Below are 126777 nucleotides of genomic sequence, written 5' to 3' on the forward strand. Positions count from 1 at the left end.
CTTGGTGAACGGTCACAGAACCAAAAACACAGTTTTCCTCAAGCATTCCCATCAATTTGAACTTAGAATGCTGAAAATAAAGTTCATGTCATGGTAAACCTGTGATTTTGCCGGGACAAAGAATTAAACATTTGAATGATTTCAGCACACTTTGCCCTCACACACACACACACACTCTCTCTCTCTCTCTCTTTGATGACCTGCAGTGAGAATGTTAATGCATTACCTCCTCAGGCTGAGATCAGAGCAGGCTTTCCTCACCCCCTTTGAACTTCCTTTTGTTTTCTCTCCCAGTCATCAGGGTTCCCAGCCACAGAACAGGAAAAGTTATCTGGATGGATGCCCTGTCAGTGAGGGCTCCTCAGATCTTCCTGTGCATTCATTCACACACACTTTTGGCTCACCCCTTCCTGCACATTACCTAGTTCTGTCGGGATAAATATGCGAGAACAGTTTATATTTGGGAATTTTTAGATTCCTTACGGTTTAGTACACACAGTTCAAAACTGAGATGATTGGAATGTCATCAAATCTTCCATCACAGAGTGAGTCAAGGAAACAGTGTTTAGGGTGGATACAGAGCACAACAAAGACATCAGTTTATTCATATTTATTCTGTTAGCAACATGAGGGGAATTCTTCCTCTTAAAGACACAGTCACAGAATTATTTGTATGTGTCCTTGTTAAAGGGTTTATGGTTTTTCTGATCTGTCATTCTAAACTAAATCTTGACTTTCTTTGATGCTGATTTAAATTCAGCTGCCCCTTAAATATAGGTGTCTTGAATATTTTTTTTTGTATGCTTATAGCTGAATATTAGCTGTATAGTGTATAATATGGTTGGAAGGGTTAACATTGCAGGGCTTGGATTGATAAAAGGATTGGATTGATATTGTCACTTGATATTGCATGACACCATCTGAACTTGACATACTTTGACTTTTAGTGAACTGACGCAACTTTTCCCATTCCCTCAATACTAAGTGACATTTTAATTTTTAAATCATTTTATACCACTTAAAATGTTCAAGTTTACCATTACAACCCTTCAAATAACAGCCTCAGTACTGTCACAGGATCACAAACAATCTGTATTAACAACGAAACATTGCCATCATAAAACGTATGACCTAAGAAAAAGCAATAACAAATGTGTCAATCTAGCAGTTTGGGCACTCTGCATCTAAACAACGGTAAATACACAATACAGTAAAATATATCACATTTAATTCTGCACATTTAACCAATAAATAACACAACCCCAAATTTGTTTCACAAAACTGCAAAATCTTTGTGAGCATTTCCACCCAAACCTGGTTAGAACTCACCCAGCCACAGGGCATGCTGGGTAACCGACAGCACAATAGTATCTATCATACTTTCTACTCATTACTTCACCATTACGGAGCAAAGCAAGTTTCTGAACACTGAACAGAAATTAATTTAAATGTGGGTGGTCATGTGTTAATGTGTTCATTCAGTATTCATTAAAATCAGTTTTTCTAGACAGGCTGAAGAGAATATTTTGAAACTAGTACACTACTATTCAAAGGTTTGAGACATTAATACTTTCATTGAGCAAGGACAAACTAAACAGATCAAAAGCGACAGTAAAGATATTTATATTGTTTGGGGTGAATAAAATCACATTTTATAATAGATTTTAAAATACATTTTGAAATATGATAAAATAAACACATTCTACCGACCTCAAAGTTTTGAACAGTAGTTCATGTCAAACTTGCATTTTTCATGATAAGAACCTTTCAAAATTTTCCCTATTTTATCTATTGTACTGTACAGCATTATAGATGTTTGTCATCTCAGAGCTGCATGGAGTCATATAATATGACAGATCAAAACAAAACAGAAATCACTGTTCATTTCAGTCAACAAAAGACAAACAGAGAAGTTCTCTGTGATTGAGAAACAATATGACACATACATAAAAAGCCAAAACTGACAAGTGTGGACATGTAAGACAACTCATGAGACCTGACAGCGGGGGTTAATTATGTATGCTTCGTCATGTCGCCTGAGAACACAAACAGCAGGGTCTATGGCCAACAGACACAGCTCTCTTCAACGTGTCCTCTGTGTCATACACTCACCTAAAGGATTATTAGGAACACCATACTAATACTGTGTTTGACCCCCTTTCGCCTTCAGAACTGCCTTAATTCTACGTGGCATTGATTCAACAAGGTGCTGAAAGCATTCTTTAGAAATGTTGGCCCATATTGATAGGATAGCATCTTGCAGTTGATGGAGATTTGTGGGATGCACATCCAGGGCACGAAGCTCCCGTTCCACCACATCTCAAAGATGCTCTATTGGGTTGAGATCTGGTGACTGTGGGGGCCATTTTAGTACAGTGAACTCATTGTCATGTTCAAGAAACCAATTTGAAATGATTCGAGCTTTGTGACATGGTGCATTATCCTGCTGGAAGTAGCCATCAGAGGATGGGTACATGGTGGTCATAAAGGGATGGACATGGTCAGAAACAATGCTCAGGTAGGCCGTGGCATTTAAACGATGCCCAATTGGCACTAAGGGGCCTAAAGTGTGCCAAGAAAACATCCCCCACACCATTACACCACCACCAACAGCCTGCACAGTGGTAACAAGGCATGATGGATCCATGTTCTCATTCTGTTTACGCCAAATTCTGACTCTACCATCTGAATGTCTCAACAGAAATCAGACTCATCAGACCAGGCAACATTTTTCCAGTCTTCAACCGTCCAATTTTGGTGAGCTCGTGCAAATTGTAGCCTCTTTTTCCTATTTGTAGTGGAGATGAGTGGTACCCGGTGGGGTCTTCTGCTGTTGTAGCCCATCCGCCTCAAGGTTGTGCGTGTTGTGGCTTCACAAATGCTTTGCTGCATACCTCGGTTGTAACGAGTGGTTATTTCAGTCAAAGTTGCTCTTCTATCAGCTTGAATCAGTCGGCCCATTCTCCTCTGACCTCTAGCATCAACAAGGCATTTTCGCCCACAGGACTGCCGCATACTGGATGTTTTTCCCTTTTCACACCATTCTTTGTAAACCCTAGAAATGGTTGTGCGTGAAAATCCCAGTAACTGAGCAGATTGTGAAATACTCAGACCGGCCCGTCTGGCACCAACAACCATGCTACGCTCAAAATTGCTTAAATCACCTTTCTTTCCCATTCTGACATTCAGTTTGGAGTTCAGGAGATTGTCTTGACCAGGACCACACCCCTAAATGCATTGAAGCAACTGCCATGTGATTGGTTGATTAGATAATTGCATTAATGAGAAATTGAACAGGTGTTCCTAATAATCCTTTAGGTGAGTGTATATCACCACACACCTCCAGACCAAACATCACTTCAGCCTTACCTCTGCATTAATCTCAGCTATTAACAGTTCAAATGCTTGAGCACAACTGTCTTAGCGGTGAAATAATGAAAACCTTTGTAAAGATGGCAAGCCCAAACATTATCAGTTTATTTGCCTTCAAATTGATAGTTCACCAATAAGACTTTTGTTCGTATTTTCAACACAAATTAAGATATTTGACTGAAACTAGAGTAGTTCGTTCACTGAAAGTCCACACAACCTAAATTTTGAAGATCCAAAAAGGTCATAAAGGCATCTTAAAACTTATCCATTTTGAGTTTACTAAAGAGATATGCACAATGAACAGATTTATTCACATATAAGCAAAGCTCAATTGTTTGTCCGTGATATGTTTGAGCTTCTGTGTTTACCATATTTGAGGCATGTATGTATGTGCTTCGATCAGAAAAATCAAATGATAACATCAAATGAACTAAATTAAAATCTGTGTCGTTTTTTGGTTAACTAAATCTGAGCTGTTAATCACTGTGACTAGATCATTGAGAGAGTTGAACTTGAAAACCAGATTGGATGATTCATTCAGACCAGTTTTGGGAATCTGACTCACTGAAACAATCCAACTCAAAGAATCTTTCAGCAATAAATTAGACATCACTATTTCTCTCATGCATGCACCGAAACATATAGGGAAGACGATTTTCAGTGAAAAACAAGCCACCCAAATCATTATAATTAAAAGAATACACAGTATTTTTTTTTTTTTTTTTTTCCTTTTTAAAAAAAACACTTTTTGTGTTCCACAAAAGAAAAACATACAGATTTTGAATGACATGAGGGCATGTGGTGAATGATGTCAGAATTTTCATTTTTATATGAACTACTGCTTCAATTATGCATATCACATCGTACCTAGTGCTGTTATTTCATTTGAACAGAGCAAGATTATGACTGTGGTTCAGTCTCAGATGCCACCTGGTTTAAGCAACTGCTGTGCTCAAAAACAGACAGAGAGAATTTGATTGGTGTGGCTTCAGGCTCTTCGTTCCAGAGAGATACTGTGCTGTAATTAGTTCTCTGCAATAATATAATGCAAGCAAGCATCCCACGGTGTGCCACTGACGTAACAGCATCTCGAATGGACTGGAACCATATCTGCAAAACAGAATATTGTAAAGACGTGTGGATGGACTCTCTGATTTGGGTCAGAAGGCTACATCAACATTCATTACTACAAATTTTGTGTTTGGAGGTTGTTGCAATTTCTTTTTTTACTGTGGAAAACCAGTTTAGGTTGCATTGTGAGTACACATATGTGTGTATGTATGTGAAGAATGCTTTGGTGGGTGTTGTGAAGAGTTAAAAGCTCTCTTTTGATGAACTGCCTGTGCAGTTCCTGTGTAAAAGCGACTTTCTCTTGTCGCTTTAATATTTCAGCTCTACACTGTGAGGCAGTGACAGTGTGCCCGAAGCGAACATGCCAATTACACTAACACTGGCTATTCTCTATGATATGCCATGGAGCCTTTCATCACAGATGCATTACCGAAACAAATTATAGATTTTACAACAAAGTTAACCCAAGAGCTGTCAACCAGATCAACCTCCCTCACCACATTTAGTCACTTTTTCCTTTGAGTGTCCATCAAATATACACGCTCAATCTGTCTCTGGCAGTGAAAGGAAAGCTAGCTCCTTGAGAAGAGATCGGACTGTGGGCAAGCTGACAAGACTATCTGTTCTTTACGTTAATACACTGCAATAACGGCCCTCTGCTAAAACCATTAAACTTACATAAGGTCTTTGTGCTTGCTAAAAGCACTTAGCTGAAAACAAAACAAAAGGAGTATGGGAGTGTTTTGACATCTGTTGTTGCCTCTGCTCTTTGTTGGACGTGTAACCTTTATTGATAAAACATTCTAGACTGGGTCTCTGTACAGATTTCCTGATTCGATTATGATTCACAAGCGCTTTTATTTTCTGATTAATTTGGACCCATTTCATTTATAATGTCCATTTTGTTTGCATATTAAATACATTTTCTCCCAGCTTATGCTGTAAATCACACAGGAAATCATTTAACTTGTTAATTTTTTTTTATTATAACAGGAACAAACTGTTTCTTTAACAGTTGTATTAACAAAACCAAAAACAAAAGTACATTTTATATTGCATTTCTTGTGTAAAATTAAAATATAAACTCACAACTACTTTAGCTATAAACTCCCATGAAACAATATATAAAATCTGAAAAAATAATCTCATTTCAGGCTCAAATGACACATACAAGCATGCACACTTTATTTATTAATTTACTCAAATATTCTCTCTCTTAAGATAACGATAACTTATTAAATAACCGCTAAAGATTTAGTGACTTGTGCAGTATTTTGAATGATTCCTAAACAGTCTGGCTCATAAGAGTAATTTGTTCATGAATCGGACTACATCGGTTGCGCTGGGTGTTTTTGATTTACTAAAAAAAAAATGGTTTAAAAGTGTGTTTCGTTCGAGAATCAAACTGCACTGTTCTCGCTGTAAAATTCATGCAGCAAAGCAAAACAAAACAAAAATACATAGTTTTAAAGTGTTTTTGTGGCATCAATATCCATTTTTAAATGAAGATTGTGATTTATCAATCTTGTATTCGTTGGGAAATCAATATTTGTTACCCTAAACAGACAGATATGCATGTGGAAGCACAAATGCATACTGCAGATACAAAAAATATACACATTCCAGACAGTTCAGCCTCCAACTCTAGCTGCTTTTGCCTTTGCATAGCTTTGCCTCATAAATCTTGCGCCTCAGGTATTCCACATGCCCTGGAAAACCAGGAATTTCTGACCTTTTAGCTGTGCTTTATTTACAGTGCGGTCTGGGAGGGCATGGTACATTGTGCTTAAACACACACTCATAGACAAGATAAAAAAAACACACTGGGCATGATTTATCAGTATCAGGCCCGGTTGGCACTGTAGGAATAGACAGCATGTAAACGCAGACTGCCACTGTTGGAGGATGAGTGAGAAAAACAACAGTTTTTTTTTCTCCTCTGAGAAATATAGATGCTGTCTGTGGACAGGTTTGCTCAGGAACACCGAAGAAATTCTTCATAAGGATGACAGCTCCTGACTGTGAAGATGCAGGTCCATAATATATGGAGCTCAACTTTTTTGAATGAGCTGGAAAGAAAAGCATAGCTCCAGGTCCGGATTGTTTTTTCACAGTTTGAGGACTGTCGAATCTGACATTCAACTCCCTTTGTTATGAACCCAAACCCAGAGGGCTGATGGGAATAAAATGTGAAACATCGTTTGTTCCAGCCTCGGAGGAAGGAAGAATATAAAAGTGTTTGAGGACCATCAAATAGAAATTAGAGCTGTTCCCCAGTGCGACTGTGAGTCAGCCGGACTTTACAAGTTCCTCAAAATCTCACAAGAGTGCCACAGATGAAGAATGGAGAGAATCTGACGAGTCCTTGTAAATAAGTGGCCCAAAAATTGAGAAAAGATACAGTTGGGTCGGAAAGCTTGAATATATTGAAACACATTTTATGACAAATTATTGGAGTTTTAGTGAAAAGTTTAATTAAAAAATGAATTTCAAAATGCTTTACTGTTTGGTTTATTCTCAGTTTGCTTTAATGCCGGCAAATGCATGCGCTCCACAAGTTTGTGTAAAGCCTGAGAATCATTTTATCCTGCATGATTTGAGAATGATGCGTATTTTGATCTTCAACAGAAGCAAGAACATCTGACTGTCTATATAAAGAGTTCACTTGATAAATGTCAGAAATGTGCTTAATTAGTCATCTAGAAATAGTTCTGAATGTGCTGTATTTCTTATACATTTTACATCATGATGTTTCTTTCTTTAAAATATTTCAAACTTCCTGTATATTCCCAGGATTAATAATTAATTTTGCTCTCTTAAACACAACTGTAGATTTCACCAAACATTTCACAAAAAGACTGCATTGGAAATCAATCAGGTTTTCATACCTGGATAACTTTAGCCAATTCTAACCACAAAAACTTCCACAAATCAAAAAGAAATAGACATGCTTCCTTCCATGCATTAAATAAGATGCTCCCATCACATAGTGTCTGACCTACCAGCCCAGAAGGGAACTAGAGCAATCAGTTTTGTGTGCAATTAATCATTGTGAGCCCGACAAACTGCTACAATCTCAGGCACTTAGAGGCAGAGGCAGCAGTAATTATGACAAGTCAGGGCGATATAATAGCCGACAAAGCGTGCCTTCACTCCCATTAGGAAGGGAGGTACAGATCCCTTCTGAACACATCAGTAGCCAGCGAGGAGATAAGGGGGTCATATATAGCTTGGAAATGGAAACAGAAAAGGGGAGAGAATAAAGACAAAGGGAGAAGCAGAGAGCGTCATACAGCTGACCTATAAAGAACACTGGAAGATGTGGGTGGAGATGTTTGGAGTTCCCACAACGTATCACACCCTTTCTGTTTCTGCATTCAATGCAGATTAAACACGAGACAGAATGAGCTGTCAGAACACATCCAACAGAGGCTGCAATGTCTTACTTTTTGCTAGATTTCAAAATGCAAGCAGAGTAAGAGTGCTGTTGTTCTGTAAGCAGCAGATGATCACAGCTGTGGTGATATTCAGAAAAAGCACACAACTGCGAGTGTGATGTTTGCTTTCGAACACCATTTCGATAAACAATTCATGTTGGGTAACTTACATTTCAGCAGACACAACATTGCCAAATACTTGTTGTTGCTCTGACAACAAAAATACTGTAGTTCCAAACAAATCCAAAACAATTGATAGTGCAAGTGATGGGTCATTCAGGAACAGTGAGTTTACTGCATCTGTAACACGACAAATTATCACAAGTATCAAAAAGACCAAAATGTATTCATTTTGATTAACAAGGTTGACTAAGAGAGTCAGATATTCTCATCCATATGTGTTTCTGCAGCATCACACAGTAATGTTGAATGAATGAACATTTTGAACGAAATGATTGAGTAAATGATTCAATGGCCCATTCATGTGTTCTATTCCTGAATGAATTTCAATGGTTTCAAGTCCGAAATTTTTGACTGAAATTTTCACACATTAAAAAAAAAAAAAATACAACATCACGTTGTGTCAATCATGTATACATGTTCTCTCTGAAACTTTTGTCCATCATAAAAAAATTCGGATTGGGGTTCGATGTTTGTGTTTTTCGCATCCGTAGCATGCATTTTGAGAGGAAAGATTGACATATACGAATAAATGAAAAAAACTCATACGAAAGATTCGGACTGCGATACGAAAGATGCAAGGGCCTTTAGTCATAAAGACAGCCACTACTTTATGTTGATTAAAAAATATGTTCTATGTGTGTATGAATGTAATTTGGACATACCACATTTGTCATGCCGTCATTATCGCATACCAGCATTTGTTGCATATTCACAAAACATATGTTTATAGTTTTTTTTTTTCCTCATTGTTGTATGTCTGTATTTAGGTAGCACCGTGGTCCTGCGAGGCACGACATTTCGTTCCACTGTATGTCCCCACATGTAGCGGAATGACAATAAAGCTCAACTTGACTTGAACTTGACTTGATATCTCATGCCCTCATAGGATAATAGAGTATCCATTGGATGCACACATCAGAATTTTGCCAAAAGTAGATCATCCAGGCATTTTTTCCTTATGAATACTGTGAATTCAGAGATCTATAGAACTGCAGAACAAGCCACAACTATTTAGATCACCTTTCAAAGGAACAAAAATAAATATATGTGAACAAACAAGCTATACAGCTCCTGCCACAGTATTTTAATCACTTAAAACAGCAGGACATTCTATACCATTAACATAAAAAATGCTTTTTAATATGCCCTATAACGTACTAAGACACTGGTAGTACAAGATCAAATTCAATATACACCTTATTGATGATGCATATTATATACAGGAAAGCAGATGAGCCCAGAATACGAACACAGAGTTAAATTGCACATTAAGCATATTGTTTTCCATGGGAAATGTATATAATCTGTTTTATTAATAAGATGTATACTGAATTTTGTCCTGTCTTAATGCAATAAGCCACAGTAAGCATTTTTCTTATGGTTTTCATGCGGGAACATACAATTTAGCGCATTGTGTTCATATTCTGGGCACAGCTTGTATACTACATACAAGCTCTGTACAGACTGAATCATCAATAAGGTGTACATTGAATCTGGCGTTTTGAGATCACTGTCTTAGACCATTCGTACTCAGTTCATAAACCTGGTAAAAATAGTTTGTGGGTAGCACAGCAAAGACTTGTTTTACCCTCCAGGCTGGCTTTCCTACGAGGACGTGGTGTCAAGTGAAAACTATGAATTGGAGTGACACAACCAGTGCAAACCAATCAAATAAAACTGAATGACAGCGTCCATATATGTGCTATATAATAGCTTTGTGTGAGAAAAAGATCAAAATTTAAGCAACTTACACACATGAATGCTTTGGAAATAACTTTCCATTGCTCTTGCTTTAAGCTATCAAACAACCCAATCAATGTTGTTTTACAACTTGCTCTTTGCTAACATGATGTTGCAGCAGCAGACAACTGCCCATTCTGTCATTTCTAGTCCCAGCTGGTGCAGAACAACACTGTGCCAGGCCTGATACCCATGGGGCAAAGCTGAGCCCAGGGCTGAGACTGCTTCCAGCTGGCCCCCCGGACTCTCCAAGATCATCCTCCTGCTCTCTCTCCAAACACAGACACATCACTAAAATGGGCATGGCATCCAGCCCACACATGTACTAGCTGTCACAACTCGACAGGAGCATTAACAATCTGACACATACAAACACACCATCATCAATCTCAAGGGTCCCACTCCAGACGCAAAACAGAATGGCTTCTTTTCCAAAAGGGTCTTCCAGGACCAAAACGCATCCTTAAGGAATCAAGTATAAACAAGTATAAAATTGATGTGAGATGCTTGTTGGTTTTGCTTGGGAAAGAGAGAAACGTCATTCACAAAACAGCAGACAAATGGTGAAAATACATAAATGCAAAAAAATGTCATGTCAGAAATAAATTAAAATGAAACAAACATTAACTCTATGCTAAAGTTAAGTCAGTTAGTCTACATTGTGAATCAAACAACTGCTTTAACACTTTTTGTTTTTAATAAGCCATCACGGAAACACACACCTTACCTTCATGTGCAAGTATGCACAAAAATTAAGTGCTGAAATACGTAACATACCTCTTTTCTATTTAAATCAGGCTCAAAAAACTAAAACAATGCAAACTGTGCATGCAAACAAAACGGTATGCAGTTCATTCAATCATCATCCAATTACAATATGAGACACAAAGAGCTACACAATGAGCACTGACATGAATACTTATGCTCCTATTTACTTTCTTAACACTGTTCCTGATCTTATCATCAATGATTACTGCATGCTACTCCAAAGGAAAAAAAAAATGGTTTGGCCTTGTAATTTTTAATCAAAATTTAATAACTTGCTCATCCTCTCAAATGACCTTTCCTTTTCCTCTTAGGTCACTTTGGATAACACAGCCATCTGCTTAGCCCACAGTTGTATATTGTTTGCATTTTTATCTATGTTTATTGTTTCTTCTGGGGTCTCTATGATTTTTTGAAAGAAATTAATAGTTGTATTCACCAAGGACACATCACATTGATTAAACGTGACAATAAAGGGGTTTATTATCTTATAAAAGATTTATGTTTCAAATAAATCCTGCTCTTTGAACTTTCTATTCTTCAAAGAACCCTGAAAAAATTAAAAATACAGAAACCCATCTGTTTTCAACAATGATAATAATATAAAATGTTTCTTGAGGACCAGTGATGAATATATTGTTAAATGTTTCTGCACTGTGGCTCTGGAGAATTTTTTTCTCACCATAAAAACCACATATGATTCATACAGTATATAAAAATCATATGACTATTTCCCCTCACACTTAGCATTTAAGTTTCCTGTTTTAAGTTATAGACCTCAGATGTCTCATGACATTCTGACGTTATTATGATGTTTGTTCCAATTAACCTGATATGGGAAAAGAGGAAGGAATCTATGCTTAGTGCTTTTGTTTTAGTAACCAAACTCCCAAGCAGTAAAGACACTTTAATCTCAGCACGCTATTGGATACAAGTGTGGGAAAAACATGCAATTTCTCGTATTTATGACTGGCAATAGGCCAGAAAGGTCACAACTGCACAAACCTGTCTCAAGATATAGGAAAAAAAAGAAACAAAAAAGAAAGAGGCAGGGTGCGCCAGTGATGACACGCCAGATCTTTGCTCCAGAACACCTGTTCCTAACATTCCCACACACACACAATTCCCAGCATTTCACAAGCCGATGACTCACACGTGTCCTCACAGAGGAATCTCCAGCAGAAAATCACTCATGATTGCAAAAGTAGATCATTAAAAGGAAAAGTTGCGAAACAAGACGATGACGGGGGTGTTGATTAGGAAAGCTGCACCATGAGGCACAACTGTGGGTTGTTGAGACAGTGCTTAGTTAGCAACATGAATACGTTCATGACTTATCATCCATTATGTCAAAACCTATTTCTTTGAAATGCATTTTTTTAGGCATCTCCAGCTAAACATTCTTCTTGATATTTGAAAACGTGAATGAATTCTACACACTATATACCGTCGGCACAAAATAATTGCTTTAGAATCTTGCTAATACATTAAAAACATTGCTTAGAATTTCCATGTTGGGTCAACATGAATCAATTGAGACAAACACTTTTTTCCTCACAGTTTAATTTAATAATTATTTGTGAGAAGGCATAATTTGTTCATGCAAATTCAATGTAACAGAAGTTATTTTTAAGTGAGCCTGACGTTAATTTCTTTTTTGTCACTTTACCCAAAATGACCTCACATCCTTATAGGAACATCCACACAGAGGACAAAACAAGGCTTTCCTCCGCTGATTGCCGGTTATTATTTTACCAGGTTTAAACCAAGTCAGTAATATTAAAAAAAACTTAATTCATTATACACCTTATTGATGATGCATAATATATAATGGTAAATGAATGTGTCCATATCACTGTAATAAAAATAGTTTCAAAAAGTTGTTTCAATTTAAAATAATTTGTTACCCCGCTGACTTAAATTTTTTAGTTTAGTCAACTTAAAATTTTAAGATACTCAATGTTAATTTAAGGGACAACTTGAATATTTTAGTTGACTAAACTAAAAATTTTGAGTCAGTGGGGTAACAAATTATATTAAGCTGAAAGAACAGTGCAGATATTTGCCCCAAACACAATTAAATATTTTACTTTTGTGAAATTTTGCTTGTTTTACTCTGGTTGAGTCTGCATGCTGCTTGATGACACAATATTTCATAAATAGGCTTCTTGAATGCAACTTACTAACTTTTTATATTAAGCCTTTTATAAAGAAAAAGCTTAATGTTGAATTTAATGTGTTGCTTCCATATTCTGGGTTCATCTGCTTTCTTGTATGCATCATAAATAAGGTGTATATTACGGTGGTCGAGAGAGCTCAACGCGCTGCAAATAGAAAAAAACACCTACAATTTAAGAAAACAACTTCATCAATTTGACAACACACGCGCTGCAAATGCTCACAACACAAACAAATAAAGAAACGCACTGCAAATACAACCAAACAAAGAAATGCGCTGCCAATAAAATTCTTAATTTGGTTGTGTTGTGAACATTTGCAGCGCGTGTGTTGTCAAACTGATGAAGATGTTTTCTTGATTTGCTGGTACTTTTTCTGTTTGCATGTTTTCTGAAGTTTTCTGCAACGTGTTGAGCTCTCTCGGCCACCGTAGTATATTGAATGTGACTTTCAATGTGTTTTTCACTTTTAGCATTTCAGAATGCCCCTATTGATTGAAATACTGCAACAGGTGCTATATGGATGACAAACTTGCAGTTTGTTCACATATCTTTGTTATTCTCCTTTTGAGAGGTGATCACAATGGTACAGGTAATGTGGTGATCACAAATTAAGCACTATTCTCCCCCATTCCCTTCTCACAAAAAGACAAATTAGATTTAATATTAGCATTTGCTCACCCAATCACTCACAACCAAAGCATGCTTGGTTACATGCAAAGAATTGCAAATGGCAAGCAATAAAATTATTTATGCCTCAACAAAAATGGATTAAGTAAACATACACTATACAAATTTAAGTGGATTGAACATAATAAACTTAAGTTGTGACCAAACGATCAAGAATTATTGCATTAGCTCATTTTAATTAATTAAAATAAGTAGCAAAAATCTTTTTGTGCACTCATGATTTCAGCAGAAATGCAAAAAGCAGAACTGAAGACATAAATGGAGCATAATATTTAGTCAGAAGCTGCTAGCAAAGCAGATTTAAACACTGAAACACAACTTCCTCAGTCAAGTATGGTTTTCCAAAAAAATAATATTTGTTCCGTCAGACAGACTAAGTCATTGTCTGGCTGGTCTTCTATGTGCTGAGAGCCTGTATTGTGCCCTTTTGTGGTGCAACTGTGCAAGAAGTCTTCTTGGTGTTTGTTTTGGTGTGTGTGTGTGTGTGTGTGTGTGTGTGTGTCAGCATGAAAGAATCACAGTAGCCGTTACGTGTTGGTCGAGGGAGTGAAAAACGGATGAAGTGTGAAAGAGAGCGCGAGAAACAGAAAAGAATGAGAATGCAGAGCGAGTGAATGGGGGCAGGAAGGCGAACAGGACATCATTAGTGACCAGCGCATAGTTTTAATGAGCAGGATCACTGTAGCCTTCCATCTGCACCGCTGCCTGAAGGTTGCCCACTGTGTCGTTCTGACAAGGGCTGAAGTACCACCAGACATCCCCTTGGCTGGGCACGCTCTCTTTAGGCACAAAAACACACTTGCATAGCCACCTTTTTGTCTGAGAAGACACATACAGACTACCAAAAGTGGCCTACAGCCTCAGACCAGTAATGCTGCTCACTTCTGTCCTGAGCTGAGTGTGTGTTCCTGCCTGCAACATCATGTCCATGATGGAATTCAGCTCTGGTATATCTGGTATCTAGATATTTGGATGCATTTATATTAATGCATTTAGATGCTTCTATCTAAAGCAAGTTACATTAAGAAATACATTTTATGAATGAATAAATGAGATTACAGTTTCCAAGCGATTTAGTTTCCAAGATGGCGGCACGATCAGACGCAGCGGCTACTCCGGGTCCCAAAGACAGTGCTTTTATATCTTTTAATATCGTCTGTTCGTCTCCAAATAGTGTCAGTTTACCGCTAACTCATAAGGAAATCACCCCAAAACTCTATGATCTATGATCTATGAAAATCTATGATCTATGATCTATAAAACTATGATCGCCAAAGTCTTTTGGATATCGGCAATGCATACAAACAACAACTCTCGCCGGCGGCTACTGAGAAGCTACGAGGCCTTTGTTTACTGCTGGAGCCGGACCTCGAGACCGCGGCCTCGCCTACTGATGCTACCCGCACAAGGCAGCGTCGCAAGCGGCGTGAGAGAGGTCGGAAGCGCGGTAAGTGCGGAGGTATACGAGCTAGGCTAAGAGCTAACCCCACAAGACCGGCTCTTCCAACACTCATGCTCTCAAACGTTCGCTCTCTGGAAAACAAACTGGACTTAATTCAACTCAGTCGGTCTATACAGCATGAGGCAAGGGATTGTTGTGTGTTTGTTTTCACCGAAACATGGCTAAACGACAACATCCCGGACTCCGCCATTCAGCAGCACGGGCTAACCACCTTCCGAGCGGATAGAGATTCATCACTGTCTGGTAAGACCCGCGGAGGTGGCTTGTGTGTGTATATCAACAAAGACTGGTGTAACAATGCTGCGGTAATATCAAAACACTGTTCATCGCTGGTGGAGTTTTTGTTTGTGAAGTGTCGACCGTTCTATCTGCCGCGGGAGTTCACGGTCATTGTTATTGTTGCAGTTTACATCCCCCCGTGTGCAAACGCTAAGGACGCGCTTCGTGAACTGTATAGCGCCATCAGCGAACAACAAACAAACAACCCTGACAGCTTTTTCATCATAGCCGGTGACTTCAACCACGCAAACTTAAAGACAGTTTTGCCAAAGTTCTACCGACATGTGAACTTTGCAACAAGGGGAAACAACACACTGGACTTTGTTTACACAACAGTAAAGAACTCTTACAAGGCTGTACCCCGCCCCCACCTCGGGTACTCAGACCACATCACTGTTATGCGAATCCCAGCATATAGACCACTTCTCAAACTCGCCAAACCGGTTCAAAAGCAGATCACAGTATGGCCAGACAATGCCACCTCAGCACTGCAGGACTGCTTCCAGGACACAGACTGGAACATGTTTAAAGAGGCAGCCACCTACAACAACCACACAGACCTGAATGAGTACACTGAAACTGTGACTGCTTACATCAAAAAGTGCATAGATGATGTGACAGTCACCAAGACCATCACCACACGTGCAAACCAGAAGCCATGGATGACAGCAGAGGTTCGGGGGCTGCTAAAGACCAGAGATGAAGCATTCAGATCAGGAGATAAAGCAGCCCTCAAAACAGCAAGAGCCAGTCTGTCCTGTGGCATCACAAATGCAAAACGGTCATAAGCTCAAAAAATCAACAATCACTTCACAGACAGCAGAGACACACGGAGATGAGGAGACATCCCTCCCCGATGCACTCAACCACTTTTATTCACGGTTTGAAATGCAGAATGACACACCTGCACAAAAACTGCCCACACCTCCCAACAACCGGGCGCTCTGTCTGTCTCCAGCCGACGTAAGGAAGACCCTATCTAGGATTAACCCACGCAAGGCTGCGGGACCTGACAACATACCTGGCCGTGTTCTGAGAGACTGTGCTGCACAGCTGACAGATGTCCTAACAGATATCTTCAACACCTCGCTGAGCCAGGCAGTCGTCCCCACATGTCTCAAATCCACAACAATCATACCGGTACCAAAGTAATCACCTGTGTCCTGTCTAAATGACTACCGTCCCATAGCACTGACTCCAATCATGATGAAGTGCTTTGAGAGGTTAGTCATGCACAACATCAAAACCAGCCTCCCCAACACACTCGACCCGCTCCAGTTTGCATACCGTCCAAACCGCTCTACGGACGATGCAATTTCCTCCACCCTCCACCTGGCTCTTACCCACCTAGAAAATAAAGACTCCTAGAATGCTGTTCATTGACTTCAGCTCGGCATTCAACACAATAATCCCACAACACGATGTACACGATCCCACAAAAACTCAGCAATATATGCATGTTTACATGCTCAGGCACTACAAATCATCCTGCTCTGTTCCCCAACCAGCTGCTTGACTCAAAATGTCTCTCTTTGCACATGTACAGTATTTGTGAAGCATTCGTATAGCTTGTATTTTTTATCTTTTATTTTTTAGTTTGTATAGGGTAAATACTTATATATAGTATACTTATAGTTAAATCTGTCAGTAGGTTAGTTGTGTATAGGTTTATAGTGTTTTTTTACTTCATTGTTGTATGTCTGTATTTATGTAGCACCGTGGTCCTGCGAGACACGACATTTCGTTCCACTGTATGTCCCTATACATGTCCCTTATGTTTCACACCAATTTTCAGATTCATCTATTCACAGTCTGACAGGCATTAACATATTTTGCATAGAATTACTTACTTCATTTATTAATTTACTTACCTTTTGCACATTCTGTTCATTTGTCTATTGTATACTGTCCATTACTATGGGGCGGACCTGATTTACATTTCACTGCTGGTTATATATTCTCTATATAACTGTGTATGACAAATACAATCTTGAATCTTAAATTAACAAGAAAACATTGATTGAGTGATTTGACTGATTAGTGGGGGTACTAATTAGAAATATTACCTACTTAAAGGGGGCATAACACACACAGTTTCACCCAATCTCATGTTAATCTTGAGTACCTATAGAGCAGTACTGCATCCTTCATATCTTCAAAAAGTCTTTAGTTTTATATTTATAAAAGAAAGATACAGCTTTACGATTCTCTCTGAAAAAAGGAGATGGTTCTCACTGCAGAACACAAGATCCAGGGGGCGTGGTTGAATCCAGATCCAACTCCTCCCACCTTAGCTATACCTAAACCTACCCGACTCCACCCCCTGATCCCTAAACCCACCCACCCCCACCCCTAAACCTACCATCTGCACCCCCTAGATGTGAATCCAAACCGGCCCCCTGGATCTTTGTTCTGCAGTGAGGGGCTACTGGAAAAAAACCGAGGGTGTGTCCGAAATCGCATACTTCCCTACTATATAGTATGCGAAAAACAGTATGAAAGGCAGGTAGTATGTCCGAATTCATAGTATTCGAAAAACAGTAGGCGAGAAGTACCCGGATGACCTACTACTTCCGCCCGAATTCTGTAGTAGGCATAAAATGGACACTTTACTATCCCATGAGGCCACAGGAGAAGAGGCGTCGTATTCGAAAAATGGCGGAAGGACGCGACGCGGCTGTTTTCAAGTGGAAGTAGCTCAAGAAAAAACGTTGTTCATTGTGGTTAAATTGTGCTTGTTTAAAATCATCCAAGTAAACGGCTTACTTGTTGAAGGTTCAAACAATGTAAACAGATGAGACGATTTTGTGAATTGCTGTTAAAAGATGTTTAATCAATGCAGTACATCAGCTTGTTAATGCTGCTTTCCTTGAACAGACGTCTGTTCATTTAGTAATTTAATGAGATTAAGTTACAAAACTTAAGGGAATTAAAGCGATTTTATTTCTCTTTTACCAGTGCTGATATTTTGAGAGAAATCTGTTGGATACATAGCAAAATACTGTTAATAAGTGCCTTAGCTTGCCATTGTAGCATTGATAGATTGATCAATAATTATCACTAATGTTGCTGTAACATTGAGAAACTATTTTAAAGCAATATTTTATAAATATAACTTCAAAACAATATCAAAATATTTTTCTTCCCCTGTATAAGATGAGGACCTTAAAATCGTGTAACAAAAATGAGTGGGGGAAAAAAATGGAAATTCAAAATTTACATCAGGAATAAAGTAATAAATTTGTAAACTTAGGCCCAAATAAATATAACCCCCAACTGACATTTGTGATATTGCTAGAATTTCAAAGAACTGTGATATGAATTCCCGGTTTCTGCAGGTCTAAAAAGTTCTTAAAATGTCTTAAGTAGTGCCATCTAATTGATTAATTGCATCCAAAAATAAATGTTTGTGTTTATATAATGTTTGTATTGTGTATATGTATATTTAAATACACGTGTACATTTAAATATTTACATGTGTAATATATATATATATATATATATATATATATATATATATATTTTATTTTTTTTATTTTTTTCTTACACTAACTATCTTACACTTGCTTAAACAATAGCAATATGAGAAGAACATGAACTGATTTGCAGTCTTAACCTGTTAAATTGGCTTACAGGTAATCATGCACCTGAAGACTAGGCACACAGTTGTCTGGTGCGGACACACCTGTGGCCAGATTGTCCCACACATTCTCTCCTGCGCTGGCTTTGTGTTTCGGGATTCAGGTTGGTCATCGTCATGATCCTCACAACTTCTGGATCAAGAATGTCCCTGTTCTGAAGACAGAGGTTGTGGAGCACCGCACAGCACTCAACAACATCTGGCACAAAGGCAGGGCTCAGTTCATTTGCTGGTGGTTCACTTTGAATGTGACAGCCATATATTGTTCCAGCTACCTCATGGAAAGTTGGAGACCCAGCCAGCTGGGCAAAACCTGCTCCCACTGTCTCCAGGTCATCTGCGGTGGGGAAAGCAATCAGCCTTCTCAAAATCCTGAAGACTGCCCTGATCATTCTGGTCACAATGTCATGCACAGAGGAGTTGGGGATGTCGAAGGCCAGTGACAGCACCCAGTATTATGATGCTGCTGTTTATGCATATTGTCTATAATGTATATATTATGTATGTATTTATGTATATGTACAGTGTTGTGGAGTAACTAGTTACATGTAACTAAATTACGTAATTTAATTACAAAATAATTGTAATTGTAATCAGTTACAATTACTGAGAATTTTTTTAAATTAAATTAGTTACTTATGAAAATGTTAATAATTACAAAGGGGGTTATATCTGAATTTCACACACACTCACATACAGATTTAATTGATTTCTTTCATAAATTGCACTTTACATTTTCGCGCTGTCGTGACGACGCATGTCACGTGATAATATCAACATGGCGGATGTAGTACATCCGAATTTCATTCATACTGCCAAATGGCGCTTTTCCACTTCAGTACAGCTCACTTTTGGGGGGTTTTCCACTGGGTACAGTACCTGGTACTTTTTTTAGTACCACCTCAGCGGAGGTTCCAAGCGAGCCGTACCGTTACCAAAACATGACGTTTAAACTCTGCTGATCACTGATTGGCCGGAGAAAACATCACTGCTTGTGTCATTGAACTTTCAGCACTAGACACAACAGACCCGCTAGATTAGTAAGGCCTTTCATTATTTTATTTTGAAGTGAAGTGAAGTGAAGTGACATTCAGCCAAGTATGGTTACCCATACTCGGAATTCGTGCTCTGCATTTAACCCATCTAACGTGCACACACACAGCAGTGAACACACACCCGGAGCAGTGTGTTTTAATTTATTTGTTGGCTTTATACATGCATGTATACTTTTTATTTATTTTATTTGTATGTATACCCTTGGCGCTTTTGTTCTGTATTTGTTCAAGCATTAATAAAAAAAAAAAAAAAAAAAAAAAAAAAAACAGACCAGCTAGATTTAAATCAGCAGCACATCCAGCGAAGGACCGAACAGCAACTGTTTTGAATGAGCGCACCTTTTTTAAACAACCAAAAAATGTCTGTTTCGTTGTCTGTTGAGGAAGTACAGATGTACAGCGAGGACCGGATCCAGCGAGAGCGTGATGGAGCGACACAGAATTAAAGTTTTTCAGGAGTCACGGCAGTAGAGGCGGCGCAACTATAAGGACACGTGAATAATCCCGCCCTCTCTAAAGCGGCACTAAACTGCAGTGGAAACACAAAACGAGCCGAACTGAGCCGTGTGCCGAGTCGTGCCACTCAGTGGAAAAGCTCCAAAAGACTAGAATACTATTAATACTACATAGAACGTACTTTTTTAACTGTCGGGAAGTACGTTCAAATTAAAATGTAGTACCTACTTACACAGTATGCGATTTCGGACGCACCACGAGCTCCTGGATGCGCGCCGTAAAGAGTGACGAGCACTTGCGCCGATTTGCAATAAAACACAGACATTTCTTCTGCAGTTCTGAATCATGACCGGGATCTTTATAGCTGGGGCTGCTCCATTTTTCAGTATCAAACGATGTGCAAATTCAGCGTTGATGGGAACGCTCTTGCTCTTGCTCTGGTCGATGCGGGCACAGACATGTACTTTTGGGAGAGGAGAAATGCCCATATAAGGAGTTCACCGTCGTTTACGTCAGCCGGACTCACACTACAGGAGTTTTAAAATCCTAACCGATTATGAAATCTGGCTGCATAAAATATTTTTGATTTAGATTTTTTTTATTAGTGGAATCATTGAGATATATAATCCATGCTGTGTACTCCGGTACAGTAGGTGGCGGTATGCACCTGATAAATCATGATTGCAATCCGCCATAAAACCAATAATAATAATAAGAAATCTGGCTGCAGAACACACGTAAGGGGAATCTTCGCGAATCTAAACATAGATATATATATAGAATGACGAATCTAAAACCCCCTAAATCTGAAGACTAAATATGGAAATAATTTAATTGTCTTAAATACCTGACAATGCTTGGGGGAAAAGTGCAGAGACACAACTGTTAAACCTAAAAACAATGTACTTTTAAAAAACAAACAAACAAAAAAAAACTCTTCTTGTCAGGACATAGTAGATTTCTTTGAAATATTCTTTGAGACAGTAAGATATTAATAGGTAAGATAAGACATTGTTTTTTTTATATTTTAAGTATATAAAAAAGCACTAATAATCTATTAGTATTATGACAAGAGGATTTAATGAGTGATCATGTAAAGCCATCATGCAAAATAAAATAAAACTAAAATTAGAAGTAAAGATCAGTCTAATGAAATGTATTTTTGTGCAAAAAATATTTTAGTGAAGAAGTGATTTTATTTTAGTGATTATTTTATTTTATTACTTTCTATTTACCAAAGAAAACTACAAAAAAATAATGCATCACTATTTCCACAAAATATTAAGGAGCACAATTTTTTCAATATGAATAATCATAAGAAATGTTCTTCTTTCAAAAAAATTTGACCAGTAGTGCAGATATTGCTGGAAATATCTAGCTGCTGCATATACCGCTGCACAAAAACATATCGCTTCCATGACGGGGAAGTCGTGGCCTAATGGTTAGAGAGTCGGACTCGTAATCCAAAGGTTGCGGGTTCGAGTCTCGGGCCGGCAGGGATTGTAGGGGAATGTCCAGCGCTCTCTCCACCCTCAATACGACGACTGAGGTGCCCTTGAGCAAGGCACTGAACCCCCAACTGCTCCCCGGGCACCGCAGCATAAATGGCTGCCCACTGCTCCGGGTGTGTTTTCACGGTGTGTGTGTGTTCACTGCTGTGTGTGTGCACGTTGGATGGGTTAAATGCAGAGCACGAATTCCGAGTATGGGTCACCATACTTGGCTGAATGTCACTTCACTTCACAAATAGTCCAATTTCATCACTAGCAAAAGAGCAGCAAGTACAGTCCATCTTAAAGGTCAGATTTTGACAAACAAATGAGTTAAAGTGTGTGCAGTGTGAAAAAATACTTTTTGTCTTTTCTAGTAATGGGCCATCGTTAACGGCAGGCGGTTCTGATTATTCCGTCACACTGCTTATATGGCTGCAAGTCTGTTTTTGCCTGGGGCAATGCTGGGATGTAGCTACCCAGAAGGCTCATAGTCATATATATGGCCTATATATGCTGCAGAATTGTGGTGGAGAGGGAAGACTGACACATTATATTTAAGTATGTATTTATAGATGCACAGAGACTGCAATACTGCTGAATTTTAATAGTCGTGACAGAGACGGCACGATTGAGGGAAGGTGCATGCGAGTATGAGGGAGCAGAGAGAAGGATTCTAAATAGATAGATATGGAAACAGCTCCGAAATAGATATGAGAGGACAGAGCAAGTGCAAATGCAGTCAAGAATATGAAGAGAGAGAGAGAGAGAGAGAGCAATGTGCTGAAAGAAAGAGCTGTAAAATGCTGAGAATGTCTCAGGTAGAGTCGCTGGAGAGTACAGAGGAATTGAGGTGGAGTGATGTGCTGTCATATCTCTCCGTCTGTTCATCTCTCACTCTCTCCCACCAGGTACCCTGAATCTTTACCGTCAGCAAGAGAACAAAGTGTGTGTGTGTGTGTTTTTTTGTGTGTGATGACGTTCTCACTGCTGCCTTGTATATGTGTGTGTAAAACATAGCGCAGTCAATATCAATCTAGATTAACGTGCTGGTGAATCCAGCCACAGAACACACCAGACATCCATTTTATTGGCTGTACTTCTCATTTAAATCCTCTTCAAGAACTAAATCCTGTTTGTCATCCACTCTCCTCATCTATTATGATTAGCATGAACCAATCGAACCAATTAAATAAAGACCCTTTCACGCAAGATCACCTAACGAACAGCCATAATAAGCATCCAATTCAAATCGTTCTTGGGTTCAATAAAACACAAAGAATGGCCTTGTTATATTAATATGTTTATTAGAATATTAACATATTCATGAATATTAATGAGTAGGCACACTATATAGAGATAGAGGAAAAGAAATGGGACTGAGAGTTTGGTCTGCATGCCTTCCGAATTCAAAACATCAGAAATTAATAACCACAATAATAAAAACATGCCAACATTGTGTCAAAAATAGTTTTTCATAGTGTCCTATGGGCTTAAATAATGTAATGGACATGATTTAGATTAATGAGTACAGCTTTAAGCATTTATATCGTTGTGGTGGTGTATGTGTGTGCATGAATATATCAATATATCAACAATATAGTGTAAGAAAATAACCTCAGTATATCATGAGTACTTTGTGCAGTTGAGGCTAATTGGCTAGAATGCCAATCTAACACATTTTTACATTATGTCAGATAGAACTACACCTCAAAGAAGTGTTGGAGTCTGTGTGGATCTTAAGGCAAATCTCACAAATAAAAGAGCGGCGAGTGAATGTTTATTAGTTTATTATCCTTGCACATTCGTGCCTTAATTATTATGAATTTGCTTTTTCAAGGTCTACTGTCTTGAAGATCAAACAGGATCATTAGTGTTTGCCTTTTTGTTTTTCTTTGTGGGTACTCTCGTGAGAATGACTGAATCACTGTTATTTGATCCTGACGTGTATTAAAGAACGTTATATATATATTTTTAATATAGAAGTACTACGTATCTTTTTATGTGATTATCAAACACAATTTTAGTATATTGTACAGCTGTAGAATATGCTATAAAATTTAATCTTAAAAAAAAAATATTATGCACTTTTCTTAGAAAATAACAAAAACGCCCTAAGGCGAACTAAGAGTCTGAATCGACAGTATGCTGCTATTGAGTTTTTGCTGAACAATTTGAATTGACTTGAACTCTGCGGTTAATGTACCATGAGATGGTCTCATAAAGTTCAAATAAAAAACAAACCCCTCCTGGGTGAACATTTTGCCATCTAATAATCTAATCCACATTAAAAGAACACAAACTCTCGTTCAGTGTCTTTTAGAGCTGATTTAGAGTTGCTTGCATTTGTCACTTCCTACTATGGCTCATGTAAACTGTCCAAGACAAACCCATTTTGAGCCAAAATGTGATTTCATTTTAAAAACATCTCATTAAGGAACCACAAATTCTCTATATAGTGAGATCTATACTAGTTAGTTTAGCAGCTATAAAACCAATGACCATTTCAGTTTTCACCCTCTCAGCCCTTCACAAGTTCCCTCAGTCATCAAAAGCCTCTGGCGTTGAGCCCTCTCTAAACTATAAAAAACACTAAGGCCCCACAAAGGCATGAAATGGTAGCTAGTTTTTAATTGGAACATGCTTTTCCCCAGATTCCCAGTATTGACTCCATCCTGTGAGCCAGACAAGAGCCAATATGAGATCTAATCGACAAGGTCTAATCGATAGCACTCAATTTTTGGATCTCATTGCAATCTAAAGCATCTTGTAAGGCAAACCTTCCATCATAGGCATGGCCGGATGCCACGATTGGCAGCATGTAACCTATTACCGTAGCCCTCAAAACAACCGGAGCCGCTCTGGTTAATCAATGGTGGGTCTGCACTGTCATGGACCTTTATCGGCGACCGTGTCGGCGCCTTTGTGGAAGGTGTGCAATATTGCGTAGTTATGCTACAATTGTGGTAAGTCTCTTTGTGGTGAGAAGCCTTGTTGATGCCTGAGGCTCTTGTAAGTAATGGAGGTTTGATACAAAGGTGACAATGATCAAAGGGTACAAAGACACAGTTCATTTGCTTCAGTACTTCCATGTGCTTACAAGTTAAAAAGGTAACAGTGAATGGCCATGTCACATTAACAGTGATGCCTTTGTGAGGATCTCTATTTAAAAAGATACAGTGAATGGAAAGTTCAAGGCTCCTAGTGACAGGCATCTTGCATCCTTTTTTTCTCCAAAATAACACACTGTCTGGTTTATACACTTTTTAATAATGCTGTTCCATGCCTAAAAGTACATTCCCTTCCTTGCCTCGTCACTCTCAATGGAAGGATGAGACTTCAGAGAGCCATGTCATCTATTTTTCCCCTTCTTTCTGCTGCCTTCATAACCAAAAAAGAAAGAAGAATCATCTCCCATTTCTGATTCTTTGCAGTTTCACAGCTTCCAGCTCAGTTGCTTCATCCTGCCTTCTAATTGAATTCCACCATGAGTCGAACCCCAAGATTGGCTCCGGATCAAGAGATGACAGTATAATGCATTTGGTCCGGCAATGAAAGAAGGATTTGGGGTGGAACGCAGCTCCCTGTGGAAGGGTGGGCTTGTCTTTTTAAGAGACCTGGTCACAGTCACAGTGCAGTTCAGTCTATGGGATACATAATAACAGGATCTTGCTTTTGATGGATGGCGAGGGAATTCAAGCTCGGGGACATAAAAAGACAAAAAGACGACTAACCAAGCAAGCCGACCAGTCGGTTTACATTACACTAAGAGACGGCAGAGACAAGAGAGAGGAAAAGACAAGTAATATTTAGACGTGCAAAGGGTGGAGTCCACATGTTGCTATTTAGTTAGTATGTTTACAGGTGAGGAACGCTAGCTAGACAGCTTGTTTTCCTATCTAGATAGCTAATAAGCTGTATAGCTAGCTATAAATGTATATTTCAATAACAGATAGCTAGCAAGATAAACAAGTGAGCTATAAGTTATAAGTTAGCTATAGATAGCTAATTAGCTAGATACCTACCCATATAGATAGTTAGTTAGCCAGATAGCTAGCTACCTACCTACCTAGAGATAGATAGATGATAGATAGATAGATAGATAGATAGATAGATAGATAGATAGATAGATAGATAGATAGATAGATAGATAGATAGATAGATAGATAGATAGATAGATAGATAGATAGATAGATAGATAGATAGATAGATAGATAGATAGATAGATACTATTATTCTGTACTGTTGCAGGAAGTCCAGGGCGTGTTGTAGAACATCATGCTAGTCAGATTTGCTAACAGGCTGTGTGCTGAACACTGGCAGGAAGAAAGATATTAAAGTGCTACACTTCAGGATTACATACAACAAACAAGATAATTCAGCAGCAAGTCTTTCACATTGTCCAAAAAGGAACATCAGTAGTACAGGCGATTCTTCGAGTTTGGAACTGACATGCTGTAAAGAGCTACTGAAGATCAGTTGGATCCTTTTTAGGACCGTTTTGATCAGAGGGAGGGTCTAGATCTGCTTTAGAAGAGTTTTGAGAGAAGTGGACTGAAGGAAGACTTCAGTCTGGTGTGTGCTGTGGACGTCTGAGAAGATGGACAAGGAACGGAGGATCTCCTGGAATGCTCAAGTTATGGTGAACTCTCCAGAGAGGCTGCAGAGGAAAAACACAGAAGGGAGAAAAGACATGAGAGAGGAACAGAAACACAAACAACAGACAGAAAATTAATATAGAGAAATTACAGAGGAAATTGCGGAGAATAAGGGAGTGGAGGATTCTTGTAAATAAGATATCTTTAATACAATACTTGGCCAAAAGTATGTGAACACTCCCTCTAATTAATGAGTTTGGCGAGACTCCCTAATTCCAGTGAAGACAAAACAGGGGCCCTTTCAGTCCCATGACACAGTGAGGTCAATATAGAGTCTGGAGTGGAAGACCGGCCTGCATAAAGCCCAGAACACCACTGTACACCTTTAGTATGAATTATGACCTCTTGAATGAAAGAAAAAATCTGCCATGTTTTAACATCAAGCAGAAAACCTTAATGTCATTATTTTATATGCATTAAGCAATAAAAGAGTTACCTATTAGCATTAAAAGCCTAATTAAAATAAGTGCAGAGTAAAAGAAGACTTTCCTACTGAGAAAAAAACCCTATTCTCACTACTAGTGGTTCAGAAAATATCTCAATGTCCCACTTAATAATCAGATTTATGTATAAAGAAGATGCACTCAGTTTTGCCAAGATGCTAAAACCTTTAGTCAATAGGTATTTTAAGATGAACTCAAATATTTCTCATCAAACAATTGTTAGAAATTAATAGCATTAATTAGTAGTATTTATATTCAATATTAAAATAAGATTATATTTTATAGTAAATTAACCCCACATTACAGCTCTATATTCTCACTGTCAACAATTTGCTTCTATTTTTATTAAAGGAGAATTTTATGTAAAACATCTGAGATGATGTTGATACTTAATTGAAACGTATCTGAACTCCATTAAAGTCTCATGAACTATGAAAGAACAACCTCTGAGCAATAAAATCATCTTCTGGAGTGAGATGGAAATTTAATGAGAAGTACACACTAAGGGGGAATAAAAATGAGGGGAAGAACATAAAGCACATGTGTAGAAACAAACAAATGAACTGATATGTACAAAAAAGAGTCCAGATGGAAAAGAGAGTACAAGAAGATGGAAAAAGAGGAAGAGAAAGAAAGTCCACACAAAATGGTGGTTAGAGTGGTGAATCGATAGCAGAGGCACTATCCCAGCATTCAGTATCTCAGAGAAGCTCATCTGACCTTTAGAAGAGAAAGACAGGGAGAAGAAAGAAAAGACAAAGAGAAAAATAAAGAGCCAAAAGCAAACTACGATTTAACTGACATGTGACATCTGTGACATTCAGATCGTAGTATGACTATGAATTTACCATAATAATAAACCTTATGTATGAATCACACACAGTGTGTTATAGCTTGTATTAAACATCCACACACACACACACACACACACTACATGAGCTCCCATAGATCACTCTGTTAGAGCACAAACAGTCCAAGAACACACTGGCTGCTGGCTACAGAGAGCATATCTAGCATTTGAAATTCATTATCATGGGGTAGCCTGACAAGCTGTCAAAGCAGCGTACACAGGCTCTCCATTCCAAACAGCCGCGTACGACGCTGTTGTCGAGAAAGAGGGAGGTGGCTCTGGAGGTTCAGCTGAACGATAAAGCCGCCCGTTTTTTGGTTTTGTTTGTTGCAAATCAAGGTCAGGATTTTTCCTTCAATTTGCCAAGGACTGCTGACATGCTGCATAGAGACAGGTACATATTTAGACTTACAACGGAACACACAGACACACACATATACAAACAAACAAACAAACACAATCATATCTACATCTAGCCAAAGGGTACTTCTCTACGGCCATCAACATCAGAAAAAAACTGAATGAAATTGATGTACAGTACAGACATCTTCACTAACAACAAAACAAAAACAAATACCACCATGTTAATAACATGGATTTTATGGATGCTACCCTTATGAAAAAAATACATACCATAGTGATTTGCTGAAATTAATGTGGAGTACCATGTAAATAAGAGAACAGAAATCATTCTATAGTATCTGATACTATATGCTGCAATGAGCTTTTGAATATTATTGCCAAGGTTTTTCCTTCACAAAAAGTACTGTGGCAATACCAGCCGTTAAGAAACTTAACCATGGTTTTAATACAAATAAAACAATACACTATGGCCCGGTTTCACAGACAGGGCTTAGACTAAGCCAGAATTAGGCCATAGTTCAATTAGGACATTTAAGTAATTTTTATAAATGTGCTTACTGCTTAGGAAAAAACATTACTGCTGTGCATCTTGAGACAAACAAAAGGCACTGATATATTTTAAGATCTGTCATTGCAAGTTTCTTTCAGTTGAAACAGCTCAGACTTGCATTTTAGTCTAGGACTAGGCTTAAGCCTTATCTATGAAACCGGGGGTATGGTTACTATAGTTAAACCATGGTAATCACAAATTGACCATGGTAAAAATGGTAAAAACAATGGTATTATAGTAAAACCATGGTACAATTTTACTTTAATAAAACTATGGTTAATTTTCGTAAGGGAAGGTAATACCATGGCACTTTAAAATTGGCTATTTACATGATACTCAGAGGTACTTATAAAAATACCTTAAAACCTCTGTGGTAAATGTCATAAAAATATGGTAGTACCATAGTATTTCTTAATACTTATAAGTGTTGGATTAAAGTAGCCTGTAAATAGATTTTTACATTTTTTTGTACACACAACACACACACACACACACACACACACACACACGTTTCTGTGAATTGTGGGGACTTTCTATAGACTTCTATTAATTTATACTGACCAAACTATAGTTTTTTTATCCCCTAACCCAACCCTAAACCTAAACCTACCCCTTACAGAAAACCTGTTTGCATCGTTACACTTTCAGATAAACATTATTCAATATTTTTTATATTTTTCCCTCTTGGGGACCGAAGGCCGGTCCCCACAATGTCAAAAGGTTAAGGTGGTCCTCACAATGTAGCATAAACGAGTACACACACAGACACACACACACACACATATGGACATTTACAGTACCTTGATAGTACCATTGTATTCCTGAGAAGCAAGAATGGTATATAAATATGGTAACCATTCAGTACCATCACCACATAATAGTAATATTTTTGTAAGGGGCTTTAAATGTAATTTTAGATCATGCACTCTTAACTGTATCAAAAATGGTCTATTGTATTTTACTACTGAAAATGATTCTGTCAACCTTGAACCTGGATGTCTGAGACTAGAACAATATCACTGTATCACGATTTCAACGGATACCCTTTAACAGAGCAATCTCAGTCAGACTGAACAAGAGCTGACAATTACAAAAACACTGCAAATGAGTCATTCCCCTTTTCCGTTCTTTTTATTCATTCTCTTCTCTCTGATTAATTATCACAGGCTAAACGTGACAGCGGGAGAACTGTACCACGGACCCGCTCCATTCTTTGTCTCTCAGCGCAAGGCAGTTCTGAAACAATGAGATCTGCTCATGCTGCTGGGTGCTTGATGCAAAACCTGCATCCCTGTAGTTTGGATTCAATGCACCAAGACAAAATACTTTTATAAAATACTTGAACACCTAACAAAATAACCAGATGTTTATCAATGCAACCTTCCCTTGAAGTGATATGTAGCACATTGTGAGGGAAAATATGACATTAGATCTTTTCCCGTCTCTGTTTCACATCTGGTCTTCTCAGCATTAGTTGAGACGATAGATCGGATTCAAATACATCACAGTCGAGGAGCCATGAGAATGGTGTGGGAGAGAGTGGAGAGGAAGAGAGAGAAAAATGGAGTGCCAGGAATCCTGGAAAGCTCAGGAGAAACAGAAGCTGGAGGCTACCTATGCATTCATAATGAGTTCTTACCAGTGTTATTGAATCAGAGCACAACCCTCGCCTGCCTCAACACCAGATTCTCCTCCTTGCCTAACATAACCCTGAGCTTTTGCAGCTCCACCAAAAATTGACATCTCTTCCCTTTGTAGTACAGCCAAGATGTGCTCTGATTGGACGACTGGAAGGGTTCTACGATGTCTCTGACATGCACAACTTCTGTTTCGGCAAATGACCCGAGGCAATGCTCACAAACTCCAAAGTTAGATTATTGTAGTTCTATTCTTCCCCATTTGATTGGATCTGAAACTGCAGCAGAGGACAGTGCACTGCATAAATAAATTTGAATGGAACATGAATCAGTGCAATTAGTCTATTTAACATATTGATGAAACCTACACTAACATTTGACATTTGGAGTTAAGATTTTTTAAAAATGTTTTTAAAGGTTCACCAAAGCTGCATTTATTTGATCAAAATACAGTGGAAACAATAGTATTGTGAAATATTACAATTTAAAATAACTCTTTCTGTTTAAATACATTTTAATATGTAATTTATTCCTGTGATGGCAAAGCTGAATTTTCAGCAGGTATTGCTGTTTTTAATAGAAAAATAATATGCTGATTTGATGCTCAATTATTACTGGTTCTCAATTATTAATAATGGTTCTTATCATTATCAATGTTGAGAACAATTTTTGCTGCTTTTTATTTTTGTGCAAATAACGAAATAATTTCAAAAGAACGGCATTTGTTTAAAAAACAGAAATCTTTTGTAACATTATAAATCTCTACTGTCACTTTTAATCAATTTAATGCATCCTTGCTGAATACAAGTATTCAAGTATTTCTTATTTTTAAATTTTACTTTTAAATGATATTATAGTTAATATAAATTATTATCTATATAAAAATAGCACATAAAAGAAGCCCCATCAAGCCCCTGACCCATTTACATTTCATAATAAAGGATAGTCCCACAGAGAAATTTCAGGTTGAAGTAAAAATATGTATTTTAGCATGGCTGGAATGCCGATTTATCATTTATTTTTGAATAATAACGTGATCACTTCATCCTCAAAATGTCATCTGAGGTTCATTTTCAAGAGATTTGAATTTGATGAATTTATGTCTGCATGACTAGTTACACCCTAATGCAGCATCTGTTCTGTTCACACATGTATATTTTCGTCCACAGGTCCCATCTGTCACACTGTACCCTGTATAGTTCTGCCATTTCTGCCTGCACGGGAAAAACATTTACAGACTACCACATTTACAGTAAGTACAACATGTTCAATGCATTCTTCCTTGTACACTGCAAAGGCGTAAATAGGTCATCCTGTTCTGCTGCAACTTATAAGTTTTCTTCCTCTCTCTGCCCTGATTTCCAACAACAAACAAAAGATCGCCGTATCTGTAATAGGTGAAATAAATGGGTCTATTTATGTAGTCATTTGCTCTGTTGTGCCTCACATCAAATGCCTGTGCATCTCCCATGCTTTTACACCTCTCTCCTGCACAATAGTATCCTACGATTTGGAGGCCACAAGGCACTGAAGACTTGCGAATGATGAAATGATGAGGACGGGATGAACAAAATTAGACTTCTACAGCCTACTCTCCTATTTTCTCTACTTTTCTATCTCATATATATGGTAAATTCTTTATATATAGAATTTAGGCATACATAAATCCTGTCACAGATCTAGACAGGTGGAGCTGAGGGAGGTGGAGGGTTTAGGAGGCAGGACCGCCTTACAGTGAACACTGAACCTGACTATTTAAATGTTGAGCAATAATCTCATCAGTAGAATCAGTGTAGGAAATTATATTATTGTTAGCAGACTGCATTTAAAGGACATATCAGCATTCACCATCTACAGATTCATGATTATAAGCAATTGTTACTGGAAGACGATGCTAAATTACTAAAATGAAAACAGAAAAACATTAACAATCAAATGCAAAAACTCAGCACAACTTCTCAAAAGTTTTTTTTTTAAAAGTCCATGAACGGTTCCAAAGACCTTTGTAACTTTTCCACTTAGGGATGTTGTAGCAGTTTATGGCCGCAGTTTCAATGGAGCATGCCGCTCGCCCTTAACTGACATTGATAAATACCCAAGGACCTGAGCCCACATGAGAATACACTCTCCCTGCCATCGTTAACCTTGTAAAACCAACCTTCAGCTGATGATTAACAGCACACCATTATGCGCTATTAGATTTCATTAGTAAAGGCTGAATCTTACACAAAACTACAACAAACTCTATAAAGAAGGTGCAACAGCCACAAAAGGAACAATCAGGGGTAAATGGTAAAAAAAAGCTGCACCACTTTTTTGTTCACAAACCACCTGCAATCCAGTTGAAATGTGTACTAAAATAGTACTGTGTTGTGTTTAAATAAAGTGAGTGTCATTCTTTTCAGTGCAAATATGTAAACAAAGGCCTATAGATTTGTGCTATTATTGTCTATTAAAAACAGGTGATCCATAATTCAACAAATGTCAGAAAAAAGCATTATAACGGTAGACATATTTAGATTCCTTTAGTGAATTGGGTCCTAAACAATGCATGTGCAAACCAACAATGCTATCAGTGAGTTTTTAGCAAATTCCCCAGTCTGTCTCTGACGATGGTGGCGCCATTGCAATGACATTTTAACTGTCTTTTAATATTTAATCAATTAACTTCAATTGTTCTTTTGCGATTTGTGTGATACTGGTATTTTTAATGGAATTTAAATTCAGTGTTCACATGAGAGGGAATAAAAACAACATCCCTAATTTAAAATGAGAATGATGACACAAAGTACGAGACACGAGGAGAGACTGAGTAGAGATGAGGGAGGGCTGTATTCCCTGATGTGCCACTGGATTTAGGCTCTTCTCAGCTCCTGCTTGGAGGATTACTGCATTTACACTTCAGCTTAAAAATAGCCCTGTGATCATTTATTTAGCCTGAGTGTGCCTGTCTGCATTGTGTTCCTGAAGAACAACTTCCTCTGCCTGAGACCGATATCCTTCCACAAACCTTAAAAACAGAACCTCAGACTTTCAAAAAATGACATCCAAAATAAAATTTTAACTTCGTTGTCTTTAAAAAAATGAGGAAAAGAACTCGGGGACGTTTTTTTCCCCGAGAGGCATCCTTGAAAAAATGAGGTGAAAATAACAAACAGTAGAAACAATTTTTTACAAAATATGAGATCAAATATTGTGTAAGTGACGGTTTTTCTAAAGAAACACTATCTATAGATCAAAATCAGCAGATAAAGTATCTTTTACTTCCCTTGAGCTTCTCACAGTAGTCTTAAAGCATATTGTGAATATGAGCAATAGCAGAAAAGTCATACTGTGAATGGCTGCTGGACCTGAATGATAAGATATAGCTAATGCCTATATCTATCATTTCATTTGGTAGTCATTTCATTTATTTTTTTAATTAGTTATTAAAAAAAAAAGTTTAAAGAATGTGGTAACTTAAGAAAATACACAATATAAGTCAGTAAGAATTTATTCAGCAAGGGTACATAAAATTGACCAAAAGTGACAAGAAAAGAAAGTTATAATGTCCAATGCCCAAATAAATTCTGTTTGTTTTTGGGTCAGATGGACTTAATATGTATCAAAGGATCCCACACACATAATTTTAATTTCAATTTTAATAATATTTCATAATATTACTGTTTTACTGTATGTATCATCAAATAAATGCAGCCTTGAAGACTTCTTTCAAACATTTAAAAATGTTATCAATACCCAAAATTTGAATATTACTGTATGTTACATCAATATGTTAAATAAAACAATAGCAGCTCTAATGTTTCATTCACATTTAACCTACAAACTGTGCGAACATCACTGCACTTGAGAATCATCTACTACTACTGAATCTATGCTAGCTAAGTCCATTTGACAGCTACACAAAAAGATTATGTCTATACTTCCCACATATATGAAACCAATCCAGACTCCTAAGTCAAAAGATGCAATTATATTAGACATTGATAAGCGTGTAAGTGGCTAGGAAGTTCCCGGTCTCGACTGGTGAGGCCAAGTTCTGGCCGGTGTGTGATTATCAGCAAGGTGCTGGATCTCATTACCCTTTCGTTGATAGGGATGAAACTCTCAAAAGAGTCCTTAAATTTGATGACTCTACACTTTAAACAGCCATGAGCCACAGAGACCAGGAAATTAGTCCAGGAAGGAGTCCTAATGTTTTCAATCAGTGATTTATCTTCATAACCTTGAGGTTCGTTGGCGAGTAATGACCCCTCTCAGTAAGTGGACATCTTTCATATGGGAAAAGGATATTGTATTTTTCCTCTTTCTCTGGCACTTCCAGTTATTTGATGAGATGTTATCTAGTAAAACTATTATTGAAGATATTAAATCATCAAGCTCAAGTTCAAACTGAAGGTTGTCACTTCCTTAAAGTTGCTAATATATCGGAATTTAAAGCAAATTTATGACCAAAAGCTGACTATATTAACTACATTATCAATCTACCTTGACCTCGCAGATGCTCACTCATGATATCAATTGGCATTTGCTACATAAAGACCACAACTACGCCAGTATGTGAGTTTACAAACTTGACGAATCAGATAGTTGAAGTTCTTGCTAGCAACTTTTAAAATCACGCAATGGTTTCAAAATTCACATTTCAGGTATGGCTGTGTATCATTTACTGTATAGTGAGAGGAAACAAACAGGAAAAGTCTCCTCAATTAAATGTTTACCACAAACCATAATTTACTCGTATCAAAAACTGATATTCTAAAAATTATTCTTAAAAAACAGAACACCTCCATTGAGTTTGCAGTTTGAATTAAATGAAAATGACTGTATACTCCTAATTAAAGCAAGAAAATGTTTCTTTCTTTTTTACTTAGTTTTTGTGTGTGGTATTGAGTTATCCTCAATACCACACACAAAACAAACATGCAGCATGGTAGATTTAGTGTATCACTAACAAATAAATATTATGAACTGATTGTTTTACCAAATCTTTTGAAAAGACTCAAGAAGAGACTCATGTGACGTGAATCCACATCTGACTCATTTACATTCAGTGATATCTTTCTTAAGTTTGTGAAACTTGGTATCATTACTGACTGGTTGTTCATATGACATGTTTCCAAGTTTCAGCTATCGTAATGAATGTCAGGCTACTAATCTTTGAGATCATAACTTGATTTTATTACCGACAATTTCAATTATTATAGAAAAGATTCAATGGGACATGTTATTAAACGCAGCCATCTTGAAGAGTAAACCTAACTTTTTCTTCCTAGACCTTTCCTCCCCTCACATTATTACATGCCCTAATGCTTCATGTAACATATTCTTCAGTCAGCAATTAAACTAAAAATCAATTTGTCTGGGAGAAGACTGAACATTGTGGCTTGCATGTGGGTGTTGGAATCGCTTCATTACATACAATTACATTTTTTCCTCTTGTTTCCTTCTGGTTTGTTTTCAAGGGGCCGGAAATTCTGCAAAGGGCAAGTCTGGGCCTAATTACACAGATTCTTTGGTCACATTATAACAGGAAGTCCCCCATGAAAGCTACAGAGATGAACAAAATACAAAAAATACAACAGTGACCTAAGTCAATAAACAGCTTAGTGTCTAGACAACATGCTGGAGACAACTTTTTTTTTCTGAAAAAGTAATTATTTTAAATTCTTTCACCAATATTGAAGAAGTAAAAATAAGTAATAGAATTTAAAACTCTCAAGTGAAAACTACTCACTGGATGGCATACGGCGTATACCAGATTGTATGTAGATTCTGAAACACATTAGCAGCTGTCAGCTCTATGGGCTGGGTCATATAAGGGCATGTGCCAAACAACTCAATGATAAATATTAATAAGACAGCGCAATGACTCTGGGGAACACATGCCATCATGACAACATCATTTTTCCCTCTTTGAATATAATAACTTCAGTCTCATCCATCAGTAATGGAAGGAAAAAAGCTTCTAGCTTATTGCAGCAGCATTATGACAAATGTTTAATGTAAGTGACAGTGGTGTTATTCAACATGGTGACTCCAGGTAAATCTCACCCGGCTATGACTGAATTACGCAAAAAAGCAAACGGAAAAGGCAAAGGAAATATTTGCGCAATCCACAATGACTAATTTACAAACATTGAGGAACAAGTTGTCCCAGAATTTATTGCCTGATAAAACACCCACGCTACACTGACTAATCATGGAGGAATACAAACTCCTACCCCTCCTCTTCCCCTTAAATCCATTCAGATGTCAAATGTGTGATTGACAAATGCAGTTTATTTGCATGGAACACAACGCCTGGGTTTCTTTGGTATGTGCCTTGGAAAAAAAAACTGCAAAACTGAGAGAGGAATTTCATTAAAACCTGTTTCACAAAGAAAACTACCATAAAAGTTGTTCCTGGGAATCAAGGCCCAGTGTCAAAGTAAATTAAAGGGATAGTTCATACAGAAATAAAATTCTGTCATCATTTACTCACCCTCATGTTGTTACAAACCTGCATGACTTTTTTCATCTGTTGAACATTAAAGAAGATATACGAAAAATATTTCTGGAAAATTGTTTTTGTTCATACAGTAAAACCCATTCAAAACCCAGGTTTTGAATGACAGGCGGTTGAATAAATGATTCAGCACTCCGATTCAGGTCCCTAAACCATCAAAATCGTCTGGATATACACCTGATTATAATGCTCTGCTCCATCATTAGATGAATTAATGCTGCTGTGATCAATAGAAAATACAAATATTTCTTTTAAATTAAATTCTGTTCCCCAGAGTCATAATTACTGTTACACAAATAAGAGGAAGAAGGAGAGACAGATAGAAAAAGGAAGCAAAAGAGCACATTCCCTGCCCTCCTAAGTGGCAAAAATGTTTTCTTTAAGGGAAACAGGAGAGCTTGGTGAAGCGGAAACGGTTTCAAATCCATTTTCTCTTTAGGACCTAATGGTAATCACTTCCTTCTATACGAAAATGGACCAATACTATTATTTTCCCTCCCAATTGTATTAAGAGACCAAAGATTAAGATGTATTAAGATGTCTAATTACTCTTTAAATCGGAAAAGCCCATGAAAATAAGCCAATTCATTTCCAGCTCGGAAATGAGTCCAATAACACATCTAATCAGGCATGGCAGATCCAATGAATGCTGCTGGAGGAATGTTCCTTTGAGCTATGCTCTTGTGGACTTAATAAACAGTAGGAGGAGTTAATATCAGTGGTTCTCAAGCTGGTGGTAATTTTGCACAATGTTGAGTCTACGCCATTCATAGCACTGCCCTGCATCATATTTGCTGAACGAGATCCGATACTTGTTTCTTAATAAATTTTGAGGCACCAATTCCAAAAACAGTGCCTGTTTTGATCTTGAATGTCACTATTTCACAAAATATGATGTGCATTTTGTAGCATTTTTGCTTTTGACAACTATTTGTAAGGTGAAGAAGCCTTGTTTTATTCATTAATCACCAGAAAAGAGAGAAAAAAATGCCACAAAGACAAAATTCCTTTCTTCCTTTGAGTCAGGTTCAACTATTTGTTCAACTCTCAGCCAATTTTGACTTACATGAATGGGTCTGAAGATTTTTTGGTGTTGTTGTTGTTGAAAACAGCTTATTCATTTATGAACTTAAAAGGAGTATTTGAACAGTTTCTCAGCACCTTTGCAGATTGTATTCGTTCTTATTTTGTGTGTGTGTGTGTGTGTGTGTGTGTGGGCGGGGGGGGGGGGGGGGGGGGGGGGGTTGTACACGTTGGAAAGGCGATATTGGGACTTATTTATTTTTCGAATCAGAGATTCTGTTTTTCAAGCTGCAGGGCTCTGTAGTAACTTAGCCCTTATCTAAGAGCTTAAAAGCATAATGTGTGTGGAAAATCATAATATGTGATGCTCAAAGCCACTGTCATTGAAGCAAACATAACACCAAAGTCAAAGTTAACACTAATAGACTATTTATTTATGTATAATAAACAGAAGATTCAGAAATATAGTTAATGAACAGCACATTAATAACAATGATTCGGTCTGAGTATTTTTCTCTGTGTGTAAATTCAGCTTGTGTCTGTCTAAATACAATATCTCTATTGGGTGATTCATCATCCCTCTATGCTGAAGCTCTCCAAATGTATTTGGAAAGCTTCCGTCTGAAGGGAGGATGGGTTGGCACACAGCAGCAGCAACGAAAAATGGCAGGATTTCACTCTTCATTAAGGGAGAGGAAAATTAGTTTGTCTTTCCTCGTCAGTCGAATTTGAGCAGGATAGCACATTCACACTCAATATTAGCTTCTGAGACGTCCAACATTTGAATGATGGTTGGGGAAAAAAAAAAAAAAAAAAATGGGGAAAATAACTTTAGGTGTTAGTGGAGTTAATTTGTGACCATGAAGAACAATAGTCACAATCGATCACTTTAAATATTTACTGAAGGGATGTCCTGAGTGTCCTTCAGGTTAATCTTTAAAACGCTGTCTGTTATCATGGAAATTAAATTAGGCTTCATCCCTTATTCTGTAAACTTGTGTAAAATATTTACATAAACTTACATTGGAAGTCAAAGGAGTAAGGATAAATTGTGATTCACATTCAAGAGTAAAGCCAAAAATGTGTTATTGTGAGAATACTAAAATAAAATAAAATAAATCTGTGGAAGAACATGCCTCCTGTGTTAAACTCCATTCAGTTTCATTGTATGGACAAAAAAAAGAAAAGAAAAAGAAAATCATATAGGTTTATCAAAAATACAAATTTAGAATGACATGAGGGTGAGTACATGATGAATTTTTATTGGAAATAAAAAAGTGACAATAAAATAGAAACTATCCGTAATGCCTTGCCTGATTGACTTCCACTGAAACGGTTTAAAGAATCAACATAGAGCTTAACTTGTTTTGAACCCAGCCCAGAATTTTCCTTTAAAAGCAGTAATAATGGCAATTACAATCAAAAACAAATTCCCAAATTGACATATGCGCCACTCATACATCATTATATAAATGGGAGATTTATGTGCAGACAGATGTGCCTTACTGCCCTTAATAGATGGGATTGAGCAAAACCTTTCAGCCTAAGCTTAAAGTTCCCCACCTAAAAATGAGGTAATAAAAGCACGTAAAAAATGAGGTAAATGCTCTTTACGCATTCTTACTTCAATAGACATAATTATGTGAACATTCTCAGTCTAAACATTTATTTGAAACGCCAATATTATTTTAAAGTATAATCATTTGTGTGCACTGGCAGTTTCAGAGAAAGACTCCAGCTGTGGATGAATCACATGCTTGAATACGAGTCCCACTATTCCAATACTAAATTGAAGGGGAGCCTCAGAAATACTGTGCAGGAAAATACCGGTTTCTAAAAAATGCCTCCACAAGCTCTGTAGATTGTCTTGTTGATATCATAGAGTGCAATTTTCTTAAGAAATCATCTGATAAGGAAAGCATAATAGCAGTAAACATATAAAGCCATGCAATTTGTAACTTTACTTCTATGTGGCCATTCACTGTGGACTTTACTGACAATCTTCCCTCGGTCCAGCAAGGACTGCCATCGCCGGCGTTTGATAATTGCTGCCACTGCTCAAGACCTTAATGAAGGTGTGGGTGGGCTGGAGGAGGGCATCTTGACAAGTGTTTAAGAGACTATTTCAGCTATGCATCTGAGCCACCCATCTCTCAAAGCAACTCCGCAATTACAGTCTCATTTTAGGTTAGTGCTAGACCTGCATGGAGCCGCACATCAAAATCAGCGCTAAGAACTTCCCACAGGTGAAAACGCAAGGCAGCACTTTCAGGCATCAGGCAAAGGTAAACCGTTAAAGCTTTCTGCTTTCAATTGAGTTGTGTAGGCTGAAAAATATTGTTTTGGCTTGCATGTCAGCAATTATGAAACACAAACATTGATGATTTATGCGCTGCCATCAGAAATTAAGAAATTGCCTGTAATCAGCCACTATCGTTTATTCAGCAGAGTTATGAAGATGCTGACAGATGTAGATGGTCTTTTGCTCATCCTTCTATCCAACAAAGTTTTTAGTTTCTACGTGGGGAGGCTATACTGATTTAAGTTTTATTTCCTAGTGCTGGGTCATCCAAGTCATCAGTTCATGAGACTGCTACTAACCACGTGAGGCATGAGTATATCTTTATAATGTCCTCATATGGTTTCTGGTTCAGCATAATCAACAGCTCATTCTGTAAGTATTTTTACCCTCAATCTACATATTTTCTAGCACTGTAATCAGTCTTGTGGAAGAAAAATATTCATCTGTACAAACACACACAATTACAGATTTATCCTTTATAAAATATACAACTATGAGAACACCATTATCTCCTTCTTCCCACTCCTCCAAACCATGCAATTACAATGAAGGAGAATTAAAGCTTTTAGGCTTCAAAATGACACAAAACACCATGAAATTATCATAAAAGACTTTCATATTACTCCAGCACTATATGTGTGTGTGTGTGTGTGTGTATACAGTATATACCTTTGACATGTCTTCTCAATCCATAAGATAGCTTTGTGTGAAAAATTATGTATAATTTTTTTATTATACATATTATAATATATATGATTATACTTGTAACTACTATAGCCTATTATAAATCATATTTAGTGGGCTGTTGATAGAGTTTCAAAGGGGTGGAAAATTACCAAAATGTTCCAAAAGAAATTCTGGAAAAATTCCAAAATTTCTGGAAAGTTTTGGAAATTTTCTAAAAAAAAATTATAATTTTTTTTAGAATTTTTTTGTTAACTGCAGTCAGCCTGACTTTGAATTGACTCATTCAGATTCTGAATCAAATCATTCAGAATGATTATGAAGCTAACCATTCAAACAATTCTGAAGCAAATTGTTCAGACAGATCCTGAATCAAATCATTCAGATCAATTCTGAATCAAATTATTCAGACCAGTTGTGAAGCAAATAATTTGGACTGTTTCTAAATAAATTCATTCAAACCATTTCTGAATCAAATCACTGAATCATTTAGACAAATTCTGACGCAATCGTTCAGAATGATTTGTTCACAAATTGGACATTGCTACAAATCTCTTATGAATTATTGATATTATATGGCTTAATAGGACTTGGTATATAGTTTATGAGTTGTATGAATCAGTTTTATGATAATTTTATGCTTTTGCATTCTTTTTAACAATTGACAGCCTCTGTCTTTAAACATCTCACACAGAAAAACAAAAAGAAAGAAAATCACGTGGGTTTGCATTGACATGAGGGTGCAAATAATGACAGACTTTGAATTATTTTGGTGAACTGTCCCTTTAAACTTTCCAGATGCTTCCACAGTGTGTCATTCCATGCTATGTTATTTGAAGTGACTGGGGTGTCTATATGAAACCTGGCATGACTCTCGGAAGGACCGCATGGTCTTTGATGGACCCTCCACGGGGACCAGATAAAAAGCAGCCCCTCATGTACTGCGAAACGGGGGCACTGATAGGTAGCCTCTGTGATACCGCTGTAAATTACAGCACTGAGGAACCACCACACAAAAAAGCCCTGCCACCCCTCTGTTATCCATCTCACATTTTTGATTGCTCCATGCGGGAGGGACGGCGGAGAGGGGGAGGAATAGAGGGAGGGAAAAGGAAAGGTGAGGGTTTAGGCAGTTATTCTGTGAGGGACTGATGACACTTTTTGGAGGGGAGTAAAAGACAAGGAGCGATTATCACAATCGGCCCTCCTTTTCTCAGATAGACGGGCTGATTGGGGGTCTTTAGCTCAGAGACCACCACTCAGTCTTTTCAGCAGAAGCTTTGTGAAAATGTTAAATGTTCTCAAAAGCTCCTACTGAGGCATTTTTCTGTCTCCTTCTCTTCTCGTCAATGGTATTTGGCTCTCGCTGAAGGATTTCTCTCTTAAAGGTCATGTGCCAATGAATTTCCTCCCTTATTCATATTTTAGGGGAAGAGTTCTCAAAAATGAACACCCAGATTTAAACAGCACGTTTTGATATAGCATATGCAGTTGGCATGCAAATCAAATAGAGAGGATGCCAAGAGACCTGTTGAGTTTTCTAGCTTTGGGAAATTTGGTTTATACAGAGCTCTGAAGAACTACATGGTTATACAAACTGTATCAGTATAACGCCTTCATACAACAGTGTACAGAGTGAGAGTGACATTTGTATGATGGTAATTCAGTCTAAAGGGAGTGATTTAAATGGCTCTATTTCCAATTTCTATTTCTTTTTCAACAAAAAACAAAAACACAAAAACAAAACTATTGTACCTCCAGCCATATTTCCTAACTTTTTACAAATATCTCTTCATATCACTATTCATGATATGATGAATTTTGCTTTGAAGCATAGCATGTACAAGGTGTGCTCAAAAGGATATGTTTTCTGGACTCATAATTAAAAAATTTGATTGCTGATTCTTGTGCATATAGCAAATAAGATGTTAATAGCCATGACAATGATTCTGATCCTATTGCATATTTTATTACGGTGTTCATTCCACATCTGTGGAAGAATGCGGACAATCATTTGAAATGAAAATACTGTATCTTTTCCCCCCTAATGGGGTGCTTTTACTCCTTGATATTACTGCACAGGGCCAGTTTGTCTTTCTCTCCATCTCCTCTGCCTCTCTGAGCTCTTCAACCCCCTGAGGTACAAACATTTATAATTAAGGTCATGCCAGAATCGTTTCAGTCACATGACACTCATATATTCCTCTTTTAATTGTGTTTCTATGAAGCAAGAGCAGGGGGTCGGATCAAAGGACTTGCTGGTTTCAGACTCCTCTCTCTCCTATTCTTTCCATCTCTCTAATTGTTTGGACTATTTAAGCTGAGACTGAGAAAGCAAACAGCAGCTGCAGTGTCCCTGCTAATACTAAAGGGTCCTTCATGCTCAGCCCTCCCGTAACACACTCTTTTCCCATATCGACACATATCATATTGACAAAGACACCGATCAATGTCTACTACACTTTATCTTTACATGTAATCTTTAGCTCCAGACGCATGAACTCTTTTGAAGCCGTAATTATAACACTGCTCTACTTCAGTTTGTTCCTCTATTCCCCTGCTAATGGTGTGGAGATATTAGTAGCTCTCATGCCGAGTTTGGTGCACATGAAAAGAAGAAACATCAGGAATGGCAGGATATATCGCACTACAGAAGATTCCCAAACATCCAGATCTCAAACCTCGACGAGCCCTTGCTGATAGAAAAGGTACACGGATACGACACACCGCCTCGTCCCACTCCTCGTCTGCTGATCAAGTCAGCAATACCGTTCCTCCACCCTGGCTCTCTGAAATTGGAACGCACATGCGTCGCTTCGATGCAATTCTGAGTGATTTATTACCTCTTATAACTTTCATGTGAGACTTCATGAAAAGCTCAGCTGTCTTACATTTTTTATTGTTCTGACAGGATTTATCAGTCGAGGGAGACAGATCTGAGGGAGAGAAAAAGAGGGATCGATTGTGCCTGCATTTGATCCTTGTAACCTTGGTTACTGCACACAGGTGTGTGGGCAAGCGTACGCACATACGCCAACTGGGACCTACTGTATGTGGATGTTTCCATGTGTGTATATACCAAGGAACTTTAACAAAGCTTTTGGTTCCTGGTTACATGCTTCTAAATGCAGAAGGATTGTCATGCTTTCTCATCTGGGCAAAACATTCTAACATTGTTGGCATTTACACTACCAATCAAAAGAGTTTTTGTCTTTTCAAATAAATGAATATTTTTATTCAGCAAGGATACATTAAACTGATTAAAATTGACAGTAAAAACATGTATAATGTCACAAAAGATTTCTATTTCAATAAACGCTGTCCTTTTTAATCAAAGAATCACAGTATCACAGTTTCCACAAAATATTAAGCAGCACAACTGTTTTTAACATTGATGATAATATGAAATTTTTTATGAGCACCAAATCAGCATATTAGAATGATTTCTGAAGGATCATGTAACACTGAATACTGGAGTAATGATGCTGAAAATCAGCTTGGCCACCACAGAAATAAATTATTATAAAATATATTCAAAGAGAAAACAGTTATTTTAAACTGTAATAATATTTCACAATACCACTGCCTCTATTTTGCTGTATTTTTGATCAAATAAATGCAGCATTAATAAGCATAATAGACTTCTTTCAAAAAAACATATACCGATGCCAAAATTTTGAGCATTAGTGTACACTAAAAATCTGCATGTTTAATCTGTGCTCATAAAAATTCACTCAGTAATTAAAATTTTGTCATCATATACTCATGTCATTGCAAACCTCTATGACTTTCTTTCTTCTGTGGAGCAACATTAAGGTCAAATGGGTGAACTATCCCTTTCAGATGCATTTGCATATTAGTTATTTATAGCGAGTGAGCAACAAGGAAGGGATTTTTATGGTTTTGAATCAAAAACTTGGCCTGAATGGAGTATTACAGGAAATGTCAACAACGCTTCATTAAGCTGTGAAATTTGTCTTTTCAGCGAAAAAATATGATTCAATGTCGATTAGATGGTTAGATGGATGTGTTTATTGTTTTGACAAACATGAAAATGTAGCTTGCAGCAAAGCACCAGAGCGTTGGAAAGAACACACTTCTATTTTTAAGCCAATGCATAATGAAGTTTATGCAGCAAAAATCACTTCAGACACATTTTAACCTGATTTTGCTTTCCTGCAGAGGCTAGAAAGAATCCCTACCATTAATACAAAATAGTGTTGCTGCTCAAATTGATTTATTTTTGGTTTTGTGTCCTGAAAGCTGCACAATTGTAGATTTTGCTTTGGGAACATAAAAGTACAAAAGACAAACAACTTCATATCTATTTGTTCTCCATTAGTCTCTCATGGGCTGTTTCTGAGCAGGTGGTGTGAAAGAACCTTCAGTTCACCTTCATGAAACACACTAAATTTAATCTTGAATCTCTGGCAACGTACACATTGAGCGGCCTGGCCACCTTAAAATTACCCATTACCCATCTGTGCCACCCCACCGGCCTCTCTGGGGACCCTCCAGCAGCAGATGCAGTGTAAAACTTTATTGTAAAACTGTAGAGAGGAAGCAAGAGAGACTTTGCCTGAAGCCTGTATTTCTAATTCAGGGACCACACTGAGGGAATCTGACTCCAGATCAGCAGTCCTGCGTCAAACCTCTTTCAGAACAGGGACTGTATCGGTGAACCTTGGCCTCCATTTGGTGTGTACAAAGACGAGTAGCTCTTGTTAGAGAATGATATGCCCTGTGCTCTCGACCTGCTCATGAATCAACCAGACTGAATGCCATCAGAATAGATGCTTTCATTTACTTAGTGGTCCTGCTGAAAATTTCAGATTTTTGTTGGACGATAAAGTTATTTGGTGGACAAAGAAGTGCTAGATTTCTTTACTTAATAAAGACATTCACAGATGGGAAGTTTGGAACCGGTTTAAACTGTATGCTAACCAAACTAAAACATTGAAAAGTTTTACAGCTATAGTTTTTTTTTATAGTTATAGCTAAATATCTATTTATATTTCCTGTAAAACGGCCAAATAAAGATATTAAATTATTTATAATATAAATAAAATGTAACATAAAAATGAGGTAGAAAAGCTCATAAATTGTCTAAATATCTAGCATTTTTGTTTCACAGAAGAATAAAAAAATAACACAGGGTTGGGATGAACAATGTAAAATATGTAAATGTAATGTAAATATGATACTAAAACATTTTTGGGTGAACACAGCATGACCAAATATCTACATAATAATATAAGAAGTAGAGCAATAAAGCTGAAATTCTGTGAAAAGTTGCATAAAGCATCCATTAATATAGCAGGATGCTATGCTGCACTCTTTAACTCGAATCTGTCTCCATTTTATGTCAGCAATAAATCTGTACACACTATATCTCTATGCCTGCTGACTGACAGCCTCCACACACTGTATTGTTAGCCTGTGAGTTCTCTTGCTGACATTCTTTTTCAATAAGGCAGCACTAATACAATTTTTTGGGGGTCACTTTTTTTGTGAAATACTGCCTATCAGTTGAAATGGCAGGGGATCTGGGCCCAATATCTTTGTCAGATGCATTGTAATTGTGAGGGGCAGTGCGGATGAACCGGCTGGTCGGGATATTGCTTTGTATTTCCCCAGAGCCCCTGTCGCCTCCTCTAGTCTTTCACTACATCTCTCCCTGATTTTGTGTGGTGAAGAGAAAAGAGGGAAGGAGAGAGAGAGAGAGAGAGAGAGAGAGAGAGAAAGCAAGACACAAGTGGGAGCCTGGCTCACACACTCATTTGCTTGAGTGAGAACAAGGAATATGTAGATATCTAAAAAACACAGAAAGAGAAAAGCAAAGCTGAAAAGACCAGCTTAAGAGAAAAGCCATGCTGTTCAGCAGAAAACGTTATCTAGAGAAGCTGACCAAGAAAGTCTACATTAAACATTTATATTCTCATTTATCTCAATCTGCCATCTTTGCTCATGGGCACTCATTCCATCCAGGTTTGTTTGACTGACATTTACCTAATTATAGAAGGAAAACGACTTCATGATAACATTCACTGATGGCACACAAGAGCCCTCACAGTCCTAAGCACTTTACTAAAGAAATATAGCTAGTTTCTCTCTTTTCCAGAATAAAAGTGAATAAATAAACAAAGAAAATAGGGTACCAGTAAAACATCTAAAATAAAATAAAATGTTACATTACAGATCTTTCAGATTTCCTGGGTTTCTGGGTCCTCAAAGTTCCAGTACACAGGGACAAAGAGTAAAAGTAAAAGGGACAAAAGCTGTCACTACTCTTTCAAAACATACTAGTATGTACAACTTAGGTACTAATATGTACCTTTAAGGTACCAATATGCAAAGTAAATAAAGTACAAACCTAAGGATCGACACCAATGACAGATTTTGTACTTTTTTTCTGAGTATAATCAGTTTTAACAAAAACATAGCTGTGCAGTAGTGTCTACACCTGTGTCTACATTCAGACTTGTGCAGTATGTGCAACTTAATTTCTCAGTGTTTCTCCCTCTCACACACACACAAACGTACAATTAGGTCCTTATATATTTGGACACTGACACAATTTTCATAATTTTGTCTCTCTCTCTCTCTCTATATATATATATAATTAAAATGAAACAATCAAGATGAAGTTGAAGTGCAGACATTAAGCCTTAATTTAAGGGGTTGAACAAAAATATAACATAAAATGCTTAGGAATTACAACCATTTTTTTTAAACGGTCCCCCCATTTTCAGGGGCTCAAATGTAAATGTTGGACAAATAAATATAATCATGAATAAAATGTTCATTTTTGACATTTTGCTTAGAATCCTTTGCAGGTAATTTCTGTCTTAAATCTGGAACTCATGGACATCACCAAAGATTGTTTCCTCCTTTGTGATGCTTTGCCAGGCCTTTACTACAGCTGACTTCAGTTGTTGTTTGTTTGTGGGTCTTTATGTCTTTAGTTTTGTCTTTAACAAGTGAAATGCATGCTCAATCAGGCTGAAATCAGGAGACTGACTTGGCCATTGCAGAATATTCCACTTTTACTTCCAAAAACTACTGGGTTGTTTTTGCAGCATGTTTTGGGTCATTGTCCATTTGTACTATGAATTTATCCAGCTGCTTCTGTCTTCTGTCACGTCATCAATAAACACCAGTAACCCAGAGCCACTGGAAGCCATGCATGCTCATGCCATCACACTGCTCCACCATGTTTCTAAAGCCGTGACGTATTGTCAAGTATGGTGGCCCATACTCGAAATTGGTGCTCTGCGTTTAACCCATCCAAGTGCACACACACAGCAGTGAGTAGTGAACAAATGAACACACACCCGGAGCAGTGGGCAGCCATTTATGCTGCGGCGCCCGGGGAGCAGTTGGGGGTTCGGTGCCTTGCTCAAGGGCACCTCAGTCGTGGTATTGAGGGTGGAGAGAGCGCTGTACATTCACTCCCCCCACCTACAATCCCTGCCGGCCGGGGACTCGAACCCGCAACCTTTCGATTACGAGTCCGACTCTCTAACCATTAGGCCACGACTTCCCCAAGGGGAAGGGGGAAAGGGACGTTCTCTGCATTTAACCCATCCAGGTACACCTGGAGCAGCGGGCAGCCATCAATGCGGCGCCCGGGGAGCAGTTGAGGGGTTCGGTGCCTTGCTCAAGGGTCTCACCTCAGTCGTGGTATTGAGGGTGGAGAGAGTGTTGGTTATTCACTCCAACCACCTACAAGATGATGTTGTGTGCTTTGGATCATGAGCTGTTCCAAGCCTTCTCCATACTTTTTCTTCCCGTAATTCTGGTACAGGTTGATCTTAATTTCAGCCGCAACAGCTTCGAAATGCAAATGGCACACTTAGAATCAACTCCAGAACTTTTACCCGTTTAATTGATGCAGAAATAATGAAGGAATAGCTCATGCCTGTCCACGAAACAGGAGTCAATTGTCCAATTACTTATGATCCCATGAAAAAGGGGGGAGGTACATATTAAAGAGCTGCAATTCCTTAACCTTTCCTCCAATTCTGATAAGAATACTCATCAAATTAAAGATCAGAGTGTATACTTTAAGCCCATATTCATTATATAACTATAACTTTATAACTGTAAATTATTTGGTCAGCAGCTAAAATAATAAAAATTGTGCCTGTGTCAGGCAAATATACATGGACCTAACTGTATGCACACATACTGCACACAAAACAATATTTTCAAACATTTGTGAGCCTTGTTATACGTCACATTTTCCCCACAGCTGCAAATCCACACATTTCCATATTTTAATCCGAATTCTAATTTCTAGAACAACAGTGTTCACAGATAAGACGTGAGTGTTGTGTGCCTGGTTTGCAGCAGGCAGGATAATCTTGCTCTGGGTGGAGTGGCTGTACTGTAACTACCTTAATCCTTTATCTCTCTTTCTCTCTTTTTCCCCGTTCTCCTTGCCTCTCTTCCTTTCTCCCTCCTTTTCCCCTTTCTTCCTCCCTTATTCTCCAGTTAAAAGAGCCTTGCTCTCTCCATTAACTTTTCTCAACAAGAACTCTGGAGGAGAGTACGCCAGGCCCACTTTAGGCCACAGGATTAAAAGGGAAAGAGTTCAGCAGAATATGTGAGGGGGAAGGGTTTAGAAAGTGCTGGAATAAAGTCAACACTCACATCTGGTAAAGCGAGAAAGCAGTTAAGAGACTAAGAGTGCTTCTTAAGAGATAGACACTCTTCCAAAAGGTCCGCAAATGCTGAGAGAAGAGAGGAAACAGCATGGCTAGACACACAACACTAAACCTCACTAGGTGGTTTGGATTGGTTCCCACAGCCCCATCCATCCCTCTCAAACTCAATGAAGGCGTTATATAGGAGTGCTCTCAAATCTCCCACTGCTAGAAATCTGACAACACAAGTGGCTAACCAACATTGCAGGAGATGAAGACAAAGAACGACATGTCCTGGCTCTGTTCGTGATAAGACGTTGAAGATGACGAATGGCCCTGTGCTCCGCATTAAGGGGACGGATCTTTTGTTGACCGTTCTCAATTATACCTAAATGCAGAAAAATGGGGCAGACTATGTAAAAATGCTTTCGGTTAATTAAGACGAAGTAGACCGCAAATATATCTGACGTTGTGCTGGCAATGGAGGGATGTCTGTTGCTGCAGTAACATGTAGTGATTGGACATTAGGGGGATGATAATCATTTAGATAGGATGAATCTCTCTGACCCACACTAACTATGTTAACAGAAGTTTCTATCAGGACAATGATTGGATTCAAATACTTTTGAGTGTGTCTCAATCTGCATCCTAGCACAAGTGCACATTCATGATATACTTCGAAAAATTTGTATAATGGGATATACAGTCAAACCAAAACTTATTCAGACACCTTTAACATTTCTCCCATTATCACAGTTTATTCGCTATAGTTTAAAAAATGGTAGTAAAATATGACAAGAACTCAGCGTTAAATTGTGTCAGAACAAATTCATCACATAACTTTGACAGAAAGGTATGTAATGAATGAGGTTGAATAACTGTTAGGTGTCAGCTGTTAAATTTAAGTACACAATTAGATAATACCAATTTAGGTCAAGCAATTACCAAGCAGTGCTTAATTTAGTTCAGTCTGTGGTGTGAAAAGTTTGCATTAGCAATTAAAAAAAAAAAAAACTAATTTAAATTTTGCCTCAATTTTTGGTCCCAATTTTTTTTTATAAATTTTACTGGTAGTCCACTGAATGAAGAATTTTTGGGTATATTGTGTCACAGTTTACTTTATCTTGCTATCCTCACTTACATAAAGGAACTATAGAGTCCTGCATCCATTAGTAAAAAAAATAAAATAAAAATTATATCTGTTGTCTGCATAATTTTTGGTTTGACTGTATTCTTATTAAATCTAAAATCTAAAAGAACTGAATTTCTTTTAAATACAGTGTTACATTACAACGTAAAAATCTTTATGGTCTCTTTTGAGCATTTAATGCATGCCAAAAAATTAGTGACCCAAAACATTAGAATGGTAGCATAAAAAAAAAAAATGGTCACACTTTATATTAAGGTCCACTTCTCACTAATAATAAACCATCAACTACGACTTTTGCCTCAATAAACTAAAATTTGCTGCTTATTAATAATTAGTAAGGTAGTTGTTCAGTGTAGTTTTTGGGTAGGCTTAGGGATGTAGAATATGGTCATGCAGAATATGTGCTTTATAAATACTGAGCAAAAGCCAATACATTAAAAATATGCATGCTAATAAGCAACTAGTTAATAGTGAGAATTAAAGTGTTACCAAAAAACTAACAAAAAAAAGAAAAAAAAAACATCTACATACTCAGTCCATGATTGTTTGAAAGTCATTTTTTGAATAAGTGAGTGCAGTAAGCAGGTTCAGGAATCTGTGGACTCTTTCATGGTGATTTCATGGTAAAATGTGTTAACAGCATTGAATGTACTACGCTCCCACTGGTAGCTTAGAGCATAAATCAAATTACCAAAAATATTTAAGAAACAAACACATAGGATACTGGGGATGTACAGAGCTTTGTCATTGGTGGCAGTACCAAGGCTGCAAACATTTTTCTTTTGCTTTTGAGTTTTCAATGTGCAGATTTCACACAGCCAATGAGCTCCACATTCAGTGTATATATGAGGATAGAAGACTTTTTTATAAGCCTTTCATATCTATGCAGTACACACACAATGCGGCATGAGGTGCAGACAGAAACTCAGAAATGAATGAAAAGTGACAGAGAGAGAATAAGAATCATATTACAGTGACGGCGGCAGGGATCTTATCAGAGATCATGAGCTGATGAGAGCAACACACATTTTAGAGAACCCTTATCACTTTAGAAGAGAGAGGGGGCAGTACGGAGGATGGGGAGAGAAAGAGAGAGAGAAGAAAAGGATAAAAGAGGAAGAGATAGAGAAAAAAAGAAAGGAGTGAAGGCAGTGAGCTGTTTATGATCAGACCTGTGATGTGACACTTTGTGTAGGGCCAGACACTACAAACATACAGTGCCTGCTCCGATCAGTGAACCTTGGCTGAAGAATTGTGTATTTTTACCCCAGTGTTAACAAACTTTAATAGGATGATAGCACAAACTAAGCAGGGATACTTATGTATTATAATGCATGTTTATCTTCATTTTCAGGCAAGGTAAAGCATAAAAAGCAACTGCTTTCCTCATGGATTCCTGCTATTATTAATATTCATGGTAGCTTAAAATTCCTTACAAAAATTTGAGGTGTGTTTTATAGTGTAACGGAAAGCCAGAGTTTGGTTGAATAGGCCTGAAGCTGCAGTATGAATGTCTCAGAAGCCTGCAGTCTCAAAAGAAGGGAGGATGTATTATGCATTTGCTTTATAACCAGACAGCTTTGTTATGAATCGCTACCCTGAGTGTGACAAATTACAATAAAAGGGACTATCACAATAAACCAGAAAGTGAGGAACACTCCAAACTGAAGTGTGTGACACACACACGCTTGCCCAGCATTCATGCACGCTATGTAATTATGTGAACGAAGGGTGTAAATAAAACAGACTGGGCTTTTATCACTGCTCTCTGTAATTGATTTGCTAGATCTGCTTTGTTGCTAATGGCCAGAGGATACATCTCTGACCTGTACTGAAAAGAAACGGGAAGGGCAACTAGGCACGACGGGGGTGGTTTGATTTGATTTGTTGGGGTGCTGAAATGCTTGGCGCGGCTTGCCTTAATCACATGGTTTAATTAAAAACCGGCAGCGTGCGGGGTTGGACGGGTGACTCCCTCACTGCATGCAAATACCGTCGTTGCCACCTGTCCAGACCACATCATTAAATAAAGAAAAAAAAAAAACACAGACTACCACTGGCGGCCATAATTAAGCGTAAAATTGGGCTAATAACGAACGTGTCACGGCTGAGCATGCTATCAGATATTATAATAAGGTAGACTTTGTAAAATCAGGGAGGTTGTGGAAAGAGATGATGAACATTTATGTCTCCTGCGAGCTGCCAGAAGCACCTGAATATGGATTTGGCACTTGGAGAAACTTTGGAAATGCAGTTTGATGGTTTTAATTTAGTATAAATTGGCAAAAAATCATATACTTAATCCAATTCCCTATAAATGCACTTCCGATGTGGCGTTCCAGTGTTTCCACAACCTCCTTCCAGGATAAGTTTGCATAACGCAGGTGCACAGCATTGAAAAGAATAATAAATTTACACTCGGCATGCACAGAGGAAGTTGTAACCGAGACAGCCAAAGACATAAATCGTAAAGATGTCCAAATCTTTGTGCGGCATGCAATGAGCAAACAGAGAATATTAGCAAGACTCTGAGCACAAAGGTTGTTTATATGCATCAAATAAGCCTGGCATCAAACCGTAAATAACACACCATTACTTATGTTATGATCAAGCTATGTTTTTTTTTTAAACAATACAATATTTTTCTGTCAGGCACTGCTAGATACGCTGCTGTCTGCAATACAGGTGTATCTCAATAAATTAGAATGTCGTGGAAATTTCATTTATTTCAGTAATTCAACTCAAATTGTGATACTCGTGTATTAAATAAATTCAATGCACACAGACTGAAGTAGTTTAAGTCTTTGGTTCTTTTAATTGTAGTGATTTAGGCTCACATTTAACAAAAACCCACCAATTCACTCAACAAATTAGAATACTTCATAAGACCAATAAAAAAACATTTTTAGTGAATTTTTGGCCTTCTGGAAAGTATGTTCATTTACTGTATATGTACTCAATACTTGGTAGGGGCTCCTTTTGCTTTAATTACTGCCTCAATTCGGCGTGGCATGGAGGTGATCAGTTTGTGGCACTGCTGAGGTGGTATGGAAGCCCAGGTTGCTTTGATAGCAGCCTTCAGGCAGCATTGTTTGGTGTGGTGTCTCTCATCTTCCTCTTGACAATACCCCATAGATTCTCTGTGGAGTTCAGGTCAGGCGAGTTTGCTGGCCAATCAAGCACAGTAACACCATGGTCATTGAACCAGCTTTTGATACCTTTGGCAGTGTGGGCAGGCGCCAAGTCCTGCTGGAAAATGAAACCAGCATCTCCATAAAGCTTGTCAGCAGAAGGAAGCATGAAGTTCTCTAAAATTTCCTGGTAGATGGCTGCGTTGACTGTGGACTTCAGAAAACACAGTAGACTAACACCAGCAGATGACATGGCAGCCCAAATCATCACCGACTGGGGAAACTTCACACTGGACTTCAAGCAACATGGATTCTGTGCCTCTCCACTCTTCCTCCAAACTCTGGGACCTTGATTTCCAAATGAAATGCAAAATTTACTTTCATCTGAAAAGAGAACTTTGGACCACTGAGCAACAGTCCAGTTCTTATTCTCCACAGCCCAGGTAAGATGCTTTTGACGTTGTCTCTGGTTCAGAAGTGGCTTGGTAGCCCTTTTCCTGAAGACGTCTGAGCGAGGTGACTCTTGATGCACTGACTCCAGCTTCAGTCCACTCCTTGTGAAGCTCTCACAAGTGTTTGAATCAGCTTTGCTTGACAGTATTCTCAAGATTGCGGTCATCCCTGTTGCTTGTGCACCTTTTCCTACACAAATTCTTCCTTCCAGCCAACTTTGCATTTAATATGATTTGATACAGCACTCTGTAAACAGCCACACCTTTCAGTAATGACCCTCTGTTACTTACCATCTTTGTGGAGGGCATCAATGTTCGTCTTCTGGATCATTGCCAAGTCAGCAGTCTTCTCCATTATTGTGGTTTCAAAGAACAAGAGATACCGGAATTTATACTGTAGGGATGGTCATTAATTGAAACTCAAATGTAAATATTCTAATATTTTGAGATACTGATTTTTGACTTTCATGAGCTGTAAGCGCTAATCATCAAAATTAAAACAATTTTTTTTAAAAATGTTTTACATGCAATGAATCGGAAATATATGAAAGTTTCACTTTTTGAAATAACTTACAAGAAAAAATTAACTTTTTCACGACATTATAATTTATTGAGACACACCTGTATATTAAGCAGTAAATTTGAGATAACCTTCTTATTGTGCTCGATTTGATAGCAGCAGATCTGGCGGCAGCTGTACACTGTGTTCTCTAGATGAACTGCAATGTAGTCTTTCAGAAACCCGACTATTTAAAAACTGAGATTAACTAAGGTTATATTCACAGTCAGTATTTGGGAATTTTAAACATATTTATTAGGTATAATTCCTAATTTGTCCTGTACATATAATTGCAGACTGGAGTGAACTGACATTTTTTTTTTACTTTTGAAATTTTCACTTGCTATTATGTATTTAGGGTGCCCAACAGGACTGGCAACCTTATACTTATGTTGTTTGAACATGGCTAAAGTGACCACCAACCTAAAAAACTGCTCTAAATACTACAACAAATTACATTACATATCATACAACATGTGCCTACTGAGAAACAGTCAAAACAACTGGGGTAATATATTGCCCGCAACTGGGGGCGGGATAATGACCCATCCATCATGGGTTTATTGGAACACCATTGGCTATAACGAGGCACCATCTGTGTTCCTCCGTCTGGCCTCTGTCAGAACAGGTGACGGCAGCATCACTCCTTCTGGTTCTCATCATCTCGCTTTCAGCCAAAATGTAACATCTCAACGCTTAACAGGGCCAGTAAAATATGAGCATCTCTTGCCACGGTGAGCCCACGCACGTTTTGGACAGATCATTCAACATGGAAACATCTGAGGTGGAAAGTGGATGCACAGCACTTGTTTCTGTGCCGACACCCGGCCGGTTATGACTGGTTTTTCGTTATCAGGAAAGCTATCAGGATGAGAGGGAGGTGAGCAATTAAAATGGGTAATTACATAAGGGGATGACAATAAGACGGAGTGAGAGGAAGAAAGTAGGGAGTGTGCACTGCATAAAAATGTCTTAAGTATTTTTGTACTTTGTTGTATTTTCATTACATAATTTTACTATTTAAGCAAATTGTTCTTTTTGTAAGCATGTTTGGACAGTTTTGAATGAAACTTCTGTGAAGTGCTTATGCTGTACATGGACCTTTAGAACTAAAGATAGATAGAATTAAAAACAAAACTAAAAGTAGATACACAGAGTAACAACTAGAATAAAAATGAGAAAGAATGAAAGACAGAACTAAATATATATACATAGAACAACAGATAGAATAAAAGTTAGATTGACAGAACGGCACAGTGTGACAGAATGATAGACAGAACAACAGACAGAATGATAGATAGAATGATAGAACAATAGATAGAATGATAGATGGAATGCTAGATTGAACAATAAAAATGCTAGAACAATAGATAAATAGCTTGATGCATAGAACGATAGATAGAATGATAGATAGATAGAATAATATATAGATAGAATGACATAGATAAATAGCTAGTTAGCTAGATAGATGGATGGACATTCAGATAGGTACATAGGGTACAGTAGGTAGGTGGATAGATGGATAGATACATTCATAGATAGATAGATAGATGGATGGATGGATGGATGGACGGATGGACAGACAGATAGAACAACAGAAAGAACAATAAAATGATAGAACAGTAGATGCAGACCAATAGCTCAATAGATAGAATGACAGATAGATAGAACGACAGATAGATAGAACAATAGATAGATAGAACGACAGATAGATAGAACGACAGATAGATAGAACGACAGATAGATAGAACGACAGATAGATAGATAGATAGAACGACAGATAGATAGATAGATAGATAGATAGATAGAACGACAGATAGATAGAACGACAGATAGATAGAACGATAGATAGATAATCAGACAGACGGATGAACAGACACATAGGATGAAGTATAGATGGAAACTTAGATGACAGATGTATTGGATTTGGCTGGGTTATTCCTTAAAGATGGCAAGGAGACAGAGAGACACATTTAACTCTGTGTATCAAAGGCCTGCTGAAGATCAATCAAGCAGAATAGCAAAAAGGCCTTTCAATGAAGTGGCTTTAATCTCCTCACAATGTTTCCATCAAACTGAAAGTAAGTGTCATAAAGGGGCCCAGGGGCTTAATAACTACCCCTATGAAGAGTGTAAATCTTTAATAGGGGGCAAACTAAGCCTGCAGCTACTCTGAAACATACACTCACACATACTTGCACACAGATATATAGACGGGGCACAAACAGCTTGACATTCTCACACAAGGAACTACAGTGCAGTGCATCAGCTACTTACAAACAAGTCTCATTGGTACCCACCCTTCAGGCAGTCCTTGTCTGTAAATATTTATAAACTGATTTATATCAAGGCTCAAACTGATTTAAGCCAATTTGCTCTCCATGAGTCAGTGAAATTCTGATATACTGTGAGCTGATACAAGAGCAAACTCACAACAATTAGATCACAGCTGCAACATTATTCACAGAGAGGTAGTAGAGAAAAGGAAACAGGAACTGAATGAATGAAATAAAAATCCCAGCCACAATTCTAGAATGTTGTAAGTGGTTTCCAAGTTGTTGCTATATGGTTTCTAGGGACTTGGGCCATGGAATATAATATTTCTGTCATTATTTATTCTCATGTGAAAACCCATAGGACTTGCCTTTTTCTGTGGAACACAAACAGAGATATTCTGAAGATGGCACTGGTTGCTCTTCTCCATGCAATTAAAATGAATAGACTAAACTTTCAAGCTTCAAAAAAGGACACATAACTACTTCCAAACCTGTATAAGTTTTTCTTCTGTGGAAGTTGCTGGTACACATTCACTTCCATACAGTATTAGGTAAAGTATTTGAATAGAAACAAACCAAAATTTATGTGAAACTGGCACGCTCATGTGTGTGTGTGTGTGTGTGTGTGTACACATATACATATATATATATATATATATATATATATATATATATATATATATATATATATATATATATATATATATATACACATACATACATACATACATACATACATACATACATACATACATATATATATATATATATATAAAAATATCAAGATGGCGGTGCGGTCAGACACAGAGGCTACTCCGGGTCCCAAAGACGGTGCTTTTATGTCTTTTAATGTTGTCTGTTCGAAATAGTGTCATTAACATGTCTGTTCCAAATAGTGTCAGTTTACCGCTAACTCATAAGGAAATCACTCCAAAACTCATCTATGATCGCCAAAGTCTTTTGGATATCGGCAACGCATACAAACACCAACTCTCATCGGTGGCTACTGAGAAGCTACAAGGCCTTTGTTTACTGCTGGAGCCGGACCTCGAGACCGCGGCCTCGCCTACTGATGCTACCCGCACAAGGCAGCGTCGCAAGCGGCGTGAGAGAGGACGGAAGCGCGGTAAGCGCGGAGGTATACGAGCTAGGCTAAGAGCTAACCCCACAAGACCGGCTCTTCCAACACTCATGCTCTCAAACGTTCGCTCTCTGGAAAACAAACTGGACTTAATTCAACTCATTCAGTCTACACAGCATGAGGCAATGGATTATTGTGTTTGTTTTCACCGAAACATGGCTAAACGACAACATCCCGGACTCCGCCATTCAGCAGCATGGGCTAACCAGCTACCGAGCGGATAAAGATTCATCACTGTCTGGTAAGACCCACGGAGGTGGCTTGTGTGTGTATATCAACAAAGACTGGTGTAACAATGCTGCGGTATTATCAAAACACTGTTCATTGCTGGTGGAGTTTATGTTTGTGAAGTGTCGACCATTCTATCTGCCACGGGAGTTCATGGCCATTGTTATTGTCGTGGTCTACATACCCCCGTGTGCAAACGCTAAAGACACGCTTCGTGAACTGTACAGCGCCAGTGAACAACAAACAAATAACCCCGACGGATTTTTCATCATAGCTGGTGACTTCAACCATGCAAACCTAAAGACAGTTTTACCAAAGTTCTACCAACATGTGAACTTTGCAACAAGGGGAAACAACACACTGGACTTGGTTTAAAGTCGTGGCCTAATGGTTAGAGAGTCGGACTCGTAATCCAAAGGTTGCCCCCCAAAGGTTGGGGGGAGTGAATGTACAGCGCTCTCTCCACCCTCAATACCACGACTGAGGTGCCCTTGAGCAAGCCACCGAACCCCCAACTGCTCCCCGGGCGCCGCAGCATAAATAGCTGCCCACTGCTCCGGGTGTGTGTTCACGGTGTGTGTGTTCACTGCTGTGTGTGTGCACGTTGGATGGGTTAAATGCAGAGCACGAATTCCGAGTATGGGTCACCATACTTGGCAGTATGTCACTTCACTTCACTTCACTTATACAACAGAGAAAAACGCATACAAAGCTGAACCCCGCCCCCACCTCGGGTACTCGGACCACATCACTGTTATGCTAATCCCAGCATATAGACCACTTCTCAAACTCACCAAACCGGTTCAAAAGCAGATCACAGTATGGCCAGACAATGCCATCTCAGCACTGCAGGACTGCTTCCAGGACACAGACTTGAACATGTTTAAAGAGGCAGCCACCTACAACAACAACCACAGACCTGCAGGAGTACACTGAAACTGTGACTGCTTACATCAAAAAGTGCATAGATGATGTCACAGTCACCAAGACCATTACCACATGTGCCAACCAGAAGCCATGGATGACAGCAGAGGTTCGTGGGCTGCTAAAGACCAGAGATGAAGCATTCAGATCAGGAGACAAAGCAGCCCTCAAAACAGCAAGAGCCAATCGGTCTCATGGCATCAAGAAGGCAAAACAACAATATGCTAAAAAAATTAACAACAACTTCACAGACAGTAAAGACACTCTGTCCCTGTGGCAAGCCATTCAGACCATCACTGACTACAAGCCCCCACCACAGGCCAGTGACGATGACACATCCTTACCAGATGCACTCAACCACTTCTACTCACGATTTGAGATACAGAACGACACACCTGCACAGAAACTACTCACATCTCCAAACGACCAGGTACTCTGTATCTCTCCAGCCGACGTAAGAAAGACCCTGTCCCGGATTAACCCACGAAAGGCTGTGGGCCCTGACAACATACCTGGACGTGTACTAAGAGACTGTGCTGCTCAGCTGACGGATGTCCTAACAGAGATCTTCAACACCTCGCTGAGCCAGGCAGTCGTCCCCACGTGTGTCAAATCCACCTCCATAATTCCAGTACCAAAGAAGTCACCCGTGTCCTGTCTGAATGACTATCGTCCCATAGCACTGACCCCAATCATGATGTAGTGCTTTGAGAGATTAGTCATACATCACATCAAGTCTAGTCTCCCAAACACACTGGAAACATTCCAGTTTGCATACCGTCCAAACCGTTCCACGGACGATGCAATATCCACCACTCTCCACCTAGCTCTTACTCACCTGGAACAGAAAGACTCTTATGTAAGAATGCTGTATAATGCCACAACAGCTCATCCACAAATTAATCCAAGTCCAGCTCCAACCACATCATCAAGTTTGCTGATGACACAACTGTGGTAGGCCTCATCAGCAACAACGATGAAACGCTCTACAGAGAGGAAGTGGCACAGCTGTCGAAATGGTATGGTGCTAACAACCTGTCCCTCAATGTGAGTAAGACAAAAGAGGTTGTGATGGACTTCAGGAGAAACTCTGTTGACCACCCCCCACTGACCATCGACGGCTCTACCGTGGAGAGAGTCGGCAGCACTAAATTCCTGCGGGTGCACATCTCAGAGGATCTCACCTGGACCACCAACGTCACGTCACTCAACAAGAAGGGACAACAGCGCCTCCACTTTCTCCACGGCTGAAAATCGCAAGTCTCCCGCCACCCATCCTCACCACTTTCTACAGGGGCACCATTGAGAGTGTGCTGACCACCTGCATCACTGTCTGGTATGGAAATTGCAGTGCTGCTGACCGCAAGACCCTACAACGGACAGTGAACACTGCCACAAAGATCATCGGTGCCCCTCTCCCCTCCATCCTGGACATTTTCATTGTACGATGCTCCAGCAAGGCCTCCAGCATCGTGAAAGACCCCACCCACCTCTCCCCCAACCTCTTCCAGGTCCTACCATCAGGTAGAAGGTACCGGAGTATCAAAGCTCGCTCTGTCAGATTTCTCAACAGCTTTTTTCCCCAGGCTGTGAGAGCTCTTAACTCCAATCTCCCTGTCTCCCTCTGACCCCCCACCCACCCAACTCATTAATACAGTTGACAACTTTTCCAAAGTGCAATTCTGAGTGTGCTACACACAGGTGAATGGGCTATACAAACCACCTGTAGTAACGCACTCATCCCACTATATGCACACTAGACACTTTCTATGAACACTCCCTGCTACAAAGACTCAATAAAAAAAAATGTTTACTTGAGCATTGCACTACAAAATAATGTTTACTTGAGCATTGCACTACAAATCTTTTTACACTATGCACTGCTTCCCACAAAATCTCTCTTTAATCTGCACAACAATTTAATGTACGGAATATATATATACAATTTTTATTTTTTATTTCTATCTTTTTGCACAATTTCATGTACAGTATACACTCACCTAAAGGATTATTAGGAACACCTGTTCAATTTCTCATTAATGCAATTATCTAATCAACCAATCACATGGCAGTTGCTTCAATGCATTTAGGGGTGTGGTCCTGGTCAAGACAATCTCCTGAACTCCAAACTGAATGTCAGAATGGGAAAGAAAGGTGATTTAAGCAATTTTGAGCGTGGCATGGTTGTTGGTGCCAGACGGGCCGGTCTGAGTATTTCACAATCTGCTCAGTTACTGGGATTTTCACGCACAACCATTTCTAGGGTTTACAAAGAATGGTGTGAAAAGGGAAAAACATCCAGTATGCGGCAGTCCTGTGGACGAAAATGCCTTGTTGATGCTAGAGGTCAGAGGAGAATGGGCCGACTGATTCAAGCTGATAGAAGAGCAACTTTGACTGAAATAACCACTCGTTACAACCGAGGTATGCAGCAAAGCATTTGTGAAGCCACAACAGGCACAACCTTGAGGCGGATGGGCTACAACAGCAGAAGACCCCACCGGGTACCACTCATCTCCACTACAAATAGGAAAAAGAGGCTACAATTTGCACGAGCTCACCAAAATTGGACGGTTGAAGACTGGAAAAATGTTGCCTGGTCTGATGAGTCTCGATTTCTGTTGAGACATTCAGATGGTAGAGTCAGAATTTGGCGTAAACAGAATGAGAACATGGATCCATCATGCCTTGTTACCACTGTGCAGGCTGGTGGTGGTGGTGTAATGGTGTGGGGGATGTTTTCTTGGCACACTTTAGGCCCCTTAGTGTCAATTGGGCATCGTTTAAATGCCACGGCCTACCTGAGCATTGTTTCTGACCATGTCCATCCCTTTATGACCACCATGTACCCATCCTCTGATGGCTACTTCCAGCAGGATAATGTACCATGTCACAAAGCTCGAATCATTTCAAATTGGTTTCTTGAACATGACAATGAGTTCACTGTACTAAAATGGCCCCCACAGTCACCAGATCTCAACCCAATAGAGCATCTTTGAGATGTGGTGGAACGGGAGCTTCGTGCCCTGGATGTGCATCCCACAAATCTCCATCAACTGCAAGATGCTATCCTATCAATATGGGCCAACATTTCTAAAGAATGCTTTCAGCACCTTGTTGAATCAATGCCACGTAGAATTAAGGCCGTTCTGAAGGCGAAAGGGGGTCAAACACAGTATTAGTATGGTGTTCCTAATAATCCTTTAGGTGAGTGTATATGTAAAGTTCTTGTACAGTCTCAGTTTGTGTACGTCTAGGCAACTAGGTATAGTAGTTATAGTATATGTATAGTCAGATGCTCTGTTTTTTTTTTTTTTTTTTCTCTTATACTTGCATTGTTGTATGTTTATCTTATGTTTAACTAGTATGTAGCACCGTGGTCCTGTGAGACACGACATTTCGTTCCACTATATGTCCACACATGTAGCAGAATGACAATAAAGCTCAACTTGAACTTGAATTTGAGTAACCTAGATTACGTAAATACAGGTGACTACAGTTTCCATCATGTAATCTGTAATCAGTATCGGACAACAATTTCTATCCAGCTCTGCCTACAGTCATCTCTTATGTGCACGCCTTGTTTCTTATAACAAATTAACACTTTTAATTAAAGGAAGAAAAGTGCAAACTTCATTTATTTCATACAGTCCGTTTTCCTGATCAGAAGACTGTAGACAATAATCACTTCTCATCATGCTCACCCAGAGAGGGAGGAAAGGGACATTTTGGCAGGCAATTAAATGTGTAATGGCAGTAATTATAGCTAATGATGGATTGTTGATCAGTGCTGGAGAATGTAACAGCAATTCTTTAGAGAAGGAATGGATGAGGCTAGAAAAGAGAGAGGATGTGTGTGTGACGGCACAGCAGGGAGAGCATGTTCAATAGTCCAGTGAAAGGCTACAATCTGACTCATTGAAAAACAAGAGGTGGAGCCCCTGGGTTGACTGAGAGGGAGAAATTAGCTCTATTTGTCCAAAAACTCTGTAGAATATGGAGGGAAAATATAGCACAATTAGGGCCATTTATCCAGTGAACTCAAACAGATGTTTATGTCATTTCGAGAGGTCACCGTAACATGTACAGAACAGTTCCTCTGGAATATTGTGTGATTTTCTTTCACATGTACTCACAAATCCACTTCAAACGAGAAGCTGAATAAGATGAGGGGAAAAGCAAAGCAGAGTCTGCCAACTCAAGAAATTAAACCTGAAGATCTGAAAAGCTTCATCTTGCAGACCTACTGAACAAACCTCAGACATTAGAAAGGATTTCAATGCTTTCTCAGTGGTGCTTATTGTATTTTGTCACAGCTAATAAATATTTTCATTTTCACGGCACAGGAAAACTACATTTTACGCATCTTATCTCCAGAACGGATGGTGTCTGCCCTGGTATAAACATCTGTTTTGAGTGATTTGACAATGCTAAATGGGTGAAAGTTATTGAGACATATTTCACTGCAAAACTAATACTGAATAAACACAAATAAGTCTAGTTTGAGGATGATTACGATTGTGATGACAATCATGCACATTTGTTATTATAATATCATTCTCTTATTTGCATTATGTAGAAAACATTATTTAATTCATATTTGTTCTAATTTTAAAAATCATTGTCTAACAATATTGTAATACAAATTATTGCATTACAGAATTTTAAGTAATTACTGAAGATCCTGGGAAAAGGAAAAGATAAAACAAATATATTTAAAAAACATTTTATATTAAAACATGAGACACAGTGCATAACTTCGGCTTCACCCATTTTTGACCACATATTATTTACACACACACACACACACACACACGCGATAGATAGACCGATAATGATGGGAATAATGTGCATCCAAAGTTAAAATTAGCCTTAAAATTTGATCAAGTAAAATAACAAGCTTGATTTTTTTTAGGTGTAAAAAGAGCCATTGTATGGTGACACCTCAGCTAAACACACTTTCCTTCACACCCCACAATAAAATCTAGGACACCAAGCCACTTTCTCCTAACCATTCCATCACTCTATTCTTTAGAATAAACCCCTTCAAATGCCTGCACTAATAAAAAAGGTACCATGATTCTACAATAGTTTTGGGGATGTTTCAGAGTATTACTTAAAGTACCTTCAGTATATAAATACAATGGTAAAATAAATATGGTAATCATTCAGTACCAAAGTACCATAGTATTACCATCTGATGCTATCACAGAGTTTCACCACTATACAGTACCTGTGCATAAGGGTGTAAATATTCTACTGCAGGAAGTCTCAAATTACAGAGCTCAAGGGCCACTGTTAGAAATTGCTGGGTCTGGAGCCAGAGAATAAAATGGACAGGTAAGGGTCATTTAAAAAAAAAAAAAAGTGAAGTAACCTGCAATCACAGCCATGTGATAGACCAGCCTCACACTCTTACAAGCTCATTCATCAAAACGGCTTTTAAAATATCCTTTTCATTTCCCACAACAATGCAGCCAAAGTGAATTTAAACAATTTTATATGAAACAAACAGTTTTAAGTGTCAAACTTCCAAAGTTTGGATGTTATTGCTAATTTTTGCTGCTAGATGGAACATAAATTTGAATATGTCACAAGTGGCCAGCGGTCAGTATTGACTTATTAATGTTATTAAAAAATAAATATGAGTTAATGAATTACTAAGCCTTCTACCAATGAAATGTCATTTAAAATGTTTTACACCCTCTCCTCACTGCAAGTGACATGACAAAACTAGATTGCTCACATATTGTAAGTGCTTGGAGTGAATGTAGCTTTTTATGTAGACATGCAACAATCCTGATCTTTCACATGCAGTGCAGACACAGTGAAACCAAAGAGCACTATGAAAAGCACAGCATTACAGAGCCTGACCTGGCCTGAATTATTAAAAGCAATGAAATATATATATATATATATATATATATATATATATATATATATAAATAAATATCTCATTAACAGCCCTCGGTGCAGCAGGGCAGAGTTTGGACTGGCTTCCTCGGCTTTAATGCCCACAGTATTGATCCTGCTGGCGAGGTCCACGGCCTATTGCTGGGAAGCTGACTGCATGGCAACTACCAGTGTGTATATGCACACAAGGCAGTGCATGTTTATGTGTACGTACAAGTGTGAGTGTATCTGTGAGAGCATCTTGGCGTCGGGTGGCCGGAGAGCTCGGTGGTTTTGCACTGCAGATGGAGGGGGGGGGAGATGCAGACAGAGTGGAACCGGGCCTATGCGTTTTTAATGGCACTGCTGCTCTCTGGAAACTGATGAACGAGGCTCCACACTGTGAAACTCAAACCTCCAGCCAGTTCATTTCTGATTTCAAATCCAGCCAATGCTACGCTGTTCCTCTGTATTGACCGGATGTCTGCACCTGACAAACCTCCAGGGCAAATGGTCCTATTTGCACAGATTTATCTGTATGGTGCGGAACATTGTTACAGCTCGGTGGATCATGTATTAATTTTTTTCTGATTTTTTCCCCTGAGTATTTGCATCAATGTCAGATTGGGAAGTGGGCATGTACTGGCAACCAAGCACTACACTTTTCAGTACTAGGAATTACTCCTATATACTGGCATGTCTGATCATTTGCTGGTACTCTCTTCTGTCCCTGACAACCTGCCCTACTATATACAAACAAACAAACACATTTAAAATTATCAAAATGCAAAATGTGCACACATACATCTACAGTGGGGCAAATAAGTATTTGATACACTGCCGATTTTTCAAGTTTTCCCACTTACAAAGAATGGAGAGATCTGTAATTTTCATCGTAGGTACACCTCAACTGTGAGGGACAGAATCTAAAAAACCGCCCAGAAAATCACATTGTATGATTTTTGAATAATTCATTTCCATTTTATTGCGAGAAATAAGTATTTGATACAACAGCAAAATATAACTTAATATTTGGTCCAGAAACCATTGTTTACAATTACAGAGGTCAGACGTTTCCTGTAGTTCTTGACCAGGTTTGCTCACACTGCAGCAGGGATTTTAGCCCACTCCTCCATACAGGTCTTCTCCAGATCTTTCAGGTTTTGGGGCTGTCGCCGGGCAACACGGAGTTTCAGCTCCCTCCATAGATTTTCTATTGGATTCAGGTCTGGAGACTGGCTAGGCCACTCCAGGACCTTGAAATGCTTCTTACGGAGCCACTCCTTAGTTGCCCTTGCTGTGTGTTTGGGGTCATTGTCATGCTGGAAGACCCAGCCACGACCCATCTTCAATGCTCTTACTGAGGGAAGGAGGTTGTTGCCCAAAATCTTGCGATACATGGTCCCATCCATCCTCCCCTCAATACGGTGCAGTCATCCTGTCCCCTTTGCAGAAAAGCACCCCCAAAGCATTATGTTTCCACCCCCATGCTTCACGGTTGGGATGGTGTTCTTGGGATTGTACTCATCCTTCTTCCTCCAAAAACGGTGAGTGGAGTTAACAAAAAAAGTTCTATTTTGGTCTCATCTGACCACATGACCTTCTCCCATGCCTCATCTGGATCATCCAGATAGTCTTTGGCAAACTTCAGATGGGCCTGGACATGTGCTGGCTTGAGTAGGGGGACGTTGCACGTGCTGCAGGATTTTAATCCATGACGGTGTAGTGTGTTACTAATGGTAACCGTTGAGATTGTGGTCCCAGCTCTCTTCAGGTCATTGACCAGGTCCTCCAGTGTAGTTCTAGGCTGATCCCTCACCTTTCTCAGGATCATTGATACTCCACGAGGCGAGATCTTGCATGGAGCCTCAGTCCAAGGGAGATTGACAGTCATCTTGAATTTCTTCCATTTTCTAATAATTGCGCCAACAGTTGTTGCCTTCTCACCAAGCTGTTTGCCTATTGTCTTGTAGCCCATCCCAGCCTTGTGCGGTCTACTGTTTTGTCCCTAGTGTCCTTAAGACAGCTCTTTTGTCTTGCCCATAGTGGAGAGGTTGGAGTCTGATTGATTGAGTGTGTGAACAGGTGTCTTTTATACAGGTAACGAGTACCTGTATAAAAGTACCTTTTTTCCTCCGATTAAATTCTGGCAGTGTCAGAAGATTTCAGACACTTTCCTCAAGTTTCCTGCAGTGTGACATCTCCTACGACGACCGTCAAACCAAGAACCAATAGGAGCACTGAACTTGATGACGCAATTAGCGCGACAACTTCAAACCATTCATTATTTGTAAAAAACAATATATGTACAATGTAAAGTTTACTTAAAGTTTATTTATTAAGGGGCAGGATGTTTAAACTCGAATAACAAAATTACCTCAAGTTCGCTCTGTAGAACTGGAAGTCCATAAAGTCCTCTTTTGCCCAGCCATGACTTGCTCCACACACGTCGTCTTTTTCGTTTTTTTTTTGTTTTTTTTAACATCAAGGCATGTAATTAATAAAACTAACGCTACACGTTGCTGTTGTTGGCTAGCTACCATTATAGCGAGAGAACGCGGGTCACGTATTGATGACGTAAAACTCCGGACAAGTCTTCTTGAGTACGTCCGTTTTTGTCGCGTCTTGACTGTCGTACAGTCTGACATTAAAATAACTGAGATCCTACAGTCTGACATGGGGATCATGTTCGTACAGTGTGACAAGCAGCAATCGCAAAAGATTATTAAAAATCGCACAGTGTGAGCCCGGCTTTAAAGACAAACTAACAGGTCTGTGAGAGCCAGAATTCTTGCTGGTTGGTAGGTTATCAAATACTTATTTCATGCAATAAAATGGAAGTTAATTATTTAAAAATCATACAATGTGATTTTCTGGGTTTTATTTTTAGATTCTGTCCCTCACAGTTGAGGTGTACCTACGATGAAAATTACAGATCTCTCCATTCTTTGTCAGTGGGAAAACTTGAAAAATCGGCAGTGTATCAAATACTTATTTGCCCCACTGTAGATGTATGTGTGCACATTTTCTATATCTAGGAGTCTCAACCTTTGTGTCATTAATAGCATGTACCACATGCTTCGCCGGCTCTTCTTCCTCTGTCCTTGAAACACAAACATGCACATTTAACACAAACACTTTGCAGTTCCCTCTTTTTTTTTTTGGAGGAATATCGTGCTGCAACAGGCCTCTCTGTGACCTTGGTATTCACAGCCCACAATGTGCGATGCAACAAGATGCAGTGAAGAGCAAAGCAAAATGGCATAGCTAAGATTAGCCTTGTAGTTCTGATACAGAACACGGAAAGTAAAGTGGAAATGTAAGTAGGGAGCTCTCGATTTCTCATGTCAAGGGTATTTTAGTCAGCAGTGGGTGGAAGTTGGTGAAAACAGTAAAAAAATAATGAGATCATCATGAGATAAAAAAAAAAAAATCAAAAGATGTTCAGCTTCAATAAAGACGGGTTTGCATGGAAATCACATTTTAATGAGCAGTGATGGCCAATCGAAGGAAAAAATCAGTACTCTGAACTTTCTAAACCCTGGACTGCTATTGACGGTAGTGATGGAAATCCAAGCAAAAGATCTGCTTGCTGATCTGGGCAGCTTACAGAATCAAATAACACACTGAAGTGACTCTTCATGCCTATTTATCAGACAAAACAACCCTTTTGGGAGTGGGATGTCTTTCACTCATCAATAGATAAACATTTGTCACGATGCATTTCTTTGTGAATGCTTTTGTTTGTATGGATAGTTGAGAAATGGTTTGAATCGATTGTCCCTGAGGGTAAAAAGAAAATTACTCTCAAATTGATTTTTAAAGAAAACTGTACTTTATAGAAATGCTTAACACTGTTATCTAACACTAACATTATCGTTATCTCTATACGTGCCACTATAATTCATTGGTATAGTATCTATAACTTCAGAATATGTAGAACTACAAATTCAATTTAACTTTGCGGTATCTCTCTTAAAGGGATAGTGCATCCAAAATGAAAGTTGTGTTATTTACTCACCCTAATGTGATTTGTTTTATTCTGTAGAACACAAAAACAAGATATTTTATAAAAATAGTTTTTTATCCGTGCAGAGAAAGTCACTGACATTCATTGACCATTGACTCATTGACTTTAATCATATGAAGAAAAACAGTAGAAACATTCTTCAAAATGTCTTCTTTTATGTTCCACATAAGGAAGAAAGTCATTCAGAATGACATGAAGGAGTAAATGACATGGAGGAGTAAATGATGACAATTTAAATTTTTGGGTGAACTATTCCTATTGAATATTCATATGATAGTGATTATAAATGAGCTAAATTTAATCTGTTTCTCAAATATATTCTATGGCTTCAGAAGACTCAAAACATAAAGCATTTATTGCATATAATTGTAAATATCTCACTTTCTAATGATGTCAAACCCTTTGCGTGTCAGTCAAAATGAGCTTCTAATGTGCAAACTCGTCTAAGACATTCCAATTCAGATTTGATTAAATGTGATTTTCAGCTGAGGACTCTATTAAAAAAAAAAACATGTGACTGAATGACAGGAACTTATGGAGGAATAATAGGAGAGTATATTTCTTTTACTCATTTTCTTCAACAAGACTTAATCACATCTTCCCAAACAGGACTCAGGAAGTGTCTCTTCTGGGATCGCCTGGGAAGGAAATTAAAAAAAGAAATTAATCTGACCTACTGGAGAAGAGGAAGGGTTCCTCGAAGCGCCACAAAATAATGATACCAATCTGCACCTTTTCCCACCGACACCCCAAGAGAGGGGACCACTGAGCGCATTTTTCTCCCTTAGAGCGCGCCCTCTCTCTCTCTCTCTCTCTCTCTCTCCCTCTCACACACACTCACTCACAATAATATTCATAATAGAGATCTTCTCACCATTGCCTCCTAGATATACTACTGCAAATGCTACAATGTGCATCCCAAGTCTCTGCAAAAAACTCCAATTACTGATACATACCTCACACCACATGCTAGATTTTTTATTTCACTTTATTTATGCCAGTCATTACTTTTTCCATTAATAAAATGCAGCACTTTAAGACTCTTATTGACCAGTCCAGTATTCATCTCATATAAATTACACAACATAATAAATTACAATAATTAAATGTATAAAAATTAGTGCTGGGCAACAATTAATTGCAATTAATCGCATCCAAAATAACAGTTCTTGTGTATTATTAACTTTTTTCAAATATTTATTATATATTAAAATATAAAAATAATATATATACACAATATATATAATAACATACACACACACACACACACTTACACTTATCTGCATTGTTTATCCTTTATCTTTCATTCAAAAAATTCACAAAATTCCAACCCATCACTGAAGTAAAACAATTGAAAGTGGGGGGAAATCTCACTGTGAAATAAATGCTTTCTCTATTTCATGTTGGCCTCAATTATTGGCACCCGATTATTTCAACGTCCTTTTCTCAGGGTAACAGCTCTGGGTTTTCTCCTATAATGCCTGATGAGTTTGGAGAACACCTGATAAGAGATCAGAGACCATTTTCTTCATAAAGAATCTCTCCAGATCCTTCAGATTCACAGCTCCATGTTAATACTTCTTCTCTTCGGTTCACCCCACTCATTCTCTATAGGGTTCAGGTCAGGGACAGCCATGGTAAAAGATTTATTTTGTGCTCAGTGACCCATTTTTGTGTTTATTTTGATGTTTGTTTTGGATTGTTGTCCTGGTGGAACATCCAAACACGGCCCATTATAAGATTTCTAACAGAGGCAGTCAGGTTTTGATTTTTTATCTGTTGGTATTTGATAGAATCCATGATGCCATGCATCTGAACAAGATGTTCTTTCTTGACCTCTGGCAGAAAAACAGGCCCACAACATTAAAGATCCAGCAGTATATTTAATTGTGGAAATGGGGTACTTTTTATCGCTGTTTGTACTAAACTCATCTGGTAGGTTTGCTGCCAAAAAGCTCTTTTATCAGTTTCATCTGACCATACAAGCCAGTGCCATTTGAAGTTCCAGTCATGTCTTATAACTGAATTTGCTGGAGTTTGTTTTTGGATGAGTGAGGAGAATTTTCCTTGAAACCCTCCCGAACAATATGTGGTGATGTAGGGGACGTTTGATCTATTTTTTTTTTAGGTTTCTGGCCCCAAGACTCAACTAATCTCTACAATTTTCCAGCTGTGATCCTTGGCAAGTCTTTGGCCACTCAAACTCTCCTCTTCACCGTATATTAGGATATAGACGTGTCCTCTTCCAGGCAGATTTGTAACATCTTTAGTTGATTGGAACCGCTTAATTATTACCCTGATGGTGGAAATGGGGATTTTCAATGCTTTAACTCTTTTCTTACAGTCACTATCTATTTTGTGATGCTTAATCTTTTTCTGCACATCAGAACTATATTCTTAGGTTTTACTCCTTGTGATGGATGATTAAGGGAATTTGGCCTTTGTGTTATTCATATTTATAATTCCTGTGGAACAGGAAGTCATGGCTGGATAATTTCATGCTCCTAGTCACCCTGGTGTGCTAAAACCTAAAAAAAAATGTAAATATGAACGGGAATATACAGAGATATTTTACTCATAAGAATTTCTCGGGGTGCCAATAATTGTGGCCAACATTCATTGGAGAAAAACATTTATTTCATCATGAGAATTTCTCCCCACTTTCAATTGTCGTCTGCAGCGTGTTATGGCTCAGAGCCTCACACACGGGAACCGGAGCTGATCGTGGCTGCTCGAGTCAATGCTTGTGTTGGGTTTATACCGGCACGTTTCTGAACTGTCCCAGAAAGGCTCTCCAAGGCGTTTATCAGTCCCTCCAGGATTTCACGAATATTTTTTTGTGATTTTTGCGATCAAAATGACTGATTTTGTGGTGGTAATTTCCATAAATTTGTGACAAATTTGCGATTTTAAAAATTATGATATCACATTTACCAAATGATCTCAAGTGAAGTCACCTTTATTTATATAGCGCTTTTAACAATACAGATTGTGTCAAAGCAGCTTTACCAAATAGAACAATGTGTCGGTAGTGCAGAAGGACAATAGTAAACACAATTTTCAGTTAAAGGCATTTCGTTATTGAATTCAGTGCTGTCATCATTCAGCTCAGTTCTGTTCAAACAGTATTTGTGCAATCTAGTCGACGATATCGCTGGACATTAAGTGTCCCCTGCACGATTAATCGCATGCGATTTTGAACTAGCTGGAATTTATTAAACGTGCAGATTATGTATTATGTTAGATGCACAATATTCACAAATAACAAACAAAATGCATAAAGCTGGTTTATTTTGGTCTCTTAGTCAATTCTGAAACATTTTAACTTTTAAAACAAGCTTAGGACCATTTTTCCACCTTACCTATGTAAACAACAAAGAAGTATTGTAGCTGTACATACGGCTTGTAAATCCAATTCATACATTTGGTATTTTGGTCTCTTAATAAATTCTGATATATTGATATACATATATAGATATATAAAAAAATAGAAGGGGAAAAAAATTCAGTAGTTAAACAACACTGCGTCATCAGCATTGGTACTGTATCAGACTTTATTAGTGTGCACATAATGCACTTATCATTATATGAAATTCAACTTCAAATGGAGTTAACAAGGTTTTTGGCCAGCGAATAAGGAGATGGAGTGTAACTATAGGCACTTTTACAGGTTATATAATGTTTATTGTAGCTATATGGGCGCTTAGTTTTTCATGTTGTTTAATACACTTGGTCAAAATCTCAAATGAAGCGCTTATGCACAGGATATATAAACGTACAAAAGTATATTGGCTAGATGGCAAATAACCTACTTCTCCGTTCTTCAAGCACACAAAAACATTAGCCTTTACAGACATAGTGTTTGAGTAAAGAAAACGCTGTATTATTCAAACATCAATTATTTATTTACCCTTTCATTGCAAAAAAGCGTTACGAAGTTTTACCGACAAGCTCTTTTTAATGCTTATCATTGGTTAAACATTTTTAAAACCCTCTGATTTAAAAATAATAATAACGAATTATAATAGAGGTATGAAGTTTGGATAATTTTCCACGGCACACCTGACCAGGCTAGGGTATGGCAACTGCCATCCTCTGCCATACGGAAACGCCGCCCCTGCTCGTGCAGTATATCGGGATATTGCTTAGCCCGTACTGATTTGAGGAGGCAGGTGAGACAAATTTGGCGCCATTGTTTCTTGACAGACTGCTCACATACACAGACGTCATCACGTGAACAAAATCTGAATCCCCATAACGTAAAATAATTTGATGATTATAATTTTGTTATGTGAGGTCTTTTATTTATTTATTTTTTAGCGATTATTTTGCAGTTAAGTGACGAATTATGCAGGATCACAAAAAAATGCGACATTTTGTTTATTTTGCATTGTATTCAGTGACTGCGGAATCGCGAAAAACTGGAGGGACTGGTTTATACAGCGATCTGTCATGCCACATCAAAGACAGTCAAAACTCCATTTGTTATTTGAATTTCCAGAAAACAAAATGAAATAATAATAATAAAAAAATAATAATGTATTCGTTCGGTACACATGCGTACCGAACCAAAGGACCCATACCGAAACGAACACATATACCGTTACACCCCTAAAATATATATAATTTTAATACATTACATATATTAATAAATATTTATAATCTATATTAATCAAATAATGCTTCTCCTTAATTTTTGCAATGATAAAGATATGACACTTTCATCTTGTAGAATAATAAGTTAACTCTAAAACAGCACATGCTAAATGTTTTCTAAGCAAAAAAACTAAAACAAAACAATAACATGACAAATTTAACCACCACATAATCAATAATTAGAAATGGTTAATTTTTTCTCTCTTAAAATACATTAAAACATCACAACGTACCATCATTAAACTGCTATTATTAAAAAATATTAATGTATACCTCATCCCTCAAAGACTCCCAAAGACATTCAAAGCACTTTGAAAGGACAGCACGTTTTTGTTACTGATCGCTTTTGCTCTTTTATTTTTTTTTTGGTTTGATAAATGAGATTTGCTGGACTGCTATTAAACTGGCTGTCTAACTTTCTAGATGGCAGCCAATTTAAAACCTGTATAACAACCTCTGAGATTTGACCCCGTCAAGACACATGTATGCAATAATTCATTATCTGTGCTATAACCTCTACGATTCTGACCTCTTCATAAATTAGAGATACTTGAATCACCAAAACTAGAAGAAAGGAAAAATAGATAATACTCGTTTCTTTTCTGGGCTGCCTGATTCATTAACATTGAGAACATCTATTTTTATCACAACAGTGTAGATGGTTTTAATCTCCTCCGAAGAGGAATATTTGATGTAGCCATGGATACCGATGTAAAAGCAATGTGTAAACACTAATGAGAAATAATTATGACAGAATGATTAGAACTCGGCAGTTCTCATTAGTTCTCAAGGCCCATAAACAATTGGACAAGCGCTTTGTGAGCCATCTGTTGTGCTTGTTTGGTATCTATGGTTGGGTTTAATTTTGTATTGATGATGTCATTTTGATTTGGGTTCTGATACTGTCACAGTTGGCAAAATAAGTCTGATCTCACTCAGGGGAGAAGAGAAAACGTTCAACATTAGCAGATACTGTAGATGTCCCACAGACAGAAAAACTTACAAAATGTTTATTCATGTCCACATGTATGAGGTCACTGTTCCCTAATGGGTGCACAGCAACAAAATACATACTTTCCATATCTTAAACATCCAGCCAAATCCTAATGGAAACGCCTAAAATACTTCACGCTTACAATAAAAGAAATGTGAGTTGCATTGAATATATTAATTTGGAAGAGCTTACGTTTGTCACTTTGGTGGGAACAAGATGGCGATTTAACTTTTCTACATAAAATTCAAAGTTTTTTTTTTTTAATCTTCATGTATAAAATGATGAATAAAGAATGCGCATCGTGTTTTTGTTTTTTTTCTGTTTTTACTCAATTTATGAAGGTGATGCAAACTGAATCATTATATATTCGATGGCAATTAATATTTTGTATATGTAACTTATATAGTTTTATTGTACATTACAAAAAAAATAATACTTATTAATTTATTCAACAAATTTACTGTCAAAACAGATGCTGCATATCTATAGTCTTTGGCTGCATCCATTGCATCCAACTCGGGGCTTAAAGAAAATTTTGAGTTTCCCACTTGTAATAATGACTTTGTGGCTGTGTTCATGTGCATTCAACTCACATACGATCTATCCGACATGACTTGAACACACCATAACTGTTGCCTAAAAAACTTACAAACTTTGCATTGATTGAACAACAATATACTGCGGCAAACACTGCTCACAATAGCATGACATGAAAGCCAATCTGTGATTTCCGCCCGGTGGATAGTTATGTGAAGTAGAAAACACTGGCTGTTACTGTCCGGTTCACTGTAACTGATAAGGCCTTCGTGGTCCAGCCATCCCTCTGGCATTCACGGGAGCCAGAATTTAATTATTTTCCCTGCATGGTCCAATGAGCCCTAAAGGTTAATTATTGTCTGTCTGCATGATACCCGACTGCCAGTGCACAATAAAAGCTGTTAGTCGCTGCAGATAGCAGCTAATGTCAGACTGTGTGTATGGCCGACATGAGTTACCAGGTGCACTCATGAGGAGGATTCTATAGGAAACCTTCTTTCTGGTTTCATTTACAATGAAGACCATCGTGTTTGCTTTGTATTGCAGAGAAAAAAAAATATTTCATAAAATATTTTCAGGGTAATTGACAACATGTAACATGCTCAGCAGAACATACGTTTTCATTTTCCTTCTGACAACAGAGATAATGCTAACATTCAGCCTAGCTTTACTTTGTCAGGCACAGCAGCTCCTCTTTAGTCCCCTAAAAATACTGTCCTTCACTGGGCTGTTGCAAATTCTGGCCAATTTTGACAGCATCTGTGTGCTGTCCGTTCCCATGCACGTCATTGTTTAATTTAGTTTGTATATCAGAAAGAAGGCAAAAAACAGCAGTAACATCTGGGCCTTCACCAAATAATGCCTCTCTTCTCTCTCTTTCAGGAATGCTTAGCCAGTATATATATGCATCTATACATCTATTTATCCATCCATCCATCCATCCCCATATATGCATCTATACATCTATTTATCCATACAACCATCTATCTGTCTGTCTGTCTCTGTCCATCTGTCCACTGATGGCTTTTTAAACTAAGTTTGAAGTTTAAAAATGGTCACACTTTGACACACTTTGCTTTTCTAGTTAAAAATGACTCTTACAGTATATGAGTTTCTTTGAATTGCAATTCTGCATTAGCTTTTTCATTTAGAGTGTGAGGGGACCCTCAACAAGATCAAGAAAACAGGACAGAGTATTACTACATACGCCTAACTACACATTCTTCATTCTAATCTACGTTATAGTAAAAAAAAGGTTAATAAAACAGACTCATAAAAGGGTCGTAATCCATTAATTAAAATCTATTAAGGCAGGGTTAAAGTGAAGAAAGATTAATTAGTTTAAATGAAAAACATTGGAAGTCTCTTCCCATGCATAGCTATACATGTTTGTGTGTATGCGTATGTACCTTGCGTGAGCAGCTGCAGAGTGCGGACCTCTTCTCTGACGCGGAGCTGGAGGACCTGCTGTAGGATGTACTGTCTCTGACTTTCCTGCATGATGCCCATACGCTCCAACTTCCTGTCAGTGAGCCTCATCAGAGCTCGACCTGTACACACACACAAACACAAACAAACACATGAACATGAAACCAGGCTGGGCTGTACAAAGAAAAAAAAAATACAAATTGCACATTTATAACACATATAAAGAATAACTGTACTTGCCATTTATAAGGAGCTATTATAATGCCCTTGTGGAAAAACGGATCGAGTATTGTAATAACCTACATTACAAGAACCTAACGAGAATATATTGTAATTAGTGAAACGAAATAGATTGGAATATTTTCCTCCAGTTAGAAATATGATCAAGGTCAGATGAAGTTCACTGTCATTTTTAATCATCGCCTCCTCACAAATATTCTCCTCATATCTGTGCTGATAAAAGTCATAATAGTGCCTGTCAATGCCCCAGTTAACAGCTGCCATTTGTGCACAATAAAGTTAAAGCCATTGTACCATCTCACGCAACGCCTTGAGGTAGCGAAGCAGAATGGCTACTAATGCATTTACACTGCGATGAAAATTGTTAATTCGGTTGTTTTTCGTGAAAGAGACCAAACGCGGTATCATTATCTATGGAAAGGACGGTATTCAGATGAAGCATAGTACAATTTTCAGTGATTATGTTGCATTATGAGTGTGGATGCTCTGCTCACGTCACTCGCTCCCTCGCTCTCTTAATGGTCATGTGTTTAAATTGCAGCATGTTTCCAGTGAAGAGGAAAGCTATGTAGAACTGAAAAAAATACACTGACAGCTAGCCAAGCAAACAATTTAGCTGACCCTTACCCACTGGAGAGAATTTCATGTGGTAATGCAAAAACCGGAAATTAAAAATACAAAGGGGAACACAAAGAAAAATTAAGTACCACTGTTTATCAGTAAACGACAGGGCAGCCTGTAAAAAGTCAGTAAAATTACAATAATTAAAAAGGCAAGAAACATCTGTTAGAAAATTGGAAATAAAATAATACATGTAGTAAGCTTTATGCTTAAAATATTCAATAAAAAATGTGAAAAAAAAAAAAAAAAAAAACACTTCACGGGTCCATTGGCCAGATTTCTATAATGTCCCTGCCAATAATTTCTGGCCCATTCAGAAATGATAAAAAAAAGCAGTAATATCTGTATTTTATATGTATAAAAATACATACATTTTAAAATTTTATTCAATTAATTGTTTAGTAAGAATTATTTTCACATTTATCAAATTTTAAATGTGTGACTATCAAAGTTATACATTCATAAACACGCACTTGCTGAACAATTATAGATGGCACATGGTGATTTGTTTTTAAATATTCAAACCATTCTAACTGATGTTGATCACAAATCACTCAGCTAAACCACCTCTCTATATTATAATAATAATAATAATAATAATAATAATAATAATGTCATATTGGTGACATTTAAATCAGTATAATTAGCAACAACAATATTCAACACATTACAAAAAGCCAAATGTTTAAATCTGTAAGGCATAAAACAAATATACATGCTCATCAAACATCTCAACACAGTAACTGACTCCAAATTTACACTGGCCCTGGGCCATCGGGCCCTCCGTATTATTGAGTCCTGCGCTAGATACATTCTCTGAACACTTTAATATCTTATGTAGTATTGTTTCTCTGTTAAATTTAAGTGTTTTGACGTTCATATGTATTTCTTGGGAAAAAAGTCTGATACTAATGAAGAATGAGATTCTTTTAAAGGAAAAATAAATGTACATGGCATTTTCTTTAGAAAGAAAGAAAATCATTTTATAGGACAGCCTTCAATAAAGCAATATGAGAACAAAAAAAAAAATCCTTTTTCATGCGTCAACTCAAACTGTATCACATTTTGATGCCATCTATATTTCTAAATAGAATATTGAGGCGCTATGAGCACAGATGGGGCCTCTTTAGTCACGGAACATTAGAAGCAGAAAATTGGAGTATGTGTGAGGCGTGTAGGTTGAGGTGATCGGGGTAAGGTATTTCAGTACGTTGGTAGAGTGCCAAACTACCCCTTCATTTGGCAGCATTTGGCTGAAACGCCTCAATGAGGAACAGAAACTCAGCGTGCCTTCTCTCTGAATCACTTCCATAAGTGTTTCACTGAGAAGATGAGTCAAAGCCTGGTTAAAGAACAGAAGATTAGAGTGTGAAAACAGGAAAGAAAGAAAATAAGAGCAGAATACATATACAGATGGGAAAAGAGTTAGAAATGCGAGTGCATGAGAAGAAATGGGAAAGGTGCCAGTCTAAACAAATAACTGTCCAACAAAAACATTTGAGATGTTTCTTAGATGTTACTTAGCAGGAAGAATGGGTCACTGGGTAACAGCTGTCTCAGCAAGATAAGGATGGAAAAGAATTTAGCCTGGTAGAAAACAAGAAAGGATAAATAATTGTCTGCTATAGACACAAGATATGTTGGCCATCTATTGCGCAAGTGACAGACATAGAGCTTCACTTAAAGATGATTCAAAATAGAAATATCTACTAAAATTGTTTTGAGCCCATTCCCAAAAATCGTAATAAAAGCTAGCAAACAAAACAATTAGCAAAATGCAAAACTGACTATTTCTGTAAAAGGAAAAACAAGAACAAAACTACTGGGCAGCCTGTAAAAATTTTTTTAATTTAATGTTTTGCTATTTGTACTGGAATATTAAATAATTATAATAAAAATACTGAGAACTTAAATGTATGTTATAAAAATACGCAGCCTGTGCATCATGTGTTTGTTTGCCCTTCAGTGGTGGCCTTTCATGTTTTAATGACTGTTAAAGTCTCTTCCCACTCCTTCCAGTAGGAGCTGAGCCAGGTGTCAGTGCAAACACCATCACTGCGGTTTTCTTTGTTCACAATCCTGTGTCTACTTATCTTTGTGCAACTGACAGAGAAATGGTTTAAAAAAATTAACAGCACCTTGGATTTCAGCATACTGATCAGTCGGAAATCACGCTCCGCACTTGGCTTCTTCTGAATCCTGTTGTGACTGTTATCCAGTGCTACTACATTAACCATTTACCAAAGACTACAAGCCCAAATCAGTGCTTAAAAGATACACACACGCATACAAACCCAAAGGTCAAGGTTTAGCAGGTTAGCATGAAGCAGTCAGCAGTTATTCAAAAGTAGTAGATGAAATGGTTAGCAAGCAACATTTAAAATTACAAACGTATCACTATAGTATAGGAGCGCCAATCCACATATGTGAGACATCAGGGCAGATAAATTCACTCTCTTTCTCCCTCCGGTTGCTGGACTGGCATACTCGTCTTCAGTCCTGATGAATGGACTAGCTTAAAGCTCTCTCCCTCCACTGTCACTCTAGGGACCTGTCCCTTTTACATGTGAACCAAAAGCCTGGCTAATTACTGCTCCAACAACCAGGAGGGATGACAGACAGAAAGAGAGAGAAGGGGTCTGGGGCAGCTCTGGGGCCTATAAAGATGGAAATTAACCTCAATGTCTCTGACAAAACTCTCATGGTGAACAAGCAGGACTGTACTTGAGAAACACTGAGGCTGCTTGGACTGGTGAAGGAAACTCCTCAGGTGATACTGTAGCATACTTCACATAGTTTAACCGCAGCTGCATTCATGAGTCCCAAGAGGACCTTTCATACTCTCATTCTTTCTGTCTCACATACACACACACATATAGACACACAATCTGGCAGGCTCGCTAGCCCCTCAAACTACCGCAGAGTCTGAATGCATCTGCCAAGTACGTCCCTACGTAGATCCATACAGAGTACCATCCAACAGGCAAGATTATGCTGCAAAATTACCTACTTTACATGGCAGAGGACCAAATTCTAGATGAAAAATGCCAGAGAGAATCTTTAAATCTGATGCTGAACAGAACGTTCTGCTACATTTACTCAAAAAATGGAAGAAATTCATTTTTATATATTACATTATGTTCTATATTACATATATCCTCAAATGGTGAAATGTGTAAAAAAAATCTGCATTTTTCAACGTGTTTTTTAATGTAGTAAAATTGTATTATAAAGAAAGCTTTACATCGTTCTGATTAAAATTACTAACATTTCTAAAGTAAAACATTTGGTTTAGACGTATTCATCTGTTTCAGTCACGTGACTTTTCTGTTCAACTGCCATATAGTTATATACGGATATATAAGCCTAAAGTACAGAAGTGAAACAATATGAGGTAAAGTCCTGCAACGGATTATCTTCAGTGTTCCTAAAGTTCCAAGAACATCCCTAGGACAACTTAATAAGTCCAAATCACTTGAAGGAGATTGAACCGTTATCATTATTTGGACTGTCCTGTTGCTGAGCCCATATTGATCACTAGATAAGAGGACAATGGCATTTGGCATTTAATCAAAAGAGGGCAGATAGTAAGAGTTACAGGGATGAATAGAACATAAGGAGAGAAAGGGAGAGAAAGACACAGATGCTTAGCGATATGCATTTGTGCAGGCAACAACCCCGCACTTGATTGTGAACGTAACTTCAACTAAATGACTTCAAGGAGGACAATCAGCATAATTTTAAAGTGGTTTAAGTGTGTAAATGTAAAATACGTTCTCATATCCCAGCTTAATATGAAAAGACAGCCGTAAGCAAGTCATCTGCAGGCACTGAGACGCTATCACATTGCTCTTTTTATTTGAGAATACCGACCTGCCTGACAGCAACAGTGGCTCAACCAATGGAGTGAGTTTGGGGGTGGGGCTTGTGTTTGTCAGACCAATAGCAGACGGGGGCAATTTTTATCTAGAAACCTGTTTGACAATAATTGTTGCAATTCCATTTAGTGGCTCTAGTGGTGCAGAAATTTCACTTTAGCACGTTTGATTTTACTCTTAAAAAATTTGAAAAAAACAAAAATCGGTCAACTGGGACAGTAGCTATGTGACCACCAGAGTGGCAAACCATTATGAATGAGCAGTCATAACATACCATGTCTTTCCTCATGACATACACATTTGGAAAGATCCTATAGCAAAATTTCTGCTTTGCCGCAGGCCTCCATTTCTCCTGAATGTAAATCTGCAGCATTATCAAGTTGCTCATTATACTCCATCCAGAAAAACATCAGTTGTGTGAGTCATCCGCTATATACAGTGGCATGCAAACCGCTCACCTCTACGTCCATCAGAACATGACTATTTCCTATTTTATTACCCATAACAGCTACAATATGCTTGAAAAAGCGAGTGATAACAGTCAAATGATTAATTGTTAACATAGCCATCAATAGACTAACACTGTACACCGTCACCCACCCCTCAGAATACTTCAAAACACAAAAATTGCAGTAGTTTCATTCAGGCCACATCATGCTCTTATCCTCCAACAGCACCACAATTCAATCTGATCTTTCCTCTCCATCCTTCTCCCCAGAATACTGAAAAATTGATCTGATGGCTCTGAATTGCATCCCTGCGGAACACTGCAATTTCAGACGCTCATACCTCATCATCCCGCTCGCGGAAATCACCGCCACGCTACCGAAGGCTGAAACTGTGCTGCTCGGTGAAGACATCGTGCTGAATCAAAAATATACACGACTGCTGCCTGAAGCCCTTGAAGTCACAAGTCTAGGGTTGAATTATACTGAGATTTAGCAGATTATTCAGATATAATTGGCATATTTCTTCCTTAACTTTAATGAACCTTTTATTATAACAGCAAAAAATATAATATGAATGGTTAAGATCCGTTGGCATCACAACACAAATTCCAGGTTTAATTGCAATTGCAACAAATGCAAGAGACAATGTATTTTTGTTTCAGTCTCAGATAATCAGGGTACTGTGTATTTCAGCTCAATGAGATCATTCAGAAAACCATCAGTCTATGCTACTTTTCATCAGCTATCTCAACGTCATCACATCTCTTATGGTCATTGAACAGCACACTGAAAATAATGGAAAGTTCCAAGTAAAAAAATCCCGCAAAGAATGCATATAAAATGGAACAACTGCAGTCACTACTGTGCAGACGCCATTACATGCAGTTTACAGACAGGATTGTGTGTTTATAGAAGGTGTGACGTCAGGTCAATGTTTAGTTTGGGTCCTTTGATTCAACCCAGAGTGGATGCTGGGAATGTTTTGTAGAAAACATCATTGCAGCTATTTATGTGTTAGGGCTGAATATGTGTTTAACTCCAAAGCATACATGTGTTGAATCTTTTAAGATCTATTAATATCTTAAAAAGAGGCATTTCAGCAAACATCAGATTTTCTATGTCCCATTTTACAACATATAGTTTTCATGTTAAATATGAAACTCAAATACATATAAATTTACTCTGATGAAAATGCCAGCAGAAAGATCAGATTGGGAGTGCATGATAAATGCAGTCTACAGGTATATATTCCATAAAAAAGCTCATATACTTCGCCAAGACCACCAGTGTGCTGCCTGATGGGAGTCTCTTTTACGTGAGTTGTTTATAACTCTTATTAAAGTCAAATAAATAAACCCAGTATCTCACCACACCCAGTATTCTCTGGACTGATCTGACCAGCAGTGAGCCAGACCGCCCGCACAGACATTGACCGTCCAGTGCATGTGGAAGCATGAGAAGAGCCAGCTTACTAGGAAGATCCCAGCTGGATTCATTTATCCTGTCAACATAAGATCTGTCAAACTTTCCTTTCTTTCCTGTAAAACCACAGAGAATGATCCAATGATCATGAAACAGGAGGATTTAGGCCTACAGTATGATCTGATGATGCTGCCAATTCCCACACCAGACCGTACAGTGGCATTTTTCATAATTGCTGTGAAACATGCTTCAAAAATGGACACTTGGGTTACAGTGACACCATAAGTCAAAGTGCCCACTTCAGATTTTGCTGCTTAAATCCAAAATTTGATTATGCTTGTTCACATGACTTTTTAAAAGCACCCCCTAATAGACTGGAGAGGCAACACTGCTAAATTGACTTTTAAAGGAACACACCACTTTTTTGGGGAAATAGGCTCATTTTACAACTTCCCTAGGGTTAAACAGGTGAGTTTTAATCCATTCAGTTTTTGAATCCATTCAGCCGATCTCTGGGTCTGGCGGTAGCACTTTTAGCTTAGCATAGATCATTGAATTGGATTAGACCGTTAGCATCTTGCTCAAAAATGATCAAAGAGTTTTGAAAAAAATTCTATTTAATGCTTGACTCTTCTGTAGTTACATCGTGCACTAAGACCAACAGCATCTGAGAGTAGTCCCCAGCTATATCATAACTAGTTACCTAGCTGGGGACTACTTTCAGGCGATGCGTCATATCATTGCGCCTGCTGCACCCACGGTACGGCAGCAAAGTTCCTTGATTATTACGCCGGAATAAGAGTATAGTTCCTAGACATATCGGCCTAGAAAAATCGCAACTTTTCATTTTCCGTCGGTCTTAGTACACGATGTAACTACAGAAGAGTCAAGCTTTAGATAGGAACATTATCGAAACTCCTTGGTCATTTTTGATGACCAAATGCTAACGGTCTAATCCGATTCAATGATCTATGCTAAGATAAGATAAAAGTGCTACCGCCAGACCCAAAGATCGGCTGAATGGATTCAAAAACGGTAAAACTCAACTCTTTAACTCTAGGGGAGTTGTAAAATGAGCCTATTTCCAAAAAAAGTGGAGTGTTCCTTTAAGCCTAAAACATCCAATCCTGATATTTATTATTGTGTTTTATTTATTATGATTCATTAATAATATGTACATGATTTTTAAATAATTAATTTTGTTCAATTAAAAAACTATTTATCAATAATATAAAATCCATAACATATTAATAACTAATGCCTTGCCATCACACCACAGTCCTACATATTCTTTACAGTAAATCAAGTGCACAAATATTACATTGCTTTAAAAACGAACAACAACAAAAAAGTTATAATTCTGTCCTGGCTGTCTTAACCTATACGTTATAGTGTATTTGAAATATTCAATATTTGTCCAATTTTGTAAAAGGCCCAGATTGTAATAAAAAATGCCATTTAATATATATATATATATATATATATATATACACATACTGTATATAGTGACGAGTCGGCTGCCTCCCCCCTTATCATCATCACCACCCCGTCCCGTATTCGCCACCCTTCACCAGGCTCCCGACGGGAGTGGGTGTGTGAGAGAGGAGGGGCGCTGAAACAGCCAGGGCTGGCGGCGTGTGATGAGGCGCGTTTAAATGCCGAGCGGACCTCTCCTCGGGAGACCGGTCTCTTCCCCGTGCATGCACGCTGGTGTCCTCGTGGGTCCAGGAAGGGCGCGTCGAGTAGGAGGACTACCGCACCCGTTAGACGGCCGACAGCCAGGATGCCGGGCCGTCGAGTCCCCCAGAAGCTCCGGGGGCTTAGGAGTAGGACGTCGCCGCTGGAGGAAGCCGCCGCCACTCGCTCCCGGACCCGAGAGGGGAGCCCGTGCGGCCATTGGACTCCGCCCGTTCCCTGGACCCTTCCCTCCTGAACACTGCCCTCCTTCACAAGCCCCGCAGCACGACGAGGACACCAGATCCCCTGTTTATTTTGGACACTTTATTTGAATGTTTTTGTTTAATAACAACCTCTCCGAGGCCTGACGCCACGCCCACTGTGTCTGTCGTTTGCTCCTCCCACCACTATATATATATATATATATATATATATATATATATATATATATATATAGTGGTTTGCACTGTCATCCATAAAACAGATCTGACATTCACAGTCTTACAACAGACATTGTGTACATTAAATAAAAACACTGGCACAAAGCTCACTACAGTTCATGAATGAATATCTCATTTTAATGTCCAATTAGGCATTATCTGTTTAACAACAGCTGGTTATTTAACAGGCTTTAATTGTGGTATTATATGGTGTTGTGTTTTCATAACCCTACTGTGCTGTGGCCCATGGGATTGATGTCTATTTGAAATCCAGCCCAGAGTTTCATTGTATCTGACAGAGCAGCTCTAGTTCAGTCATTCTGTCTTATCTTCTTGGTTGTATATTACACAGAATGAGTGCACCTTCTCCCCTGATTACACCTACGCTATCAAAAATATGTGCTTAACTCATTTACCAAAGCACTCGCTGCCTCTGTCTTTGTAATTACTGCAGATTAGGGACTAATATCTAATTATGCCTTAATATGCTTTAATGCATTTTTAATGACAGCTCGGTGTTCCATTCAAACTCTCAGAGCGATTTGGGAGATGTGTCGAAGCGGTGAGGGAGAATCTCAACAGTCGTATGTTGGCGATGCAAAGGTTTATCTTACTATGCTCTGGTTCAAATGGAAACAAACCGCTACTTAATAGTAAGTAATTAGGTAACTTAATAGTTAGTAATTTCATGCTCTCTCAAAGCTGTATTTGAGACTGGGTGGTTTGGAAAGCTGAATGAATTCTTGAAAAATCCTTTATATTTCAGAATAAACGGACTCTAAAATGTGATCTGATGTAAACATAATGATTAATCAATACCAGTTTCAGAGGCTTCACTGTATAACTCCACATCCCTTGAAGCACTGATGGATGCATTATTTTTTAAGCTTTTGAAACAATAAAAAAAATTAAATAAAAATTACAAATATACCTAAATGACATGCAAATTCTCAGACATTAATCTTAAGATAAAATAAGATTGTTGTTAAGAAGAAAAAAATATAGTCCAATAATGATTAATCAATAAGATTGTTGTTAAGAAGAAAAAAATAAAGTCCAATATTAGATGATTCTGTAGATGTATAGAATTCAACTAATGTGCAAATGATCTGCATCTCATTCATTCAGATTTGTTTAAAATTATTGACATGAAGATACACACCGTGGTATGGAAGAAAACCACACCAGAAAACATTAGTTTAATGCGCTTCTGCAAAAGCAAGTTAGTTTTGAACACTGTTGTCTTGTGATTTGGCACTGATCCATCTCTGTTTACTCTAATGAAATGTGTTATGCTATGCATGGCATAACTAGAGATGGATGCAAATTGCATTGTGTCTCTAATTGGTAAGGCATGATGTTTATGAACTGATTCCTGTTAATTAATACTGGATCGTCAAATCGGGCAGCTTGCATATTTTCTGCATAAATTATGGCTAATTGGATCACGCATCACCCTAATGCAAATCGCATTCACAATTCTTCCAGTCAAACTAGAACAATCCAGAATGGACGTAACATTGCTTTAGTTAGCATTACCCATGACAGTTGAGATCAGTTGGCCAAATCATGATAAATCACCACAAGAGCTTTTCATCAAGAGACCTTGGAAACCGAACATTTACAGAACGACTGCTCTTGATTAAAGGACCTCAGTTCATCAGCACTGTGCGATTATGCTACTGCAAAGAAAGCCATGATTATTAACAAAGCAGAGCAAATCACTCCATGATCTATTTGACTGCAAATTTTGATTTTGTTATACTGTATCTCCTACTTTAATAAGAAGGACATCTTGGGATTAAAAGATAATTGACCCTGATTTCCAAGTACAAATTTGAACATTTGTATTTTATAAAATTAAAAAATAGCAAAGTTAGGTTTGTCAAAAGAATAAATTATATATAAATGTAATAAATTGTATATTATAATAATATATTGCTTTTTAAAAAAAGTACAAAAATGCAATAAAATGTAATAATACTAATTTCTCTTAAAGGGTAACTAAACCCTAAAACAACTTTGAGTTAATGATCTGTAAGACCGTGTCTTTATTAGTGCTGTGCATTGATTTGAGTAAATATTTTGACATTTGGTTATAAATTGTTTTAATTCTACAATATACACTCACCTAAAGGATTATTAGGAACACCATACTAATACTGTGTTTGACCCCCTTTCGCCTTCAGAACTGCCTTAATTCTACGTGGCATTGATTCAACAAGGTGCTGAAAGCATTCTTTAGAAATGTTGGCCCATATTGATAGGATAGCATCTTGCAGTTGATGGAGATTTGTGGGATGCACATCCAGGGCACGAAGCTCCCGTTCCACCACATCTCAAAGATGCTCTATTGGGTTGAGATCTGGTGACTGTGGGGGCCATTTTAGTACAGTGAACTCATTGTCATGTTCAAGAAACCAATTTGAAATGATTCAAGCTTTGTGACATGGTGCATTATCCTGCTGGAAGTAGCCATCAGAGGATGGGTACATGGTGGTCATAAAGGGATGGACATGGTCAGAAACAATGCTCAGGTAGGCCGTGGCATTTAAACGATGCCCAATTGGCACTAAGGGGCCTAAAGTGTGCCAAGAAAACATCCCCCACACCATTACACCACCACCACCAGCCTGCACAGTGGTAACAAGGCATGATGGATCCATGTTCTCATTCTGTTTAGGCCAAATTCTGACTCTACCATCTGAATGTCTCAACAGAAATCGAGACTCATCAGACCAGGCAACATTTTTCCAGTCTTCAACCATCCAATTTTCGTGAGCTCGTGCAAACTGTAGCCTCTTTTTCCTATTTGTAGTGGAGATGAGTGGTACCGGTGGGTCTTCTGCTGTTGTAGCCCATCCGCCTCAAGCTTGTGCGTGTTGTGGCTTCACAAATGCTTTGCTGCATACCTCGGTTGTAACGAGTGGTTATTTCAGTCAAAGTTGCTCTTCTATCAGCTTGAATCAATCGGCCCATTCTCCTCTGACCTCTAGCATCAACAAGGCATTTTCGCCCACAGGACTGCCGCATACTGGATGTTTTTCCCTTTTCACACCATTCTTTGTAAACCCTAGAAATGGTTGTGCGTGAAAATCCCAGTAATTGAGCAGATTGTGAAATACTCAGACCAGCCCGTCTGGCACCAATAACCATGCCACGCTCAAAATTGCTTAAATCACCTTTCTTTCCCATTCTGACATTCAGTTTGGAGTTCAGGAGATTGTCTTGACCAGGACCACACCCCTAAATGCATTGAAGCAACTGCCATGTGATTGGTTGATTAGATAATTGCATTAATGAGAAATTGAACAGGTGTTCCTAATAATCCTTTAGGTGAGTGTATGGTGTAAAAACGTCTGAGTGCTGGCCTCTTCAGATTGAACGGTGGCTACTGCAGTTGAATTTTCCTATTGGACGTTGCATACCCCTGTGACGTATGATGGCACTTACTAACCACGCCCCTGCATGAGCTCATCACGCCCCTGCACGAGCGCAATCAATCCATCACTGGGGGTCTCAGGTGCTTGGTAACTTCATGCCTTAACTGATCACGACATTGCATGCACGTAGTTTCTTTCGATTTGATATGGAATGATAAAGGCTATGCACCGGCACCTTTGTGCGTGTACTGAAGAGCAAGCGCTGCGAGCACAGGACCGTTTCCGTGCTCGAGTAAAAACCTCCATCAGTGTTAACATATTGGATTTTGATGCTATGCCTGCACCATGCAAACAATTAATCTCTATAACATTTCTTGAAGTAGGAACACATTAAAGCACAACACAACATGAAAAACTGTGGTACATTCATCCATCACTACAAGTTAGGTTACAGCATTAAAACGACACAAGCATAGATAAATTCCCCCAACATGCCTCCTCAACTACACAGGAACCCCTGCTGAGCTAATAAACATCACAATGCAACCATCTAGGCTGAGCCGGCAGCAATTAATAGCAGTGCCATTATGAATGTCTTAATGCAAGTAGAATGTGTGCGTAAGCATTGGACTGTGGGTATTTGACCTTGAACAAGATCATTGTAAGACTGACAGGGTGCCTGTGTTTACCTGTGATGTCATGCTGCTTGAAGGAGTCACTGTAGACTTGGTGTTGATTGGGACAGTGTTTCTTCAGCCATTTACACACGTCCTGCTGGCTCCACAGGGCCACAGGTTTGGACAGCTTCACAGTTCCTGGCTGGGCAAGGGAAAAAGATAACTGAATGTAAGTGCAGAATCTTTTCACCTCTTTTTTCCACATTTTATATGAAATAGCACAGCTAGAAGTAAAAATTGTATCATTAGTTGCTCACGGATTGAAGCATTCCAAGTCTTCTGAAGCCTTACAATACATTAGTGAGAAAACTAGTAAAACTGAAGTGGTTATTCACAGAAAATATTTTTGTGCTATGCAATACCTAAATGAATGAATTAGATCTTTTCAATAAATTGGTTGAACCACTTGACAAAACAAGTCAGAACGATTCATTTATTGTACAAATGATCCAGTTCTCAAGTTCAACTTACTGATCAATCAGTGAATAAATTTCACTTGATACTCACATAAACTGGTCACATAGCTTCATTAAATGTGGAAAAATATGGACCACTTTTATTTGTGACCTTTTTAAGGCTTAAATGCTTCAATCTGCATTCATTGTAATGGCACTAAAAATAGCAACTGACACATTCTTAAATGTATTCCACAGAAGTCAGACAGGTTTGGAAGAACACGAGGGTGAATAAATAATAACAAAATGTCATTTTTGGGTGAACTATTCCTTTAATGACCGCCTCCTGTTTGAATGCCACTACTTGCCATTTGAGTACGGTGTGAGCTGAATTCAGAGCGTCTGGAAAAAGGGTAAGCTACCTTTAGGAAGCAGGCTAATTCAGTAGCGACAAAGCTCAGGCAAACAAACAGATGCTGAGTCAGTAGAATCAACCTCCAGTGGGGCGAGAGTCACAGCCCAACTAAAAACAGCACCGAGCTAATTAACCCAAGATATCTGCCACTGAGCTGCGAAGGCAGGCCCGCAGAGCCGTGATCGCTGACAGAGTCTTACAAAAGGATTGATGAGGTTTAATACATAAAGATACATTACACTGCATTGAAAGAGCAGTGCGAGTGGAGATACCATTGTGAGCTCCATTTCATGGAAGACTTTAAGAAGTTGTGAGGACGGAGTCACCGATTCTGAAGTTCCTGCAGGGAGGAGACAAGTGGGAATGGCTTTGTAGGTGGATTCCCAGCCAATTAAATGGAGACGAGTGACAGATGAGATATTGAGGGGAGGAAAAGTGAGCTTTTAAATTTTAACACACACACAAACACAATGTCACAGTCATTCTGTCCTTGGTATAATTAGACAATTCAAGAATTTTCACGTTACTATAGCAACAAAGCATGATGACTTGAAGATATGAATGCATAACAGCACTAAAATCATCATCTATGACAACAGGAGTCAGAGCTCATATTGGAGGCATTGGAGGCTTATGATTTGAAGGGTTGATTGATATAAACAATATTTATTATTAAAGTATATGGCTTCAATGAAAATGACAATATATGTTTTTATTAATGCATTTTATTGTTTGATGGAATGGCGATTTTATTAACTTGTCTATTTCTCAAATATATGGCTCAAAACTTTATATATGATTCACAATAAATTTAACAATTTTAATAAGACAGATGGACAGCCTAAATCAGAGCAACAAAGAAGACTCAGTGCATTGGAGCGCCATCTTGTGGTGAATAGTTTAATTATCAAAAATATTCGTGATACAAGTAAGTTCAATGTATGCATTGACAAAATATGCTTGCTTTTGTTCACAGAAGCCAATGTAAAATGCTGTAAATGTTGTAAATTTTAACTCTGCATCACTTATTAAATTATAATAAGAGCAACAGTAAAAAAAAAGGGGTATAATGTTTCATTCCAAACTCAAATGAAAAAAAAAGTTTTTTTTTGCTAAAGACAAAGCCTATTTTTGGCAAGACTGACAAAATCTTAATGGTATACGTGTGTGTGTGTGTGTGTGCGCGTGTCTTTTTTACATAAATATCTCCAAAATTAGTGATATTCTTCACTATGCATAAAAATTTAAAAGGTTTTACTTATATTCCGCAAGGAACTTTTATTTCAAAGAAAAACTAATAATTTGACAAAGAATCCAGGAAAAATGTAAAGCTGAATAAATTACATTTTAAAATATATTAAAAATGTATTTTAAATTGCAATAATATTTCACAACATTACATAATGTTACTTTACTGTAGTTGGTGAGCATAAACCTCGGAAAGCCTTTTTTCTGACCTCTTTTAAAAATCTTACAGACCCCAAACTTTTAAGTGGTAGAATAATTATAGAAGTCATTAGTGTTTGAGATCATGGTAATAGTCTTGAATCTATTCTCACCCTGGAGAGCTCAGATTCTGAGACGGAGCGCTGAGGTGGAGATCGTCGCTGGAAACCAGGACACTGGTCCTGAAAGCCTGGGCTGTCATCATCCAGTCCATGATCAACAGACACTTCCTCCAGGTGAGAGGTCACATCCTCTGCACACACCTGATGGTCAATCCCATTCTGGGTCAGATTGCAGTGAACAGCTGTGGAAATCAACAAGTTCAGGACTGGTTAGTAACCAATAATGGCCAGAAGGTGGAGCCATTGTGTGCAGATGAGAACATACTGTAGATGTAATTGATGACACTTTTCAGACTACACAACAAAAAGACATGAAAAGACTCACCAATGAAGGTTTAACACATAAAATTGTGAATAAGGTATTCACAGTAATTCAGTTTTACAGCTTGCAAAATGTATCTCTGTGTAATGTTTACGGTATACAGTATGTGAGGATTTTAACAATTTTAATTAAAATAACTAAAAATAATTAATAATGTAAGTTTAGAGGAAGGACTATCTGTCTGCCTGTCTGGGCAATGGCAGATGGGAGAAGCGTTCTTTTTTCTTGCTTTCTTTTTTTTAGTAATATGTAATGCAAAATACATTTTGAAATGTCAAAACTGACATTTTGCGGGTCACTGAAGAATACAAAGAATTAATTCCAACATTTAAGGCATAGCTTTTAATAAATATTTTTCACATTGTCCTCTAGATGGCATGAGATGACAAAATTATGCATCTACCAAGGCCTGATACACCACAGCATTTCGATAATTCTGTCTGAATGAAATCAGATACGTCTCATGCACTTTTTAGGACAAACCATAATGTTAATGGACACAGAATATCTTGTAACTTTTATTAAAACAACAAAAAACTAAATTATATTTCTCAGAGAGAACAGAATAATTTGGTTAATGCTTACAAACCATTTTGTGATTATTTTAGGTATAATAAATTTAATAAAGAAAGAAAATATTTCTTTTAAAACTCAGTCTTAAAAACTTGTGCTTAAAAAGCACATTTAAAGCTTTTTCTGTCTGTCGTTGTGACAAACTGCAGAGTGTTAAAGAGTAAAACACTTGAACAAATCTGTCTGTCATGTTATCTGAAGTGAATTGAGGCCAAGCAGATGAGAGCCAGACGAAGCTTGTTCTGGCAGAAATTACACAAAGCTGAAGACTGAATCAAAAGCCCAAAATAAAACCGAGTGCTGCCTCATAGCACGGAAACATGGGGTGGTTAATGACTAACCACAGATCCCTACAATATGTGATTAAGTTCGGAGTACATGTGACTAGAAAATCGTCACTGAAGCATCATATATGCCAGCTGTTTAATAGTTAATAATTCAGTCATTTCCATCCCATCTGTTTGCAAACAATAATCAAGCAACTTACAACAGAGCATTTAACAACCACGGGGGAAAACTATTTCATTCAAGGGATAGCACAACCAAAACATTTCATTCTGTCATAGTTTTTTCACCCTCAGGTCTTCAAAAACTTTTAAACATGTATTAATCTTTTCTTCGGCGGAACACAAAAGGAGATGTTCAGCTGAATGTCCAAGTTGCTCCTTTCCATACAATGAAAGTAAGTAAATGGTGACAATCCTAAATTCAGTCTAATTCTGTGATCCTATATAGCTTCAGAAGGCAATTAATATAGTGCATAATTCATAAGACCACTTTTACGATGCTTTGTGCTTTTTGTCCTTTTTTGAGCTTGGCAGCCCGTGGTCCCTATCCACATTCATTGTATGGACGAGCACACAAGAGCAGCTTGGACATTCTGTGAAATCTCTTTTGGTGAAAAGAAGGAAATTCATACAGGTTTGGAATGACATGAAGATGAGTATATGTTCAGAATTGTAATTTTTGGATGAACTATTTCTTTAATTCTACTGGGATGATAAGCTCAACAAGCTCTCAATGCTAACACCAGCCTGCATTGCGTAACAGGTCATCAAATGAATCTAAGCCATGATGACATCTGCTGAATACCATTAGTGAGAGAACGACTGATAACTTGAGCAGAACAAATTGCTCTGCTATTATTTACTGAGCCCCTGTTGCTGTGAATGCTGGGGATATTCACCCTGTCTGATGTGTCTGTTCCAAAATACAGAGCCAGTGCATCTACAAGAAAGAAGCAGCCCTGAAACAAAAGCAACTTAGCATGCAAAGCACGAAGCACTTCCTTTGTCTCAAATTCTCTCCCTTTTTCTTTTCTCCATGCTTTGCTCTACATCCTTAGGTTCCACAAAATTTAAACCATTCGGTCAGGTTGTCTAATGGCCGGGCACTCCACAGAATATAAAAAAATATACATTTAATCCATGTCAAAGACAGAGCACTGCCCTTGATTTGTGTTTGGAGGGGTGTGCTGGAGGGTGATGTTGGGCCTTGAGGTGGGTAGGATGCTTTTTCTGCCTTAGCCTCTAAATATAGATCAGAACGCTCTTCCTCTCTTCGACATGCGCACTGAGAGAAGAAGGAAGTGAGAGACAGAGGGAGAGATGCTTCACGGTTTAAGTCAAGTCAAGTCACCATTATTTATATAGCGCTTTTAACAACGTAAATTGTGTCAAAGCAACTGCACAATATCAAAAAAGGAAAATAGTGTGTCAATAATGTAAAATTAAAAGATTAAAAAAATATTTTCAGTTAAAGGCATTTCATTATTGAATTCAGTGATGTCATCATCCAGCTCAGTTCAGTTTAAATAGTGTCTTTGCAATCAGGTCGACGATATCGCTGGAAATGAAGTGTCCCCAACTACGTAAACCAGAGGCGACAGCGGCAAGGAACCAAAACTCCATCAGAGACAGAATGGAGAACAAAACCTTGAGAGAATCCAGGCTCAGTCGGGGGGCCAGATCTCCTCTGGCCAAACGAACCAGCAGTTCAATTCCAACTGCAGCAAAGTCAGATTGTAAGGGCTCAACTGGTTCCAGTGGTCTTTCCCGATGGCTGTCTAAGTGGCAGGGTCCTCACTGGGGATCTGTCTCTGGCGCTCATCTCGGTGTCCTGGTCTCCGCTGGCGTTCAGGGCTGTAGAGGTCGTCTCTGGGTGCTGATCCACCATCTGATCTGGATACGGACGGTTTAATCCAGCCCTGCTTTCCTCCCCCTCATTTAAAGCACTAGTTCACCCAAAAATTAAAATGCTGTTAAGTACTCACCCTTGTCGTTTTTATTTTTGTGTTTTTTTTACATGGAATAAGAAAGAAAAAAATTGAGGAATATTCTCAACAGCATAGTGATCATAGAAACTTTATAAGAAAACAATTTAACCACTGAAAACACCAGTAAGATTTTTTTAAGAAATTAATGGTTTTATCCAACAAGGAAGCGATAAATTGATCAAAACTGACAAGACATTTATATTGCTACAAAAGATTGGCATTTCTAATAAATGCTATTCTCTTGAACTTTCTATTCGTCAAAGAATCCTGAAAAAAAAAAAAAAAAAGGTTTCTATCACGGTTTCCACAAAAATATTAATCAGCACAACTGTTTACAACATAGATAATAAATATTTTTAAGCAGCAAATCAGCGTATTAGAATGATTTCTGAAGGATCATGTGACACTGAAGACTGGCGTAACGATGCTGAAAATTCAGCTTTGCCATCAAAGGAATAAATAGCATTTTAAAATTAGGGATGTCCCGATCAGGCTTTTTGTGCCCCACATCCGATCAGAGTCATTTAATATATCTGTTGATACCAAAATACTGTCATACTCTCTCTTTTCACAATTATGAATATGGGAATACTGATATAAACTTCTTGTATTTTTTATGCACAATAAGCAGAATAATTGCAACATAAAGGTAAAAAGCGGAGATATGGTTAGAAAGTAAGAAGCTCGCGAATGCCATCATGCCAGTCTGTCAGTCAAATCTGAAGAAAGACGCAACCCAAAGCAATGCGTACAATGACATCTCAACACAGTCTGTCAGAAGATAAAAGTAAACAATAAATGAGTGATTGAGTGTGCATTAAATACAACCCGAATTCCGGAAATATTGGGGAGTTTTATTTAAATTAGAATAAACTGAAAATTAAAAGACTTTCAAATCACATGAGCCAATATTTTATTCACAATAGAACATAGCAAACATAACAAATGTTTAAACTGAGAAATTTTACACTTTTATCCACTAAATGAGCTCATTTCAAATTTGATGCCTGCTACAAGTCTCAAAAAAGTTGGCACGGGGGCAACAAAGGGCTGAAGAAGCAAGAAATTTTGAAAAGATTCAGCTGGGAGAATATCTAGCAACTAATTAAGTTAATTGACATCAGGTCTGTAACATGATTAGCTATCAAAGGGATGTCTTAAACCCTATTCTGACGGGATTACATTTACATGGAGAGGTGGGGTAAAGTATATTTTAACAGACCTGCTCAGTGATTTTAGTCCCGTCCGAATGTGCCATCTCAGTAATCATTACGGACAATGTCAGTAAAGATTACGGTGACTTTTACCTTCTGTAAAAGGTCCAGAAGAATTACCTCAGGTAATACTATTCCTGTGCGAATAGACCAGCTGTAAATATGTACCTAAATATTCCGTAATTTCCTATTTTAAATTAGTTTTCCACGTTTTTTCCACGCTCGAAGAAGCATTCAGTTGCATTCTATGTGGTGGGACAAGTCTGTGGCAAGCCTGGAATGTTTTCTGCATATGACAATGCATACCATTCAGATAAAAAAGAAGGTCGAAAGCACTTGTTAGAGACACACAACTTCTGTTAACTTTAGGTAAGTGCCTATTGCAAACAGAATCCAATCATAATTTAATTAATTTAATTAATAAATCGATCGATCGATGTAGCACACACGACAACAGGGAGGTGACGGCGGTGCATAAATCGATTTACTCCACCCACTTTTGGTAGATTTACTGAGATTTCTTATCCAGTGTGAATTGGCCATTAATATTACAGATGTCCTGTGGTAAATTAACATTACTCCATCTACCCTTGTGAAACTAATCCAGTCCGAATAGGGCTTTAGAGAGGCAGAGTCTTTCAGAAGTAAAGATGGGCAGAGGCTTTCCAATCTGTGAAAGAGTGTGTAAAAATATTGTGGAATACTTTAAAAACAACGTTCCTCAAAGTCAAATTGCAAAGGCTTTGCAAATCTCATCATCTACAGTGTAAAACATCATCAAAAGTTTCAGAGAAACTGGAGAAATATCTGTGCGTAAGGGACAAGGCAGAAGACCTTTGTTGGATGCCCGTGGTCTTCAGGCCCTCAAACAACACTGCATCACTCATCAGCGTGATTCTGTCATTGACATTACTAAATGGGCCCAGGAATACTTCCAGAAACCACTGCCAGTAAACACAATCCACCGTGCCATCTGCAGATGCCAACTAAAGCGCTATCATGCAAAAAGGAAGCCATATGTGAACATGGTCCAGAAGCGCCGTCGTGTCCTGTGGGCCAAGGCTCATTTAAAATGGACTGTTTCAAAGTGGAAAATTGTTCTATGGTCAGACGAGTCCAAATTTGACATTCATGTTGGAAATCACGGACGCCATGTCCTCCGAGGTAAAGAGGAGGGTCTATCCATCGCTTGACCCAGCGTGTTATCAGCGTTCAGTTCAAAAGCCAGAATCTCTGATGGTATGGGGGTGCATAAGTGCATATGATCTGGGATGATTTGGAAGGCAGGTTTTAGAGCAAAATATACTCCCCTCCAGACGACGTCTATTTCAGCAGGACAATACAAAACCACATACTATTACAACAGCATGGCGTCATAGTAGAAGAGTCCGCGTGCTGAATTGCTGTCTGCAGTCCAGATCTTTCACCTATAGAGAACATTTGGCGTATCATTAAACGAAAAATATGTCAAAGACGCCCACAAACACTTAATCAGGCAAGAATGGGACCAAATTCCAACACCAAAACTCCAGAAATTCATAACCTCGATGCCCAAACGTCTTCAAACTGTTTTGTAAAGAACAGGAGATGCTACTCCATGGTAAACATGCCCCCGTCCCAACTATTTTGAGACCTGTACCAGGCATCAAATTTGAAATGAGCTCATTTTGTGCAGAAAAATTTAAAATTTCTCAGTTTAAACAATTATGTTATCTATGTTCTATTGTGATTAAAATATTGGCTCATGTGATTTAAAAGTATTTTAGTTTTCATTTTATTCAAATTTAAAACTGTCCCAACATTTCCGGAATTCGGGTTGTATGTTACACATGGATGCTTGAATAGACTTCACTGGTTGTTGCGCATTATGCATGTACATTTCCACAACTCCTTTTCCTTTTAATGGCGGTTGTTAAACACATTTAAAAGGTGCACACTGCCTTCAGCTGCACAACACCATCATGACAGCTGATATAAAATAAGAATCGGGCTTTGGAGAGCTGATACAGATCAGTTAAAAAAATTCCTGATCCTTGAGATCAGCTCAGGACATCCCTATTTAAAATATTAAAACAGGAACATTTATTTTAAATTAATATAAATTAGTAATATACTAAATTACTATTTTTTTTGATAAAATATCGCACCTCTGTGAGGATTAGAGACTTTTTTTAAAAAGCTTACCAAACCCTACGTTTTGCATGGTGTATGTTTTCTGAAGTCATACAATAGATTTGTTTGACAAACAGCCTGAAGTTATGAACTGTTTTAAATCAGAAATGCCCTTTGTTATAGCCTTCCGATCAGAAATGGCACCTTACGAAGCATAACGTAATTTTGGATGTCAGTTACATTTTCAAACATAACTAGTTTTGCATTTCAAACATTATGCCTGATGTCATATTTATAGTACAGTTCCATTAATGCATTGTCCAATGCAGTGCCTTCTATTTGCTTACATTGCTTTCCCTAGAAATCAAACATATGACCTTGATGTTCCTTGCACTGTACTTTACTATTACAGAAACATTTAAATATTTAAGAGCAATGTTTGATGGAAAAAAGTGTAACAAATTACAGTGTTCATCACAAAAATATACAGAAGATGAATATTACACAGTTTGCTCAATATTAAGAACTGATGAATTAAGATTATTCAAAAGAAAACAAAAGGGTGATAAAGTGATTTGTGATTAAGTGACAAAATTTTTAATCTACTGTCCCTTTAAATGAGAAGGAAAGCAGTGTTGGTTTACACAGTGAAGCATTTCCTATAATGCGAAAGGCTGGAAAGGATGAACGAACAGAGGATCGATTCAGCTCAATAGTGTCTGAAAGTCCCAACTCATATTACCCTTAGCCTCAGCAGTATAGTGAGTATATCATCTGCAGCACTCTAGTGTGCTTCATGATGGGTTAGGCTGTGCTTGTGATGGCTATGCAATCTGAAGTAAGGCTAGATGGCAGGTCATTTAAAAGTGGAGTGGAGTGGAGTGGTTTGTTTGTGCACTCAGTGTGACCCAGAAACAGAAGTGGAGTTAGTTGAGAATCAGCTGATTCAGAACACAAATATACATCACTAGTTGGATGCATGGGTTGAAGAAATAAAGCTTAGAGTCTGCTGTACTGTGAGGGCAGTTCACTTTGAATGTTGTCAACTGCTCTGACACACACACACCGATGGAGGCTGGAATCATGAACCTATTACAGTATATACATTATCGACAAGGAGAAACCAGCAACTATGACCAGACCATGCTGGTCTCCTTGACTTAAGGACTAGACTGACGTGATGTAAATTCTAGTTTTAAAAGCATATTTTGTGTGTTAATTTCATTTAGAGGTCAATTGCCATTTGATTTTTTTTTCATTAACTCATTTATAAAGCATTTGTGAAAATATAATCTATGGATGTTTTATATCACTTAAAAAAAAAAACGTACACTACTGTTCAAAAGTTTGTGGTTGGTAAGATTTAAGATTTTTAAAGAAGTCACCAAGGCTGCATTTATTTGACCTAAATAAATAAATAAGAACTGTGAAATATTATAATATAAAATAACTGTATTCTATTTTAAAATGTAATTTATTCCTGTGACGACAAAGCTGAAATTTCAGCAGCCATTACTGATCAGAATCATCGGAAATAATTGTAACATTTCTTTAATTCTATACATTTCTTTCTATTATCATCTCCTATTTTTATCAATATTGAAAACAGTTGTGCTGCACATTTATTATTGTGGAAATTGTGATACATTTTTTTCAGGATAATTTAATGAATACAAAGTTTAAAATAACTAATTTATTTGAAATAGATATCTTTTGTAACATTATAAATGTATTTCCTGTCAATATAGTGCATCCTTGCTGACTAAGAAAAAAATGAAATAAAAAAAAAAGAGGAAAAAAAAAAAAAAAACTGACCTACTGTGAAAAACTGCAACACAAGCATAAGGCAACTGAATAATACATATATAACACAACAGAAATGTATCATGGCAAGGGGTTAGGCAGGAAAATATGACCATCACTGTTCTGAACATTAACATGTGAAACAATATAAACACGATGAACACAGGCCGACTCGAGTGTATGTACATTCTGTACTGTAATTGGCATGGTCTGCTATATTTTTCCGTTTGCTCTGCTTGAGCTTGAAGGATTTTGTTCTTTATATGTATATCATTTTTTTTGGGGGGGGGGGGGGGGGGGGGGGGGGGGGGTTGCACACATTTTCAACCAAAATAAAACCGTGAGATATAATGTAACTTTATTGTAGAACATTGTTGTGTATGATGCCTAATTATAAGCTTGTTCAGAAATCGTGACAAAAACTTTTATTATGATTTTTTTTATTATGATTATTATAAATAAAGTCTTTCTGATTAAACCTTAATTATAATAAACAAATATTCGAATATTTGTTTTTTATGAGCCCAAATATTCAAATACAATATTTTTGAAAAATGCCCATCCCTACTTCCAAATAAATCTTGACCTATAATGTAGTATAAACATTACGGTTATTACACATTATACAAAATAAATAACAGAAATATTACCAGAAGTGATTATCAGTGGCGTTTAATGAACTTAGAGAGTGTCAGAAGGCTGCTGTGAGATTAACATACTGAATTTTTGGCCTTCTGTCTCACTAGGGAAGCTTTTAAAAAGGTCAAACTGTGCTGCAGGCCTTTAAATCCGCATTTCAAATGCTTTACAGGGTGTACAAGTACCCCAAGATTTGAAAAGTTTAGAGACTGTCTGAGGACTGTTCCCATATGAACATTTCCAAATTTTAGCTTCTTAGCCTGCTGCAAAGAAAGTAAAAGCACATGTATGATTTAACCATAACCTTGAAGTTTTGCAACCTGCACTCTAAAAAATGCTGGGTAAAATATGGACGAACTCAACGATTGGGTTGTTGTGACCTAGCGGTTGGGTAACTGCCCAGACTGTTGGTTGAAAACAACCCAGCATGTATTCTGTCCAATATTTACCCAGCACTGGGTTGTATTTAACCCAGCATTTTTTAGAGTGTGGAAAACTCACTGTAGCGTTTTATCCAAGATTCACCAAAAAAAAAAAAAAAAAAAATGCACATCATGAAGCCAGTGGATTTTTTAAGTATGTTTAATGGGGGAAAAAAAGAAAACACATCATTGCTATCAAGCTTGGGTCTCTGCGAGTTCAAATAAAAAGAAATGTTTTAATATGACTGACTTGACATGAAATTTTATCCGCTAGACAGATCTAAGAATGCAGGCCTGTGCAGCTGAAATCTGAGAAGAAAGTTCAATAATGCAAGCTCAGAAAACTCTGAAGAACAGCTTTCAAATCAGCAGGGCCACTTCTCAGTGGACTCCTTGTTACACGCTTGCTAAAGCTCTAATTGAGCTCTTTGAAGATGCACAGAGAAAGAGGGAAAGAGAGAGCTAATTATCCCATATGTGAGCCAAGAAAAAGCTTCAAATCTTGGCCACCTTTCTCAATTGTAAGCCATCATCCAAGATAAAGGGAATGTCCCTGCTCTATAAAGTAGGTCACCTTCTGGAATTGGATACAGATATTGGACCCTGCCCTGGAAGACAAAGCGTTGGTCTACTGAATTCATTACATCTCCAAATCCAATCTGGATCTCAGGGTACCGATGGTCAGTGGGGTTCAAGTCTGACCAGAAAAACAAGAGGAAGATTTGCCCTTAATCATTTCTAAAGTGATTCAATCTGACATCTTATCAAAAGTTAAGACTGAATGTTATGTCCCAAGCATTAATGTCTCCAGGGTTTTGATCTTTTACAATTCATTCAACTGATGCAGATAAAAAAAACTTGCATACTAAGATGTACTGTACTTTGTTCCATATATATTACTAATTCAAGTCAGTGAAAAAAGCTAGTGACCCACTTTAAATAGAAACAACTTTACTCTAAAAATATTTTCAACACTGACCTACCAATAACTTGCTTAGCAGACAAAACAGAGGCAAAACACTCATTGCACATTTGAAACAGTCATGGTCTTGAGAGAGATTATAAATAGCAAGTATTGCAAGTTAATATGGACGCAAAGTACTGAGACGGATATAAATATTTAATCAGAGGCAAGATTTTGAAAGCATTTCAAAATCCTATTTTAGGAATTTGTGACTTGTTTCAGAAACAAGGAGTTTCTTGCATGGTGTCTGTCCACTGGGACTGTGCACTTTTTATATTTGTAAAATCTCTCTCAAGATCCACAAAGGAAAACCTGTCATCTTATTTTGTTCTCATTTTGTTTGTTCCTTTTGCTGCTCAAAAGAGTCTTTCTGCTGTAATTATTTATGACCTCCCCACTTTCAACCGGTTGTGGCTACCCAAATATGATATGTAGCCTCAACAAAGGTCACCAAGGAAAGGGATACCTGATATCTGTTATTTCCTGCTAATGGTCACATTATCATACAATACAAATCATGTTCAGCAACATACTGTACAGCACCGTATTTCTCATACAAGACTTGTCACTTCATCTAATATGTTATTTCTTTACCCAAATTATATTGAAGCAAACATGCAGTGACTCCTTCATTACTATATTGTACATTTAATTGCACAACTATAGGATAATTTTGGTGATATTAAGCTTATTAACTTATGTCCTAGCCTTACAAACCAATGCTCAGAAAAGTATGTTTCAGCTCAGTGTGAATCAAGTGATTCATTCAAGGCATCTAATAAATCTACCTGCAATCTTGACAGCAGATGACTTATTATTGACCACAAAAGTTGGAATGGCATTGCTTAGCATGCAAATAAGAAGCTTATCCTTGCAGAAAACTAAATGCATGTCCAAAATAATGCTAATAAACAAAGTTTATGATATGAGGAAACTGACATTGAACTCATCTACACAAAAATCGGCCTATATCATCTGGGAACAGATGTTACCATAAAAATGTGACACTGAGATATTTGTTAATCACACCACAAAGAAAAAAAAAATTAACTTGACTTGCACTGACATCCAGTCCTGGCACAAGTCTGATAACATACAGTATCTCAGTATCCGATCAATCCATCCTTTGTAACAATTTACTAAAAGAGATATGATCACATCAAAGTGCTACAATTACAGTAAATTAATCAGGTACTGTACTAAAAATACTGAAAAGACTTTGAATAGCTTTCCTGTAGCTCAAATGGTAGAGCATGGAACTAGCAACGCCAAGATTATGGGTTCGATTCCCAGGGAAAGCAAGAGCTGATAAAATGTAAAACTGTAACTGGAATGCAATGTAAGTCGCTTTGGATAAAAGCGTCTGCTAAATGCATAAATGTAAATGTAACATGCACACTTGTGCAAACTTAATATGCTTCATTGCTGTGAACATGGCAATAGCAGTCAGATCCTCTATCCTCAATTCAGATGAATATTAATCAGGGCTTAAATTAGACTGACTATCTTTATCCCTTCCCTTCGGCGTCAACTCTGTAAAGTAAAAATAGCTTTGAGGAGTGAATAAATAGATGTGCAGAGCAATCCATATTGATCCCTCCAGTGGGTGAGACAGCATTTGCAGCTCACTGCCACGGCCCTGAGACTTAGGATGAAAATTTTTTACTCTCTATATGTTAGGTCTCTTTGAAGATCTATTGGATCGATGCTCCTTTACTTGTTCACATAATATTCTTAAGAAGAAATGTGCATATAGTGCCAAGACAAGCAATTTTTACCCCAACTTAGCACTTCAACTATGAGAAACAAATATTTTACATTGCTCAGGTGTCAACAGTTGCACAGATAACTTACTGAGGTAAGCTTGAACTAAATGCATGTACTGTACAGTGTTCCTTGGATTGTGGTGTGATCTTGATCAAAACTGATTATTGTGTGGAAATCAAATCAATGACTGACTGGTGAATATGCACATATTCAAATTCAGTATGATTGTTTCACACTGTTAGCATCAAACTTGGTTGATTTGAATCTATGCAATTTAATGATATTTGAGAGCTGCAGCTCAGGAGATTATTATCAGTAAATAATAACACATTTCAGTTTTCCTCAAACAACACAATTAAAAAAAGTTTTAAAAGCTGGAAAAAGAAAACTGGTGCATGTAACATTATTAATCTGTTTCCGCGCTTTCTAAGCCTACACAGTCTGAAACCTTCAGAACAAAGTTGCTACATCAACACTCTGGTGTATTTCCAATATCTGCAAGTCAACCAGCTTCAATATGAATTGAGTAAACAACTTTCAAGGCATCATTCTGTAAATCCTATTTCTCATTCGCCAAGCATGTTGAAGTTTTGTGATACCGTTAAATAAATATTAAACTGGGTTGTATCTTTTCCTAGCCTCCAGCCAAGATACATGACTGCAATCTTTCTACATTCTGTAAATGTAGCTTCTTCTTACGTTCTAAAGAACTAAATTAATTTCTACAATATCAATGGCATGGCATTTGAGGTGCCTGGGAAAATCGGTACCCGCTTGCCTTTCTCCCTTGTGACCTGCAGCATAATGATTCAGACATCTCCAAATTTCACTAATATTCAGTGTATTATCTAGACTGGGTCATTCTAATATGCTGATATGGTAATGGTACTTAAGAAACATTTATGTTGAAACGAGTTGTGCTGCTTAATATTTTTGTGGAAACCATGATATATATTTTTCAGGTTTGTTTGACAAGTAGAAAGTTGCAAAGAACCAAATTATTTGAAGTATAATTTGTTGCAAAAGTCTTTACTGTTTCTTTTGATTAATTTAAATGCATCCTTATTAATTTCTAAAGAAATAAAATATATCTTATTGACCCCAAATGTGAAGCAATAGTTTGTATATAGGTCAGGATTTCAAAACAGGTCTCCTTGCATACTAAAGAAAATTAGGTAACACTTTAGTTTAGGAACCAACTCGTTGTTTATTAGCATGCACATTACTAACATATTGGTTGTTTATTAGTACTTATAAAGCACATATTAATGCCTTATTCTGCATGACTATATTTTAGAACACTTAATCCTACCCCATCCCTACACTTAACTAGCCTACCTTACTAACTATTAATAAACAGCAAATTAGAATTTTATTGAAGCAAAATTCTCGTAGTTAAGAGTTAGTTAATAGTGAGAATTTCTGAACACTGCTGAAGGACTGCCAAAAGCACCCAAAAACCAAAACTGTGATCTGAGGAACCGTAAATATAACAAAGAACATTTTTAATCTAAAAGAATCATTGCCAACTAAACTGCCCTAAATAGCAGAAACTGGTTCTTGTAACACCTCAATTCTTTTGATCAAAGGCAAGAGCTTGCTCTCTTCAGAAGCTGTGTTCTGGAACGTACTATCTTTCGACAGTTTCTTCAGCACTGCATACATATTAGCAATGTGTTGCACCACATCAGTCTCTGAGTCTGCTTGGAGTGGGTGGGAGTCTCTCGCCGTTTTGATCTTGAGTCAGTTCAGGGGCTTGAGAATGCAAATGTCTTTGAAATGTCTCCTGTGACTATGTAAGTGTAACCAGGCCATTCCAACATATATTTCTCAACTAAATTTTACATACAGGAAGTATAAAACTCCTCATTTTATACATGCCAAACATTTCAACATAAAGTACATATTTCCGCTGCTTAATGTCAGTGCCATGCATATCTCACATATGTTCTGCTGTTTTATAATGTCTAAACATCACTCTAAAAGCAGAAAAGTATCCACTAAGGATGAAACATTCAGCAGAGCATGAATTAAGCAGCCCTCCAGCTGAGTAAAAATGATGTGTCTTGTTCATTCAGGCTTGGTTTCAGCTTATATGTCACATCCCAGATGACCAATCATGAAGCAGAATAAAAAGTGTTTTTAAGAGCCAAAGCATTTATACAAAAACACCCAGAGCAAGATAAGGTATGAGATCCCTTGAGATGATAAGGCAAGACTATTTGAACAACCACACTACAGCATGATAAAATATTTAAATAGCATTTAAAATATATAATCACTCAGAGTTTTGAAACAGATCTGTAGGGAGTGCTCATTTGTCAATGGAATAAAACAGCAGGCCAGCAGTACAAGCAAGGAGTTACACTGGACAATGTACACTCCCTAAAGATGTGCACATTTTTGTGCACACGCCTTTAATGTTAAACGTATATTCTCAGTTACTTTATTCTCTTAACTGCATGCTGAGACAAGTCATCTTCAAAATGCTGACTACAAAAGGTTTGGATATGTAATTCTAGCTTTTGGCCCTATCCAGGATGCAAATTACAGTATTGGGTACAGTATGACCTGTCAATTAAGGACGGAGCCACCAAGAGGAAGTCAAAAAAGCTTGTTAATATGCATTTATTTTACCCTGTCTTCATTAAACTTACAAATGTACAACATAAAACTTATGACACACTCTATAATGGTTTGCTATAATGGTCAAGCGAATGCTTAAAAAACACTAGGATATGAACAGAAAACAATGTAAACAATGAAACTTTAACAACTAAACATTTTTTTTTTTTTAATTGCATGTCATTATTTAAAATTAATTGGAGGCCATCTATCACCTGCACTGATAAAGTTATTTATTATAGGTAAAATGTTTTTATTTTATTTTATTTTTTTATGAAAGCATAGGCATTTAAAGAATTTAAGAAATATTATATTTGTAGATGTCAGATTGAATCACTTTAGAAATGATTAAGGGCAATATCATATTTGGAACCAGACCAAACAAGAATCTAAGAAACAATAAACTGAAATTCATATTTCCGTTTATTTTGTTCAAAGATTCAGGATTATTATATAATTATAGGTGGGTTATTGTTTGATCCTATTAAGATTTCCAAACACCCATTTGTTTTCCAAATTAAAATATTATCATATTAACATAAATGTGCAAGTACATTTTTGTTTCATAATTGCTATTGTAGCATGTTGCCACAAAGGTAACATGTACTGTATATCAGTACCGTTCAAAAGAACTGTATATTTTTCCTATGCAAGAACGAAAATGTCAATTAGTGAGGACTTTAAATCACTTTAAAAAAATAATTCGACTCTTAAAAATATATAGCCTACCGACGTTAAACGAGTGTCAGCTAGTCACAGTTTCCTCAACATAGCCCATCATTCCACAAATCAACTTTAATAAGCATTCAGTGGCAGAAAAAGCAGTAGATCTTACATCTGACTGAAGTTAAGTGATGCGAATCTTGGCATTATTCATGACCTTACAAACTGGTTTGCTTGATCTGCCAATGCGATACAGTTACAAATTACAATCGATAAATCGTCATTCAACGCAAGTTTCGAGAAATTACAGATTACAGCGACACAGATGTCCTCAGAGATAAACCTACCTCGCATTGGGTTTTGAATCCAGAGGATTCCCCCGATAAGGTGAGGAGACTGCCCTAACATCATGGTACCAGAGCAGGTGGTCGAAACACCTGACAGAAGCGTCGAGCTCGCGCGCCTTATGAAAGCTGATTAATAATAACGCGCTCGCGCCAGTCCGCTGGTCCTCAATGAAGAGCGCATCGAATCTCAATGACCTACGTGAAAGAGTCGCACAAAATACGGTTTCTAAACATTAAAATGGTTCATTAGGAGTAGGAACATGCTGTATTGTGTTCTATTCCTCTCAATGGTGTTCCGCTGCGAGATGTGAATCAGTGCGTGGACGTGCACATGCTGAATGATGCAGATCGTGAATCTTCACAGTACAAGCATAGACTGATTTCAAGCCCATGGGCCCCGCGAGCCCATCTCCATGTCATAGGTTTCCAGTGCAGGAGCAGGACAAAGATCTGCGGCTGATCGGCAGCCAATCATAATCCCAACCCGGCTGAGGGGAAGCTTCGTTTGTTTGTTTGTTTGTTTTCTGTTCTTTTCAATAAACAAACATTTCCGCTGAAATACATCTTGAGACGTTTGTGAAAGTCTTACCTTGAACAGCCATGCCGCTACTCCATGAGTTCGCGCATTATGGGAAGGAAGGTAAAGCTGTTGGTTGTCTGAGTAGCCTGCCCCACTCTACAACAAAGCGTCTTGCTTATTAACACTTGCAAGTAACCTCTGTCAAAGCCGAGTGTGCTGAAAAGGCGTGAAATGTGTACTCAAAGAACCATGGGTATTGTAGTTCCACCTTAAGTTACTGGATCTGTAACCACGTTGTTAAACCGGTTTCAACTACTAATTATATTAGTCAGCATAGACATGTTTGTTAGTTAGCTAGTTAGTTAGTTAGTTTAATGAATAAATAGCCTATAAGTATGTATTTATTTCAAATATAAATAAGCATTTAGGCTAACATTCATCCAACATTCAATAGTCTATCGGCTACACAATTTTATTTGATCTATCTACGTTTGTGAATTTATTTGTTTGTTTGTTTGTTTGATTAACATTGCCATGCATGGGAGAATAAAAGGCTGCGAGAAATGTGAGTGTTACACATTTGAAAGTAAACGGATTGTCAACTCTGACAGAAAAACCTCATCTTACTTTATTGAAATATTTGATGATTATGTTTTAAGTAGTGCTGTCAAACGATTAATCGTGATTAATCGCATCCAAAATAAGTTTTTGTTTACATATATGTGTGTACTGTGTATATTTATTATGTAGCTATATAAAGACAAGCACATGCATGTATATATTTAAGAAAAATATGTTACGTTTGTATATTAAATATATTTATATATGATATAATTTATATGAATATAAATATACACATGTAAATACATGTAAATATTTTCAAAATATATGCTGTATATGTGTGACTTTAAATATACATAAAAAGTATACACATTGCACGCACATATATGTAAACAATTTTTTTTTATTTTGGATGCAATTAATCGCGATTAATCGTTTGACAGCACTAGTTTTAAGAAATGTTTATATATATTTTTTATTTAGGTTCCAAACGCATTGTAAGCCGTAAGAAATTTGTGATGTTGCTCACAAACATGGCTCATTTTTGTGGAATTTGTACATGTGAAACTGTGCACCTGTTGCATGCCTCTAACTCACTGAATATTATTTTTTGAAAAGTTCTGACTATCATGACAAAGAGATTTCTCCATTGTTATAATTTCTAACATGTTTGAGAGACAGCCATATAAATCTCAACTAACAAACTTCCAAATTTTAAGTCAAAGGCCCCTTCAAAACATGTTATTGTTCAAAGCTGGTGTGCTTTTTTTCCTCATTTGGTAGCTAGCACAAATATCTCCATTTACTTTTTCCGCTCTAGCTGTCCAAAAAGGACAACACTGAGTCAGAACAACCGGAGAGCCACATCAATTCTTTATTGAGCTCTTAATCAGGACCACTTCCTGTGAAAGAATTTGACATCCCAGGATGAGACAGAAGCTAGTATAAAGTGGAGAATGCAGAGACTGAAAAGGCATCATTATAGATACAGATAACTGTCTGCAGAACTCAGGCTTACTCAGTTTCTTTTGCATGAGTGAATACAATAATGATGAGCATGAAGCCTCATGTAAACCTACATCCCCATGCCTGTGAACTGATCACATCACAACCTAATTCAGGTTATGGGAAATGTGTTAGAAAATATGTCATCTATAATTACACATGGTTCACTTTGGGTCTTCTGTGTGGCAGTATGAAATTATTTTGAACAGGTTTAGTTGAACAAAAAAAAAAAAAAAAAAAAAAAACATCCCTGCACATTATTGCTTCAATCTTGTTGAACCCACTCTAATGAAATGCCTGTTTTGGGGGTTATTTTGTGGCAGGCAGATAGAGAACAATATACACAGATATAGTGGAGACATCCTACATTAAGAACAAGGTCATTATCCAAGTCTCAGGAAAGTGAAACACCAGTAATTTCATCTTCCAGCTGTAATTTGTGACAATTAGAGGTCGCCTTTTGGCAGCTCAACAACCCTCAAGGCTCTTGTTCAACCAACTATCCACAGACAGCCAGTGTATTGAGAGTGCACTTTCAGATCAGTGTCATTACAGTTGGAGCCCCTTGGTGGACATCATGGATCCTGGAACAAATAATAACTATTTTGGGTCTGACCAAGTGGCTTTTCCTGAAATTATACTTTTTATTTTAATTTTGTTTTCATCAGTGGACACCTAACTTTGCAAATAAATAGCAAATATGGAGAACACTGTATATTATGTAATTGACCTAAATTAAAACCTTCAAGTGGAGCTACAGAGATTGCCTGTCCAGCAGGTCCAGGTATAAGATTTTGTTCCACATTTTTATGTCATGATAGATAGCACTTCCTGTTAAGGTTTTTTTTATTTTTTTTTATCCGCATTCCTGATGATTACAGTCAGCTCTAGTTTTTCTGGTTTCCAGACAAATGACAATTAAAGAATGTTTGGCATTTCTTATCAGTTTGCTCTGTGACTAAACGTGTTGTTCTGCTACATGTCTTCATGCTCTTATGTTGACACAATTTCCATAAGCTTCCCATAAACATGCTGCCATTTGTTGCTGTAACGTGACATAGTTTGAAAGAGACAACCACTGTTTATTTATTTTCATTTTAAATCACCCTGAAATAAAAAAAAATAAAAAATCATATGCTTCTTGCAAAGTAGGCTGCTTCCAAATTTCCAAATTGTTAAAAGAAAGCATCTGTGACTGAATATGTGAAGGACAGATTTTATTGTCAGTTCTATACTAATCAAAACAAAAGGCCCATCTTGTTTTACTCAAATACTTGTATTTTATTAAAAGTACATCATGTACTAAATGCAGAGATAATTTCCAGTTTCATAATGACTGCAAATACATTACAAGGAGGAAATTGTAGAGTTAGTGCACTGCTCCCTCTTCTGGATGATTTATAGTATGACAAATAATATACTAACAGCAGCCCTTTTTATCTCTACTGTATAACCTTAGTGCAAAAAATTCAATTCGTTTCAGTAGTTTCTTATTTACAAAGCATGAGTCAATGAAACAAATCTTTGTACATGCATACACATAAATAAGCAAACACGGCAAGTGCTGAGACAGCTCAGAAAACTCAGTCTGCAAACTTACAAACTGTAATACAGGTGCATCTCAATAAATTAGAATGTTGTGGAAAAGTTCATTTATTTCAGTAATTCAACTCAAATTGTGATACCCGTGTATTAAATAAATTCAATGCGCACAGACTGAAGTAGTTTAAGTCTTTGGTTCTTTTAATTGTTGTGATTTAGGTTCACATTTAACAAAAACCCACCAATCTCAACGAATTAGAATACTTCATAAAACCAATAAAAAATTTTTTTAGTGAATTATTGGCCTTCTAGGAAGTATGTTAATTTACTGTATATGTACTCAATACTTTGTAGGGGCTCCTTTTGCTTTAATTACTTCCTCAATTCAGCGTGTCATGGAGGTGATCAGTTTGTGGCACTGCTGAGGTGGTATGGAAGCCCAGGTTGCTTTGATAGCGGCCTTCAGGTCATCTGCATTGTTGGGTCTGATGTCTCTCATCTTTCTCTTGACAATACCCCATGGATTCTCTATGGGGTTCAGGTTTAGGCGAGTTTGCTGGCCAATCAAGCACAGTAACACCATGGTCATTGAACCAGCTTTTGGTACCTTTGGCAGTGTGGACAGGTGCCAAGTTCTGCTGGAAAATAAAATCAGCATCTCCATAAAGCTTGTCAGCAGAAGGAAGCATGAAAATTGCTCTAAAATTTCCTGGTAGATAGCTGCATTGACTGTGGACTTCAGAAAAAACAGTGGACCAACACCAGCAGATGACATGGCAGCCCAAATCATCACTGACTGTGGAAACTTCACACTGGACTTCAAGTAACATGGATTCTGTGCCTCTCCACTCTTCCTCCAGACTCTGGGACCTTGATTTCCAAATGAAATGCAAAATTTACTTTCATCTGAAAAGAGAACTTTGGACCACTGAGCAACAGTCCAGTTCTTATTCTCCACAGCCCAGGTAAGACGCTTTTGACGTTGTCTCTGGTTCAGAAGTGGCTTGGTAGCCCTTTTCCTGAAGACGTCTGAGCGTGGTGACTCTTGATGCACTGACTCCAGCTTCAGTCCACTCCTTGTGAAGCTCTCACAAGTGTTTGAATCGGCTTTGCTTGACAATATTCTCAAGCTTGCAGTTATCCCTGTTGCTTGTGCACCTTTCCCTACCCAAATTCTTCCTTCCAGTCAACTTTGCATTTAATATGATTTGATACAGCACTCTGTAAACAGCCACACCTTTCAGTAATGACCCTCTGTTACTTACCATCTTTGTGGAGGGCATCAATGTTCATCTTCTGGATCATTGCCAAGTCAGCAGTCTTCTCCATTATTGTGGTTTCAAAGAACAAGAGATATCCGGAATTTATACTGTAGAGATGGTCATTAATTGAAACTCAAATGTAAATATTCTAATATTTTGAAATACTGATTTTTGACTTTCATGAGCTGTAAGCGCTAATCATCAAAATTAAAACCAAAAAAACTTTTGAAATGTTTTACTTTACATGCAATGAATCTAAAATATATGAAAGTTTCACTTTTTGAAATAACTTACAAGAAAAAAAATGAACTTTTTCACGACATTCTAATTTATTGAGATGAATCTGTACATACATGTAAACAGTTAGAACCAGTAGTAGTTTAATAATATAATTTAACACAATAATACATTTCTATATTTTATCAATAGCAGCAAAATCCTTCACATTCAGTTCAGGGTCCCCACACTGTGTCATGCTAACAGAGTAATAATGATGCCATCATCCCGGCCCTGCCACAGCATCTCCCCCTCAAAAGCCACCTTTCCATGCTTCCTGGCCCTCATTAGTATGCCCACAACTTTATCAGAGATCCGTACATATCTGTCAAACAGGTCGCCAAAAGTCACTCTAGTGTAACCATCTGGATCTGGGCCCGCCATGGTCCTTATGATGAAGCACATGTCATCTATCTCCCGGTGGATGTGTGCCTCTGCGCGTTTGGCCCTCTCTGCTGTCTTACTGCCCTCTTTGGGTCTCCCATAGCCCTCCTCACCCCTCCGCAGCCGTGTTGACATGGAGTACTCATAATCAAAGTCCTCGCTGAAGGGGTTGAGCTTCTGATTGATGGTATGCTCCGATGCCCAATTTTGCCAGCGGCTTTTTAAGTTGCCCACAGCGCTGTATTTTTTGGACAGGGTATTTATTTTGTTGGCATCTTCAACATCCTTCTTGCCCCTAAAAAGATTGCATATTATTTATAATAATGCATATTATTTATAAAACATTGCAACTTGTAATGCTAGTAGGCTATTTAAGTGCAACAAATATGCTATACTATAGCAATTTGATCATATTTGTTTAAAGCAACTGTATGTTTAGGGAAGGGCGATATATACTGGTAGACACAATTAACTGGTAGAGATTTGTCAACCGGTAGAGATTTTGGACTGTCGTCACTATCATGGTTACAAGTTCACATGGCATTGATGTGCTACATGGTCACGAAAACTAATCATTTGCATGTGTTTTAAGCATTGCAGTTTAAAAACAAATGATTTTAAACCATTGAAATGCAATCAGCAGTGAAAGAGAACTCATTTTGCTATATGCAGGTTTTAGTTTGCTATTTTTGTCTTTTGTACCCGCTCAACAAACTCCCAGGACAGATGTTTGGTGGGGATAGCATGGGGAAGAAACAGAAGCTGTTTGCCTTATTAGAAGTCCATGTGCCATTAGAATGATGAGTAAATCATTAATCTTAATAAGTGAGTTATTTAAACACACTGATTCATTCAGTAACAAAACAAATGGCAATCCTTTTTTTTAAGTGAGAATCTTTTACTTAACCAATTCTTTCAAAAACAGATTAATTCAGGAACTGAATAAGTAATTGTCTTTATGAGTAATAATAAAAAAGACAAAGTTGGATGGCAAAAAAGTTGGCAGAGTGGCTCTAAATAATCAGTATGGCTTGTGTTGATATTGCTTATATCGTCCCCTTGGAGTTATAAGGTTCTATCTGACATTTTTGTCAAAATTGAGTTATTTACATATTCTTATTCTGTGACAATTTATTTACATTATGTGATAGATTTTTTAATGTTGTGTACATTTTGGGACTTTTTATTTAAAAAAACAAAAGTTCTGTCTACACAGTCAAATGGAATGCAAAAACTTTGAAGCTCAATATCTCAAAATGACTCGGAATGCAGATAGAACCTTATAATTCCAGGGGATGATAGTATTATAGCATAATAAAGTATTATAGCACAATAAAAGCTCTAATGGTGCATAAATGGTGCACTCTATGGTGCATTTCCATCAAACACAGCATAAGTTAAAAATATATTGCTTTACAACATCTAAATATTACCATGACTGACTAACCTTTCATACCCAAGGAAAAGATCACACATTTGCTTTATCACTTTTTGTTAAAAAACCCACTCCACTTTTTATCTCAACTGTTGCATTAGAAGACCAGAACTTACCTGAGAACAGAGGATCTTTTGATTGTGACCTCAGACTCTGTATTTTCATTCATCCTATTATTCTCTGTGTCCTCCTGGTTGGTTCCTAGCTGCAGGCTTTTAGCCTCATTATCCTCACCGCCCTCTTGAGTCTGCTTTTTTTCCTTTTCCATTTCCTTCCAGCCCCGTGTCAGCTCCGAAACCATGTTGGAGCATTTTCTGCTGCATGTGGGTGACCCTTTCTTGCTCAGCATCTTGTCCAGTTCATCCGTGGCCGGGTCCTTACAGATGCGTTTGGTCAAAAAGTCAATGCCCGCACTTTTCTCATGAACTTCCCTCGTCACAGTTTTCACCACTTGTGCGGTTTTGATGCGTGACTCCTCGGTGGCCTCCACATCATCTTGTTTATTATTTCTAGGGTCCTGATTGGAAAGAGACTTCTGTGATGGTTTGATCTTTGGAGCTACTTTTTTTGCATCTTTGGGGTCTTCTGGGTAACTTGGGGCCCATCCACTGGGTTCGCTGGACTGCTTCTCTTCATTTTCGCTCACCCACTCCTGCCAGCTCCGTGTTAAGCTGCACACCATGCTTATGGCACGCAGCTTTTTAATGTTCTTATTTGTTGAGGGCTTCTTTTCTGACATCGTTTACCTCCAAGGGGTTGCTTCATTCATTTAAATTCTTTGACCCTGATGGCTTTTATATAGCACCTCGTTGTGATTCCCAACCTGTAGTAAATTCTAGACTCTGAGCTCTCCCTTAGGCACTAGTGGTTTTGAAATGGGTGAACCAACCTTACATGGCAGTGGAAAGTATGCCAGGCATCTCCACTGATCATCTTTCCTTGACACTTACCGACCTCTGGGATTGGTGGGGAATCACGTTTCATCATAGACGTTGCCCATCGCTGGGGGTAAACAGGGCAAAGATGTCAGAGAGTGTTAACCTTTTTCCTAGGCTGCAGAAATGTGCATACAACTGCTCTGTATGTCTTATCTGGATACTTGCATTCAGTTGACTTTGTCTTTAGCATTACCTGATGCTTATCAAGATAATCAGTTAGCAGTGTCAGTTAGCAAAAGCAACAATGTCCATGTTGTCAATGCTAAGTGGTAAACTACCAATGTGAACTGTGTGGATCATATGCATAGGTTCCCCCACAGTAAATTATACTGTGAATAATTATAGTGGGAATGACTAGATTCTTGACAACAATTCCAACTAAATGTCCAAGTTGAAGGAAGAAGTTAAGTATTAAAGCTTATTTTTAAATTTAAACCTGGAGACTACAATGTTACTTAGACCATCACACCACATGGTTTATTTCAACTTCATGAAAAATAATATAGTTAATAGATAGCCTAATATATATATATATATATATATATATATATATATATATATATATATATATAGATAGATATAACATATATACAGTAAAACATTTTATTATAACACATATATGAAGTAATAAATACATTTTAATATGATATAATTTAATATATGCAGTAAATATTTATAGTTTTTAACTAGAGTTAAAAACTATTATAATTAATATTAATTGTATGCAATTATATGTATGTACACATTTTTTCTACTTGAAATAAAATTTTATTCAGTGTGGTACTTGCAATTTCTTCATAATTATTTGGGTATTTTACTAGCAATTTTTGAGTGAAAATAGTTTCAAAGTAAATCATACACTTATATTTATTTATTTATTTTGCATGTGTGTGTGTGTGTTCAAATAACAAATGTAAATGTACAGTGCTAAACGGGAATTGTTCAATAAACATAAAATATGCAATTATAGGATAACATATCTCCCTATAGTCCAAGCAAGAGAACAAGATAAATAATAATAAAGAAGAAATTAATAACCTTTTTGATTTAGGGAAGAGCAAATGTCAAGGAGTCACTCGATCCAACACAGAAGCAGAGATGTCTTTGGTAAGGAAAAAAGTCACCTGAAGGAGACATTGCAGGAATTTCTGCTTGCGTACACAGCAGATAGTCTTGCATTGCACCTGGCAGCATGCTAAGACAGAAAGGATCCGACAAAATTATAATGCAACTGAACTAGAAACACTTCTCTTTCTTTATGCCACAGAAAAGCATTTAAGTGCAGAAAATTGTGCTTGTGCATATTTAAATGTTGTGTATACTAAAAGGTGTTTAAGTATGTCAACTATGTTTATCGGTTTGTTTTCTGATAGCATTGAGAGGCATTATTAATAGTATCTGCATGAAGAAAGGGAAGGCAGCTGCTGGCTGTCAGTCACATTATGTAGAGCTGTGTCAGTGTGGATGCATAGTGGACGGTCACTGTGACTGCAAGAGAATTCTAGACAAATGGAGCATATTCCAGACTGCTCTTGATTTTAGACCAGTGAGAGAGAGAGAGAGAGAGAGCACAGTGCAACAGAACAAATTCAACAGTCATAATCTGGTCTCAAAACATTAACATAGGTTAAAAAAAAATGTAGAATAAATTTGAAATGATCATATTATTATATTTAACATTGGTTAAATATCAGCTGTAATTAAAGATCACCTAAACAGAGAAAATAAAAAACACTGCAGAATAAAAATAATGTTGGTGTTTGTAAAGTGTGTGTGCACTGAGTCGCCAGTAGAGGTTCTCATAACAACACTGTTCCAATTTGAATGGCCATTACTCTAAACAGCCATTACTCTAATCTTCAATGTCACATGACATCCTTCAGAAATCATTCTAATGTGCTGATTCAGATATATGTAGGCTGTATTATTATTATTATTATTATTATTATTATCATTACCATAAAATAATCAATGTTTAGCTATTGTAGTGCATTCTGCTAGTAATGCCAAAGTCATGGGTCTGATTCATGGAATCTCTGTATGCAATGTATCTAAAAGCTTCTACCAAAGCATCAATGCAATAAGTGATCTGTGATAAACTGGTCTGTGAAAATAGATATTTTTATATAGATAAGAGATATTTAAAGACCAAAAATGCAGACTATCATTAGAGCGTAAGCACAATCATGTGCAGATGTTAAGATAGAGGCAGATCATCCAGAACAAATTATATATGGGGTCATTCTGCAATGCAGGTCAAATGTCAACGCCCCAAATTCCCTTTGTGTTTGGAACTGAGACCACTCAAATGACTCATCTCACCCCACACTTTCCCAAAACCTCTGTAAAAAGAAAAGTGATGGCCAAGAGCACTTATACTGTTTTGATTGTCCACACGACTTCATCTGAATTAAAAATGCTAATTGAGACACAGCTTGCTCTCAGTGCACAATTCATTCCTTCCATAATACCTCATTTAACTCATCTAGTACACAAATATTTGTCCTACACCAGCCCTCAGATGGTTTCCATTCCGACCAAGCTTTCAACTGATTTATTATGTTCATCATTGGTATGGATGGGTACCTCATCCAAAAAGCCAGGTGTGAATTGACTTCCCAAATGTCTGGTGCGGCTGTCTGCACTAGACTTATGCTCCAGTGGTTCCTTCATCCATCTGGGCCGAAAATCTCTGCTGGTCAAGGCGGGCAATAGGGTCCAGAGTCAGAGTAAGAGCACCTGTACCTGCTGGTGCGTGTCGCACTTCCCTGTTTCTCCGCTATTCTGTTTGTCTTTAAATTCCTCCGAGTCTAAAACCATTCCTGAGCTTGTTTTGTTTGGCCATCAGCTAATTGAGCAGACACAGACTTTGCCGCACTATCCGAAGCCCTGGGGTTTCTGATTTGCATTTCATTCTGAGCAGGGAAACAGGATTTATGTTGTGGTAATCTGTCTCTGATTAAAGGCACCATTAAGTCTTAAATGCTGATAAAACAGGTAAATACATTGCTCAGCTTTTACACTGAGGTTGCAGCTAAGCTTTTGGTTTTCAAAATATTTGCAGTAGGTGGAACACATTGCCATCGAAATAACAATTTTTTTGTCCTGAAAGTAACAATTTTGAAGAATTATACTCAAGGGTTTTACTCATAGTTATTACAGAATATTTGTTCTGTGAGAATCATATTGTACTATGTTGTTTTTGGAGTAGCCGTCTAACTTTAGCTGCCAACCATGAATAAAAAATACCTGCAAGACCGCACAGTAGAGGAAAAACAGTGCCCGATTCTCTGACAGACACAGAAATTATAAGAGAGAAAAAGCAGAGGAGTAAAACAAGAAAAAAAAATAATCACAACATCCTCTTTTCATGGATAACAACCTAAGTGTTGCCTTGAATATTTTGGGCGCTCCAAAGTCAACAGTGTCAGCTCATGGTCTTCAAACCTGTCTCTAATCCAATAAAGCTCTACTGCAATGAACATTATTGATTGTGTTTAGCCGTCTGGAGTGGCCTCATAAATAAACGAAATGGACGGTAAATTAGCTCGTACGTGATCAGGAGTAGGCGGCAAGCCCGCCAACAGGCCAAAGAAGAAATCCCACCCCCACCTTCATCTCTGTCAGGAAGAGTGAGTGCACTCATGCAATCAGATGAGCTCATTATGGACCAAGAGGTACTCTTTGGCTTTGAATTTATTTGACACATTTGTAATGTATCCATTTTTTAGGGGCAAGTACGTGAAAAAGTGAAGAGTTAAATATGTGGCGGATCGTGAAAAATCATGTTTCGTTGTTTTGAATCTTGCGGGAGATGAGCAGAGTAGTTTTTCCTGGCTGATTTATTAAAAAGGATTTAAATGAATGAATACATGATCATTAAAAAATATATATATAGGCTCTCTCTCTCTCTCTCTCTCTCTGAGCGGAAGTTGAATGAGTGGATGTGAGTTTTTTCTTTCTTTTTTTTTTCTGTTTTTTTGTTTATCTAAGATATTTGTTTTTTTAGTGGTATAGTTTAAGTGGTTTAGATTTTTTTGGTGGTGGCGACAACCGTGTTAACGTCTCGAGTTACGTATGTAACCCTGGTTCCCTGAAGGGAACGAGACGCTGCGTCGAAAGCGTTAGGGGAACGCTCTCAGCGTGACCGCGCTCTGAAACAAAGTGTAATCAGTCCAATGGAAGGGCGAGACGTCATAGGCAGGTGACGTCACTGACCGGAAAGCATAAAAGCACATGCGGTGGAGCTGGCGTTTGCTTCTAGGAAAGAAGCAACCGCTCGCAGGGATACAGGAAGTATGGCCTCGAGATGCAGTGTCTCGTTCTCTTCAGGGAACCAGGGTTACATACGTAACCCGAGACGTTCCCTTCCAGGAACTCGAGCTGCGTCGAAAGCGCTAGGGGAACGAGATACCCACGCCACCAGACTTCTAAATACCTGCCCTGTGTGTATCACTGGGAGCACAGCGAGGGCGAGAGAACAGAAGAGCCGGGAGTGGCCCTAAGGTCAAGGTCATAAAACCGAACAAAGGTGAGGGGCGTGGACCAACCCGCAGCATTGCAGATATCCTGCATTGAAACACCTGCCAGAAAGGCCTTAGAGGCCGCCATACTCCTAGTCGAATGGGCCTTAACCCCCATAGGAAGGGAGACCTGAAGATTCATAGGCCAAGGAAATAGTATCCACAATCCACCTACTAAGGGTCTGCTTAGAAGCAGGCAGACCACGCTTAGGAGGACCGAAGCACACTAGCAATTGGTCCGTCCTTCTCCACAGGGCAGCTCTGTGGACGTATGCGTCCAGTGCTCGCACTGGACACACACAATTAATCTTTCGCTGGTCAGGCTCCCGAAAGGGAGGAGGACTGAAGGCCTGCAGCACGACTGGCCGTGGAGTAGAAGAGGGAACCTTAGGAACATAACCTGCTCGAGGGTAAAGAAATGCTTTAGCCAAACCAGGGGCAAAGTCGAGACAGGAAGGGGCCACAGAAAGGGCCTGCAAATCCCCAACTCTCTTTAAGGAAGAAATAGCCAACAGGAAGGTAGTTTTAATAGAAAGAAGGCGATCAGAGATCTCTTCGAGAGGCTCAAAAGGAGGTTTACAGAGACATTGCTTAGCCCACGATCTCAACACCTCGGTGTGGAGATCGGGGAAAAACGGCAGGCTCCGACGTGGAGGTGACGGCCTAACACGCAGAAATCTCTCATCGAGTTTACTAGGCTGCGGTTCGACCGGCGTCTCGGCGGGACAGCTGATATTTAACTTAGCTGCCGCGCGAGTTATAACCTCCACTAGCTCCTCATACTGGGGCGGCTGAGGGTGCGAAGCCTCATCGATGCTCTCCATCTCAACCTCCTCGGAGGAAGAGAGGAGAAGTGTCGAGCCGCGCCCCGGGGGGGAAGAAACCGCAGAACAGGATTCCGACACCGGAGAGCGGCCGCTGGGTCTGATAGGCGGGGAAGGAGATAGGGACTGGCCCGTCTCACTTCCCACTAACAGATCCCCTTGCGAACCCCACGAGTGAAGCCGCCGCTCCGCTTCGGCAGAAGCGGGACCAGCACCGCGGGGAACGCTGACGAAGGCTCCCTCGCGAAAGAGAGCCTTCCGGGAGCGGAGTGCATGCAACGAAAGGAGCTCGCAATGCGGGCAGGCGGCTCCCTCTAGAGCCGACTCGGCATGACTCGCTCCCAAGCAGACCACACACAGCTCGTGAGTATCCCCTGCAGTGATGTAGCGTCTGCAAGGGGGAACACACGGTCTGAAATGTGGTCTGCTCTCGCCCGAGTACTTTATTTTGCGAGCACTCTTTGACATGTTGCTTATGGAGCTTGTAACGTGATTGAGGACGTACAACACTAAATAAGACTGACAACATGCAAGGACAGTACACACAGACAGAGAGGCGGTTGCTGAATGACAAAAAGCAAACGCCGGCTCCACCGCACGTGCTTTTATGCTTTCCGGTCAGTGACGTCACCCGCCTATGATGTCTCGCCCTTCCATTGGACAGATTACACTCTGGTTCAGAGCGCGGTCACGCTGAGGGCGTTCCCCTAGCGCTTTCGACGCAGCTCGAGTTCCTGGAAGGGAACCGGGAGTCATGCCGGTTCACGGAGCTGGAAACACTCACACGCCACATGCTTTTAAACTTTGTCCGACTATAGATTGTTCTGTGGAAGATTGCGCTTTGGCGATTGGAGAGATTGTAGGTTACGATAGCATTAAATCCACATCTAGAATGAACAATGGAGTTGTGATTTTTGTAGGGCTGAACCAGAATATTCGATTATTCGAATATTCGTTGGGTGGGTTGGCATTCGATCTTCAATTTTGAGATTCGAATATCCTCCTTTTTTTTTTTTCTCGAACACCTGGCATCCCCCGCGAAACGGTTCTCAACTTGTCCGCCTGGCTGAACATCTGCACCAGCCAATGAAAGACGTTTGTGCTGACCTATAGCATATATGAGCCTACTTATATTATGAGCGCGCTTGCTGCACATCTACATTTGAAATAATGAACTTAAGCGCGCAAAAGACGCGACATGTGAACGGACCCTCTGCTATCACAAAACCGAATGCGATGCATGCGTTTTCTTTGTCAACTGTCCCGAGATGCGAGCGAAAGTCTTGGGTCAGCGTGCTGTAGCTCTTGTAGTGCAGACGAGATGCGCCGATATGAAGCCGCTTTGAGACCACAACGAGAGTGAAAGAGAGAAGACGCGGTCCAGCTGAATCACTCGCGCTGTTTTCAAATGACTGATTTAATCTGATATTTTGTGTGGATTTATTTACTCATCTAACCTACATGCTATATTTAATAAATGTTTGCAAGAATTTCCCTCATTATAAACTCGAAAGCAGCGGGAATGAGTAAAACTATGCGATATAGGCCTACACACAAATTCAGGACCTGATTAAATATAATTCTATTATACAGAGATTTGTAAAATAAAATTCCATTACTTTTACTAAACTTTTCCAGGCCTAGAAATGGCTGTTCGCTTCCGGCTCGCTCTGTTAGTTTATTAAATGTTTATTAATTATGAACGTGTCGCATGTCCATATTGCACCAAAATGCAACACTGCACTCCCTTGGGTCCGCAGCAACACACCTGCCGCGTGTGAAGTCATTGGATGAACGTTTCTCGACACAATAAAAATGCAAACAGGCAGACAGACGCACAGAGATTCCTGCCTTTATTAGAGAGAAGAATATGTTCAGCCCCTCCCTCCGAAGCTTCGAATATTCGGTGTTGATTCCTATCGAAGCTTCGAAGCTCAAAAAATGGTATTCGGACCAGCCCTAGATTTTTGTGGATAGCTTTGATAAAGTTGCAACAATTGTTGAACAAGGTGTAATAATTAAAGACATCTTGGTTCAAGCGATACTGCTCGTTAATCCAGCAAAAAAGATCGTTTTGTCCCAAGTCCCTCCGTTTATTAGTAACGAAATGTTAGAGGGAACTTGCGAGACATGGACAGTTAATGTCACCGATTAGATCGATTTCTCTCGGCTGTAAATCTCCGCGATTGAGACATGTTGTTTCATTTAGAAGGCAAGTTTTTATGATCCTGAAGAACAACAGTGAAGGTTTGAATTTAGTGCTCAAATTTAGAGTGGATGATTATGACTACAATGTTTATGTATCCTCAGAAAAAATAAAAAAAGTGTTTTGGATGTGGAATGGAGGGTCACCTCATACGTTCCTGCCCAGAAAAAAATCACAGCTGAGACTAATAATAAAAATACAGAACAAGGTGAGTCAAGTAAATCTCAGAGACAAAAGGTGAATCAAATTAAACTCGGGGACAAAAATTGGAAGAATCAAATAAATCTCAAGGACAAAAACAGAAGGAGCAAAATGATCTTCAGGGACAAAAACAGAATGAGTTAAACGAATCTCGAGTTTTGGAACAGAGTGAATCAAATGAAACTCAGGGACAAAAATTGTTTGAATCGGATAAATCTCAAGGACAAAAACTGAATGAACAAAATGATCTGCAGGGGCAAAAACGGAGCGAATTAAATCTCATGAACCAAAGAAAAATTAGTCAAATGAATTTCAGGAAAAAGAACAGAATGAATTCAATTAATCTCAGGGGACAAAAACAGAATGATTCAGATTTAACAAAAATTAAACAAATACACAAAGCTCAGAGGTTAGATTTAGTCATTCAAGAAGATTCTGTTGAAAATAGTCCACCGTGTAATATTGATACTGAAAAAGAGGCCAGTACTACCACTCAGAAGGAAGTGGAGGAGGCAGGATGTTCTTTGGATGAGGAAAGTGAGATGATTGTAGATGACAACACTATTAAAGATAATGAGAGGAAATGAAAAATTAGAGACGGTGGTCAATCTTCTGTCAAAATGAAAAAGTTTCCTCTTCGTGATTGTTCTCAGACTTTTGACAGTGATGTTGAAGTGGACTCTGATGCAGATACTTTAGCTTCATTGCAGTCTTTGTCCCTCCAAAAAAAGTGGCTACTCTATGTTGAGGATTAAGAATTTTCTTAAGAAGGAGCTAGAAATCTGAAAATTGAGAGTGTTTCCTGATTTACAACTTTTCGTTGATTCCGTTAAGAATTTTCAAAAATGTTCTGAAAGTGAAGGAGATAAAGTTTTCACTGATCAAGAGATTTATCGTTTAAAGAAACTTGTTTTGAAAGCTAAAAGACAATTAGAAGATGGCGAATATGTCTAGTACTTTAAATTTGCTTTTGTTTTGTTTTTCTCTTTTTCTTTTGTATTATGAGTGAGTTAAAAATAGGTAGTCTGAATTTAAATGAAGCTAGAGATGAAAAAAGGGCTTATATTTTCTGTGCTCCCTTAAAAAATTGGACATTATTTTTGTACAAGAGACTCGTAGTACTGCTGATAATGAAGTTGATTGGAAGAGAGAATGGGAGGGTGATATTTTTTTAAGTCATAAAACAAGTAATAGTTGTGGAGTGGGTATTTTTTTTCTCCAAAAGTTTTAATCCTCAGTCTGTTGAGTGTGTAGAGGTTATTAAAGGTCGATTGTTAAAATTAGAGCAATATATGAAAATGTACAATTTGTATTTATTACTGTATATGCTCCGACTGTTGGTATAGAGAGATTGACTTTTTTGGATACTGTAAGTGATGTTATTAGAGATTGTAATGATCAACATTTTTTTTTTTATATGTGGGGACTGGAATTGTACAGAAAATAGACTTGATAGAAATCATGTGGAGCCTCATTCTGCCTCTCGCACTCGTTTGATTCAATTGTTAGAGACTCATGAATTATATGATGTATGGAGAGTGTTAAATGGTAATAAAAGTCAGTATACTTGGACACACTGTAAAGACAATTCACTTGTTGTAATTTGTGTTTTCCTAAAATGTCTAAAGCCTAGTAGTGCCTATTGGCATTTTAATACAGCTTTACTAGAGGATAGAAATTTTAAAGATATCTTTGTATCCTTTTGGAAAAATTATCAAAATGCTAAAAATTATTTTATGTCCTAACAACAGTGGTGGGACTTTGGAAAAGTCCAAATAAAGAAGCTGTGTCAATAATATAATTGTAATGTTACCAAAGTCTTGATGAAATCAGTGAAAACTCTGGAGTCTGAAGTGGAAGAACTCCAGGTTTTAGCTGAGGCTACAAAGGATCAACATTTTTTTTTAAGCTCTTGATTTTAAGAAGTCTATGTTAACAAATCTTCTAGGGGTATCAGCACAAGGGGCTCTGGTTAGGTCCCATTTTAAGAATATAATGGAAATGGATGTTCCATCACACTTTTTTTTGGATTGGAGTGTATGGTCAAAAAAAGATTAATTCATAGTTTAAAGTCAGATTCTGGGCATGTGTTGTCTGATCATGCTGCTATTCGTAAGCAGTTTTTATAGTAATTTGTATAAATGTGAGCGCCAGGATGAACAAGTGATAGCTCAGAGTTTTTATACTGTTCTTCCCCAGGTTCAAGAAGAGAGTAATGGAGTGTTGGAAGCAGATATTTCCCTGGGTGAACTTTATGCAGATTTGCAAAGTATGCAGAATAGGAAAACTCCAGGTTTAGATGGTCTACCTGTTGATTTTTATAAGTTTTTTTGGTTTGTAATTGGAGAGGATCTTTTAGCAGTGCTGAATGATAGTCTAGCTAATGAACGTTTGCCTTTAAGTTGCAGAAGTTGCAGTGTAAGTTGCTTACACTGCTGCCAAAAAAGGTGATTTGCAGCTTATAAAAAACTGGAGACCTGTGTCTCTGCTTTGTACAGATTATAAATTACTCTCCAAAGTGTTGGCAAGTAGACTTAGTAAAGTGATGGAGCAAGTTGTTCATCCTGATGAGACTTATTGTATTCCTGGAAGGTTGATTTCTGATAATATTGTACTTATTCGGGACTTGTTAGAAATCTCTAAGATTTTTGATCTTAAAATGGGAATTGTTTCTATTGATCAAGAAAAAGTGTTCGACTGGGTTGAACACACATTTGTGGGAGACGTTGATTGCTTTTGGGTTTACTCCTGGTTTTATTAATAAAATCAAGACTTTGTATTTTAATGTTCAGAGTGTTTTGAAGATCAGTGGTGTTTTGAGCGCTCCCTTTCAGGTCCAGCGAGGAATTAGACAGGGCTGTTGAGTATGTATATATATATATATATATATGTGTTATATTCTTTGGCTTTCGAACCTTTGTTACATAAACTTCGATCTGTTTTAAAAGGTGTGACTTTACCAGGGTGCAATATACATTTAAAGTTATCTGCATATGCAGATGATTTAGTCATTATGGTTGATACCCAACAAGATATTGACATGTTAAAAAATATTGTAGTTCAATATGGCAAAATTTCTTCAGCCAAAGTAAACTGGAGCAAAAGCGAAGCTCTTAGTATAGGAGGAGTGATGGAAAAAAAGTTTAAATTGTTTGCAGGTTTGAATTGGAAGACAGATGGAGGTTTAAAATACTTAGGTGTGTTTTTGGGTGAAGAACATTTTGTCCTTAAAAACTGGGATAATGTTCTTGAAAGGATTAAGGGTAGTATTGCCAGATGGAAGTGGATTTTACCAAAAATGTCTTATAGAGGTCGAGTTCTTATTATT

The 126777-nt window shown here is 38.0% G+C and overlaps 2 protein-coding genes across 4 annotated transcripts; both read right to left on the minus strand.

Annotated features, from left to right (window-relative positions):
• Positions 1–597: 597 nt before the first annotated feature.
• Positions 598–108491, minus strand: LOC306885743 (sterile alpha motif domain-containing protein 12-like). 3 transcript variants are annotated; one of them, XM_079442485.1, is made up of 5 exons: positions 108362–108489; positions 92038–92228; positions 89681–89810; positions 76863–77003; positions 598–4482 (listed from the first exon to the last, which is right to left on the minus strand). In XM_079442485.1, exons 1-5 carry the CDS (start codon positions 108372–108374, stop codon positions 4397–4399), a joined length of 561 nt encoding a protein of 186 aa, XP_079298611.1. In that variant the 5' UTR covers positions 108375–108489; the 3' UTR covers positions 598–4396. The 3 variants fall into 3 exon arrangements, with proteins under 3 accessions (XP_079298611.1, XP_079298610.1, XP_079298612.1); XM_079442484.1 differs by lacking the exon at positions 108362–108489 and adding an exon at positions 107773–108081 and having other exon boundaries at positions 4107–4482; XM_079442486.1 differs by lacking the exon at positions 598–4482 and adding an exon at positions 23101–26477 and having other exon boundaries at positions 108362–108491.
• A 4642-nt stretch (positions 108492–113133) lies between these two features.
• Positions 113134–115496, minus strand: LOC306885741 (actin-binding Rho-activating protein-like; the record flags this gene model as incomplete). The annotated part of the gene is made up of 2 exons (XM_079442481.1): positions 113134–113617; positions 114874–115496. The coding sequence occupies 2 exons, from the start codon at positions 115494–115496 to the stop codon at positions 113134–113136; spliced, it is 1107 nt and encodes a 368-aa protein (XP_079298607.1).
• Between the last annotated feature and the right edge of the window lie 11281 nt (positions 115497–126777).

Source organism: Barbus barbus (genome assembly GCF_936440315.1).
Source record: "Barbus barbus genome assembly, chromosome: 19".
NCBI lineage: Eukaryota > Metazoa > Chordata > Actinopteri > Cypriniformes > Cyprinidae > Barbus > Barbus barbus.

Excerpts from the sequence above, each read along its gene's own strand:
- LOC306885743 (XM_079442484.1), bottom strand. The coding sequence starts at position 107,836 with ATGATGTTAGGGCAGTCTCCTCACCTTATCGGGGGAATCCTCTGGATT. Across the intron at positions 89,811-92,037 it reads CAGAATCTGAGCTCTCCAGG|CCAGGAACTGTGAAGCTGTC; the intron begins GTGAGAATAGAT and ends TCCCTTGCCCAG. Across the intron at positions 77,004-89,680 it reads CAAGCAGCATGACATCACAG|GTCGAGCTCTGATGAGGCTC; the intron begins GTAAACACAGGC and ends GTGTGTGTACAG.